General features: G+C 45.1%; 1 protein-coding gene and 1 pseudogene across 10 annotated transcripts; both read right to left on the reverse strand.

The window, feature by feature from the left end:
- Positions 1–1,180: 1,180 nt before the first annotated feature.
- Positions 1,181–74,584, reverse strand: LOC146634876 (muscle M-line assembly protein unc-89-like). 10 transcript variants are annotated; one of them, XM_085379053.1, is made up of 11 exons: positions 74,458–74,584; positions 73,876–74,223; positions 72,573–72,705; positions 72,373–72,524; positions 72,186–72,284; positions 66,156–66,482; positions 51,506–51,838; positions 23,462–23,788; positions 6,354–6,680; positions 1,578–1,910; positions 1,181–1,501 (listed from the first exon to the last, which is right to left on the reverse strand). In XM_085379053.1, the coding sequence occupies exons 1-11, from the start codon at positions 74,492–74,494 to the stop codon at positions 1,410–1,412; spliced, it is 2,508 nt and encodes an 835-aa protein (XP_085235179.1). In that variant the 5' UTR covers positions 74,495–74,584; the 3' UTR covers positions 1,181–1,409. The 10 variants fall into 10 exon arrangements, with proteins under 10 accessions (XP_085235179.1, XP_085235246.1, XP_085235238.1 ...); XM_085379120.1 differs by adding an exon at positions 12,839–12,841 and having other exon boundaries at positions 6,354–6,567; positions 23,670–23,788; positions 51,506–51,622; positions 66,267–66,482; positions 72,373–72,705; XM_085379112.1 differs by lacking the exon at positions 66,156–66,482 and adding an exon at positions 63,399–63,406 and having other exon boundaries at positions 6,354–6,567; positions 23,676–23,788; positions 51,506–51,830; positions 72,373–72,705.
- On the reverse strand, positions 37,614–38,681 carry LOC146634877 (uncharacterized; annotated as a pseudogene).
- Positions 74,585–116,485: the final 41,901 nt, after the last annotated feature.

Raw genomic sequence — 116,485 nt, forward strand, 5'->3', positions numbered from 1 at the left:
TGGGACAACACCTGAATGACTGCAGGTAAGTTATGTTAGCGCTACTTTAGCATCTAGCTAGCCCTGCTGAAGAGCAGCGAGCATAAAGGGAGGAACGTTTTTGAAGTGTCAGCTAATTTCAAATGCAGCGTTTCTATCAGCTCAACAAACATCAGCAAACACACAAACTGTCTGTGTGCAGTTTGTCTCACAGTGTGTTGCAGCCAAAGGTCCAGCTGCTGTATTTCACAGGGAGAGAAAGAAAGAAAAGAAAAGCTGCTGTAGGAGAGGAACCCAAGCTTTGGCATCGCTCTGAAAACTATCGCTGATCCTTTTACTCGCTGGCTTTCAAATAAAACCTGAAATGAAATTTGTGGCGTTTGCAGGATCTAATCAATCACACAGGACCTGTACACCTCCAGGACACTGGGGCGTGCAGCTCGGATCTCAGCTGACCCTTCTCACCCTGGACACAGTCTGTTTGACCTGCTCCCCTCAGGTAGGAGGCTCCGGTCCATTCGCACCAGAACCTCTCGCCATAAGAACAGTTTCTTCCCCTCTGCTGTCGGACACATGAACAATAACCGTACGACTGTTCCCACCACTAACACATGACCCTACACTGTGTTCACTGCATCATTCCATGTTTGGCACTGATCACCACCTGCACTCATGTATATATCATGTATATATCTATCTACTTAGCACTTTTAATTCTTATTCTTATTTTTATTTTCATGTCTATTTAAGCGTAATTTATGACAGTATGTTTGCACTGAAGCACCGCAATAAAACCCTTTCTGATTCTGATTCTGATCAGGGGATAAGACAGCAGAGTAGCTGATTTTACACCTGAAGATAAAACTGTAATGTTAGAAACATGTGAAGATATTACACACACAATACAGACTGCAGCTCAGACAGCTGCTGGAGACAGATGTGTGTGTGTGTGTGTGTGTGTGTGTGTGTGTGTGTGTGTGTGTGTGTGTGTGTGAGTACTGTAACTCCTTTATTCCACACAGACAGCTTCAGCATTTGTTCTGCTTTCTCTGCTTTTATTTGAATGTAACAGAAAAACACGACTAGAATTTACACAAACGTGTTTACAGGCTGACTTTAATGTGTTTCTGCACATGCTTGTGCTCTGGTCATGTGATCATGAGGTTTGCAGGGACGCTCCTCTTCCTCAGAGGATCCACCTGTGCTTCCTCTCCTCTCTCCTCCACCTGTTACAGTGAGGGAACGTCCTCCATGATGGAGGAGCTGCTGGAAAGTGCTGAGAGTTTCCTCCAGAGTGAGACCTCTGTCACAGTTCAGAGGATCTACGGCAGCAGAGACCTTCATGGACACTAAAAGTCTCAAACACACAACAACAACATCACACTGACTCCACTCTGACATCACTGATCAATAATCAAAGAACACACAGATCAAACTGATTGATCAGCCATCAGAGGAGTCGGATCAATGGAGCTGCTTCTGTTCCTGATGTCCCCTGTTTGATCCTGGACCTGAACTCTCCCTGCAGAGGAGACACAAGACAGTCAGAGACAGACACACACACACACACACACACACACACACACAAAGTCACAAACCTTTGACGTTGACGTGCACTATTTTCAGTCTGACCCAGATGTCTTTGTTCAAGACTCCACATCTGTATTCTCCACTGTCTCTCTCTGTGGGGTGTTTCAGGGTCAGACTGAGGTCTCCAGTTTTCAGCAGGTCTTCATTCATCTTCGTTCGGTCTCTGTAAACCTGGTGCTGTTCTTCAGGCTGGTCAGAGCCGTTCTCATACAGGTGGACGATCAATGATGGTTTAGGTTTGATGTGCCCCCACATCACTCTAACATCTCCAGGCAGGTTTTGTGTGGTTTTGAAGGGCAGCTGGACAGACTCCGCCCCCTCCTCCACCTCCACCTGACACACTGAGAGGACAACAAACACAACATGAGCTGTACAAAGTGTGATTGGTGTTCAGAGCAGCATCATGTGACTCTTGTTCTGCACTAAATGAAGCGATGGAGTGGCGCCTCCTTCAGGCAGAGAAACAACTCATGGAGAGAAATAATTATTAGAGCAAAAACAAGAGTGGAGCTGCAAATAAGGCCGAGAGGAACGCTGCAGAAAACTGTTCATGTGTGAATTCATCACTTCATAGATTTCTTTGAGCACTAAAATCAGAGCTGCTTCTATTTCTAATATGACAGCTGTACATTAGAGCTGCAACACTTTAAATGTGAGCCATAAAAACATGATACTCTACAAGTGCATTCAGCTCTGACACTGTCACATCATGAAGGAGACGTGGAAATCACTTTGTTACACAAATCAAAGTCCAATCAGTTCTATTGATGGAATATTGTGTGATCAATAGACTGATCAGTTTCTAATCTGTCATCGATCAGCTGGAAATCCAGCATGTCAAACAGACAGGCAGCAGATTAGGACCAAACACAAACACATGGAGACTTTTTCTTCACAGCAGTTGCAGGTAAACTGCAGCAACAATGCGACTCAGACAGTTTCTCTGTAACTGCAGGGCTTCCTGCGCTGCTGTTAGTCAGACACGGATCAACAGGTTGTGGATAGAAAGCAGATTCCTTCAGCAGAGGATCCATATCACACGTGAAGCATGTCGTCGGGAAACAATCAGTGAAAATGGGACACTTTGAGCCTCAAACTCTGAACATGACCTGCTGCAGACCAGCTGATGTGTTCAGTTACCATGGTGAGGAATTTCACAATAAAGGAGGCGTGCGCTCTGTCTTTTCCCGGCCCGACGCTCTGGGACATTTTAGACAAGTTTCCTGTCAGAATACGATCCCATCCGGAGGCCGACACCATCCTTATCCACATGGGCACCAACCGGACTCCAAACAGCGCTCCCACTTCCTCAAACTGGACTTTGTGTGTCTTTGTGAGGCCGTGAAACAAGCCCACCGTAGTGTTTGTATCTGCGGCCCCACTCCCACCTGTGGCCGTGGGGCGTTTGGGCGGCTGCTCGGCCTCCACACCTGGCTCTCCTCTGTGTGTGACTCCCACAGCCTGGGCTTTAGAGACAACTTCAATGTTTTCTGGGACAGGAGGCATCTTTCTGCAGCAGATGGCTCCACTTCAACCAATCAGGAGCCAGATCCTCTCTGCTAACATATCATATGGAGTCCAGCAGGAAACACTCCATCAAGTACCTGTCCACACCTGCCCACACCTGCTGACCGCTCCGTCACTGACTGACGTCCCCCAGGTCCTAGTCCCTATCACCTCAGTTCCACTCTAAACACTAATACATGTTCAGCTGGACTCGGAGCCTCTGGAGACATTTTGGATGTTCCAGTCATAATAACTAACAGGACAGTTTGTGCAAGGTGGAGGAAATCTGCTGCATCATCCCATTGATGAAGCATTCAGCTCCACCCTACAGTTTCTCTGCTGCCTCCATCCACCTTGGTTCACTTTGCTCTTCTTAATGTTGGAGCTGTGAATAGTCAGGCTTTTATTCTGAAGGATTTTACAACTTCCCATCAGCTTGATTTGATGTTTTGAACAGAAACAGGATGAAACCTGGAGAGGACTGTCTAGTCTGTGAACTCTGACCCCACATATGATTGTTTCAGTCAGCCCAGAGAAAGTGGCTGGGTGGGTGGAGCTTTGGCTTCAAATGCTCCCCTATTAAGGTGGATGAAGGGTGTAGTTTGGAGGTGCTGCTTGTTAAAGTGTGAAACAGCTCCTATCTGTGCAGGTATCTCCGCCCTCCTAAGACTCCATCAGAGTTGGAGCTGAACTCTCAGATGTTTCCTGCTCCATGGTTCTTATGTGTGATCACATGATCTGAGCTGCTGATTTTAAGATCCATGTTGATGATCTTACTGACTCATTTGAGTTCCTCAGTGCAGTAAATTCATTGGTTTCAAACAGCGTGTTGTTGGCCTACATATAACTGTGGGCTTCAGTATGAACTCCAGGCTTTGAGCTGATGTGTTTCTCTCTGATCATTGATGGATTCTGTTTGAGATCATTTTTCCAAGTGATCAGGCAAAAGCAGCCGTGTCAGTACGCTGACGCTCTTTTCATGAGGAAGCAGGAGAAACATGTTCATCAGTGTTTCTACCACCACTGGTGTTCCTCCTCCCTCACACACACAAACACTCTGAATGATCTGAACCTCCTTTGTACATCCACTTTAGATTCAACTGCACCTTTAAGATCAGGACTAAACGTGGTGCTCGCTCGCTGCCCTGGATCCACAAAGACATTCACAGTCTGAAAAGACAATGCCGGAGGGCAGAAAGGAGACGGAAGAAGGTGAATCTTCAGCTCCGTCATCAAGAAATGAAAGCATGAACGACTGCTTTCAATGAACAGGTGAAGGAGGCGAGGGCCGGCTATTTCTCTCCGTTAATTCATTCTAATAAGCACAGCCCAGAGCTCTTTGGAGCTCAGTGGAGCGTCTTTGAAATCCTGCAAGTTTTCATCAGATTACGGCATCGAGTGAGGAACGTCTTCACTTTCTAAACTTTCTGAAGGATCAAATGAATGAGAGGAAATCCAAAACAGCAGCTCCTGATTCTTTTCTTGATGTCCCCGACCCCAGCCACCATATCTGATCTTCTTTTGTGCCAGTCTCTGTGGAGGAGCTTTGAAGGACTGTGGCACAACTGAAACGCTCATCAAGCTGTGTAGATATGATTCCTCCAAAGTTCCTGAGTGAAGTTTGGGATGTCCCTGCCCCTCGGCTGCTTCCAATAATGAACACTCGTCTGTCCTCTGGCTGTGTCCCAGAATACTTAAAGACAGCCTGTGTGCAAGCACTCATCAAAGATCCAGCCTCCATCCTTCTGACTACAACAATCACAGAGCCAGCTCAAAGTTTCCTTTTAGAGCAGAACTTTTGGAGAACACTGTCTGTCTGAAGCTTCTTGGAGCGTCACGTCCATGCTAGAACTCCACTTTGACTCTGACTGTGGATCCTGCTGAAGCTTCTCCAAATAGTGGAGAAATGAAGACAAGATCAGCAGACCCAGCTCAACAATGTCTGCAGGTGCTAACAGGTCAATCTTTGAGACGCTGAATGTTCCCAGTTTGCTGCTGTGAAACTAGAAGTGATGACTATTATTGTAACAGCACTGCAGCTGGAACTGCTGACGGGGCTGGAGATGAACTGGATTCTGATTTCAGGGACAGTTTTGGCTTTCAGTCGTCATCAAAACACTTTGTTTCATTCATGTTGCCCTGAAGCTTTCCTTTCTTCTCATTGACGTGTTCTGAACCAATCACAGCCCTTTCCTTTACAGCGCTCTGCTTTCACCCCTCCCTGAAAGCCCAAATTCACTCTCAGTTTAGTTCAGCTGGAGCCGAGATGACACAGAGAGCCTTTGGTCCATGAGATCTATCTAGGAGACATCAGTAACATCAGGTTTGTGTCAGCCGTCCTGTAGAACGCTTACATACAGCTGCTTCTGTCTCTGATCTCTGAGTATCTCTCAGCTTCAGCTGGGACTCCACCCAGTTGTTGGTTGGTTGTTGGCACAGAGCTGCTGCAGTGACTCACACCTGGTTTAACCCGGTTTAGATAAAGATATGAAAACCTTCCAAATATCAATCTAGAAATAGAAATCTGTCCACTGTGGGACGTGTGAGGCTGACATTAATATGTCTTCAAGTGGGAGATGAAGAAATGCTTCCAGGGCCCAAATCATGGAGACAAACATCAATCCACACTTCACTTTGTTTCCTGTCTCTAAAGTGGGAATATTTCAGTGTGATGAACAAACGGCCTCCAACAAATGAAGCTGATTTCCTTTTCCTGTCTTTTCTCCAGCGGCCTCAGCTTCTTCCTCTTTCCCCTGTCTTCTTCTGCAGACGCTCCTCTGTAGCTTCAAGCTGTTTCTCTTTACAAGGAGAGCTACAAACCTTTGCATCCATCCACAAAGACCCCATGGGCTCCTCTGGATCATCACTCTCATCATTTTCACTTCACAATAAAAGCCTCATATTTTTTGCTGCTCCGCCCTGACATTTGACAACATCCAAATGACTGGATCAAAGTGTTTGAATGATCTCAGCAGCTTTAAAACTATTGATATTTATACATGTACATTGATTTGGACTAAACTAAAAAAACTTTTTTTGATTTGATCCAAACTCAAATCATGCCAGAGGCTTTTATTTTGAAGTTAGGATAATTTTTAATCTTCTTAGTGTGTTCATTTAAACACGCCGTTGCTCCGCCTGACATTTTTGGCTTTTAGATCAAAACATCAAAGAATTAATTTCATTTGAATGAACTGAAAAAAGATTCAAACTAAAAGCTTTTAGAGAATAAACTCCTACATGACCTCTGACCTTTGACCTGTATCTACAGCACTGACCTCTGACTTTCAGCTCCACTTGTTTCTTCAGCAGGATGTTTCCCTCCCTGCTGTAGACGGTGCAGGTGTAGGTCCTGTTGTCTCCATCTGTGGGGTGTTTCAGGGTCAGACTGAGGTCTCCAGTTTTCAGCAGGTCTTCATTCATTTTCGTTCGGTCTCTGTAAACCTGGTGCTGTTCTTCAGGCTTGTCAGAGCCGTTCTCATACACATGGACCTCATCATAGCCACTGTCCTTCCACTCCACTTTAGCATCTTCAGGCAGGTGAAGTGTGGTGTTGAAGGGCAGCTGGACAGACTCCACCCCTGAATCCACCTCCACCTGGGGGACTGTGAGAGCTAGAGAGAGAGGAAGACTTTGTGTAAGAGGAGCAGGATGAGGAGCAAAGACGGCGATAGACAGTTTTCCTATTTGTGGAATGATAAATCACTCCAGGAGTTTATTGTTGTGTTTTAGGTTTTGAGATTGATGTGCCTCATAGTGAGAAAATTTATGATAATGTTCCACTGACTCATATTTAATTGTTATAATGAAGGATTTTTTTCGTTTTCTTGCCACCCAGTGGGAACAGTACATCTATCGATCCCCGTACTCTCTGTCCTGGTCGCTGTGTCCTTGGGCAAGACACTTCACCTACCGCCTACTGGTGTTGGCCAGAGGGGCCGATGGCGCGATATGGCAGCCTCGCTTCTGTCAGTCTGCCCCAGGGCAGCTGTGGCTACAACCGTAGCTTGCCTCCACCAGTGTGTGAATGCGAGAGTGAATGAATAGTGGCATTGTAAAGCGCTTTGGGTGCCTTGAAAAGCGCTATATAAATCCAATCCATTATTATTATTATTATTATCTAGGCCCTGCACCAAAGTCCAGGTGGGCTGCCCACTATGAGCCTTGTAGGTCTAGCCACATGGGAGCATTTTTGCTGGCATACTGGTTTTCTTTTAGAAACAAGACAAAGACTTCAATCTGAAAGCCTTACAGAAACATTTCTAAGGCTTTGGGACTGCAGTGAGTCACAGTGAGGACCATTATTCACACATGAAGAAATCTCAGAAACAGATTAGTTTAATTAGAGTCCCAGAGAGCAGCCATTTGGCTTTTCTACCTTTAAAACCCGCCTTCCAGCCAAATGGCTGGTAGGCTTTTAGCTAGGCTTTAGCTTCAGCCAAGTGGAAGCTAAATTGGCTAGTCATCAATTCAAATGTAAATTAGGTTGTTACCTGAGAATTCTGGAGGGGAGTGGGGGTGTGTGAATGGGGGGGGGGGGGGGGGGGGGAGCTGCTAAAAGCGGTGAACTTCCTTTTGTGTTCATCTTGATGCATTCTCAATCATCCAGGAAAATAAATCTCCTAAAGTCACCAACTTGGAGTGGTTAGTTTCCTGAGCCACAAGGAAACTTGTGTTTCAGTTTGCCATCTTAGGGAGAAATCAACACACATGGGTGTATTTCCTTTGTTGCTGAGATTTATTGATGAAAACAGTACAAAAAAAACCCCAACCATTTGTACACATATTTACAAATAATAATAAAAAGTGAGTGAGTACATTTCAACATTTTCAGGAATCACTCACAATCCTGGCACTGCCATGGTATCTGTAGACTGCATTTACCACATGTGTATCTGTAGCAGTGAACACATTGCACAGTGGCATGATTGTTTTTTTTTTTTTTTTTTTTTTTTTTTTTTTTTTTTTAAATGACATCAGAAACAGCAGTATGCGACATTACGTGATGGCAGAGCTTCAGTTCATCCTTTGTCTTTTTTTTTTTTTTTTTTTTTTTTTTTTAATAAATAGGACAGGGGGAATGAATGAGAGAGAGAGGGGGAGAGAAAGAAAGAAAACCAAAGAGGAGAAGAGACGGTGAGAAGGGGGGGGAAGAGAGAGAAAAAAAAAAAAAGAACTCCTGGGTCACCTGTATGGAGAAAAAAAAAAAAAAAAAAAAAAAAAAACAAACAAAAAAAACAAACAGAGGAGACAGCAAACAACAAAGAGCAACATAATAATAGAGAAAACAAAGCACCATCACAATAAACTAGCTAGTCATAGATATCAATATTTACTAAATAATAAACGATATTGTGCAGCACGCAAGATAGACAGCGCACAGTGTGCTTTGAGGCAGCAGCCAAGAAAGCTTTAGTCCGTGTCTGTGAATACCCATGTGTGCATACCTGTGTGGATCAGCATGCTTGCATTCCAAAGGTTTCTCCATGTAATGATCTGCTAGGGAGTGTAGGGGGGCCACAGCCCCGTCCTCCAGGGTGTGAAGCGGGTATGGAGGAGATCAAAACTCCAGACATCCAGAGGCCCCCAGAACACAAGAGACCATGGAAGACCAACAGAGGGGCAGCCGCGCCACTGTCCCAGAAAGAGCTGAGGAGAGTCCCGGATGAGGGCTCACTCAGCAGCCGTGGAGCAGAAGCCAGGGGGAGTTGCAGTGACGCGCCCGTGAGCTCCGCCGGCAGCCAGCTGTGCCTGAGTGACCGAGCCCCAGGCCGAGAGGCCGGGGGCACCCCACCTCCGAAGTGGCCCGAGCGAGCCCCAGGCTCCAGGCCCCGATAAGCGGCCGCCAAGGAGTGAGCCGGTGTGTACCTGGACGCCCATCCCCAGACACAAAGAACCACCAACACACCGATGTCTGAGGGAGTCTGCCACTGGCAGGGGAAGCGGTGGTGGGGGGAGATAGGCCTCCAAACCTTGGAGGGCCTGAGGTGTCCCCAGAGAGGTGGCGTCTGATACCCAACCTGACATATAGACACAGACATACAGGCACACACAGATACAAACATCCATTCCCACCCTCATGCTCTCATATGCACTTGCTCCACACTCAACCAACGTGGAGACAGACATAAAGAGACGCTGTACACACAATCACACTCCCCAAGCGTACTCTACGAACCGGGTCTAGATACCCTTGCCCCTGGAGGGGGGAACTGCGCCCAGACCAAGGTGGTGTTACCCTTTTCCCTGCGGTGGGGAGAGGCAGACCGCCCCGACTCCGCAGCAGCAGGGAGGCCCCACACTCCAGACCGCAGTCGGACGGCCAACTCCTCCTCCTAGCCCCCCTGCTCCAGCGGGCCGCAGAGAATGGGGGTGAGAGAAGACTCCAAACCTCCCTCCACCCGCTCATTGTAGTGTTGATGCATGTGTGTTCTAAGGTGCATTTAAAACCCAGGAGGGCATGGAGCTACCTGCCAGAGAGCAGCAGGTAAGCGCATAGTCCCTCCTGCTAGCCCTCAATGTCTACGTGTATTTAAAATTGAGAGGTGGGCAACGACGCCAGGGGTGAGGTGTACGCCCTGATGGTAATTTGGATTCCGTGTATCGTGCCCACCCCCAAGATCCTATATGTATGTGTAATGAGAGTGTGAGTAATGTGAATGTCGAAGTTGTGGGATAAAATTGAGGCAGAGGCAGCCAGAAGGGGACAGAGGGGGGTGGGGTAGCCTCCTCTGCACCCTGGTGACATACCCCTACTCCAAGGCCCTGCATGTGTGGGTGGTTGTGGTGGAGCGGGAAGAGGGAGGCAGCTGGAGATGGGGAGGGAAGGAAGGGAGGGGCAAGTGACCCCTCCCTGGGGCCAGCTCCCCCGCTGACCCCAGTAGGCACCCCCATACTCCGCGACCCGCCAGGGAAAGGGGGCCCAGGCCCATCCAGACTGGGGCCCAGTGCAGCAGCGCCTCCCGGCCCCACAGAGCCCGGGACAGTCCACCCAACCCCACCACAGAGAAAACTGCACCCACCCCACCATCCACTCATCTTCCAGACTACATAAGACAATAGACGCCCAGGCTGAGATCTTCCTCCACCTCTCCTGTATCTCCCCCTCCTGCAGAGAGAGTTCCTGAAGAGCGGAAAGCTCCTGCAAGATTTGACAATCTCCCCCACCAGTTGAAGAGCCCCCCAGGTGGCTCGACGCACCGGCGGCACCCTGCGCCAGGGCTGGGCCCCCATGCACCCACCCGCCCACAACCCCGGCAACACACCAACCAGGACCCAAGCCCCCGAGGCCCGGCCAGGGTTCCAGCCCAGAGACGGAGCGCCCCCAGAACCTCACTCCCATCCCGGACCCACCCAGGGGCAGCCAGGCTACCAGGTCAGTAACCCACGTCCGTCAGCACAGACCCTCCCCTAGCCCCGCTGCACGCAGCCACGAGGAAACAGTCACCCGAGAGCCAACAGAGCCCCTAACCGGACATGACCGCTACCCAGGATTGAGCCCCCCAAGGACGATGCCTCCGGGGAACCCCCCGACGCCCTAGGCCTGTCCCTAGCCCCACACCAATCACAACAGTGAAGGCTCGTCCATTCTCAAAGCTGTTGAAAGGCAGGGAGGGGGGGTGGCAGCCCAGCCTGCATAAGTGGAGGGCTGAGCAAGGCGGTCTACCCGTCACCGTCACCACGTGCATGTGCGCAGACAGTGGAGCCTCAAGAGTGAACTCGCAATGAGACACTCGAGGTCAGACACAAAGTCCCAGCTACTGGGCGACCCTGTGCTGGCCATGTAAGTCTGTGACACACAGGCAAAGCACCAACCGGGAGTCAGCATCGCAGGCTGAGGACCTCTCACTCACTGGCCAAAACGTCAGACACAGCAAGGTCTAACAAGCTCAACCCGTGGCATGCGGTCGGAGCGACAAAAGGCCAGAAGCACGGGCAGTCGGCTAGGACGAGCCCACGCATATGCTCCCCAAGGATCCCCAGCTGGAGCCTTCGGAGCCCAGGGCCCGAACCTGGAAACCCAGGAGCAGGAAGAGGAGAGGAAGCGTAGATCATCGAGCCGCTGAGAGGAGACCCTACTGGGTGCCTGCAAGAAGCGGGCAATGCCAGACAGGGAGCCAGCGCCGCAGGCTGGGGAACACTCACCCACTGGCTGAGGCATCAGACACAGCGAGGACCGACTGGCTTTCGGGCAAGTTGGCGAATGCGGCAACCCGCCAGTGAAACACAGCCCGCAGCCGCAGCAGCCCATATGCCAGACAGACTGGCTAAGGAGGCTGGAGAACACACATGCCCTGGCTGACGTATCAGACACAGTGAGGATTGACTGGCGGGCAACACACCAGAGAACACAGCCGGCAGCTGCAGTGCAGCCGCTGGAGAGGAGGGCCAAGCCAGGGACCCGACCTGCAGGTCGCCCCAGGGCCAAGTGGCTGCCGAGCGCTGTCCGTAGACAGGGGAGCCACAAGAGTGAACTCGAGGACGAGACACTCGAGTACAGTCAGCACCGCAGGCTGGAACACAACACACTCGCTGGCTGGCTTATCAGACACAGCGAGGCCAGGCTAACGTGTAACGGGTGAACCGCCTGCAGAGAGCCTGGAGCTGCAGGCTGTGGAACACTCACTCGCTGGCTGAGCATCGGAGACAGCGAGGTCCAGCTGGTGCGTAAACCGGCGAAGCGCGGGCAATGCGCCAGGGAAACACAGCCTGCAGCTGCAGCAGCAGCGGCCGCGGCTTAACCTGCAGTCAGAGCCAAGAAGCCGTCCCAATCAAGGAACGTCAGGAGCCCTGCTGGCCGCGTGAGCCGCGCACTGCGGGCAACACGCCAGACAGGACAGGCTACACTAGGCTGGAGAAGGCACTCGCCGCAGCGAGGTGCGACTGGTGTGAAAGTCGGCGAACGCGGTCAAAACGCCAGGGCAACACAGCCTACCAAGCCACTCGCGCCCAGCAGCTGGCTATCGCTATGACTGAAGCCAGCGATATGTGGATGACGCCCCAGAAGGGAAGGCGGAGCCGCCAGCTGGAGAAGTCAAGTCACAACAGATCCCTGCCTGGCACTAGGCAGTGACACAGAGCCAGGGAGAGAGAGAGCCTGTCGCAGCAGCTCGGCCACTCAGAGGACGGCCGAGGTAGGATGAGGCCCAGGGCCTGTCCCAGGTGTAGAGCAGCTGACCTGGACCATCCACGACAGGGGAGGTGCTGGTGTCTCAGGCCACTGAGGGCCCAAGTGGCAACCCAAGGTTCATCACTGGGGCATAGCAACCACTCCGCGGTGTCTACAGACAGGGGGAGAGCAGAGTGGGCCTGATGAGACACTAACAGACACACGGGAGGTGTCAGCTCACTGAGCACCTGCTCTGGCCAGGTGACCCACGATACAGGGGCAACCCACTAGACAGAGCCAGCGCTGCGCGCTGGAGAACACCCACTCTCCGGCTGACGTATCAGACACAGCAAGGTCCGACTGGCGTGTGAGTCGGCGAACCGCGGGCTATACGCCAGAGGAACACAGCAGCAGTACAGCTACAAAGACGCAGGGCCAAGGCAGGGAAGCAACCTGTAGGGTCCGTCCAACCACGGAGCCGCCCAGCCATCCGCAGACGGGGGGCTGGTGGTCTAGCCCACTGAAAGCCAAGTGAGGACTTAACCCGAAGGTCTGCCCCAGGGCTGAGCGGTTGCTAGCGCTGTCCGCAGACAGGAGAGCAGCAAGAGTGAACTTCGAAAACGAGACACCCATGCACAGCAGGCCGGAGAACACCCACTCGCCGGCTGAATAATCAGACATAGTGAGGCCCGGCTGGCGTGTAAACTGGCGAAGCGCAGGCAACACGCCAAGTGAACACAGCCAGGAGCTGCAGCAGCTGACATGCCAGAGAGAATCCGGCTAAAGTAGGCTCGAGAACGCACACTCGCCGCAGCGAGGTGTGCGTTCTACTGCACTACTGCAGTAGTAGTGCTAGTAGTAGCGTTCTACTGCTACTACTGCACATTCACCCAATGTATATACTATATATATATATAATGTTCTTCCTCTACCCCCCCCATTTTTGCACATGTCGAGGAGCGTGTCAGGCTACATTTCAATGTGTGTTATACTTGTATAACTATGCATGTGACAAATAAAGAACCTTGAACCTTGAGGTCCAACTGACATGTAAGCCGGCGAATGCAGGCAACATGCCAGGGGAAGACTGCCCGGAGCTGCAGTGCAGCCAGGGACGTGACTCACCAGGGGTGTCAGCTCACTGAGCAGGCCCTGCCGGCCACGTAACCCGCAACATTTGGGCAATGTGTCAGACAGAGAGCCAGCGCCGCAGGCCAGAGAACTGTCAACTGCTGGCCGAGCCGTCAGACGCAGCGAGGTCTGACTGCCGTATTAACCGGTGAAGCGCGGGCAATAGGAGCTGGCCACTAGGCCCAACTCAAAGGATGTCAGGAGGGAGGAGAGCGGCTGGGTGTGAAGCAGGTGGCCACAGGCCAGACAGACAGTCCCATCAGGCAACCCTAGTCGTCTGACCGGAGCCAAGCGTCATAAACATCAACCTCCTGACAATCAACCTCCACCAGCCCAGGCCTCAAGGAGGCGGGGCCATGGGAGGGAATGCCGTGGGAGGGCCCCAGAACTAGGGAACCCAGACATGGGTTCACCCGTCCGGACCCTACCCCAGTGGCAGCCAGAGGGAATTGAAGCTTCCTCAATACCTCATGATAATCAACCTCCACCGACCCAGGCCTCGCAGAGGCGGGGCCCTGGGAGGGAATGCTGCAGCCATTATCCTCATTTAGCCTGAGAGGCACAGGATTGGGGTGGGCTCTCCATGCCCAGCCCGCCTGCAGCTGACGTGTCAAGCACCATCCATAGAGGGAGTGACAGAATGGCCACCAGCAGGGCATAAGTAACCCTCACGCCCCTGTCAGGGCATGCTGCCCTGCCCAGGGAAGGCCCGAAGGGGCAACTAGGGACCAGGGGGGCTACAGGGGAGCGCCAAAGGCAACCACTCCCGCCATGCACGGCAGCATCCAACTGCGGGCAGGGGCTCATAAACGCCAGGAGGCAGGGCACACACGGCCTGCAACCAGGCAGCAGCAACACCTTATGCAGTAGGCGCTGAGGCTGCATGATAGCAACAACCTGGAGGTCCACTCAGCTAGAGGGGACCTCAGGAAGGGCTAATTCCCCACACCCGGCATGCTCCAATCAGGAGCTGAAGGGACCCAACCCGCCAGACACCGTGCCCGGGGACCAGCAGGGGGCAGCCCAGGGACAGGTGGGCAACACCGGAGGAGAGGATGGAAGTTTCTTCAACATCCGCCACCCGACAGTCAACCTCCAAGCCCAGGTCTCACAGAGGCGGACTCATGGGAGGGACGCTGTGGGAGGGGCCAGCAGTAAATCAGCAACAGGTGTGGGAGGGGACCCAGCCCATGGCCTACCTAACTGGAGTCACAGCAGTGGCAGCCATGTTCCCCATAGTAGCCTGCTCTCTCATTTTTGGAGGCAGGAGAAGGGGGAGGGGCGGGCCATTTAATGCTTTCAAACCCAGCACGGTCTGCCTAGACCGCGCTGGCAACAAAGCAGTGCATGCAAGCAGCAGCTACTTCAGCCAGCACAGCATGCTCTAGGCTGCTTTCACATTAGTTATATATTTGCCCTTTTTCACCCAGGCACAGCCACACTGCTCGTGCCTACCATAAAAGGCAAAAATACCATACACAGACCTGTTCGGGACGTGTGGGCTGCCATACTTCTGCTACCAAACAAGGGGGCGGGGCCACACGCTAACCAGGAAGTGCTAACAGGTAGCCGGCGCTAGTCGCAACCTGAACTCCCCTTCCACTGTCTATTAGCTCCTGTGTCACAGTGCTGACAGGTAAAAGCATATGCTTGGAACTCTGACACATTTCCACAATGTAGCCGAGCTACGAGCGGAGCCCTGCTGGCCGCGTTAACCCGCGAGCTGCGGGCAACACGCCAGACAGACTAACCGGCTGGAATGCTACTCGCAGGCCGGCTAACGATAGCTGGCATGAACCGTAGCATAATTCCCCACTGTTTATTCCCACAGTGTTAAGCAGGCCAACAGCGAACGTTTGGAACGCTGAAGCCGTATCCCCTCTGTGTTAACACACTTAGCAGCCGAGCTGCACAGTGCCAAGGCGACAGCGTATGCTTGAACGCTGAAGCCGTGTCCCCGCCGTGATTCCACACTGTAGCCGAGCTACTTGCTAGCCGGCAGCTGCACAGCATGGTCTGACCGGCCCATAAGCCTGTGTTTTTTTCGAGGCGATATGCCGGGGAAGGGGGACCAACCAAGGGGAAGCAAGGGCCAGCTAGGGGGAACCAAGCTAAGGGATACCAGGGGAATACCGGGGCTACCAGGGGAATACCGGGGCTACCAGGGGACCTAGAAGGGAGAAATACATTGCCCACGTAGGATGCCGAAGCACGCTCCAATAGACGCGCACACACACAGTACTCTCAAGGTAAGCACTCTTTCGCACACACACACAATAAGTGGAGATCAACGATCATCGGTGTCAGGTCTGCACAGCTGTTTTGTACGTAAGCTGTGGGGCGTAGCTGGGCGTGCCGGAGTGTCTTAAAGAAATATCCACACGCCACGACCAAAGGGGTCGTAACCCGTACATATGGAATATGTAACGGTGTGGAGAGATAGTCTTGATATGCTAGAGAACCACAAAAGACCTGCAACATACCTGAGTGGTGAATTCATTGCGATCTGTCTTTCTAGCGGATTGAGGAATTTCCCTGCGAATCTTGTTGACTGTGCCAAGGATGGTGGTTTTTCGTCTAAGAAGTTTTTGCGCAACTGAAAGCGATGTGAAGAAATTGTCCGTGGTAACATTTCTGCCCTTGTCTAGGAATGGTTCCATCAGCCTCATCACTACATTTTCACAGTCTCTCCCCACTGGAACGATTGGGGTCCTTGCCAAGATATGGGAAGACATTGCAAATGTACTTGGATTTTAGGTCGCAAGCCACCCAAAACTTGATACCAAACTTGTCAGGTTTACTTGCAATATACTGCAGGGCTGGGGTTATACTGTGGGTTTCCCAGGTTTGCTGACCAGCAGTCATGTAGTGATGGAACCCTAGTAAACCCCCACAAGATGACAATTGCATCCACCTCAACACAAAAGGAAGTTCACAGCTTTTAGCAGCTCCCCACCCCCACACACAAACAAAGAGGCAGTTGGCAGTTAGAAATCAGCAATCATTCACACACCCCCACTCCCCCACTTCTCAGGTAATGACCTAATTTACATATGAATTGAGGCTAAAAGACTAGCCAATTTAGCTTCCACTTGGCTGACAGAGGGTTAGAAAAGCCTGGGACTTCCAGTGTAAGAGCACATCGACGACTCATCCAGGAGGTCACAGAAGAATCCAGAACAACATCTAAAGAACTACAGGCCTCACTTGGCTCAGTTAAGGCTGGAGGTCACTATTCAACAATGAGAAGGAGAAGGCAAAAATGGTGTCCATGGCAGAGGTCCAAGAAGACATCCACTGCTGATATAAAAGATCACACAAGCTTGTCTCACATTTGCCTAAAATGTGTCTTGGGGCTCTTGTGGATCCCTGAGACCTTTGGACAACCTTCCCTGGACTGGCGAGACAAAAGCTGAACTCTTTGGAAGCTTTGAGTCCCGTTATACCTGGCATAAAACTAACAGCATCTCATCAAAAGAACATCACTGCAACAGACAGACATGGTGGTGGTAGTGTGATGGTCTGGGCTGCTTTGTATCTTACACTTTCAAGAAAGCAGAAAGACTTAAATTTTGGGGGCTTTTCTTGTTTCTGAGTGTTGAAACAAACTGGATTCTGAAAACCCTGTTGGATTTCTGTTCTAATAGCTGTACAAGAGTCAAAGAGTCAAAACTCTATTTAGTTTAAGGTTTGTGGTTTGTATTTTTTTTTTTTTTTAAATGACATCAGAAACAGCAGTATGCGACATTACGTGATGGCAGAGCTTCAGTTCATCCTTTGTCATTTTTTTTTTTTTTTAAATAAATAGGACAGGGGGAATGAATGAGAGAAAGAGGGGGAGAGAAAGAAAGAAAACCAAAGGGGAGAAGAGACTGTGAGAAGGGGGGGGAAGAGAGAGAAAAAAAAAAAGAACTCCTGGGTCACCTGTATGGAGAAAAAAAAACAAACAAACAAAAAAAACAAACAGAGGAGACAGCAAACAACAAAGAGCAACATAATAATAGAGAAAACAAAGCACCATCACAATAAACTAGCTAGTCATAGATATCAATATTTACTAAATAATAAACGATATTGTGCAGCACGCAAGATAGACAGCGCACAGTGTGCTTTGAGGCAGCAGCCAAGAAAGCTTTAGTCCGCGTCTGTGAATACCCATGTGTGCATACCTGTGTGGATCAGCATGCTTGCATTCCAAAGGTTTCTCCATGTAATGATCTGCTAGGGAGTGTGGGGGGGCCACAGCCCCGTCCTCCAGGGTGTGAAGCGGGTATGGAGGAGATCAAAACTCCAGACATCCAGAGGCCCCCAGAACACAAGAGACCATGGAAGACCAACAGAGGGGCAGCCGCGCCACTGTCCCAGTAAGAGCTGAGGAGAGTCCCAGATGAGGGCTCGCCCAGCAGCCGCGGAGCAGAAGTCAGGGGGAGTTGCAGTGACGCGCCCGTGAGCTCCGCCGGCCCCCAGCTGCGCCTGAGTGACCGGGCCCCAGGCCGAGAGGCCGGGGGCACCCCACCTCCAAAGGGGCCCGAGCGAGCCCCAGGCCCCAGGCCCCGACAAGCGGCCGCCAAGGAGTGAGCCGGTGTGTACCCGGACGCCCACCCCCAGACACAAAGAACCACCAACACACCGACACCTGAGGGAGTCCGCCACCGGCAGGGGAAGTGGTGGTGGGTGGAGATAGGCCTCCAAACCTTGGAGGGCCTGAGGTGTCCCCAGAGAGGTGGCGTCTGATACCCAACCTGACATATAGACACAGACATACAGGCACACACAGACACAAACATCCATTCCCACCCTCATGCTCTCATATGCACTCACTCCATACTCAACCAACGTGGAGACAGACATAAAGAGACGCTGTACACACAATTACACTCCCCAAGCGTACTCTACAAACCGGGTCTAGGTACCCTTGCCCCTGGAGGGGGGAATTGCACCCAGACCCAGGTGGTGTTACCCTTTTCCCTGCGGTGGGGAGAGGCAGACCACCCCAACTCCGCAGCAGCAGGGAGGCCCCACACCCCAGACCGCAGTCGGACGGCCAACTCCTCCTACTAGCCCTCCCGCTCCAGCAGGCCGCAGAGAATGGGGGTGGGAGAAGACTCCAAACCTCCCTCCACCCGCTCATTGTAGTGTTGATGCATATGTGTTCTAAGGTGCAATTAAAACCCAGGAGGGCATAGAGCTACCTGCCAAGGAGCAGCAGGTAAGCGCATAGTCCCTCCTGCTAGCCCTCAATGACTAAGTGTATTTAAAATTGAGAGGTGGGCAACGACGTCAGGGGTGAGGTATACACCCTGATGGTGATTTGGACTCCGTGATTGTGCCCACCCCCAAGATCCTATATGTATGTGTAATGAGAGTGTGAATAATGTGAATGTCTAAGTTGTGGGATAAAATTGAGGCAGAGGCAGCCAGAAGGGGACAGGGGGGGGGGGGGGGGGTAGCCTCCTCTGCACCCTGGTGACATACCCCCACTCCAAGGCCCTACATGTGTGGGTGGTTGTGGAGGAGCGGGAAGAGGGAGGCAGCTGGAGATGGGGAGGGAAGGAAGGGAGGGGCAGGTAACCCCTCCCTGGGGCCAGCTCCCCCGCTGACCCCAGTAGGCACTCCCACCCTCCGCGACCCGCCAGGGAAGGGGGGCCCAGGCCCATCAGACCGGGGCCCAGTGCAGTAGCGCCCCCCGGCTCCACAGAGCCCTGGACAGTCCACCCAACCCCACCACAGAGAAAACTGCACCCACCCCACCATCCACACATCTTCCAGACTACATAAGACGGTAAACGCCCAGGCTGAGATCTTCCTCCACCTCTCCTGTATCTCCCCCTCCTGCAGAGAGTTCCTGAAGAGAAGAAAGCTCCTGCAAGATGTGACCATCCCCCCCACCAGTTGAAGAGCCCCCCAGGCGGCTCGACGCACCGGCGGCACCCTGCTCCAGGGCCGGGCCCCCATGCACCCACCCGCCCACAACCCCGGCAACACACCAACCAGGACCCAAGCCCCCGAGGCCCGGCCCGGGCCCCAGCCCAGAGACGGAGCGCCCCCAGAACCTCACGCCCATCCCGGACCCACCCAGGGGCAGCCAGGTTGCCAGGTCAGTAACCCACGTCCGTCAGCACAGACCCTCCCCTAGCCCCGCTGCACGCAGCCACGAGGAAACAGTCACCTGAGAGCCAACAGAGCCCCCAACCGGACGTGACCGCTACCCCGGGTTGAGCCCCCCAAGGAAGATGCCTCCGGGGAACCCCCCGACGCCCTAAGCCTGTCCCTACCCCCTCACCAATCACAACAGTGAAGGCGGGACCAAACTATGACCCCCCACCCCCACTAGGTGATGGAGCTGATAAAAGGGGCCCAGAGCAATTGATCTAATGTGGTGGCAGAGGCTGTGTCAAGACTAATGTAATCTAATAGATAATTTCTATATTGGTTAGAATTAAGATTATTTTTATTTTTCCAGTTCATGAGGACTGTTTTCTTGGCTATGCATAGGGCAGTGAAGATCATATGGGCTATATTCTTTTCTGAAGTGACATTATCTAAGCTGCCCAGTAGACACACTAAGGGGGAAGTTGGAATGTTACATTTCAGACACTTTGATAAGTCTTCACATATCTCGCGCCAAAACTTTTGCACTGGTGGACAGAACCAAAGAGCGTGGATGTAATTGTCTGGTGTATTGCCTTGACAGTGTGAGCAGTTGTTGGAAGATGTAAAGCCCATCTTGAACATCCGATGACCTGTATAGTGCACTCTATGAAGTATTTTGTATTGTATTAATTGCAGACTGGGATTTTTAATTAATTTAAAAGTTTTTAAGCAAATCTGAGACCAGAAGTTTTGGTCTAGGTTGACTGATAAATCTGCTTCCCACTTTGCAGTAGGAAGGGATATTGATTCATCTAATTTAGAAAGTGTTCTGTATATTTTAGATAATAATTTGGGGGATTTAAGAGTAAGAAAATGTGCCGCACTTAGTGGTGTTTGTAATTCAACTTGACTGAGGTTAAATTTCTTTTTTACTATGGATTTAATTTGTTGATATTCTAAAAACCTTGTCTTGTTGATCCCATATTGTTCAACTAGTCTGTCAAATGGAATAAATTCTGTTCCCTCTAATATATGTTCTAAGTATTTAATTCCTTTACAACTCCATTCTGGGAAATTAATCATATTATTGTTTTGTAATATGTCAGGGTTATTCCAGATAGGTGTACGTTTGCATGGGATTAATGAAGACTCCGTTATTTTTAGAAACTCCCACCATGCTGTTAGAGAAAAGCTGATGTTGATACTTTTAAAGCATTCATGTCTTTTGATGTTTGAGCTAATAAATGGTAGGTCTGAAATCTCTAGATCCTTGCATAGTGCCTGTTCAACATCTAGCCAGGGCTCAACTAAGAAGGTATGTTTTAACCATTCTGAGATGAACTGAAGCCTGTTGGCTAAGAAGTATTGGTGAAAATTAGGCAGATCTAATCCTCCTCTATCCTTGGTTCTTTGTAGCGTTTTTAAGCTAATACGCGGGGGTTTATCTTTCCAAAGGAATTTGGAAATATATGAATCCAGAGATCTGAACCAATCTTGTGATGGTTTGTTAGGGATCATCAAAAATAAGTAATTTATTTTTGGCAAGATCATCATTTTTATAGTGGCGACCCTTCCCATGAGTGATATGGGTAAAGATTTCCATCTAGTCAGATCGCCTTCTACTTTCTTTAGAAGTGGGATGTTGTTTAGTTTAGTTAAGTCTGAAAGCTTAGGAGAGACATTAATACCTAAATATTTAATATTTCCGGATTGCAGTGGGGCAGAGGAAGAATTATGGAAGGAGCAGTTAATGGGGAGAACTGTAGATTTTGGCCAGTTAATTGAATAATCTGAAACTCTTGAAAACCAGTTTATTAAAGTAATTACCTCAGAGAGGTTGGTTTGTGTGTTTTGCAGAAAAAGCAACACATCATCCACATAGAGACTGATTTTATGTTCTATGTTCTTACATTTTATGCCCTTAATTGTTGTAGCCTGTCTAAATGCTGCTGCTAGAGGTTCGATAAAAATTGCAAAAAGTGAAGGGGAGAGTGGGCATCCCTGTCTGGTGCCCCTCAGGAGACAGAAGCTGGAGGATGTCTGGTCATTTGTTCTGATACGAGCCGTTGGGGAATTGTATAATATTCTTATCCAGTTTATGAAAGAGTTTCCAAAACCAAATTTGTGTAAAGTTGCGAATAAAAATTTCCAATTAACTCTGTCAAATGCTTTTTCTGCATCTAGAGATAATATTATGGTTTCGATGTTTTTATCGTATGAGTAGTCTACTAAATTAAGTAATCTACGAGTGTTTGTTGAGGAGTGCCGACCTTTTATGAAACCAGTTTGGTCAGGATGAATTAAGAGGGGGGTCATTTTCTCTAATCTCTTTGAGAGAGCTTTGCAGATTATTTTAAGGTCTACATTTAAAAGGGAAATTGGACGATAGCTTGAGGGATATACAGGGTCTTTGCCTGGTTTTAGCAGGAGACTAATGTTGGCAGAATTCATATTTGGTGGTAGTCTGCCCTTTTCCTCGATTTCCTGCAACATGCTGTGGAATACTGGTGCCAAAATTGTCCAGAATTCTTTGTAGAATTCTGCAGGGAAGCCGTCTGGACCTGGAGCCTTATTATTGGGCATACTTATCAGGGCTTCCTGAAGTTCACTTGGCGTCAGTGGCGAATCCAGTTCCATTGCTTGACTGTCTAGTAATTTTGGAAGAGTTACGTTGTCAAGAAACAGATCAATTTCATTTTTAGATGGGTTTATTTGTGGTGAGTATAAAGTTTCATAGAAATCCCTAAAAATGTTGTTTATTCTTCCAGGATCATATATTGTGTTCCCCGATAAATCTTTAGCAGCACATATAGTTGTTTTTTCTTTATTTATTTTTAGCTGGTTAGCTAGAAATCGACCTGATTTGTTACTGTGTTCAAAATTCTGCAAGCGAAGTCTTTGTATAAGGAATTGTGTTTTTTTATTAATAGTTTCATTTAATTCTAGTTTTGTTTTGCATATTTTGTTCAATGTTTCCTGATCTTGGTGGGACGCGTAGGCTTCTTCTAGTGATTTGATGTTTTTTTCTAATTCCTGAATATTTTTGTTTTCTTCTTTCTTTTTGTGTGATGAGAAAGAAATTATTTTACCTCTCATCACAGCTTTCCCTGCTTCCCATAGAACAGAAGCAGATATTCCGGGAGTGTCATTAAAGTCTAGATATGAAGTCCATTCCTTTTTAAAGTATTTAATAAAGTCTTCATCTTTAAGTAGTGATATATTAAATCTCCAGTTTTTACTTGGCGTAGTATTATTCTTGTGCATTAGTGTTAAAGATACAGGAGCATGATCGCTGACAGCTATAGGATGAATCTCAGTGTCTGAAATGTCACACAGCAGTGAGCTGCTGACCAAAAAATAATCCAGATGAGAGTAAGAGTGATGAACATGCGAGAAAAAAGTATATTCCTTACTGATGGGGTGAAGAGAGCGCCATGCATCGCAAAGACCAAAGTCGTTCATATACTGTTTGATTATATTTGTGGACTGCCAATTACGCTGAGTTCCTGTTGTATTGAGCCTATCCATTTCTTCATTTAGTCCAAGGTTGAGGTCACCGCCAAGAATGAGTGTGCAATCAAGGTGTTCAGAGAGTGCACTAAAAAAACCGTGGAAGAATGAGGGTTCATCAACATTTGGACCATATATACTAACAATACATAGTTTTTTGTTCAATATTGATAGTTTAATAATTAGAAATCTACCCTCTGGATCTATAACTGTATCGAGTACTGTAAAATTAACATTTTTATGTATTAAAATTGCTACTCCCCGTTGTCTAGAATTATAACCGGCTGCAAACACGTTAGGAAACTCAGGTGTTTTAAGTTCATTTAAACCTGTGACAGGTTTGTGAGTTTCTTGTAATAAAACAACATCTGCCTGTAGTTTTTTAAGCTGGTTAAATATTTTTAACCTCTTTCCTCTGGTGCCAGCTCCATTTACATTGGTGTGGTTTGTATTTTTAAAGGTGGGAAGTTCTAAACATTTGTCTCAGACAATGAATCAAGTGTTTAGCTGTCACATGTTTTCTCTCACTTCTGCATCACTGACCTCCAACATAGAGTTTCATTCTTTTCTTTAGCAGGACTTTTCCCTCTCTGGTGTAGACAGTGCAGGTGTAGGTTCTGTTGTCCGAGTCTGTGGGGTATTTCAGGGTCAGACTAAGGTCTCCAGTTTTCAGCAGGTCTTCATTTATCTTCGTTCGGTCTCTGTAAACCTGGTGCTGTTCTTCAGGCTGTTCAGAGCCGTTCTCATTTACATGAACTTTCCTATTTTTGCTGTCCTTCCACTCCACTTTAGCGTCTTCAGGCAGGTGAAGTGTGGTGTTGAAGGGCAGCTGGACAGACTCCACCCCTGAATCCACCTCCACCTGGGGGACTGAGAGGACAACAAAGCACAACATGAGCTTGGATGGAGACATTTGTGTTGACTCTAACAGGCTGAATGCTGCTGCTTCATTGGGAGCTCACTGTTAGATAGAAAGTGGTCAGTGTGAAGAGGAGACGCAGCAGAAAGATGAAGACTGACAGGAAGAAAGCAGTGAACAGACTGTCGGAGCTGCTGTTAGTGGGACAGGATGTTATTCAGTCTCTGAGGACCAGATTTGACTTGATAGAGCAGAGAAACACAGTCTAAATGTGTTTCTGTCACACTCACTTCATCACACAGCTCGGTTTGACAACATTTGGAATGTTGCAGAGGCCTTATTGACAGTATTTGTCTCTACATATATGTGTGAGCAGATGTTCTCTCACATGATTGTCCTCAGGTAGCTGTCTGAATGCTGGACACTCGGACACCTGTGTCTCTGAGTGAGATACCAGAGATCACATTAACATGTGTATCCCTGTATTAACAAACATGCCATATTGGCCCAGTTTATTTTTCTTATCACTGTGTTGAGGAGACCATAAATAGCATTTGCATTTTCTTTTGTATAGTTCATTTGCTGTTTTGTTTCAAAATAGCCAATAACTATTCGCTGATGGCGGCGCGCACAGACGCAGCGGCCCGGAGCTCCTACACTTTTGCACTTTTGGTGGTGCTGTGTATTATTTCACACAGTCTGGGGTTACTTCAATACAACAGAGATGATCTACTACAACTAAGCCGTGGAGATCTTCAACTAACATCCGAGTATCTCATCCCCCCGGAGATCGTTAAGCAACCCCCGGGGCTACCCGCAACAGCAAGCCGCAGGAGGAGACGTTGCGAGCGGAGGCAGAAGAGAGGCAAGCGGGGAGGCCTGTGGGCACGGCTAAAGACTAGTCCGTTTAAACCACCACTCCCGATCATATTCCTCTCCAACGCCCGTTCAATCCGTTACAAACTGGATGAAATACGACTGCAGATCGCCACTCGACGGACTTTTAATAACTGTTCGTGCATGATCTTCACTGAAACCTGGCTGGACAGCGCCATTCCCGATGCGGCTATCGATCTAGCAGGCCGCACCGCCTATCGAGCCGACAGGTCTGCGGACTCGGGTAAGAAGACTGGCGGGGGGCTGTGCATCTATATTAACAACCTTTGGTGCACGAACGTCACGGTAACGGAAAAACTGTGCAGTACAGAGGTAGAACTGTTGGTGTTAAAGTGCCGTCCATTCTATCTCCCTCGGGAATTTTCTGCCGTTTACATCTGCGCTGTTTACATTCCACCAGATGCTAATGCTAAGCTAGCGTTAGCACAATTGAGCAGCAGCATCAATAACAGCCTGGTAGCACACCCGGACAGTGTCTTTATTGCGGCTGGGGATTTTAACCACGCGGACCTGAAATCTGTACTTCACAATTTCCACCGTAATGTGAAGTGTGCTACCAGAGGAGATAGAACGTTGGACCAGGTGTACACCAACATGGCGAATGCGTACAGAGCCCAGGCTTATCCCCACCTGGGTCTGTCAGACCATCTCTCCCTTCTGCTACACCCAATATACACACAAAAGATCAAGAGCACTGGGATTACAACCAAAACCGTGAGAACATGGCCGCAGGACGCTATTCCGATGCTTCAGGACTGTTTCCACTGCACAGACTGGGATGTATTCAAGGTGCAGGACACTGACAATCGTGTCGCATTGGACAGTTACACCTCCACTGTCTTGGACTACATCTGTTTCTGTGTGGACAATGTAACAACTTGGAAACGATTCCGTGTGTTCCCTAATAATCCACCCTGGATGACACACGGAGTTCAACAACTTATTCAAACAAGGAACAACGCTTTCAAATCCGGGGACCAGGAGGCATACAGTGCTGCCAGGGCCAACCTGAGAAGAGGCATCAAGACTGCCAAGCAGCAGCACAGGAGGCGTATCGAGGCCAGGTTTGAGAACAACACAAACCCAAGGCAGGTCTGGGAGGGCATCAGGGCTATCACGGACTACAAAAGAAGAACACCATCACCCTCAGCCGACAGTTCTACTCTGGCTGAGGATCTAAATCTCTTTTATGCCCGTTTTGACAGGGAGAACACCGACCCTGTCCTGTCCCCTCTCCCCTCAACCGACCCTGCTCCGGTCCTGAGCACTCATGAGCTGAGGCGTGTGTTCCGGAGCATTAACACCAGGAAGGCGGCCGGGCCGGATGGAGTGCTGGGCCGGGTGCTAAAAGACTGTGCTGCGGACCTGGCGGACGTCTTCACCTCTATATATAACACCTCGTTGTCCTGTTCACTGGTACCATCCTGTTTCAAAGCAGCAACCATCGTTCCCATCCCAAAATAGTCAAATGTCACATGTCTGAACGATTTCAGACCTGTGGCACTCACCCCCATTCCCGCCAAATGCCTGGAGAGACTGGTCATTAAACACATCAGAGCTGCTTTTCCACCATCCCTGGACTCGCACCAGTTTGCATACAGGGAGAACCGGTCAACCGAGGATGCGATCGCCACAGTGCTGCACACATTACTGAAGCACTTGGAACACAGGAACACCTATGCACGGCTCCTCTTTGTAGACTACAGCTCGGCTTTTAATACCATCCGGCCATACAAACTCCGTCCCAAACTCCACCAACTGGGACTTAACTCCTCTCTGTGCAACTGGATTGTGGACTTCCTCACTAACCGTAGACAGAGTGTCAGAGTGGGTAAGAACACCTCTTCCACCCTTGTGGTCAACACCGGTGCCCCTCAGGGGTGTGTTCTGAGCCCTCTGCTATACACTCTCTTCACCCATGACTGTATTTCCTCCTGCGCATCCAATCTCATTGTTAAGTTTGCAGATGACACTACAGTGCTCGGACTTATATCCAACAATGATGAGACAAACTATAGGACAGAGGTGCAACAACTAGAGTCATGGTGCCACGACAATAACTTGGTCTTAAACACCAAAAAGACCAAGGAGATCATTGTAGATTTCCGGAAGAGGGGCCATAACAACCATCTGCCTCTCTTCATTGGCAGTGAGGCGGTGGAGAGGGTGAGCAGTTTTAAATTCTTGGGGGTAACTGTGACCGAGGACCTGTCCTGGGGCAACCATATCACCTCAGTTGTACGGAAGGCCCAACAGCGCCTCTACTACCTGAGGAGACTGCGGAGCGCACACATTCCCAGATCTCTGATGTTGAACTTCTACAACTGTGCCATCAGCAGCGTTCTGACGTATGGATTTCTAGTGTGGTTCCCCAGCTGCACCAAGGCCGATCAGCAAGCACTCCAGCGGGTGGTGAAAGAAGCTGGCAGAATTATTGGAACAAGTCTGCCAGAGATCAGTAATATCTTCCCCACTCGCTGTCTGAGGAGGGTGCACAGTATCCTGCGGGACCAACATCACCCTGCGCGCCACCTTTTCCATCTGCTGCCCTCAGGGAGAAGGTACAGGTCTATACAGGCCAGAACATCCAGACTGGCCAACAGCCTGTATCCACAGGCTGTGAGGCTCCTGAACTCTCTGCCCCCCTCTCACGGACAATAACCATATCCAACTTCTTAATAGCAATGAACTGGTCTGCATTGGTGCATCATATCTTTATTCTCTTCCCCCTCCTGCCCCCCCCCTTTCTTAAATAGATAACTATCATATCTGATATCATATCTCTCAGTACAATAATATTGAATGGGTTGCATTGTTGTATTTTGTCATGTTTCTCAGGTCTTTGTCTGAATTTCTACGAACATTATTGCTAAGGATTGTCTTATTGCATTGGAGTCACACTGGGTTAAATATGTACACTTGGGTTTTAAGGGGTATTTATTATTTTCTTCTTTTTTTGGGGTTGTATGGAAGCCCCAAACGCAATTTAATTTTTCTTGACAATGACAATAAATAAATAAATACTAAAATACTAAAAATAGCTGCCAACATCTGCGAACAAATATAATTCTATAAAGTTGTTCTATATAGTGTGTAACTGTTAATATAGAGCGTTATTAAATTTATTGCTAATGCAATCATATGGCACACTGACTTTTGAGGAAACTTTAGATGGCACTCATCATCAGAAAGGTTGCCGACCCCTGCTGTTGAATATGTGTCCATGTATCAGAGTGAACCCCCAACAGCAGCTTTAGTTTCAGCCCTTTGCTGTATGTCCACTCCTCAGTCTGTCTCCCTGCTTTCCTGTCTCTGTCTCACTGTACTATCCAATAAAGACCAAACATCTTTAACCTCACAACGGTTGCCTTTTTAAGCTGCTTTAAGATCAAACCTAGGTTTCACACAGTCCTGTAGATACAGAGCAGAATCAACTTTAGACACAGAAGTGAGAAAAGATGTGATGAGATGAAATTTGTGCAGACTTTTAATAAACTCAGCAGTAAAGCCTCTGCTGCAGAGGATTTATTCATGTTTAGCTGCTTTTTAGTCTCAGTCAGAACCAGATCTGTAACAATAACCACCCTCTGCCTCATTGAACTGATTCATATATATGAGACAGAGTCACAGCAAAGAGACAGAGTTTAATGGCAGGAGTATTTATACTTGTCTTGTATCCAAAGGTGCTGAATTGGAAATTAAGCAAATTTAAATGTTCACTCAGTAAAGCTTCTGGTCCGTGTCCGTGGTGATTTTGGGGTAATTAGTGATAAAAGTTTGGGGAATATTTGACTGACAAAATTTATTGCTGTTAATTCTGGGGTGAATTTTAAGTTAATAGGTTGTGTGTTTAAGTTAATATGTTATGTGTTTAAATTGATGTGTTATATTTGTTGACTGTGAGGCCAGCCAGGCAAGCTTTAGGTTAGGGAATTTGGTCAGATTGAGTACCAGGACGAGGTTCGGGAATCAAGTAAGAGACCGGGGGGCTTGCAGTCCACAGTGATGCTTTTAAAACACGTAAACAAATTGGTTTAGTACCGGAGCGAGGCTCCGTAGAACGCAGTTTCGTTCAGCGTTTGGCAGCGACCGGTAACCGTGGACGCGCGGTTATCTCTGGCGGCGACCAGATTAGCCCGGAGTAGCCTTCCGCGGGGATTTGGACTCCTGTTAAAAGGGCCAGGTAGTCAAGGGAGATTAACTTTATACTGCGTTGTTTGACTGAAAGGGTGAGACCGGAAGAAAATTATAGGTTAAAATCATTAGCGGGGCGATCGTGGCTCAAGAGTTGGGAGTTCGCCTTGTAATCGGAAGGTTGCCGGTTCGAGCCCCGGCTCGGACAGTCTCGGTCGTTGTGTCCTTGGGCAAGACACTTCACCCGTTGCCTACTGGTGGTGGTCAGAGGGCCCGGTGGCGCCAGTGTCCGGCAGCCTCGCCTCTGTCAGTGCGCTGTGGCTACAATGTAGCTTGCCATCACCAGTGTGTGAATGTGTGTGTGAATGGGTGGATGACTGGATATGTAAAGCGCTTTGGGGTCCTTAGGGACTAGTAAAGCGCTATATAAATACAGGCCATTTACCATTAGAAACAAAAAATAGAAACACCCAGCCAGACTTTTTGGCTGAATTGTTTTGCAGCTCCCCGTCCTCATCCTGAACAAGCGAGCTCCAAGGAAGCTAATCTCTCCCTGAAGACACCGAGTGCAGTTTCAGAAGTACGAGGATGAACATCAACAGTGGACAGGAGTCCAAGAGACAATACCAGAGTTCTGAGCAGAGAGGTCCAGCAGCGCTGTGGGCAAACGACATCAGAAAGAGAAGAACCACCATCTAGATTGGATGGATGGAGATGCGTTTCCAGCAAGCTGCAACCTCACTGTGGTTGAAGGACTTTTGAGAAGACTGTCTGAGTTTGACACTTGCCATGCTTGGAGCGAGATGGCAATGTAAGAGACAGTGGGACAAAGAGATACACGGGACAAAGCTGAAGAAAACTGACTGCTATTGGACTGAAAAGTGGGAGAGAAAGGAGCAGAAGAGGACTGAGGCGGCTGTTTTAGTGTGGGGAATCAAATTGGGTTAAGGAATCCAGGGAGACAAACGACTGCCTGGAAGTGGAGGATTGACACAGTCCCCGATCCACCACAAAAGGGGGAGGAAGACAAGCACTGAGGTATGTAAGAGTACTGTTAGAACAATGGAAAGTGACACCACACATGCACATATTATGCACTAGAGATGACACAAAATCATATATAAAGTGTGACACATTAAAAGAGGGTGCTTGTAGAAGGGGTTAACAACACTCAGTGTGGTTGCCTATGGTAATCTGGAAGCATTTGGGGTTTAGCTGTGCCTGACTATGACAGAGTTTTTCATTTAGATGTTTCTGAAACAGAAATTTGGAGTGAACGGAGTTTTGTTTCAGAAAAAAGGGGGAAGGTACATAAAAGGACACACAGAAATAGAAAATGTATTAACCTTACTAACACACACACACACACACACACACACACACACACACACACACACACACATAATGAAGTAATGAGGCTCATTAGGATTAGCTCATTAGGATCAAACACAATTTTAAGTAGGTAATACTGTTACCATCATCTTGTCTGGTTTAGTGAGTGGGGTGAGAACTGATACATAGACGACTGAATTAGTATTATTTTGGGGAACATAATAGCAGGGGTGAACAGAATCCTGCAGCCAGAGTTTAAATGAGTGAAACTAGCAGATTTTTTGTTTTGTTTTTGTTTTGTTTGGGTTTCTGAAGTATGGGGAAGGTTTCACCATGGCACCAAGTTTTAGATTTGGTATTTTTTCATTTATAAGAGAAAGAATATTCGGTGACAAGTCCTAAGACCCGGGCTTCTGTTTTTTTTAATTTAATTTTGTTTTAAAGCTTTATTTTTGATTTTTGATTTTATATTTTTTGAACGGTGCACTGGTTTTTGTTTGTGAATTTCTTTTCTTTAAGCAGATCTGCACATCGGAAATTACAAGCATTACACGTCGTCGAGAAAATTGTTGCAAGTGAGTTTCTCCACATTAAAATGGGCTCTGGAGAAAGCCACTTATTTGGGACAATTAAAAAATAAGAGTCCCTGCCTAAGAAGGATTCAGCGAGGTAATCCGATCTAAAGTTCTTGTTTTTCTTTTTGAAATGACGTCATTTTGCTGAGGGCGGAAATCTAAATGCGGCGATCGATCAAAGAAAGAGAGAATGAATGAATGAATGGAAATAAAACAAACTGACTGACTGGTAAAAGCTGACAAAAGCTGACAAGACTTGACCACGACTCAAGGTTAATCTCCACCTAGACAGGACAGAAGGGTGGATGAATTTATGTGTGTTTGTTTTATAGGAGCAGAAGGATGACAGCGACATCTGAGGTTGCATGACGAGTGAACTTTTAAATGCCACTTTCTGTGTTTGTGAATCTACCAGGGGTGTGTTATTCATGGGTTTGTGTTGTGTGTTGCTCACAGAGGTAACTGTGAGAAAGGGTGTACACACCTGCGCAGCGTTAACATTTGCATTTTCTTCTTCTTCTACAGCATTACAGTTCTGCATGTGATTTGATTATGTGATTTATAACTGGACAAGTAGTTAATGTTTTCTAATAATGTTTTTCTACGACAGGATTTCTGGGCTTAGGTGTGAAGAAACGGTGTTTATAGGTTATGAGTTGGTGATGCTATTACACTGTGTTCTTGGGAAAATGTTGAATACTACAGGGGAGTGAATATAGTGGGAGTCACATCCTGTGTTGAGAACAGGGTCATTCTTTTACAGGAGGTCTTTTTATAGCACCTCTGGAATGTGGATGGCTGACCATGGTCAAATGTGTTGCTAATGTTTGTTTTGCTTTTGTTAAGAGTGCATGTGGAGGATTCAGTAGAAAACAGACAAGTGACATGAGAAAACAAATAAGAGATGCAGTGTTTAGGGAACAGTTTAACGTGGAGCTCACTAGCTGGCCACTAGGGGGCTCATAGTGATAAAACAAGTGGAGTGACATTGCTTAACGAAAGTCACTGATTAAATTGTGGATAAAATAAATTGCGGCAATAATAGTGATTTAATGATTTGAGAAAACCTAAACATGATACTTGTCTGTTATGCTGAATACTTTATCACTCTCATGATCTATAGTTGGTTGTAAATAAGATGTTTGATTTAACAGATTTGTTTTCCAGGATACAGGTTCCAGGTGTAGCTGGGAGTTAAATGAGTTTAACATGTAACTGGTGACTAACATTTTTACACAGGGTTACAGGTTGGCGGGAGATTGTTTTAGAGAGAATGTGTAACTTTCTTGTACAGGTCTCAGTAGGGAGTTGACACATGGCGGAAGCCAGGTGCAAGAGGAGGGTCATTTTAATTTGTAGGTGTTGTGAGGTGCCATGACGAGAAGTGAGTGAGGAAGGGCACCTACAGGATGGAAGCGGAGGCCAGGATAGAGGCTTGAGGAGGATCAGTGATCATCTTAAGCAGCGTTGGAACATGAGAACCTGAGGGATGAAGGGAGCGTGCCAAGGTCCAAAAGTGACGGCTCGTACCACAACAGCGGTCCAGTTGAAGGGGACAGGCGAGACCTGGCTCCATTGGTCTCAGTGTGCAGTGGCGGACGAGAGCTTGGTGGAGACAAGCTCATCTCCAAATAACACGGGTGGCAAAACAGAGGCAGAATAAACCCTCTGACCCGTGCAACGACTAACCAGTAGTCTACCTGGGAAGTTGAAGAAAGAAGAATCCGGGGCGTCTCTTCACTCCAAGAGGAGGTGGCCCGAGGAGTGAGACAATAAGAGGAGTGTTGGCCTTTTTCAAAGGCCAAAGAGGAGGAGTGTCGGGATGAAATATTATTTTACTGTTACTATCCATAATCATTATTATTACTGTTGCATCACTTATGATTTATCATTATTATCATTTCATGGACACATTTATTGAAACTGTTGATGTTATATTAAAGTCTGTATTTGAGGTGTTAGTATAATTACATAATAATCTTATATGCACACATATTGCTTTTTGTGCTTATTATAGAGTTGAAGCTCGGCCAAGTTAATTAATGGTTTGAAGCGACGGCCGACGCGAGTTCGACCGATCTATGGAGCAAAGTACAGCTATTGAAAGAATTGCCCTACATGTTTACAGTACAATTTACCACATATTAAAGGCCTGTGTGGGTGCATTCAGCAGCCTGCTGCACTGAAGTTTGCCTGGTAACAGATGACTCAAACAGAGTCAGGAAGTATACTTCTAAAATGTCTTTGTTTGTTGGGTGAGGTCATGCACTAAGGTTAACAACACAGACACATAGTCTGCCTGAGTAAACTGACTGCAAAAGTTGTTTACCTGCATACGTGACAGTTTAGTTCTGATAAGCCCAGAAGAGTATAATAACAGGAAACATCTGGCAGGCGGTGGAGGAACATAGGAAGGAACTGTTCTTTTTTAGAATATCTCCTGAGATAGAATTACTGGAACATGCATGTTGTTTTTCATCTGCGGTGACGCATATTGCTGGTCATCATATGTATAAATGTCACACCCCACCTATTGTTCGAGGGAGATCGAGGCTGATGTTTTGCAGAGCCCATCTTCACCACATATATGTGTTTTAATAAAATCATTTGTGTTGACCCACTATGGACTTTCAGTCATTTGTCTCACCTCAAATCCGAATCGGGACAGGCACTAAAACTGCAAGTCCTGCCAGTGAGTCAAGAGCAAAGGGTGGACCTAAGGGGAAACATGACATGTCCGTAGATGGTTTTTCCGCCCGGTAGATGTCTAGACATGTCTAAACAGGTCCGTAGAGGTGTATAAAAATGGGAGGCAAAAGCAGAGAGGGGCTTTTTCCTCTAGTCCCAAGCCGGTGAGTAGGATGTGAAGAGACTGAAGATCCGCGGTGAGAAAACTTCAAGCGAGGGACGACAGAGGAGAAGTCATAGCCCTTTACTGTGGATCGACTGATTGGATTATGAATTTTGAACTGCCTACTCATCATATGCTGAGTTAGGATCAGAGTCAAGAAGGTGAAGTCGGAGACACTTTATCTTTCCTTTGGATTTCTGCCAAGACAGCGGGGAACTGGATTCTATCAGTGCGCACGAGGACCCTCCTTCCCTCCAAAGAGAAAACCCACCTCAACAACGGTTGTAGTCATTTAGCAACAGAATAGTTAGGATTTATAGGGTGATAAATTGATTATTTTGATTTGATTTGACTGAATTGCTAAACCCTGCTGAAATCTTGCTTTAATAAAAGTGATCTATCTGCATTTAAAGTCAGAATTGTGGACATTCATTCTATTACTTCCTTAAAACAGTAAATGGTAAGACTTTATGTGTGTTAACTCATAACATCAGATTTAGGGTTCTTATAGGTTATTCTAGTAAGTCATTATAACACTTCCTTGGAACCTACTGTCCAGGTCACTAAATTTTACTCAGCACAATAACAAGTGCCATAGATCATTAGAGGAGAGCTGCCGTTAATAAGTGTGGCTGACAAATATGTTTCATTAAGGTTGCCAATGAGAGCATAGAGTCAGAGGTAGTGCAGGGCGGGCGCTTAGACGAAGGCAGTTAGAGGCTGAGCTAGTCTCCTCGCCGCCGGCTTAAACTAGTCTCAATTTGTCCTTTTTTATTTATTTATTTATTTTTGCCTGTCCCATTTGGTTCTTTAGCCGTCAGAATTGTTGTCTGAAGACCAACAAGGATACCCAATGGATTTACTTTGCCAAATGGATCATCACGGCCTTGCCGTATTGGTCCATTTGATCAACCTTTGTTGTTATTATTTATTATATTTTATTTTCAGTTGTTACAGACGGGACAGACATGACTGAGGGATAGGAAAGGGAGAAAGAAAGATGAAGGAAAAGAAAAACAGAAGTGAAGAGGGACAGTGAGAAAGGGCACTTAAAAAGAGAAAGAAGAGAAAAAAAAACTCCTGGATCACCTGTTGAGAGAAAAAGAAGAGAAAAAAAGCAAAAAAAACAGAGCATCATACTAAACACAACATAATCTAGCTAAGTGTAAACAGCAGAAAATACTAAATATTGAATGTTGTTGTGTAGCAAGCAGGACCGACAGCGCACAATGTGCTTGAAAATAGCAGCCAATAAAGGTGTAGTTTATGTCTATGAACAGTGAACACCCTTGTGCACACCTGTGTGGCTCACCGCGCTTGTATTCAAAAGATTTCCCCATGTAATGATCTGCTAGAGGATGTAGAGAGCCATAGCCCTGTCCCCCAGGGCATGAAGCAGGCTTCAGACATCCAGAGGCCCCAGTGTGCGAGAGCCCAAGGAGGACCACCGGAGGGGCATCCGTGCCACCCTCCTGGGAAGAGCTGAGGAGAGCCCCAGATGAGGGGTCACCCAGTAGCCACAGAGCAGAAGCCAGAGGGGGCTGCAGTGGCGTGTCCGCCGGCTCTGCCGGCAGCCACCTGTGCCAGAGTAAACCGAGCCGCAGGCCCAGAGGCCCGAGGGCCCCCTTTGCCCCGGAAGAGGCCTGATCGGGCAACAGGCACCAGGCCCCGCCAAGTAGTCACTGGGAGTGAGCTGGTACATACCTGAGCGCCCAGCCCCGGACCCCAAGAACCACCATAGGGATTAAGGGACTCTGACCCAAGACCTGCTACAAAGAGATTGTGGTGGTAATATCCAGTCAAAAAGAGATGAAAAGCAAAGAAAATATTTTTGGATGGATAAAATGGTGGAGCATAACACTGAAGGCATGGACCCAGGGAAGTGTCAGCACCTTGGTGAGCCCAGCAGAGAAGTATGACCCAGTAGTGAACATGCTGGCTAGAGAGACGGATGTGGATTGTGTGTTAGTAAATACCCACGTTAAAGCAGCATCGCGTTATAAGGAGTATGAAGAACCATTGAAGGAGCTTTACAAGTTCAAGGGAGTGCTGAGATGAGTAAGCTCAGCAGTAGTTGAGACATCCAGCCAGCCAGCTAGATGAAGGGGAGAGCCTGGAGGAGAGTGAGGGAGAAGAACTTAGTCCCTCATCGCTAACAGCAGGACTTGGACAGCAGGAGCTCCCTGAATTCATGGCAGCTGGGGCAACTAACAGGGTAATACCCGTAGGGATTAAGGGACTCTGACCTGAAGAATGGAGAGCTGGTCCAGACCACCTGTACAGGGTTAACTGGGATTAAGCTCAGAAACTTTGGGGGGAAAAAAACAATCAGTTTTATGAGTTATGAGAATCTGGTGTGTTGTTTTACTTATCTTGTTGTTCTTTACAGTGTATTATAAGTGTTGAATGTTTTGAGCTACAGATGTTTTACTGCCAATGCTAGGTGCGATGATAGCTGCTAATAGCTGTTAGCCAACCCACCCCCTGAAGCCATATCCCAATCGGGGAGGTATTCAAATAGAAGCACTATCTCTGTTTATATTAGAATGGTTAGGTCTTAATAGAAATGAGCATATTTCAAGTTTAATAGTATTTGCACTGAATTAAGTTACATTTGCTTGTAAGCCTTAAGGATCAATGTCACCTTCATTGCAAACGATGACTGTTTACATTACTGTTTAAGCTGCTGATGTTCTTTATTGTGATATAATTGTAATAAAGTAGTTAATACTGCTACAAACAAGTTACTTAACTGTTGTAACTTAGTAAAGCTAAAGGGAATGCCATTTGTTATTAATACATTTGGAAAAGAAGTTAATGAGCTCATGTTAAGAACACAAGATGGAAAAGAAATTCATTGTTCTGCACTGTTTGTGTAGATTGGTTTTTTGAACTGCTAGAAAGGATTCTGGGGAACCACTGACAGCGAGCCCAGCCCAATTAAGATCCTGGATGATCATGAAATGGTGTGGCCAGCCATGCAATCGGATTGTGGGATTTGCCTGAGAAACTGATTCAAGCAACCCTGGATTTCAGACAAGCCCTATGCACTACTACCCATATAATAGGGTCTGCATACTGACAATTCCCCTACAGTACACCTGTTTGGGTTTCAATGACTTTAAAGGACAATTCTACGGTGGCCCTGAGAGGCCAAACGAACTGCAACTTCAGAAAACACCAGCAATAAGAAAAACGCTGCAAAAGCACACAAAACACAACGAGACATCGAGCTGTATATCAAAAAAATAAATAGGTTAAATATTACCGAGCCCTATAATGCGCCCGGCATGCTTTTCAAAAATATTTCAGCGTCCCAGATCTATGCTGTCCGGACATATATAACTGCCTTATAAACATCCTATTGTCCTACTCGGGGGACTCTTTAAAAGCTTACAAAAGCCTGGAGGGTTACAAATGGACTCAATATGGCTTTGTAACAAACATTTAGGTGTGGAATCTTCAAGCAAAAAAAAATTCTGCATCATCACTGGAAAGGTAAGTGTCATATTATCCCAGGCGGTGTAACGTTAGCATTGTTAGCATTGTTGTTTGTTTACATTAGCTTTGCTAAAACGCGTCTGGTTGTCAGTAGCTATTTTGTGTTTTTGACTGACTGCTGCTGAGCAAGACCAACTGTATCACAACCTCTCCCAATGCCGCACACAAGAGGGGAAGATCATCAAACCTAAATTAATGCTATTTTTGTTATTAATACATTATTGCACCTTACCACTGAAGCAAGTGGCTAGTTTGTAGATTTTTGTTCACTGACAAAGGCAATAAATCTTTTTTCTGATTTTGATTTTGATCTGTATCTGTCAATCAGGAATATAAAAGGTGGTTAGTGGAAATCATTTGAGATGGATGTGAAGATCAAAAAATAGTGAGCCCAGGTGACGTCTGCCAGTCTCTTATTCTGATATTTGTAGGACAAGTAAGAAAGCTTTCCCTTCAAAAATCAAGTCACAATAAGGAAACAAAAAGTGAGAGTTAATAATGTGTATTTATTGGTTGAGGACATCAGTCACATAATTTTCATTTACATCACTGGAAGGGCACCACAGATTCAGATACATTTGTAAGCTCACAACATACACCCACAATCTTGTCAAGATAGACAGAAAAAATGATGTGACCTATGTCTGTGAAAGTTATGGGACAGTGCTTTGCAAGATCGTGTACTTTTGACAGAGAACTATTACTCTTTTATATGTATCCTAAGAGGGGTTAGACATCTGGTGTTCTTCAAATCAACAGGATCCAACTGTTTCTTTCCACGAGTAAATGCTGGAATCTTTAATTCTGCTTGGCATCTCTGAATGGACTCTTAAACCAGGCAATAAATGACAAAGGCAATAAATCTTTTTTCTGATTTTGATTCTGATCTGTATCTGTCAATCAGGAATATAAAACGTGGTTAGTGGAAATCATTTGAGATGATTTGAGATGACAGCCTCCCTGTCTGCTAAAACTATATCACCTGGGAGCAAATGAGATAAAAAAAATTACTTTGTTCTGTAATAAACCTGTGTGACCTCCTCATCCAGAGGAGATGAAACAAATAGAACCTTGAGGTCAAATTGCAATTAAATATTTTACTGTGTGATGTGGCTTGTACAAGGAGTAACACTGAGCACTGGCTAACAATCTACTCAGTTTCTCTAGAAATATTTCTAAACAATCTATGATGCAAACAGTCTTCTCCAAGCTGCTGTTCCAAAATGCATATAGCAAAGATTGTCTTAGGGATTCTCTGTCAGGCCACAACACTAGACTTGGCACCAGTCTACAATGCATCACACTGATACAGTGTTTGAAAAGCTTTGAAACAGTAGTTGAGTCAATTTTGAAATAAAAAGCCAAAAAGTCAAAGGACAAGTTCATTCTAAGCTTCATCAATGTTAACATGTACTGCTGAAAACATGTTAAACACGATTTAAGTTTGAGAAAAGGAACCACAAGATGAAAAACTGTCATGAAAATTGTATATGTTGGTAAACCAGTAAGAATATCAGCCCTTTTATCATCATTATGCAAGCTCATTTCATTCAGTGTAGTGTCATTCGTTTTTTCTCTCAGCAACACATTGTCAGCCCTCAGAGCTCTATCCATTGTAGCTTTGCTTTCTGTCTTCTGTTGAACACATCCAGTCTCATTTTTCTTCTCCTCTTCTCTGGAGATGGACCGTAGTTGAAAATAGATGGAATAAAGTCTGCCTTCAAAATAAACATTTCAGTATTTCTACTTTAGAGCTTGCTAACTTAGAAAGCACGACAGAAAGCCCACAATGCATGCAACTATGTGGTTTTGCAATCATCAGAAATCACAATGATAGTCTAGTAAATAATGAAAATACTTATGTTAGAAAGCTTGTATTTGGTAACTTACCCGATATGAAATGATCGCTGCACAAGTGGAATCCGACAGCTGGAGGGTCCCATCTTTCAGTCTTGTTTTGCTTACTCCTGGCTCTTTTAATGACGCTAAACAATTTAGCTCACCTTTCCGTATCTTTTGGGAATGCAGTAAAACGACGTGCCTTTCTTTTTTCCTCGTCTATTTGTACAACCTGGGGCGCAACAGTTATACTGCAGCAGTCAGCCGATTGCTGCCAAAATGAGGGGGGACCTGTGTGACGACATCTCCCGGAGCTCTGGGAGACACTTAAAAGAAGTGGAGGATCTATCGGTTTTGTGAGGAAAGATGAGAGGTAAGTGTGTTAGCCTAACTATTAGCCTAAAAATCCATCATCAGGATTATATGAATCATGATAAAACACGCCTACCATGTTTTCAGTGATCCAAAGGACTGCTAAGAGAGTTTGTGTGTTTGCTCAGACATATGAAAAATTAGAAGGAACATTGGTGTGCATGATGAGGTTGGTCACCTCGGGGTTGAGCGTGCCTTACATCTCGCTCGGGCAAAGTTTTACTGACTGTCCACTGAAGAGAAGTGTAAAAAGAAATGCTTACCTTCTCTCATGAAAAAGGCCCTTCCCAAAAAGGCTGCTCCACTACAGAATATTCAAGCAACTTACCCTCTTGAACTAGTGTGCATAGATTACTTGTCTATTGAGCCAGATAGTTGAGACACCAGAAATGTTTTAGTATTGACTGACCATTTTACAAATTTGCAGTCACAGTCCCAACCAAAGATCAAAAAGCTAAGACAATAGCCAAGGCTCTTTGTGATCACCTTATCATCTCCTATGGTATCTGTAGTCATCTGCTTAGAGACCAAGGCAGGGATTTTTAATCTAAGCTTGTTAAAGAGCTCTGCACATTGATTGGGACAGGTAAAATTCACACCATGCCCTATCATCCCCGGGGAAACCCGGTGGAAAGGTGCAATAGGCCGCCTTAGACATGTTAGGCACACTGGAGGACCAAGACAAGTACCCTTAGAGAGACTTTGTTAGGCCAGTAACACAACGCTTAGAAGTACAAGAAATGACACAACAGGGTATTGTTTATATGAACTTATGTTCGGCAGACAGCCGAGGTTGCCAGTTGACCTCATCCTTGGTCCAAAGTCTTACTCCGACTATGTTAAAGGTCTTCGCCAAAATCTAAAAAAGAGCTACACCCTTGTCAGCAAACACTCAAAAAAGGTGAGTGAGAAGGATAAAATGAGGTTTGATAAAAAGATCAAGGCTGCATAACTGTTTCCAGACGACAGAGTGAAGCATAAACTTGCTAACTGTTAGGAACAAAATATTCACATTGTTTTGAAACGAGTCAAAGACAGCCCAGTTTATATTGTCAACCCGGGAGATGGGAACAGTCCCCAGCACACATTACACAGGGATTTGCTTCTCCCTTGTGGGTTCTGACCTGTTGGAGACCAGGCTGGATCGGACTCCAGAAATTGGAATCAAAGAAAAATAAGGACCAGGAGTAAAATAAAAAGAGCAAAAGGGAATGATAATGATAATGAAGGAGAGTACGGTGATGAGGATGAATTGAGTGACGAAGGGGAGTTATGTATTGGCACATGGATTCCACAAATAATCACAAAAGGCCCTTGCGTTCAAACTGAGTCAACTCATCCTGAGGCCCAACAGCAAATGGATGGCCATCCCCTTGTTACCTGAGCAACCTGAAGTCTCTAGTACAAGTCGTGCTGACTACGTTCATTCAGATGCTAGGTCTTCAGACCATGTTGTGATTGACATTCCCGAACCTAACTTGACACATACCGTAACTGACGCAGATCTCACTCCACCAGAGCCTGTAGTCATTAATCACAATACTGCTAGTACCAGTGCAGGTGCTATAGAACCAGTAAGTTAGAGCTGACAGAGAAATACGCCCTCCTCAGAAGTTGACTTATGATGCTGACCTTGGCTATTAGGTCCTTTTTTTCAAACCTTAGGTGTTGCATTCTCCAAAACTGTTATGTCACCTCTACCAGGTCCCAGTTGGTCAATGATGCATGAAGGGACTAATGTCGTTTAGAGAGGGATTTTATTGCCAATGGTATTTTATTTTTATCTTATTTTAAATGTTACTTTTTTGTTGAGTATTGAGTTTTGCCCATTTACGTGTATGTTCTCATACACGTGCTGCTCACCAGTGCGAGGTAACTTTTTTCACTGCATCTGTCTGAATGGAGCAAGTAAAATTTCTCTGTATATTGCCCCTGTGTTTAATGGGTAAAAATGCTCCATGATATGTTGCTTTGAGCAATGATGTTGTTTTGGAGATGGAAAAGCTGTTGTGAACATTTCAGTCCTGTAACATGCTGAGCCATGGAGTTAATGTATTCTGTGAAGAATATCCTGGTGAATCTCGTTACTTTGCAAATTGAATTGTGATTCACAGTCTGGTTTCTGAGTTATAAAACCAGTCAGGATATGATATTTTGTTGGAAAGGTGATTGTACAAGCTGCCAATGATTTCCTAGCTGTGTTAGCCCTGTGAAAAGTTTATCCACATGTGCTCCCTGGGCTAATGCACTTGCATGTGGGGTTTGAGCTAATATACCATGTGAGACACTTTTCATGGTTCATTGATTTGAACTGAAATGTATTCTTGTCATTGGTATATTGTTATTGACCAATAAGAACTGTATAGATATGAGATATGTGAAGAAAACATTTTATTTTTACAGATAACACAGAAATTTGACTTTACTTTTACATGACTTTAATTTTGTTTCCTGTTTCCTTGTAGGGTGGTAGAATACAGCAATTTCCAATTTATAAAAAAAAAAAAAAAAAGGATTCACTTTTTTTTTTTTTGTTGTTTTTAATCGGATCTCAGGACTTTTTATGTTGCTACCTAATGTTTTTGCGTCAGGCCTGATGCCACTTAACAAAAACTGATGCATCAGAGGGAAGAACTAAAGACGATCAAAATAACATTGAAATACTTACCAAATAGTGAATATTAAGTGCACTCAAGTGAGATGGACAGTGTACCTGGTATATTTGTGGACACTTAAAGGGACGGTATTGAACATTTTGGGAAAAACAAAAATAAAAATTATAGTGTAAATTTGCAAAAAAGCAGCATATGCATCAAAATAAACTATTTTCAGCAGTGCAATATGAGTCCTAAGCATCCCAGAAACGACACAGAAAGCCATGAGGTCAAAGATAACTTTTAAAAACACCAGTATAGGCTCATGAGGCCCTGATGGTAAAAAAAACTACATTTCCGCAAAAATGACGTCACTTCCGGTTTTGGGAAGGTAATGGCGGACATCCGAAAGTTTGCGCTGACATCTATTCCAACATAGGAAGTGTTATGAACAGCTGATCGGATCGGCAAAGCCTGTTTCTGGAATATTATGTTTGTGTAGCTACAAGCGCTTTTTGTGCAGTTTTTGCAAAGCTATATGTGGAAGGAAACCGTGACCTAGGACAAGCTGATGGCATAAGATGTAAGTACAACTCCTCCGGTTGCATATGCAAAAAAAAATTTTGCACTAGCTTACGTGGTTGCAGTGCTACCGGGATTTAAAAATAGTTACGCAAAACAGAGTGTGCCCACTCCGATCAGTTTTAAAGGGTTAATTGAAAGCAACAAGAGTGGATTTCAAATATTATCCTATTATAATCCTTTAACCCTTTAAAACCAGTCAGTTTTAATCCACAACTTAGACATCCACACTACTCACACTCTCATAACACATACATATAGGACTTTGGGGGTGGGCACGCTACACGGCATCCAGAAGACCGTCAGGGTATACAACCTCACCTCTGGCCCCGTTACCCACCTCTCAATTTTAAATAAATGCATACACTGAGGGTTCTCGGGAGGGGCAATGCGCTAACCAACTGCTCTCAGGCAGGTAGCTCCATGCCCTCCTGGGTTTTAAATGCACCTTAGATCACACATGCATCAACACTACATATGAGCGGGCGGAGGGAGGTTTGGAGTCTTCACACACTTCCGTTCTCTGTTGCCCGTCGGGGCTGGGAGGAGGAGTTGGCCGTCTGATTGGGGTCTGGAACATGGGGCCTCCCTGCTGCTGCAGAGTCGGGGCAGTCTGCTTGCCACCACCCCAGGGAAAAGGGTAACACTACCTGGGTCTGGGTGCAGTTTCCCCCTCCAGGGGCAAGGGTACCTAGACCTGGGGTATAGAGTATGTTTGGGGAGTGTGATTGTGTGTACAGTGTCTATTTATGTCTGTCTCCACGTTGCGGAAGTGCTGAGTAATTGCATATGAGAGCGTGAGGGTGGGAATGGAGGTTCATATCTGTGTGTGCCTGTTTGCCTGTCTCTATATGTCAGGTCGGGTATCAGACGCCACCTCTCTAGGGACATCTCAGGCTCTCCAAGGTATGGAGGCCTATCTCCCCTCACCACTCCCCCTGCCGGTGACCGACACCCTCAGACATCGGTCCATTGGTGGTTCTTGGTGTCCGGGGATGGGAGTTCAGGTAAGCACCGGCTCACTCCTGGTGGCTGCTTGTTGGGGCCTGGAGCCTGGGGCTCGCTCGGGCCGCTTTGGGGGTTGGGGTGCCCTCGGCCTCCCCCCTGGCTTCTGCTCCGCGGCTGCTGGGTGAACCCTCATCTGGGGCTCTCCTCAGCTCTTTCCGGGAGAGTGGCATGGTTGCCCCTCCGTTGGTCTTCCTTGGACTCTTGCGCTCTGGGGGTTTCTGGATGTTTAGAGCCTGGATCTCCTCCATACCTGCTTCATGCCCTGGAGGACGGGGCTGTGGCTCCCCACACCCTCTAGCAGATCATTATATGAAGTAACCTTTTGAATACAAGCGCGTCCATGCTCACAGGTGTACACACGGGTGCTCACACACACAAACTACACCTTTTTTGGCTCCTACCTCAAAGCACACTGTGCGCTGTCGATATTACGTGCTGCACAATAATATTCAATATTTAGTATTTACTGTTATATACACATAGATTTTTGTGATGATGTTGATTGTTATATGGCTCTCTTTTTTTGCTTGTTTTCTCTTTTTTCTTTCTCAACACGTGATCCAGGCGATTGATTGAGATATATATATAGATATATATCTATATATCTATATATATTATTATATATATTATATAATAATATATATAAGCTCCTGTCAGGCATCATATCGGCTAAGATGAACAGGCACATGGGTCAATACATGAGCGGGACACAGAAAGGAATTGGCAAAAATACCAAAGGCGCAAAACACCAGCTACTGGTAGACAGAACAGTCAGCCGAGACTGCAAGACCAGACTGACCAACCTGTGCACTGCCTGGATTGATTACAAGAAGGCCTATGACTCAATGCCCCACAGCTGGATACTGGAATGCCTAGAATTGTACAAGATCAATGGGACCCTAAGAGCCTTCATCAGGAACTCAATGGGGATGTGGCGTACAACACTAGAGGCCAACTCCAAGCCCATAGCACAAGTCACCATCAAGTGCGGGATCTACCAAGGAGATGCTCTGTCCCCACTGCGGTTCTGCATAGGCCTGAACCCCCTCAGTGAGATCATTAACAAGACTGGCTACAGATACCGACTACGGAACGGAGCAGTTGTCAGCCACCTCCTGTACATGGATGACATCAAGCTGTATGCCAAGAGTGAACGAGACATCGATTCACTGATCCACACTACCAGGCTATACAGCAATGACATTGGAATGTCATTCGGACTGGAGAAGTGTAGTCGGATGGTAACAAAGAGAGGGAAGGTAGTCAGAACTGAGGGGATTGAACTACCAGAAGGCAACATTGCAGACATAGGGGACAGTTACAAGTACCTGGGGATCCCGCAGGCAAATGGGAACCATGAAGAGGCCGCTAGAAAGGCTGCAACCACCAAGTACCTGCAGAGGGTCAGGCAAGTCCTGAGGAGTCAGCTGAATGGTAAGAACAAGATCTGGGCCATCAACACGTACGCCCTGCCCGTGATCAGGTACCCTGCTGGGGTAATAGGCTGGCCAAAGGAGGAGATAGAAGCCACTGACATAAAGACAAGAAAGCTCCTTACCATGCATGGAGGGTTTCACCCCAAGTCCAGCACCCTGAGGCTGTACGCTAAGCGGAAGGAAGGGGGCCGGGGACTGGTGAGTGTCAGCACCACAGTCCAGGATGAGACAACAAACATCCAAGAATACATTGGGAAGATGGCCCCAACTGACTGAGTGCTCAGTGAATACCTCAGGCAGCAGAAACACAAGAAAGAGGAGGGAGACGAGGAACCATCATGGAAGGACAGGCCCCTGCACGGTATGTACCACCGGCAGATAGAGGAGGTGGCTGATATCCAGAAATCCTACCAGTGGCTGGACAAAGCTGGACTGAAAGACAGCACAGAGGCACTAATCATGGCAGCACAAGAACAAGCTCTGAGTACAAGATCCATAGAGGCTGGGGTCTATCACACCAGGCAAGACCCCAGGTGCAGGCTGTGTAAAGATGCCCCAGAGACAATCCAGCACATAACAGCAGGGTGCAAGATGCTAGCAGGCAAGGCATACATGGAACGCCATAACCAGGTGGCCGGCATAGTGTACAGGAACATCTGTGCCGAGTATAACCTGGAAGTCCCGAGGTCAAAATGGGAGATGCCCCCAAGGGTGGTGGAGAATGACCGAGCTACGATCCTGTGGGACTTCCAGATACAGACGGACAAAATGGTGGTGGCTAACCAACCGGACATAGTGGTGGTAGACAAACAGAAGAAGACGGCTGTAGTGATCGATGTAGCGATTCCGAATGACAGCAATATCAGGAAGAAGGAACACGAGAAGCTGGAGAAATACCAAGGGCTCAGAGAAGAGCTTGAGAGGATGTGGAGGGTGAAGGTAACGGTGGTCCCCGTGGTAATCGGAGCACTAGGTGCGGTGACTCCCAAGCTAGGCGAGTGGCTCCAGCAGATCCCGGGAATAACATCGGAGATCTCTGTCCAGAAGAGTGCAGTCCTGGGAACAGCTAAGATACTGCGCAGGACCCTCAAGCTCCCAGGCCTCTGGTAGAGGACCCGAGCTTGAAGGATAAACCGCCCGCAAGGGCGTGCTGGGTGTTTTTGTTTTTTTTGTTTTTTTTGTTTCTTTTGTTTCTTGTTTTGTGCCCCTTATCACCGTTCCTCTTCCCCACTGTTTTTCTTTCCCTGCCTCTCTTTCTTTCTCCCTTGTCTTTCCCCCAGTCATGTCTGCCCCATGTGTAGCAAGTGAAAATGAAATAAACAATAAAAACAAAGGTTAATCAAATAGACCAATACGGCAAGGCCGGGATGGTCCACTTGGTAAAGTAAATCCATTGGGCATCTTTCTTGGCCTTCAGACAATAATTCTGATGGCAAAAGAACCAAACGGGACAGGTGGCAAAAAAAACAAAAAAAACAAACAAAAAAAAACTGTCGGAGCGGGCACACTCCATTTTGCCTAACTATTTTTAAATCTCTGTAGAACTGGAACCACCTAAGCTAGCGCAATAATTTTTTGTTGCATATAAAACCGGTCACACCTTGGCTCAGGCGATTAGAGGATCATCAGGGGGTCCTTTTGTCCCTCTGTGGGGGGTTACTCCCACTAGGTTTATATCTGGGACTCTCCACCATTTGACCTTAGAACTGAAGAAGCTTCTTGGATGAGAGGTGAAACGTCTTCAAGCAACTTAAAGAAGTCCAGACGCTTTTCTTTGCAAGCTCCTTTGACTACGATGACCTGGATGACTGAGAACCTTCACAGACACATTGAGGATAAAAATTAAGATGGCGCCGAGTATGGCAGCCTCGTCACGACCTCCCCCAAGCAACAGCTGTTTTCTGTGTTTAATTTTACTTTTCCTTTATTTTTTCACGAGTAGCACATGTCTCCTTGTGTACGACCGACAAACCTTACTGGACATAAAAGACGGTCTTTCTTATCACTTTCCGGAGTTCAAGTTTTGCAACACGGACCCTCCGTTTGCAGAACCCCCATTCATCTCACCTGAGATGCCTTTCTTCTCTGTCCCTGGAGGCCGCAAACACCGATGCAGAGGGAGAAGATCTGGCTTTCTGGTTCGACTGAGACGGCGCACTAACAGACCACCATTACCCAGTTTATTACTGGCTAATGTGCAGTCTCTGGAGAACAAGTTGTGCGAGCTTCGGGCACGGATCTCATTCCAGCGAGAGATGCGGGACTGCTGCATGATCTGCCTCACAGAAACCTGGCTATCGGACAAGGTACCGGACTCTGCAATACAACTACCGGGGTTCTCTGTGCACCGCGCGGACAGGTCACAGGATCTTACTGGGAAAAGCAGAGGCGGTGGTGTGTGTTTCATGATCAACAACAGCTGGTGTGATTATGCGAACGTGCACCCGGTCAAATCCTTCTGCTCACCGGATCTGGAGTACCTGATGATTAAGTGCCAGCCATTCTGGCTACTGAGGGAATTTACAGCAGTGATTATTACGGCTGTTTACATTCCCCCACAAGCCGACACTGGCCGTGCACTCAGGGAACTGTACAGCGCGATCAACAGTGAGGAAACCGCACACCCAGAGGCAGCGTTTATCACAGCCGGAGACTTTAATAAGGGAAACCTGAAGAAAGTCTCACCAAAACTCCACCAACACATCCATTTCAACACTCGTGGAGACCAGCTACTTGACCACTGCTAAACCTCCTTCCGGGATGCGTACAAAGCCCTCCCCCGCGCCCCATTCGGCCAATCAGATCACCGCTCCATCCTGCTCCTGCCCGCCTATAGGCAGAAGCTGAAACAGGGAGCTCCAACCCGGAGGGCGGTGCACTGTTGGACGGACCAATCGGAGTCTACGCTGCGGGACTGTTTTGATCACGCGGACTGGGAAATGTTTCACGTGGCTGCTAGGGACATTAATGAGTACACAGACTCAGTCTGCGGATTTATCAGGAAATGCGTGGAAGACGTCGTCCCATCCAGAACAGTTAAATCCTTCCCAAATCAAAAACCCTGGATTAACGGAGATGTTCGCACGGCACTGGCGGCACGAAGCACCGCTTTTGCCTCCGCGAACACATCGGACTACAAACACGCACATTACCAACACTCCCGAAGACGATCAAAGCAGCCAAGCGTGAGTACAGGGACAGGGTGGAGCAACAGTTTGACAACCCTCGGAGTATGTGGCAGGGACTAAATACGATCGCAGACTTTAGAGGGAAAACCAGCACACCGCAGACCACGGCCTCTCTGTGTGAGGATCTAAACGTATTCTACGCTAGATTCGACACAGCGAACACCACAAGACCGGACAGTGTGCGCACCGCGGATGACGTCAGTGCGCACACTGTGTCTGAGGAGGATGTGCGGAAGTGCTTCAGGAAGGTGAATGCGCCCAAAGCTACTGGTCCGGACGGGATTCCTGGCCGCGTCCTCAAGTCATGCGCGGATCAGCTGGCTGGAGTGTTTACACACATCTTCAACCTTTCCCTCTCTCTGTCTGTAGTCCCAGCCTGCTTCAAAATGGCCACCATCATCCCTGTACCCAAATCCTCCACCATCTCCTCATTGAACGACTGGTGACCTGTAGCCCTGACCCCCATCGTAAGCAAATGCTTCGAGAAGCTGGTCAGGGACTTCATCTGCTCTGCACTACCCGACTCACTGGACCCTTTACAGTTTGCATACCGCCACAACAGGTCCACTGTTGATGCCATAGCCCTGACACTACATACTGCCCTGTCACACCTGGAGAAGAGAGACACGTATGTGAGAATGCTGTTTGTAGATTACAGCTCAGCATTCAATACCATCGTTCCCTCGAAGCTGGACAGGAAACTGCAGGATCTAGGACTGAGCAGCTCCCTCTGCAGCTGGATCTTTAACTTCCTGTCTGACAGACGCCAGGTGGTCAGACTGGGCAGCATCACCTCATCCCCCATCACACTGAACACTGGTGCTCCACAGGGGTGTGTACTGAGCCCTCTCCTGTACTCACTCTACACCTACGACTGCACAGCCACTAACAACTCCAACATCATTGTGAAGTTTGTGGACGACACTACAGTGGTGGGTCTTATCACCAACGGTGATGAGACGGCTTACAGGGAGGAGGTCAGCACCCTGACCCACTGGTGTCAAGACAACCATCTCACCCTCAACGTCGCAAAGACAAAGGAGCTGATAGTGGACTTCCGGAGGTGCAGAGAAGTACACACCCCCATCACCATCAACGGCGCTGCTGTGGAGAGTGTCATGATCCTGGGTCTTTTGATCCAGCGTTTTAAGTTTGAGTTTATTTTGTTCATTAGGTTATCTAAGTTCATTTGTTTATTAGATTCCCCTTGTGTATCCAACCCCTGTTAAGTCTCCCTTGTCCTTCATGTGCTTCATGTCTGTGTTTCTTATGTTGTCATGTTTGCATTTCATTATGTTTCCCATTTTATTTTGAAAGAGGTCCTGTGTTCCTGCATTTTGTTTTACTCTTCCCCTGTGGCGTTGTTATGTTCATGTTGTGTCTACTGTGCCTTTCTGTTCCATGTTTCAGGTCCCTATGTTCTGTCTCCCCATGTCTTGAGTTCCGTCAGTGTGTTTCCTGTTTTACTTTCACAGTCTGTCCTATGTTAATGTTTCTAGTTTTGCTTCCCTTGTCTCCTCCTGCCTAATTACTCCCAGCTGTGGTCTCCTCCTGTGGCTCATTCCCCCTCGTTATCCCTCAGTGTATTTAAGCCCCATGTTTCTCTTTGTCAGTGTTGCTGTTCCTCATAGCTGTGTGATTTTTCCCTGTGGCTCCTTGTGCTTTAGTTTTCCCAGTTTAGTTTTGTATTGTTTTTCGTGTCCCACTCCACGCCAGCAATAAAGCTGTGTTTTTTTTGAGTTTACTTTTTGTCTCTGCAAGTTTGCGTTCGGGTCCTACTCTTGCCTGCACACAGCCGTATTGTGACAGAGAGAGTGAGCAGCTTCCGCTTCCTTGGGGTACATCTGGCTGAGGATCTTACGTGGTCAGTACACATAAACAAAACAGTGAAGAAGGCGCAACAGCGCCTCTTCTTTCTCAGGAGATTGAAAAGATTCGGCATGAGCCCCCGCATCCTCAGGACCTTCTATCGCTGTGCCATTGAGAGCATCCTCACTGGATGCATCACCACCTGGTATGGCAACAGCACCGCTTACAACCGCAAAGCTCTCCAGAGAGTAGTGCGGTGCTCTGAACGGATAATTGGAGGTGAGCTTCCCTCCCTCCAACACATCTACAGGAAGCGGTGCCTGAGGAAAGCGGGGAGGATCATCAAGGAGTCCAGTCACCCCAGCCATAAACTGTTCAGACTACTTCCCTCAGGAAGGAGGTTCTACAGCATCCGGTCCCGTACCAGCAGACTGAGAGACAGCTTCTTCCACCAGGCCATCAGACTGCTGAACACGTCATAGACACCTCAGCTTCACTACTGGAACTTCAACATTATGCACTCCATACTGTACAGTAATGCCACTGTTTTGCACATGTCTCAACTCTGTATATTTTTATTTATTTATTTTATTGTTTACTCTATTTAATTTGTAAAATATGTATACACACACACACACACACACACACACACACACACAGAGAAAAACATATTTAGTATACACATCCAGAAATGCATATACTGTATGCATGTATATATATTGTACATATATTTATTAGTTCCAGATTTAGCCATTCTCATATTTTGCTTGTTTTACGTTATTGTATTTTGCACAACTCTGTTGCTTGTGAAGCTCGCACACAAAAATTTCACTCACATGTACTGTACCAATGTACCTGCACATGTGATGTGACAATAAAAGTGATTTGATTTGATTTGATTCTCTAACTAGAAATATATGTAAAAAAAAAAACAAAAACGATTTTCAATTCTTTTGTAGTTTATTGCACTTTTTTTGCAATTTATGCAGTTACTATGGAATTAATGCATACATATTATTAAAATTTGGGCTATAACGATTATATTGATGTATAGCAACTTGAAATGCTCCCAAAAATGCCTCTACAGCATGTAAAAATATAAAGATAAGCTCTGGCGAACTTGGTTCTATGGTAGTTCTTAAAGGGTTAACTTTAGATGACAGATTACTGTGGATTTGATTATTTCTGACTACTCAGTTACAAAGGTTGACAATTAGTGGGGACCTGCCTAGGAGATTGGCATAGTGGTTTTCTCTCCAACTCATATGAAACACTGAGTGATACAGTTATTTTTGAAAATGGAACTTGACCTTTGTGAACACTTTCAAGCTGATAGCCAGAAAAACACCTGTAACAAACAGGTATGTGTCGATGACTCTTATGATCCTAATTGAACCCAACAAGAGTGGATTTCAAATATTTTTCTTTTGACATTAAATGACAGATTACTGTGGATTTGATTATTTGTGAATACGAAGTTAAAAGGGTGACATTTACATCAAGTTAAATATATAATAACATCAAACTTCCTAACACTGTAAAATGCATTCTAATAGATGGATGGTTTGACTTGACACTACTGTTCTTTGACCTGTATCTACAGCACTGACCTCTGACTTTCAGCTCCACCTTTCTCTTCAGCAGGATGTTTCCCTCCCTGCTGTAGACGGTGCAGGTGTAGGTCCTGCTGTCTCTCTCTGTGGGGTATTTCAAGGTCAGACTGAGGTCTCCAGTTTTCAGCAGGTCTTCATTTTCATTCATCTTCGTTCGGTCTCTGTAAACCTGGTGCTGTTTAAAGGTCTGGTCAGAGCCATTCTCATACACGTGGACTTCCCTGTTGTTTCTGTCCTTCCACTCCACTTTAGCATCTTTAGGCATGAGCAGTGCGGTTTTGTGGGGTAGTTGGACAGACTGCACCCCTGAATTCACCTCCACCTGCGTGACTGAGAGAGAAAGATTTGAGAGAGAAAGAGAGATTTGATTTTTAAAAACACATTTATCCACTTAATATTGAACCATACAAACATTCAGCTCAAATCAACACATTCCTAAATAAAAGTTCAGAATTTGTTAAAGTAAACAGACTACCTTTATAGGCCCAAAGATTTTGAAAAACATCCAGCTCATCCATTTTGAAAGAAATATTTATATTCTAACATCGCTTTTGCGCTTAACATACTCTTGAAAAGCTGTACACAATCAATATTTCGTCCGTTATCGGTCTTATATTTTCTTCTCAAGTAAATGGCCAACTTTGCTTGACCCAGGAAAAAATTCACCAATTGTCCCTTTTCTTCTTTCTTTTGTCATTGAAAAAACAAAAATAAAAAAAACTGTTTTGAAAAACATTCTCCATATGATTCCCGAATACAATTAAGTACTGAAAATAAATCCATTAATCTGAAACACTGTACAAAACAATGAAAAATAGTTTCTCTCATTAACCAAAAAGGACATTTATCTGAAACCTCAGGCTTAATGATGGACACAAAAGCATACCATCTAAAATCCGCCCCTGTAAATCACCAGTGTTCTTAGCTTGTACAGCAACCCCCATACAGGTGTCACATCAAAACCAACTTTAAAATAATCTCACCAAGGTGTGTCATTTTTAGCTTTTAGCTTTGCTTTGTTAACTTTGTCTTAACACACCTTTTATACAGTACCTTCCCGTTCAGCGAATCCAGTGGTGTCTATTGATATTTCTCCTTCTCCAAAAAAGAACCCAGGCTTTCAAAGTTCTTACGCTGCGGCCTAATGCACAATCTACAGGGAGTGCAGAATTATTAGGCAAATGAGTATTTTGTCCACATCATCCTCTTCATGCATGTTGTCTTACTCCAAGCTGTATAGGCTCGAAAGCCTACTACCAATTAAGCATATTAGGTGATGTGCATCTCTGTAATGAGAAGGGGTGTGGTCTAATGACATCAACAGCCTATATCAGGTGTGCATAATTATTAGGCAACGTCCTTTCCTTTGGCAAAATGGGTCAAAAGAAGGACTTGACAGGCTCAGAAAAGTCAAAAATAGTGAGATATCTTGCAGATGGATGCAGCAGTCTCAAAATTGCAAAGCTTCTGAAGCGTGATCATCGAACAATCAAGCGTTTCATTCAAAATAGTCAACAGGGTCACAAGAAGCGTGTGGAAAAACCAAGGTGCAAAATAACTGCCCATGAACTGAGAAAAGTCAAGCGTGCAGCTGCCAAGATGCCACTTGCCACCAGTTTGGCCATATTTCAGAGCTGCAACATCGCTGGAGTGCCCAAAAGCACAAGGTGTGCAATACTCAGAGACATGGCCAAGGTAAGAAAGGCTGAAAGACGACCACCACTGAACAAGACACACAAGCTGAAACGTCAAGACTGGGCCAAGAAATATCTCAAGACTGGTTTTTCTAAGGTTTTATGGACTGATGAAATGAGAGTGAGTCTTGATGGGCCAGATGGATGGGCCCGTGGCTGGATTGGTAAAGGGCAGAGAGCTCCAGTCCGACTCAGACGCCAGCAAGGTGGAGGTGGAGTACTGGTTTGGGCTGGTATCATCAAAGATGAGCTTGTGGGGCCTTTTCGGGTTGAGGATGGAGTCAAGCTCAACTCCCAGTCCTACTGCCAGTTTCTGGAAGACACCTTCTTCAAGCAGTGGTACAGGAAGAAGTCTGCATCCTTCAAGAAAAACATGATTTTCATGCAGGACAATGCTCCATCACACGTGTCCAAGTACTCCACAGCGTGGCTGGCAAGAAAGGGTATAAAAGAAGAAAAACTAATGACATGGCCACCTTGTTCACCTGATCTGAACCCCATTGAGAACCTGTGGTCCATCATCAAATGTGAGATTTACAAGGAGGGAAAACAGTACACCTCTCTGAACAGTGTCTGGGAGGCTGTGGTTGCTGCTGCACGCAATGTTGATGGTGAACAGATCAAAACACTGACAGAATCCATGGATGGCAGGCTTTTGAGTGTCCTTGCAAAGAAAGGTGGCTATATTGGTCGCTGATTTGTTTTTGTTTTGTTTTTGAATGTCAGAAATGTATATTTGTGAATGTGGAGATGTTATATTGGTTTCACTGGTAAAAATAAGTAATTGAAATGGGTATATATTTGTTTTTTGTTAAGTTGCCTAATAAGTATGCACAGTAATAGTCACCTGCACACACAGATATCCCCCTAAAATAGCTAAAACTAAAAACAAACTAAAAACTACTTCCAAAACATTCAGCTTTGATATTAATGAGTTTTTTGGGTTCATTGAGAACATGGTTGTTGTTCAATAATAACATTATTCCTCAAAAATACAACTTGCCTAATAATTCTGCACTCCCTGTAAAGAAACTGCATGTTTTATCAGGTATTAAAAGTCTATTAGACCATCCATTCAAAAGTACTTCATCATCTTCTGATAGCACTTGCTTGAATTTTCTTAACGTCAAGCCTACAATCTGGAGAGAGCAAACCTCCAGTCTTCTCGCCAAGGAGACAACATCCCCACTGTTTCAACAAGTTTAAGCAAAGACCTTACAGTGGTAACTCCCTTTTTTATCAGTAGTGCCTACATCATTGCCACATCATCCCAGGATGAACCTAAACTAGAGCCTTTGAGAATAGGTTCCAATAATAGCAAATGCAAGGATGTAGATTTTCCAAATCTTTCTGTTTCCATCAGCCTCCACGCTTTGAACACACTAACATGGAAAAGTGACAAACACTTTACACCAAAGCTTGAGTGATCAAAAACAAACAGAGTTTTACTAAACCCCATTTACCAACTTTTTAAAATAAGCATTCTGTAACCTGCCGCCACAAAACATTTGATCCCCACAAAAAAAAAAAACTCTGTAAAAACTATAACCTGAAAGCTACTTTCTTACTTTATAAATGAATCAAACCTTTCCCTCCTTCTTCCTTTGGCAAAAACAAAACAAAACACTTCGAGGAACCCAATGCAGTCTGTCCCAAAAACAGTTTAAATTAATAGTCTGTAATATCATCAATAGGTTGGGTGGAGGTTCCAAAACTGACAGACGGTGCCACAATGATAATGCGACAAGATTGTTTATAATAATTATGCAACCCATGTACCATTCGTGGTAAAAGCTATTCCCAATTTTTCATGACCTCCATGTGATCCCCTAAGTAAACACCCAAATATTTCAAACGAGTTTTTACCTACTAATATTATTGTTACCCCAGTTAACCTTAGATGATGAAATTTTACCAAAACATTCAATAATTTAAAAAAAAAAATCTGACTCTCCTGTTATAGCCACATTTTGTCAGGGTTCCTGGGTTGTTGACCCAGTATTTTCAGTTCATTCATGTTCAGTATATTTTTCACTTGTTCTCACTTCCTGTTTTTCCTGTGTCAGCTTGTCTCACGTGTCGTTAGCCAGATTATGTTCAGCTGTGTACTCACCGGTCTCACCGGTCATTGATGTTGATGTTGTCGTTCCCATGTGTGCCGTATACTCAGTGAGCCATTCAGTCAGTCTTTCAGTTGTCCAGTCAGTCAGCCATCTCATGTTCTGTTCATTCCTCCGCTCTCTGCAATAAATCACCAGTCTTGACCTACCAGCGAGTCCTGCATTTGGGTTCTTTCTTCCTCGCTTCCACACATAACCCCTGACAGAATGACATGACCCGTGTCACGAAGACACGATCGGAACACAGCGGACTCGGACCTCTTTGAGCGACAGGAGGCAGCGCTCTCCCGTTGGGCGGAGGAGCTCGGGGCAAGACAGCGGCTCTTCGCGGCGAGAGAGCACGTCTTCGAGGGGACTCGCCTGGCTTTGTGCGGGCCTCGGAGACGGCGCGTTCCCCCACCTGCTGCCTCACCTACACCAGAGCATTTGAGTGGGCATCTTTCGCCGCGCTTGGGCCGCTTCCTCTCTCGCCGCTCCGCTCCTCGCTCACACACCACCCGCCTCATTCACTGGACCCTTGACCTCGCCGGGGCGCCGCGACTCCGCGACCCATCTCGGCTCGATGGAGGCTCTGTCGCTTGGCACGCCTGCTGCCACAGATAATTGGAGGCGAGGCTCATGCCGCCATCGCGTTTCCTGTTTGGAGCAGCAAGATCCAGTGGTGAGCAAAACTGTTTTTTTTTTTTTCTTTCTCCACACTGCAAGCCAGAGACTTTTCACCGTTCACCTACTCCAAAGACTGTTTACTGTGAGCAGGATGGATTATTATTATTATTAGTGTTGTTGTTGTTATTTGGGGATGTGTGTTTTTCTGCACTATGCTGTGTTCGGTGTTCCACTCATATGTAGAGGCAGGGTGTGTACATGTGTGGCTGGAGGATGGAGAACAGCCACATCAGGCCTGAAGGGTGTGGCCCTGCTGGAGGACTGGCCATACCTGAAGTTCCTGCCACACACCTGTTGGTGATCAGGGCTCGTCGGGGGAGCTACTTAGGAGAGTGTTGGAGCTCCCACCGGCGCAGGATCATTAAGCTAAGACTCCAAGTCAGTGTGTAGTAGTAGGAGGAAGTGCGGATCGTGTGTGTGTGTGTGTGCGTGCGCGCGGGTTCAGTGTTTAACGGCTGCTTCTGTTATTGTCCTGCAGGTGAATGAGGGACCAGAAGGGCAGCACGCACAGGGTGTGCAGAAACACAACTGCCGGGAGCACGAGCACGGACGTCGGAGGGGAACACACACATGGGAGTCTAGGGAGCAAAGGGGATTTATTGTGCATCGGTTACCTTCACTGTAAATAAAGTGCACTGTTTGCATCGCAGAACCATGCATTTTGGGTCCTCATTCCCCCATTTCCCCACGGTCTGCCAGCCAGACCGTGACAGAATGATCCCACCAACCACCATGGACCCAGCAAACTCAGGAGTTGCCACGGAGGAGAGATCGCTCGCGCAGCTATGGGATTACTGCCGGAGCGTAATCCAGGCTGTAGACCCACACAAGAGACATATACATCCACTACCTTCACCATGAACTTTTTGGACATTAACAAACTTAAGCAATTGGTCACTAGTTTAAGGGAGAGTTCAAGTTTTGAATTATTTGGCTTGGGTGGCCCGAGCAAGGAAAGTTCGGCTGCTCTCCTAGAGGCTCTAGCCGCTTGGTTTTTCACGCATCGGCACAGGGCTTTCCTGTCAATGCTTGCGGCACAATTGTTTGACCCTCCATTACAGAAGGGATATCGCCTTCGCCATCATCACCCCATTACACCTCAACCCACTCCTGCGGTTTCAGCCCGGTCAGCTGGCGACGGTCCGACAGCACTCATTACCGCAGTGAGTAAACCAGACTCAATTGTTTCAATAAATCCTGTCATTGAAAATCAAAACACAGATGAACAGCAGATTTCCATGCACACGGCCCCGCCTTCACGGAGGAGAAGGCGTCCTCGCAAGCAGCGTTCACTCACTCCTGTGCTTGTCGAAGACTCAGGACCAGCGGCAGTGAGTAAAATGGACTCTGCCCGTGTTGTAAATTCCCTCCCTGTGAACATGGAAATAGAGACTATAGCCGCTACAGCAATTAACAATGGAAAAACTGTAGAAGGTGTAACTGAACCCCCAGTGGAGATCTTTGGACCACTGACAGACAAATGTGGTCTGAGTGCTAATTCTGGGGCAGAATTTTGCATAGACAGCCCTGAAGTCGTTAGCTCAGAGTCAGTGGGGTCAGAAACTGTTTGCTTTACCTCCGAAAACTCTGAAAATGTGACTGTGAGCCTGGAGCTAGGGAGCTCAGAGCATGCAGACCCAGATGACGTTTTGGCCCAGTCTGGCCACATGGAGACAGAGGTTCTCCCCAGGGCTTCCCCAGAGGCCGAACTGGAGGCCTCAGCTGCCTCTGGACCCCTGGTATTTGTTGAGCCAGCTGTATCATTTTCATCCTCTCCACCCTTCATTATAGCCATATCACCCTCACTTCAATTAGCTGCCCAGCTACTCACTCAGTCGTCATCTGTTCCACCTTCCACGTCCACTGCTCTACCACCACATCCACCGCCTGCTGCTGCCGTGTCACCATCGTCACCGCCAGGTGAGCAGCTCAGCGAGCGGGGGGAGCCCACGCCGCAGCCGGAGGAGCAGCTCAGCAAGCGGGGGGAGCCCGTGCCGCAGCCGGGGGAGCAGCTCAGCGAGCGGGGGGAGCCCGCGCCGCTAGCTGAGGAGCCCGGCGAGCCGGAGGAGCTCGGTGAGCGGAAGGAGCCCATGCCTGTTTTGCCGCTCACCGGGTTGAACTAGGAACTAGAACTACGTTTGCTGCCATTAGGGCGGGGGTTGGACTAAAGACCTGAGTTTTTCGTTTTTGTTTACAACAACATCTCATTTCCCTTTGGTTACCGAAAAACTCATAATCTGTTCAAGACTGTACACATTACTTATCTGACCATAAGGAATAGGAGAGTCGGATGCCTCTCTATCACTCTCAGAATCAGATAAAAGATCCGATTCACTCTCTCTTCCACCCTTTTCTTTTTTAGTTTTACACCTTTAGAGTCTTTAGGTTTTCTTTTAATATTTGATACCTTAAAAATGCTTTCATCATCCCAGAACAAACTTCCTTCAATTTGGGCTATTTCATCCACATCCATTCCCTGCTGCATTCCTTCTTGTGTAGTCGTTTGGCTAAGTTCCTCACACACTTCAGCAGAAGTAGCAGTAGAGGCAACCTCACTGTTTTCTTGGCTGCTAAGTATTTCACACTCTGAAACCTTGGACTTCTTTTCCTCTCCTACATTAAATCCTGGAGCTCCTTCCTCTGTGTTACCTGCAGAAACACCTTTTCCTGCCTTATCTGCTGAAACTCCTGCCAAGTTTTCTGCTGAAGCCCCCTCCCCTGTGTTTTCAGAGCCCTGCACAGTTTCAGCCTCTTTTTGCACCATTCAGGGCAATTAAGGACGGAATTCCCTGAATGCCCTGAATGTTTCTGTTGTTGCCAAAATTGTGTGGTCAAACCCATGAATCTTAAATTTCATCACTATGTTCAGCTCCTCATTCTCATTGTTTGGAATCATATACACCCATCTTCGAAATGAAACAACATGCTTTAACTTCGCCGATTTGCACCCAGAGCGGAGCATTACCGTTGCTGACACGATCTGACCATGACGTGATAACTCTTTTAGCAATATATCATTGCTGATGATAGGCGGCAAATTAGACAGAATTATCTTTTTTGCAGAGTTCATTAGGAGAAAGACCGTGGTAGTGGTATTTATCTCAAAAAGACTACCTTCTCAACTAAGCATTTCACTTATTCAATAGAATGCAAAAACATAACAACTGCATTATTCATCCTAGATGCTGTATTCACACTTCCACATGCAACAACTTCTCCTACAACCAAACCACACTCCTCAACCAAAAAATCAGTGCCAACCGGTATTTTAATACCATACTAACGGGAGAGGCTCTGAAAGCCTTCTGCCCCATGATTTCTGCCGGCCATGGCACCGAGCAGGTCGGGTCTTACACTCCACCTCTCTGGGAACTCTCAGGCCCTCCAAAGGCCTATCTCCCCTCACCACACTCCCTGCCGGTAACTGATGCCCTCAGGGGTCGGTGGTTCTTGGTGTCCGGGGCTGGGCGCTCAGGTATGTACCAGCTCACTCCCGGTGACTACTTGGCGGGGCCTGGTGCCTGTTGCCTGTTGCCCGGTCAGGCCTCTTCTGGTGCAAAGGGGGCCCTGGCCTCTGGGCCTGCGGCTCGGTTCACTCTGGCACAGCTGGCTGCCGGCAGAGCAGAAAATTTCTCCATGTGAGGGGGCACGCCACTGCAGCCCCCTCTGGCTTCTTACGCACACCCCACTATTCAGTTATTTATTTGTAAAGTGTCTGGAATCATGTATGATTTTCGTTCCACCTCTCACGTGTACACCATTTTGTGTTGGTCTTTCACGTGGAATTCCAATAAAATTGATTCATGCTTGTGGCTGTAATGTGACAAAATGTGGAAAAGTTCAAGGGGACCAAATACTTTTGCAAGCCACTGTAAGACTGATTATTGATGTGGTCCAACAGTTCTTCTGCTTTTGTGTAACCCATTGTTATCACTCCAGGAGTTTATTGTTGTGTTTTAGGTTTTGCGATTGATGTGCCTCATAGTGAGAAAAATTTATCAAAAAAAATGTCATTATAATAAAGATAATGTTCCACTGACTCATATTTAATTGTTATAATGAAGGATTTTTTTGTTTTGTTTTCTTGCCACCCAGTGGGAACAGTACATCTAGGCCCTGCACTGAAGTCCAGGTGGGCTGCCCACTGTGAGCCTTGTGGGTCTAGCCACAAAGGATCATGTTTGCTGGCATACTGGTTTTCTTTGAGAAACAAGACAAAGACTTCAATCTGGAAGCCTTACAGAAACATTTCTAAGTGAGTCACAGTGAGGACCATTATTCACACATGGAGAAATCTCAGAAACAAATTGGTTTAAGAGCACATCAGCGACTCATCCAGGAGGTCACAGAAGAACCCAGAACAACATCTAAAGAACTACAGGCCTCACTTGACTCAGTTAACCTTCCTCTCGTGTTAGCTTTCTGTTTTCATCTCTTATGTTAGCGGGTCGGTTTTGACCCGTGAATTAAATCAGCTATAAAATATACTAAAAACAATAAGTTATCATCCAATTTGTTTCTCATCTCTTGGTTACCTTGTTAGGCTTCCTTATCCATGAAAATGTTGGTTTTAATACTTTTGGTGTGGGCCTCTGGGTCTTTTTTTGTCACTATACCCCTCGATTTCAATTTAAAAAAATTTGTAAAATTAACCTCAAGAGAATCATATTAATAAATAAAAGGTTTCTGTGTTACCTGAGTATTACTGAGGGGTATAGGATACATCTCTTAAATAAATCTGTTTTATTGATTTTTTTCATTTTAAGATTAATAACTAAAATGACATCGATGGTGTTACGGGTCAATTTCGACCCATAGACATTTACATCAAGAAAAGACAAAAAAAGTTTGTTTTTTTCAGCAGTAGACCTTTAATATAAACTGAAAAAAAGAAAAAGTCCTCTCCTCCTTTGTTTTGGTTATAGCCGTGGGTAATTGTGAGCTTTTTATCACTTCCCAATGATACAGCTTCACCTCAGTTTCCTTTGTGAAGTTCTTGTCCAAGGTCATATCTGGTAAAAAATAAAATAAAATAAAATATCACAGCTGATCTTGCAGTCCAGTGGTCATATGGAGGACCACACATTTTCATTGTTTCTTCTCAGGGATGCCACTCGCAGCTTTGACTGTGAAAATCTGTACATTCCAGGCATAGTTGGTTTTTGCATCACAGGCTTCCCAGATTTTTCTGCCGTTTTTCCCTGGCTTACTGGGTATATATTGCCGGAAGGTGCATTTTCCTCAAAAAGTGGACAAGACATTCATCCACTGTCACTGGCCCTGGGATGAACATCAGTGGAAGAAGCTGCACCCATCTCTCCCAGACATCCCTGATGGGAGCAAGCTTGTCAGACCTCGGTCTGGTCTCTCTGTTGTCAAATCTGAGGACTCTTGAATCAAAATGATATCAAATGTGTGAAGTGACATTGTTGCCCAGAAAATGTTTCTGCCTGTCGATGCATCCCATAGACGATCAGTGGCCTCATTGCAGCATCTGTACACTCCAGCAAGAACAATGAAAGCATCCAGGTATTCCTCATCATTTCGCCATGGACTTTTTTTTCCTTCAAGGTTTATCATAGTAATGATGATTCTTTCTAGTGACAATGGCATAAATATCTCAAAACATCTCTTGATGTCACTGACTTTGGTCAGAGCAAACCTTGTGATTCCAGGGGTCATTTTGATGACATTTGCAGCAGCTGCCCTGCCATGTACATCATGAGGTACTGAGCTCCAAAAGATCTTACCATTTTTGGACTTGAATCTTTCAGCAGGAGTAGCTTCAGCACCAGCGGCCTCCACCTCTGATCAGATGTGTCTGTGTCTTCTGGATGATAGTCCACATTGCCTTCTTCCGTAGAAACCTGCCCATCTGAATCGCTATGCTGCTCTGTGTCCTCTCCTTCATTTTCACCAAAAATATGATCCTGAACTTAGCTCACTGTGAATCTTCTTCTCATTTTTTGTATGCTGCAAATTGTAAATGTGCACTCTGGAAGTCAAATGGCCACTCAAATAGTGAATTCACCTCACATGCCCGTGTTTATTTTGTTTTGTTTTTGTGCAGGTATACTGCAAAAAACATGCAAAATAAGAATCCCCTAAAGCTCATATGATTAGGAGAGGCGCTTGCTGTAAGTGTTTTAGCTGACAGTGCACTTATGATTTCAGTTTTAGCTTTAATTATTGCTTTATACTCATAATATTATACCTGGGTCGAAACTGACCCTAACAACACAAAGGTCATAATTTCAACTAGGGCATTTTATAATTTAGTGAAAATAATTTTGTTTTATTTTGTAGAAATAGAGGTTCCTGACAAAGTCAAAAAGCCTTGATACAATAAACAAATGTATGTGATTTTTTTATGCATTTGAAATTTAAAATGGGTCGGTGCCGACCCTAACACGAGAGGAGGGTTAAGGCTGAAGGTCACTATTCAGCAATGAGAAGGAGAAGGCAAAAATGGTGTCCATGGCAGAGGTCCAAGAAGACATCCACTGCTGATATAAAAGATCACACAAGCTTGTCTCACATTTGCCTAAAATGTGTCTTGGGGCTCTTGTGGATCCCTGAGACCTTTGGACAACCTTCCCTGGACTGGCGAGACAAAAGCTGAACTCTTTGGAAGCTTTGAGTCCCGTTATACCTGGCATAAAACTAACAGCATCTCATCAAAAGAACATCACTGCAACAGACAGACATGGTGGTGGTAGTGTGATGGTCTGGGCTGCTTTGTATCTTACACTTTCAAGAAAGCAGAAAGACTTAAATTTTGGGGGCTTTTCTTGTTTCTGAGTGTTGAAACAAACTGGATTCTGAAAACCCTGTTGGATTTCTATTCTAATTGTCATGGTCCTGGGCCATGTTGGCCCAGTATTCTCAGTTTTGTGTGTTTTGTATTTTGTTCCCTAGTTATGCCTTGGTTCCTAGGATTATTTAGTTAAGATGTTCCTTATTTGGTTACCTCCTGTGTGCCCCTGTGTAACTGTGAGCTCTCGTCTCTCCTCGTGTTTTATTCCATGTTTTCCCCAGCCCGTTATGTCTGTGTTTTCCCCGTGCTCTCTCTCCTCCTGTCTGAACCTCTGTACTTCCTGTTTTACTTTGCCCGTCTCCCGTCAGTGTGGTGTTCACTCCTGCCGTGTCTTGTTATGATTATCAGTGTCACGTCTGCGTCTCCCTCAGTTCTGTGTCGCGTTCTCCCTCATGCTGTGTGTGATGCTCCCCGTGTCTCCTGGTATACTTTATGATTAGCTTTCCCCGGAGGCATCTTCCTTGGGGGGCTCAATCCGGGGGTAGCGGTCATGTCCGGTTAGGGGCTCTGTTGGCTCTCGGGTGACTGTTTCCTCGTGGCTGCGTGCAGCGGGGCTAGGGGAGGGTCTGTGCTGATGGACGTGGGTTACTGACCTGGTAGCCTGGCTGCCCCTGGGTGGGTCCGGGATGGGCGTGAGGTTCTGGGGGCGCTCCGTCTCTGGGCTGGAGCCCTGGCCAGGCCACGGGGGCTTGGGTCCTGGTTGGTGTGTTGGTGGGTTGTGGGCGGGTGGGTGCATGGGGGCCCAGCCCTGGCGCAGGGTGCCGCCGGTGCGTCGAGCCACCTGGGGGGCTCTTCAACTGGTGGGGGAGATTGTCACATCTTGCAGGAGCTTTCCGCTCTTCAGGAACTCTCTCTGCAGGAGGGGGAGATACAGGAGAGGTGGAGGAAGATCTCAGCCTGGGCGTCTATTGTCTATGTAGTCTGGAAGATGAGTGGATGGTGGGGTGGGTGCAGTTTTCTCTGTGGTGGGGTTGGGTGGACTGTCCCGGGCTCTGTGGGGCCGGGAGGCGCTGCTGCACTGGGCCCCGGTCTGGATGGGCCTGGGCCCCCTTTCCCTGGCGGGTCGCGGAGTATGGGGGTGCCTACTGGGGTCAGTGGGGGAGCTGGCCCCAGGGAGGGGTCACTTGCCCCTCCCTTCCTTCCCTCCCCATCTCCAGCTGCCTCCCTCTTCCCGCTCCACCACAGCCACCCACACATGCAGGGCCTTTGAGTAGGGGTATGTCACCAGGGTGCAGAGGAGGCTACCCCCCCCCCCCCCCCCCCCCCCTCTGTCCCCTTCTGGCTGCCTCTGCCTCAATTTTATCCCACAACTTAGACATTCACATTACTCACACTCTCATTACACATACATATAGGATCTTGGTGGTGGGCACGATACACGGAGTCCAAGTTACCATAAGGGTGTACACCTCACCCCTGGCGTGGTTGCCCACCTCTCAATTTTAAATACACGTAGACATTGAGGGCTAGCAGGAGGGACTATGCGCTTACCTGCTGCTCTCTGGCAGGTAGCTCCAAGCCCTCCTGGGTTTTAAATGCACCTTAGAACACACATGCATCAACACTACAATGAGCGGGTGGAGGGAGGTTTGGAGTCTTCTCTCACCCCCGTTCTCTGCGGCCCGCTGGAGCAGGGGGGCTAGGAGGAGGAGTTGGCCGTCTGACTGCGGTCTGGAGTGTGGGGCCTCCCTGCTGCTGCGGAGTCGGGGCGGTCTGCCTCTCCCCACCGCAGGGAAAAGGGTTACACCACCTGGGTCTGGGTGCAGTTCCCCCCTCCAGGGGCAAGGGTACCTAGACCCGGTTCGTAGAGTACGCTTGGGGAGTGTGATTGTGTGTACAGCGTCTCTTTATGTCTGTCTCCACGTTGGTTGAGTGTGGAGCAAGTGCATATGAGAGCATGAGGGTGGGAATGGATGTTTGTATCTGTGTGTGCCTGTACGTCTGTGTCTAATGTCAGGTTGGGTATCAGACGTCACCTCTCTGGGGACATCTCAGGCCCTCCAAGGTTTGGAGGCCTATCTCCCCCCACCACCGCTTCCCCTGCCAGTGGCGGACTCCCTCAGACATCGGTGCGTTGGTGGTTCTTTGTGTCTGGGGATGGGCGTCCAGGTACACACCGGCTCACTCCTTGGCGGCCGCTTGTCGGGGCCTGGAGCCTGAGGCTCGCTCGGGCCACTTCGGAGTTGGGGTGCCCCCGGCCTCTCGGCCTGGGGCTCAGTCACTCAGGCACAGCTGGCTGCCGGCGGAGCTCACGGGCGCGTCACTGCAACTCCCCCTGGCTTCTGCTCCGCGGCTGCTGAGTGAGCCCTCATCCGGGACTCTCCTCAGCTCTTTCTGGGACAGTGGCGCGGCTGCCCCTCTGTTGGTCTTCCTTGGTCTCTTGTGTTCTGAGGGCCTCTGGATGTCTGGAGTTTTGATCTCCTCCATACCTGCTTCATGCCCTGGGGGACGGGGCTGTGGCCCCCCCACACCCTCTAGCAGATCATTACATGAAGGAACCTTTTAAAAAAACAAGCGCGTCCATGCTCACAGGTGTACACACGGGTGCTCACACACACAAACTATACCCTTTTTGGCTCCTACCTCAAAGCACACTGTGTTCTGTTGATCTTATGTGCTGCACAATAATGTTTAATATTTATTATTTACTGTCATATTCCCATATATCATTGTGATGTTGTTTATTCTATTACTCTTGTTCTCTTCTGCTTGTTTTCTTTTTTCTTTCTCAACAGGTGATCCAGGTGATCGATATATGCATTTTTTTTTTCCTGCCCATTCTGTTGGTTTTTGTTTTTTGCCCTTCTCCCCCGTCCCTCTTCTCAGCTGTTTCTCTTTCCCTCTTTCTTTCTCCCCTTCTTCCCCCAGTCAAGTCTGTCCCGTATTCAGCAAGTGAAAATAAAATAAACAATAAAAGGTGAATCAAATGGACCATTATGGCAAGGCTGAGATGGTCAATTTGGTAAAGTAAATCCGTTGGGCATCTTTCTTTGCCTTTAGACAACAATTCTGATGCAAAAGAGCCAAACGGGACAGGCAAAAAAAAAAAAAAAAAAAAAAAGCTTTCCCAGTTTAGTTTTGTATTGCCTGTGTTCTATTTTTCCAGCAATTAAAGCTGTGCTTTTGAGGTCAAGTTCTGTCCCCGTGAGTTTGCGTTTGGGTCCTCTCCTGCCTGCCACACAGCCGAAACGTGACACTAATAGCTTTACAAGAGTCAAAGAGTCAAAACTCTATTTAGTTTAAGGTTTGTGGTTTGTATTTTTAAAGGTGGGAAGTTCTAAACATTTGTCTCAGACAATGAATCAAGTGTTTAGCTGTCACATGTTTTCTCTCACTTCTGCATCACTGACCTCCAACATAGAGTTTCATTCTTTTGTTTAGTAGGACTTTTCCCTTCCTGCTGTAGACGGTGCAGGTGTAGGTTCTGTTGTCCCAGTCTGTGGGGTATTTCAGGGTCAGACTGAGGTCTCCAGTTTTCAGCAGGTCTTCATTCATCTCCGTTCGGTCTCTGTAAACCTGGTGCTGTTCTTCAGGCTGGTCAGAGCCGTTCTCATTCACATGAACTTTCCTATTTTTGCTGTCCTTCCACTCCACTTTAGCGTCTTCAGGCAGGTTAAATGTGGTGTTGAAGGGCAGCTGGACAGACTCCTCCCCTGAATCCACCTCCACCTGGGGGACTGAGAGGACAACAAAGCAGCACTCAGCACATTCTCTCTGACTGAAATATCGACATTAAAGTAGCGTTGTGTAACCAAGAGTTAAGAAGTCAGTGAAAACAGAAGATTGAGATAAAATATACATGACATTTTTACTCATTTAGTTGGCCATAATACACAATTCAAAATACCCAATTTTCTCCATAGGAAAATTTATTGTGGACTCAAGAACTGTCACAGAAGCTGCCTTCACAGAGTAAATAGGCATTAAAGAAAGAAGAAATAGATTTTCAATCAATTAAAATTTTTTATACAGTGCTAAATCACAACAACAGGTGCCTAAAGAGACTTTTTATTGTAAGGTAGACCCTACAATAACACATACAGAGAAAAACCCAACAATCATATGACCCCCTATGAGCAAGCACTTTATATGAGATATTGTGCAAATGGAAGAAAGCAGTCGTACATATTTGTCTAATATGTGATTTGAAGGACATATCCTGGTCCAGATCTTCCCAAAGTGTGGGGCCCGCCCCCTAGAGAGGGCAGAGCCATGGCAGAGGGGACGCAGTATGAAAAGGAAAAAAACAAAACGCACAGTGCACCCACAGAAACGGAAAGCAGGAGAGGAAGCTATAGCTGAATAGGTTTCCAAACCAACTTCATTCTAAGCCAAAGACTAGAAAATATGGTGAAGCATATCTTCCCTTCGGTTTCACCTGCACAAGTGCTGAGGTAGGTCTCCCCTGCAGAAATTGTTTTCCCTTCATCGGGAGCAGCGCTGGGCTCTTCAAATCACGGACAAACAGTATCCCACATTCTTGATTTTTAGTTCACAAACACTTCTTGTAATGACTAACTACTCCTGACATTTTGGAGATGTTAGCTCTTTATACAGTAAAGTTACAGCGGGATAAAAATAATATCAGGCTGATCCTGCCACGATTTGTTCCCTCGGTTCAAATCACGGACAAACAGTATCCCACAGTTGTTTATGTTTTTGAACCCATTTTGCACAGAGAGGCATTTTTTGAAAAATGTATTGACAGCAATGTTGAATATTATTACACAGGAAAAAAACAACTACCGTGACGCCTCTTCCTTTGTAAATGGAGGGACGGTGTAAAACTATATGTAAGCGTGTAAAACCTGCAGATAGTCAGATTAACAGTATTTCGTCTCTACCTGCTATTCTGCAATTTATCTCATGTAAACAATAACGTGGCGCACAGCGTGACGTGAAAAAAGGCACATACCTTTGACATTGCGTGACGAACTCTGTATTCCTCGTCCACACGTAAACGCAAAAAAAGGGTTTTAAAAAATCTCAGTTTTCGGTGATTCGAAACGCCGTTTATGTGTGGATGAAACAGCTGCGTTTTCAAAAATACCCGTGTAGGTGTTGACGTAGCTTAAAAGAGTTAGTAGTTTATTTTATTACTACCTGTAATTTATTGCAGTTTACTTGTATTTGCTTAATTGTTTACTAAATGTTTGAGGTGTGAAATAAACCGCAATGGAGCAAAATATGTGTGTGTGTGGTTGGAGGATGTGTTAGTGCCTGTGCGTGCGCGTGTGCACGCGTGGGGGTGGGGGGCGCGAACATTTTTTCTTGCAAAATAAAGGGGGGCCCAGCAAAAAAAGTTTGGGAACCACTGTCCTGGTCAGAAATAACTACAAGCTTAGTACAATAACCTCAGTTTTATCTGAATTAAGAAGCAGAAAGTTAGAAGCCATCCAGGTCTGTATGTCTTTTAGACATTCCTGCAGTTTAACTAATTCAAAATACATTTGTTACATACTTATGGGGCGACCATGGCTCAGTTGGTTGGGAAGCGCATCTGTAACCGAAAGACCGGTTCGGCTATGCCGGTTCGATCCCCGGCCTCTTCTGTCCTGGTCGTTGTTTCTTTGGGCAAGACACTTTACCTGCCGCCTACTGGTGTTGGCCAGAGGGGCCGATGGCGCGATATGGCAGGCTCGCTTCTGTCAGTCTGCCCCAGGGCAGCTGTGGCTACAACTGTAGCTTGCCTCCACCAGTGTGTGAATGCGAGAGTGAATGAATAGTGGCATTGTAAAACGCTTTGAGGGCCCCGAAAAGCGCTATATAAATGCAATCCATTATTATTATTTAGCTCAGAAGTGTTTGATGTATGGTGGCTGTGTGGAAATACAAGGCTACTTCTGGGTTGTATTGCAGACTTTGAGAAGCACTAACAATGAAGTTAGCTTATGTCTGTGGTATTTATTTACCTACAGGTTCAGTCGTATCCACTCTCTTTGAAGGTAAACATCTGGACAGGACAAAGTAAAGCAGCGCCAAGGTGTGTGTGATGTTTGGTGAGGCATGTGTGCCTCAATCCCTAACAATACTGGAGATGAGGGTTTCTTTTACAGAAACAGTTACTAAATTGGGAAACATGGCTTGATATATTTGATGATAAAGTGGAGAAATATGTCTCACACTGAAAGACTTCCTTATCTTAACAACAGGTTCTTATGAATGAGAAACTCGATGTTGTGTTATGAGTGTAGTGAGGTCGTCCTTACTGTGGGGGTAAGCAGTGTCATCCGCAGAATACTGTTCTTTGAGGCGCTCCAGTATTTCGGCGTATTTGTTTTGGCGCGTCTCCCAGTCTATATTCTCGCTCGTTTTTTGCAACTTTGTACTCTTCTGTTACTCGCAGAAACTACTCCACCTCATTGTCATCCATTTAAAGAACTCCTCAACAGTTTGTGGTGACGTTTCAAAGAGCCAGAAAGTAAATAAACGGCAGACGGAAACGACGCAGGTCGAATCGTCTTACGTTTCATGCATGCGCAGTACAGGAACTTAAGCATTTCAGTGTGGATGAACAACTCTTCAGAGATGATTGAAAACGATAGTGTGGACGAGGAGCATTTTTAGATGAAAACGCCATTTTCAAATTTATCTGAATTAGTGTAGACATAGCCTGAAGCTCTCCACCACATGACTGAGCACAACTCAAGGAGGAACATTTACTGAAGCTGCTGCAACATTTACTGTCAGCACATGTTTCCATGTCAGCCTGCTGTTTACCACCACAGAAGAAGAACAGCTTGTCCACATGCAGTCTCTGTGTCAGATAAATGCAGTGAAGCACACACACTGTTTAGTAAAGTCATGTTGTGGAGCTGTTTCACTGATCAATGACTGAGTCTGAAGGAGGTTTTCTGACTTCTGGGACAAACCTGGAAGTTTCTCTTCAGCTCTCTGTATCAGCTGTTTGTAACTCTCAACTCTTTCAGCTTCTGGAACAAGTTTGTGCGAGCCACGGGCTGTGTCCCAATCCAGGGTCTGCACGCTTGAAGTACGCATTTTAAGTGCGATTACGTCACCGCCACGCGACAACGGCTGTCCCAATTCGAAGTGTGCTTCAAATGCATACTCCAAATGCGCCGTCGATTTCCCCAAATATCAACCGTGGTCCGGTGCACGCTTCGTGGTCCCATATATCCCACAATTCATAGCGGGAATTGTGGGATATATGGGATATATTCATAGTGGGTGTGGATAATTTTGCCGCAAAATACGGCAGACGGCAGAAGGGAGCGGCTGAAGAGTGAACTGTCAAAAGTAAGTACTGAATATGATGTCACTTATTTATGTGCAAATGTTTAATAATGAGGAACATTAAAACATTACTGTTGGCCACATGTCGGCAAAGTTATGTGACATTAGCGATGTTTGTACTTTCAGCGTTAACTTGGTTTTAAAGCCTCTACTTCAAAATATATATATAGTCGACCTTAATCTTACAGAGAATCTGATGATTTTGTGGATAATTAAAGTCAGTCATATATCCACAAACACAACAAGCTGAAAGTCAGTGATGCTGCTCGGTTTGCAGTCCTGAATATCACGGCACAAGCAGGATTCACTGCACTGTTAATGTTAGCTATGTTATATTGCTGCCTCTGTTCGGTGGTGTCGAGCCAAACGGACTTTAACGTGTGTTTGAACGAGCTGACGGTTCACTCGTTAAGCTGAAAGAAAGACGCTTTAATCACATGAGTCACACATGTGTCCACTGCACCATCTGGAACTCTTCTTGTTTAGCACTCGTAATAACACAAACACTAAATCCTGCTGTTTGTAGCAGTGTGTACACCTGAGACTGTCACCTGTCTGTCTGTCCTGCACTCTCTCTCTGTTTCTTTCTCTCTGATTGTGGAATAAAAGTATGAACATGTGTTTATAAGTTACACTTGTGTTTGAATCCTGCAGCTTATCACACATTTGATTTCCATGCGTGACAACTGCAAGTGTCCAGAGTGAGGACAGACTGAGGGACCCACTGCTGCACATCATCTGTGAGGCTTTGCACCCCTGATGATCCACCAGGACAAACTCAGCAGTGTTTGAGGAAGAGGAGGAGGAAGAGCCAGCAGCAGCTGACAGATGGAGAGAATAGACAGACTGTTCCCTGTTTGTGAAGGACTGCTAGGAAAGTTTAACATAACTGTCTGTCCTGAATCAGTCTTATTAGGTAATGTTCAAATAATGTGATCATCCCAGTGTTTTCAGTGTGGGAGAAAGTACTCAGGGCCTTCAAGTTACACACTATGAAAGGCAGCAACAAGTTTAATGTTCAGAAACCTAAAGTATGTATCAGCAGCAGAATGGAGCTAAAAATAAATGTTGGTTTCAGTTCTATGAAGCTTTGAGTATTTTGGATCAGTAGCTGCTGTGTTTGTTGCATCATATTGCTGTAACTGTTTATATGCTTTATATATTCTGAGCTAAGTTGATCTATAGTGTTACATCATATTCTATAAGGATGTTATGTGTTTGTAGACTTTCTGCCCAGTTTGACCCATTTAGCAGAAGTCAGCCTGTTTAAGGCTCTGATATCTATTCTGTATGACTTAAAGCAGTTATGACATGGTCTGATTTTCTCACCCAATAAAGGAATATTTCATATATCAGTCTACTCTTCATTCTATCAGAAACAGTTATCACAGCTCGTACATTTTCTTTTTATAAATATATGTAAGCAATGAGCCAAATTTAGTAATGCCAACATATTAAACGAACAATATTTGTCTCTTATATATAACACATCTGTATATACACTGTCAAAGATACTTGTCTTTGAGTGAAGATTTAAGGTGAAAGGAAATATAAATAACTGCAACTTGAGTCTTTGACCCATTTGACCCATTGTAATATATATATCATACTAATCTGACAATGCTATAATATTGGCCATAATATATTTACATTACCACAGTGAGATGATTTTAGTCTCGTGAACAACATGAGCCAATTGTTATTTACTAACTAATCTTAAATGACTGTTCAGTACAGAAATGAAGCCCAACAATCATGTTTCACAGTCCCGTGGTTTCAGCCTCAGATACTCAACTAATCAAAGTGATGTCATGACAAAAATGAATGACCAACAAAACATTTTTTCTCCTTCATTTATGTCACGCAAAGCTGTATGTAACGTTTCTCGCGGTTAGTATCATGGTTGCTAGGCAATGTGAACAGCGCAACGAAGGCTAGACCGTCCCATTTCACAAGCCTCTCACTTCCGCACTTCTCGGACTTATAGTACGCACCGTACGTAGCACGCGTAGTGCGCGTACTTCAAGCGTGTAGACCCTGAATTGGGACACAGCCACAGTCAAGGAGCCACCAGAGGACACCTGCTAACCATCGGCATCATGGGTAGTGTAGTAGGAGACACTCACCTGACATGAAATAGTAACGGAAATGAAATAATAGACCTCCAGAGGCCACGAGAAGAACCAGGAAAACCAGGAAATCTTTGGCCCAGGATGGAAACTGTTCTGTGGAGAAATACAAAGCATATTAACACCTTTGACCTCTGACCTAAATCTACAACACTGATCTCTGACCTGTGCCTACATGTCTGACCTTTAACTTGCAGCACTACTTTCTGTCTCAGGATGTCTTTGTCCCTGTAGACGGTGCAGATGTATCTCCCACTGTCTCTCTCTGTGGGGTATTTCAGGGTCAGACTGAGGTCTCCAGTTCTCAGCAGGTCTTCATTCACTGTTGTTCGGTCTCTGTAAAAACCGTCCTGTGTGTTAAGATGGTTGCCTGTCTTTGGATACACATGGACCATCATGAGTTCTCGGTCAGAGTGAGTCCACTCAACTCTGGTGTCCTCGGGCAGGGCAGGTATTGTTTTGCAGGGCAGGATGACAGACTCTGAACCTTCCACCACCTTCACCTTCACCTGCTGGTCTGAGATGACAATAAACCATAGTATCAGCATCTAATTTCTGTCTTTATGTCCTGCCAACCGTGATAATATACAACAATATTCCATCTTTTATATTTATTAATTTATTATTATTATTTATTTTTTTAATTAAACCAGATTTCATGAAATGCTGCTACATTTACTAACAGTGCTCACAGTGAATACCTTTGAGCTGTAATCTTGCCAGAATAAAACACCACAGACTGTTTTGCTTTGCCACAAAGACTCAATTTTTGTGGTTACTGCCAGGGGCTTGTTAGTATTGATTTTTGTAATGATGAGTCTTTCTGACACTGACTTCAGTAAATTCAGCACCTTCAGTATCATGTTACCTCAATATTCAACTCATTACTGCAACAGATCTACAAAACAGTGGCAGTTCTACAGTGGTTTTTACTGCAATTTTTTAGCACCAGAGAAACAAGGTTCCTGATGTGTTTTTGTGTGCATGGTCTCTATGTATCGCCACAGTGCTCTGGCTTCCTTCTACAGTCCAAGGATGAGGTGTTCAATGTGTATGAAATAAAATGTTTTATTAGTTTATGGTTAAATGTGGCTTGTTCTCTAAAGCACATGAAGTAATCAGTAAGACTAGAAGCTGTTATATTAAATTGTCAGTACATTTCTTTTTCTGCGTTTTAGAAGTCTTCCTCTGATGATATTATTAAAAATGCAGTAGTGTTCCTACAAGTCTCAGTACTAAATGTCATCTATTACCTTAAAGTTGAAGAATTTGGGGGTTCAAATATTTTGAAGAGTTAGTGTTTTTGTGGGTGTTTGAATCTCATATTTCTGAGGTATCTTCTTCTCTTTTAGGTGAACAGAGGCTTTAAATAAAACCCAAACTTTTTGAACTCAACTAAAAATGGACCAATGTTTAAAAAAATTTGAAAGTTTGTCCAGATAAAGGTAAAAAAGTAAAATTCAAAACACCAAACAGAGTGTTTTGTACATCACACTTTTATGGAAACATCCTAAACTGTTCCCAGCCACACACTATCAGTCTCTGGCTGGTTTAGAATGTTTTGCCTCCCTGGATTTTTCCTGGATTTTCACCTAGGAAGACATCAGGAGTCCTTGGGTGAAAATCTTCTGTGTTTGATTTCTGCTGTTTCAGCTTCTTACAGGTAGAGTTACACTGTACTGCTGACCTTTGACCTCTAGCTGTACATCTCCCACTCTCGCTTCATTTCTTTCATTGCTGATGGTGCAGCTGTATTTCCCGCTGTCGGTCTTTGTTGGTTTTCTCAGACTGAGGCTGAAGTCTCCAGTGTCCAGAGCATCAGGTCTCATTGACGTGCGCCCTCTGTAATGCTGGTTTTGCCCTCTGAGATCGTCTGTTTCTTCTTGTCTCACATGGACAGATTTGGGATTGAGGTCATTGCGAGTCCACGTCACTGTGGGGTCCACAGGTAGTAAACCTGAGTACTGACAGGGCAGCAGGACAGATCTTTCTTCCTCATTCACCTCCACCACCACAGCCAGAGCATGCTGGGAAACTGAGAACACATAAACAGAAACAGGCTGTTAGTGTGGTTACACATGCTCATAGTTATAAAGGAAATGTTATTGAGTATTGTGATCCAATCATGTTAACATTTTTCCTCAGTCAAAAGAGGACGGGAAGCACAAACAAACCTGCACGGTCTCCTCCTGCTGCACTTCAACACATTAAAGAGAGAGAGATGAAAGAAAAGCTGATGATGAGAGCAGAGAGAGGAAGGTGTACTTACCGTGCAGGAGGATCACAAACACCACAAACATCTTCATGTTCCTGTCAAACTCAGAGACTCTTTAAAAGCCCTTCAGGACATCAGCTCACAGCAGCTTCACTTTCCTCTGCTGATCATCTACTGACACTCTCACACTGCTTCACTGTCACAGCTCAGAGTTCAGCTTCACACTTTGTTAAAGCACATCTGTGGAATGAAGTCCGGCCGGCCACAGATCACTTCTGAGGAAAGAGGAGGACGTCGGCTTTCCTCCTAGTTTCACGCCCAGTTGGAGGCGGCTGCTGCGGCCTCACCCTGACACGCACAAAGCTCCACCTTCAGTCCTGACCATGAAACATCCACTGTAGCTACAATGATGCAGATGTGACCCTCAGCAGCTGGATTTCCTCTCCATAGATGTGTTTCCATGCAGATCATGGACATAAAGCAGCTCCAGGATGAAGAGTGTGAAAGAACTTCTTCCACTACAGTATTCATTACAGCACTGTGGCACTCCACAAACCCTCACACTGTCTCAATCCCTGTTTCCAGTTTGACTGAGAGAAGGCCTGAAGCTCAGCCAATCACAGCACAGGAAGTGATCAGCTGACACAGTGATTTGAAGCTGTCAGGGTGAGGCTGCTTCATGCAGGTGTGAAACTATGAGGAAGCTGAACGCCTCCTCTTTCCTCAGAAGTGATCTGTGGCAGTCTGCCATCATGTTTGGCTGCTCACACTAAATGTGACTCACTGGAAGCTGACAGAGACAAACTCTGATTGTGTTTGTGCTGCTAACACTTTACTGGAACACACTCAGCTGTGAGAAAGTGTCACATGTGTTCAGTGTGACAAACACAAAGCTTTGCCTTCATGTGTGTTTGTGCTGTTTGAACAGGACCTCCTTTCTTAGTTCAACTCTTCACATGTTTTTTCTTTCATGGACAAAATGAGTTTGTGATGAATGAGGATGATATTGAGTCAGAAGCTGTTTGACTGGATTCTGGCTTCATATATTTGACTTTGTGTTATTCTACACTTTGAACTTTGTGTGATTGTTGTTGTGATGCTCCACTGTGATGCTTCACACTCTCCTACTTTACATTGGACTGTTTCCATCAATCACTTTGAAGCTCTCTAATGAACACATCAGGACTTTTTCATTAGGATCTGCTGTCAGTAATGGAGTACACTGGAGAACATCAGTCAGTACCACATGACTGGGTCACATGATCAGTGTCCACCTTCAGTGAGTGTTGGATGTCCAGCAGCAATGAGTCATTTCTCTGTGTCACTTCTTTTTGGATATTTGTGCATTTTTGGCTAAATAAAAGACACTTTTTCCCAAAATGACCACTGTGCTCTCACGTCTGAGCGGCTCGCTCCATCACACTCGCTCACGCCCCAAAACATGAATGTGATATAAGCGTGCCCTGAAAGCTGAATACAAACATATAGCAGGTCACAGCAGTGTGGACAATATGACAATGAGCTCAGACAGTCAAAGATTCTTTTCTATGGATGTTTTTCAGGAGACGTTTGGTCCCTGCAGGAGTTTGAGGCTCAGACCTGAACAGTTCACCTCCTACCTGACGGACAGCGTGGGCTTCAGCTCACACACCTGTACAGGTACACAGCACACAGCCACAGTGAGGAGCCCAAGACCTCTGATTGGTCCACAGCTCTTTCCACTTTATATTCATGATGTTTGTGATGTTGCTGGTTTGTTCACGTGTTATTTCTGCAGATGATCCAAACTGATTTAGTTGTGTGATAAATTTACAGGATGTGTTGTTGCTGTTGAAGGAAGCTGGAAGTCCTTAAAATGTGCTCTGATGTTTATAGTTCCACATGATCACATTTATGATGTGGTTTCTTTTCACATCATGCAAATAAAGTTTAAAGTCTGCGTGTCTCCAGACTGTGTCCACAGTGTTTCAGTGCAGCAGAGTGAATCTGATTTGCTGACAGCTTCTTGTCCTTTCACTGAACAAAAGGCTCCAACAGAGATGAAATGAAGATGTGTTTCTATCGTTGCTTCATGATGGAATAATGCTGACATCAATATAAAAATGGGACTTTTGGTTGTCAGTGATATTTGTGAGGGTTACATGTGTGAATGTTGTTGTTTGGAGGCTCAGCAGCTTTAATGAGATGAATGGAGGCCAGGCATATATCAGCACTGCTGCTGCCTGAGCCTGTTCACTCCCTGCTTGGTGTCCACACTGTGGAACACTTTGGTTCTCAGCACGTTTCTCCAAGTCCAACAAACCTCTGTGGACGGCCTTAAATGTACCCGCAGTTCTCTGGATGTTCAGAGCTGAGAGTGTAGAGCAGATCAAACATCACACCAACATCTGTGGCGCTCACCCAGACCCTCAGACATCTGCTCCCTCCAACCGGACAGCTGCAACTGATCCAGGGACTGTCTGCTCCTCCATCATCCCTCTGATACAGAACTCCCCACAAGCTCTGCTGTATGAAGGAAACTATGGACACTATGGAAACAGTGTGACGTAAATCAGAAAGAATATCTCAGAGAATATTGCTGAACAAACATAATAATACAGAAACAGTAAAATAATCCCTGAAATACCAGATAATGTCCAGTTTAATCAAACATTACTATCAGACAGTAAAGGGGTAAAAACACTGCTCACATCTGGAGCTTCAAGGATGCATACAGCTCCTCCTCCCTCCCCCCACTTGGTAGGTCAGATCATAACCTGATTCACCTCACCCCCCGCTATGTGCCAATTGTGAGGAGGGAACCTGTGACCACGAGGAGCATTAGGAGGTGGTCAGAGGAGGCAATAGCGGAACTACAGGGCTGTTTCGATGTGACCAACTGGGAAACACTCTGTGAGCCTCACGCCGAGGACATCAATGGGCTTACTGAGTGTATCACAGACTACATAACTTTCTGCACCGACTCCATTGTTCCAGCTCAGACTGTTCATGGTGGCCTTTTGTTGTGGGCAGTCTGAGGTACACCTGTGCACTACTCATGATGTCAGATCAGCATCCTGATGTGGCACACCTGTGAGGTGGGATGGATTATCTCAATATAGCAGATGTGCCCACTACCACACATTTGGACTGATTTGTGACCACTGTTTGGGAGGGATGGTTATATTGTGTATCTGGAATGAATTTTAGGTCTCTACGTCCATCCCATGGGGAATGGGAGAAAAAACAAAAGTGTTGCGTTTATATTTTTGTTCACTGTATATATATATATATAAAAACACCCAGCACGCCCCTGCGGGCGGTTTATCCTTCAAGCTCGGGTCCTCTACCAGAGGCCTGGGAGCTTGAGGGTCCTGCGCAGTATCTTAGCTGTTCCCAGGACTGCGCTCTTCTGGACAGAGATCTCCGATGTTATTCCCGGGATCTGCTGGAGCCAATCGCCTAGCTTGGGAGTCACCGCACCTAGTGCTCCGATTACCACGGGGACCACCGTTACCTTCACCCTCCACATCCTCTCGAGCTCTTCTCTGAGCCCTTGGTATTTCTCCAGCTTCTCGTGTTCCTTCTTCCTGATATTGCTGTCATTCGGAACCGCTACATCGATCACTACGGCCGTCTTCTTCTGTTTGTCTACCACCACTATGTCCGGTTGGTTAGCCACCACCATTTTGTCCGTCTGTATCTGGAAGTCCCACAGGATCTTAGCTCGGTCATTCTCCACCACCCTTGGGGGCATCTCCCATTTTGACCTCGGGACTTCCAGGTTATACTCGGCACAGATGTTCCTGTACACTATGCCGGCCACCTGGTTATGGCGTTCCATGTATGCCCTGCCTGCTAGCATCTTGCACCCTGCTGTAATGTGCTGGATTGTCTCTGGGGCATCTTTACACAGCCTGCACCTGGGGTCTTGCCTGGTGTGATAGACCCCAGCCTCTATGGATCTTGTACTCAGAGCTTGTTCTTGTGCTGCCATGATTAGTGCCTCTGTGCTGTCTTTCAGTTCAGCTTTGTCCAGCCACTGGTAGGATTTCTGGATATCAGCCACCTCCTCTATCTGCCGGTGGTACATACCGTGCAGGGGCCTGTCCTTCCATGATGGTTCCTCGTCTCCCTCCTCTTTCTTGGATTTCTGCTGCCTGAGGTATTCACTGAGCACTCGGTCAGTTGGGGCCATCTTCCCAATGTATTCTTGGATGTTCGTTGTCTCATCCTGGACTGTGGTGCTGACACTCACCAGTCCCCGGCCCCCTTCCTTCCGCTTAGCGTACAGCCTCAGGGTGCTGGACTTGGGGTGAAACCCTCCATGCATGGTAAGGAGCTTTCTTGTCTTTATGTCAGTGGCTTCTATCTCCTCCTTTGGCCAGCCTATTACCCCAGCAGGGTACCTGATCACGGGCAGGGCGTACGTGTTGATGGCCCGGATCTTGTTCTTACCATTCAGCTGACTCCTCAAGACTTGCCTGACCGATTGATTTAACGTATAGATTTTTTAAGCCGATAAAAAGGGGCACTATATTACAAGCGCGCAGTAACCCTAGTGCACTCTGGAGCATAGACTGAGTTACTGGGGGGATGAAGAAGTGCTCCTACAGTGTTATTACACCTTGTAATATAGTACCCCTTCTTATCGGCTTAGAAAATCCACACTTTAAATTTAGTTAAACTAAACTTGGAGAGTGTCACTTTTCATGTAATTTTACATAAATAGGGAAAACGTGGGGGAGCTCGGTAGCTTCTAAAAGGAGCAAAAAGTGGAGGTATTTGGAATATATGGGAGAGTCTTTGCTCCATTTGCATGACTGAGGGCACGCACAAAGACAAGACTGGTACACATCAACTCGTCAAAGCTAAGGTAAGAACATATCTTATTATGTAAAATCAGTGAACTATTCCTTTAATTTCATTGTCTCGCTGGGGCCATTCCTTATTCCATAGTTTTTATTTTTCCAAGTTAAAATATTTGTGAAAATAAGTTTTACTGTTACAACTTGTTACCCAGAGTGTCGCACCAAAGTTCTTTACTTGTGATACACAGTTTTATCTGTTTAAAAGGATTGTTTTAAAGAAAATGTTTTATTGGAAGTCCAATTGTGCAAACAAAAAACTTACTGTTCAAAAAAAACTACCTCAGAGACCACAAATAAATTCTTGTCAAAAAGTGGCTCGGAACAACTGAAATATTGTTTTTGTTTCTGAAAGAAATGTCTTCTTAGAAGCGCCATGTGTAAAAATTGGAATACTGTTCAAAGGAAAACAAAAGTCTTGTTTTGTTATAAATAAAGTAAAAAACAAAACAAAAAACACTTTAGTGGTCTTTGGTTTTGAGTGTGTTTGCCTTGACATATCAAGTTTTAGTAATAATAATACATTTAATTAAAAGACGCTTTTTTCTTTTTTTTTTTCTTTTTTTTTTGTGTCCCATTTGGATCTTTAGCCATCAGAATTGTTGTCTTAAGGCCAAGAAAGATGCCAAGCGGATTTATTTTACCAAGTGGATCATCATGGCCTTGCCATATTGGTCCATTTGATTGACCTTTATTATAATTATGAATTTATTTTATTTTCAGTTGCTACAAACGGGACAGACATGACTGTGGGATAGGACAGGGAGAAAGAATGAAAGAAAGAGAGGGAGAAGAGACGGTGAGAAGGGGGGGGGGGGGGGGAAGAAAGAAAAACAAACAAACAAACAAAAAAAACAAAACACCTGGATCACCTGTATGGAGAAAAAAAAAACAGAAGAGAAAGCAAACAACAAAGAGCAACATAATAAAAAAAATAAAGCACCATCACAATAAACTAGCTAGCAGTAGATATCAATAGTTACTAAATAATAAACGATATTGTGCAGCACGCAAGATAGACAGCGCACAATGTGCTTTGAGGCAGCAGCCAAGAAAGCTGTAGTCCGCGTCTGTGAATACCCATGTGTACACCTGTGTGCATACCTGTGTGGATCAGCATGCTTGCATTCCAAAGGTTTCTCCATGTAATGATCTGCTAGGGAGTGTGGGGAGCCACAGCCCCGTCCTCCATGGTATGAAGCAGGTATGGAGGAGATCAAAACTCCAGACATCCAGAGGCCCCCAGAGCACAAGAGACCAAGGAAGACCCACAGAGGGGCAGCCGCGCCACTGTTCTAGTAAGAGCTAAGGAGAGTCCCAGATGAGGGCTCATTCAGCAGCCGCGGAGCAGAAGCCAGGGGGAGCTGCAGTGACGCGCCCGTGAGCTCCGCCGGCAGCCAGCTGTGCCTGAGTGACCGAGCCCCAGGCCGAGAGGCCGGGGGCACCCCACCTCCGAAGTGGCCCGAGCGAGCCCCAATAAGCGGCCGCCAAGGAGTGAGCCGGTGTGTACCCGGACGCCCACCCCCAGACACAAAGAACCACCAACGCACCGACACCTGAGGGAGTCCGCCACCGGCAGGGGAAGTGCTGGTGGGTGGAGATAGGCCTCCAAACCTTGGAGGGCCTGAGGTGTCCCCAGAGAGGTGGCGTCTTTAAAAACTTAAAAGACGCTTTTAATTAAACACTACTCAAAAAAAGTGAGTTTTGTAATATTAGCACCACTTAAACAATTTAGTTTTTTCTATTAGTATTAAGTTAACTGTACTTAAACAAATTATTTTTGAAATATTGAATACTTAAACACTTTAGGTAGCGATGACTCAATATAGTAAATTGTGACAATTTTACTTTTAAGTTTACTTGACTAAATCAGTTAATTTTTTGTTTTGGGTTGATTACTCAAATCATTTGAAAGGAATCGGTTTCCTCAAACGATTTAAGTGTATTGAACTTATCCGGGTTTACAGTGCATAAAGGAAACAAAAAAGCAGCCTTTTTCTTTTTAAGTAAAGTCAAAGATTTAACCAACAGGTTTCAGTCGTTTTTCCAGTAAGCCAGTGTTGGTTTGGTCTTAAAAAAACGACATTTATGTATAAAATGCTTGAACAAGATTAATAACACATTAACACAATAATTAGCTTTCTTCAAAAACACTCCAAACATTATCATATTTAAGGTAAATGGGGTAATTTGGATCCCACTGGAATAAAGCCAGGTATGAAAATCCAACCAAAATATTTGTATAAAATTGCACAAAAAGAATAGATGGTCCAAATCCTCCTCTTCTGTTTCACAAAATACACAATTACCAGTTTCTATTTTGAATCTATCACCAAGGAGTCTATTTGTCAGGTAAATTTTATTCAAAACTTTAAATTGGACTTCTTTCCCTTTAGGAGGGATAGGGAAGGTGATATAATCAGTTCTTATTCTTTCAATTTCTTCCCTTTGGAAATCTTTTAATGTGTAATTACGTCTAAGTAAATTTGGAGAATAAAGACTCCTTAATGAAGATCTTAGAAACTTATTATTTCTTTTAACATCACAAAACTGAAAACCATCTATATATAATTGCCTTAACTTGGGGGAGATGTCAGAATATATTATATCATTTACAACTATGTTTTTAAGTGACAATGGAATGGATTTTAAAACCCGATTAAATTTACTTTTAGAACATTGGATATTAAACTTTTGGCAAAAATCTTGATGTCCTAGAACATGTCCTTCCTCATCTACAAAATGGGCAATTGCCCAAACACCTTTTGATAACCAATCTTGAATAAAAATAGATTTTCTGTTCATCAGTATATATAGCTATTGTTCCAAATTGGGCTATTATGTGGAGTAAAAATTATGTTTAAATAACATTTTCCAATAAAGAAGGACCTGTATATGGAATTCAGAGAGTTTAACAGGTAGCTTAGTAATTTCAAAGTCACACTTTAGGAGAAAATCGATGCCCCCCAGTGTGTTAAAGACCTTACTTGGTATAAAAAACCAAATGGAGTGTGGATTATTTAGGAAGGATTTTAACCATTTAAGTTTCAAAACACCATTCATTATATCAAAGTCAATTGCGTTTCCACCACCTTCAATGTATGTGATAGGTTTATGCTACAAACCTATTCGCTGGAACGTTAAGACAATATAATTACACTGCAAGCAAGACACAAGTAGGCAAACTTCTTCATGGTACTCGTGCACGGGAGAGAACCGGACAGGCACCGTTCCTTCGCTTGACCCCAGTAGCTCTCGTCCGTTCTCCCGTATCACTGTCCTTTTATTGAGGTTACATGAATATGCATAAGTTCATTAACATATGACGTCTACATACACAAAGAGTACCTTGCCTGTGTGTGTGTGTGTGTGTGTGTGTGTGTGTGTGGACTGCTGATCAAAGGGTCAAACATCCTTGGTCAGGAAGAGGGTAGCCTCCCCCTCACCCTAGATGGTTCATCCTAGATAACACGGTGAGGAAGTCCTGCAGTTCATCTAAACAAAGAGCACTTAAACTAGAACAGACGCAACTACGTTAATCCTACCATAAAATAATAAGACACGGTATGACCTCTCATGCTCCCAAAGTGCTGTCTAATACACACAAAGTTTGCAGACTATCAAGGATCAAAACCTCTACCAATCTACAACTAATTATAAAACTCTAAGCATATATAAGTAAATATTTCTAAGCATAAATGACAATCAACAATACAAATCTAACATTTCCCCCCTTTTTGACCTTTATGCCTGAAAAGTTCCCAGGTATGAATACCTCATGTCTGACAGTTTCAATGCAAACATTTTTATACTCAGCATATGTCAAATCACCCTAAATTATTGCAAAGATACACAGTTTAATAAATGTATTAGCAGTTACCCCATTCATTGAGCTCATCTCATGGCAAACTGCATCTTACGAGCAACCAAAGAAATTGTTAATTTAATAGTGAAAATAAAAAAGTAACATTTTCAAAAACATCTCAGCTTGGTAATGCTTCCTCCAGGTGTGCACATCACATGTCTCTCTGCAGAGTGGTTTGAGTTCTGCAGGGCGTCATGAATGTCTCTTCCAGTTGTTTCCATCGTTGTCCATAGGACCAGAGTCCAAATGTATGTAGAATAAACATTCAAACATACCAGTTAGTTTTGTTGTTTGTCAACATGGGTCTCAGCTATTTCCAGAGCTGCAGACCTCTCAGCACTCTAGTTTTATGGCCTCCCATTACCTCACTTCAGGCCTTCATCCTGCGAGGGGGATATTTATGACTCCTTCATTGTCCACGCTCTGCAGAGAAACACCTCTGTGGAAAGGGTGCAGGGTTCTGTTGTCTTACTGCTGTTATGATCCCAGCAGCCTTCAGAGTGTCATCGTATGCACATAGGAAACTGCTGTCATCACCACCATAGCTTCTGGTTCCTGTGCTTTTCACAGAATCATGATGTCATCCTCGAACTCCTCCTACGCTGTCGATGGAGCTTGGCACGCTCCTCATCCCCTGAGTGTTTATGTTCCAACGCTGCTGAAGGTTTAAGGCAGAGCACGTCGTACACCTTAGTCGTCTTCCTCAGCGTCAATATTGAATCTTTCATTGTATTTAAAATCTTGCTGTGGGAAGTCTCCTCTTGATTTCCTGGAAGCTTAGTAGCACAGCTCTCTGTGTGATGTCTGCTGTGCTGAAGATGATCTCTGATCCTCCTGAAGCCTCTCTCCCATCTTGTGGACGATCCTCTCCTCTATTTTGCAGGCAGTTTCATGGTCCTTGCTGTGGCTCCAAGGTCTGATTTCATGATGGGCCCCAACCAGCTTGATCTTTGACCTCAACCACTGCCTGGTCCTGTCAGCTATGCGCTTCTCACTGGGCCTCTGAAGATTTCTCAGGAGATTACTGCTGCACCTGTATTTCCTTGCTAGGAAGACAAACTATTTGGAGAGTATGTCAACAATCATCAAACCACATTCTTTAGTTCAGTGAACTTCACTTATAGGCCATCAAAGCCTCATCTGAACATGGGTACACCACTTGCATAGGTTTAATATTTGTAAATAAAACGGCTAATCACACAAATCACTGCAACAATAATAAAAAACATTGTTTAATGTTAATCCTTGGACCCCTCCTCTTGACGCATGGACACACCCATGCGTCAACTCACCAAACCTGGATTCCAGTCTTAAAGAAAAAGATTAGCTAGATCATATCCCAGGCAACATCAGGGCATCTCCTCCCCTGGAGCAGCACCACCCTGGACCTATAATCCTGCAATGAAAATGTTAGTGTGCTTTGCATATTAAGTTTGCTTAACACCTGGCTCTCCCAGGAGCCTGCATACACACCATCATGGCCTGGAAAGCAAAATCTGGAAGTAAAATCAAACTCCATACCTGTAAACAATTGTATCATAAGGACAAGAAGCATTCAACATCAGCAAGACAAGTGTCATGTGCAGGTTTTCTCAAATCAGTAAACTACAATTATTTTCATAAGTCGCCTCAGACATGGATCATCCCATGTACTCAGGCAACATTAATGTAATCGGTGACTGCTCTTAAGCAAAGTCACTCCACTTATATATTACTATGGGCTCAAAAGTGGCCAGCTAATGAGCCCATATCAAACTATCCCAGAAACACTGTATCTCTTATTTGTTTTACTCATGTCACTTGTCCGTTTCAGCTGAATCTTCCACAGCATTCTCAAAGAAACTAACATTAGCAATACACATTGACTGCAGTCAGACAGAGGTCAGACACAGGTCAACAGGTTCCAGAGGTGCCATAAAAACACCATAAAGTCAACCCTAGCTGTGGAAAGAAGTAACACCAGTTCTCAACACAGGAAATTTCACACATGTTATTCACATTATCAAAGTAACCTTCACATTTTCCCATCAACACAATGCAACAGCATCACCACTCATAACCTGTAAACACAGTTTTCCTCACACATAAACCCAGAAATCCTGTAGTAGGAAAAAACATCAACCAGTTGTCCTGGTATAAATCGCATCATGAATTCACATGAAGAACTGGCATGCTGTAAGAAAAGAAAATGCAAATATTAGCGCTTGCGCAGGCGTATGCATACTTTGTCACAGTTATCTCTGTGAGCAACTCAAGCTAGTGAATGACACACACATAGTAAATTCACAGACACAGAAAATGGCATTTAAAATGTTAAATCATCACGCAACCTCGAGTGTTGCTGTCATCTTTCTGCTCCTGTAAAAGGAAACACATGGGTTCATCTGCACCTTTGTCAGGTGGGGGTTAGCTTCACACAATCATGTTCAGTCAGTCAGTCAGTTATTTTAAAATTCTTACTCATTCACTCAGTGGTTCCTTCTTTTGCTAATTGTGGAAATTATCATCGCATTCGTTTCCACGCTCAGCAAAACGACGTTATTTCAAAAAGAAAAATAATTTAGACTGGATTTCCTCGTCGAATCCTTTTTGGGGGGGACTCTCATTTCCTAATTGTCCCAAATAAGTGGCTTTCTCCTGAACCCATTTTAAATGTGGAGAAACTCACTTGCAACAATTTTCTTGACGACGTGTAACGCTTTTAATTCCCGACTTGCAGATCTGCTCAAAGAAAAGAAATTCACAAGCAAAAATCAGTGCTTGTTCAAAAATGAAAAATAAAAAATAACAGAGATTATCAAACCAAACTCTCAGTGCACTGTGAAAGTATCAAAATAAAAAGGCCTTGTTAAGTCATGACACAAACTCCTCATCATCTTCACAACAGGAGAAGAATCATCAGCTAGATTCACTCCAAACCAACCATCAACTGCACAACACACAACATAACCCTAATGTCATATTAGCTATGAGTTTAATCACCCGGTCTGTGCTCTTCACTCATTTAAGCCATAGATCTATTTTATTCAATTTTTCCTTTTCCCTTCATCATAAAACATGTGACATGCTGTCATGCACTTCACAAAAGAAGTTTGTTCTGACGTATTCAGAGTTGTGTATCTAAATACAGGATTCACTCGCACATCAAAACAGGAAACTCAGTGTTTTAGAGTCTCCACTCAACACACAACAAACTCCAACACATCTCATTCACTCGTGCTAGAATTCAATCACCTTTCATTAATCTAAAACCGATCAACTAATTTGCATATCAGCTATTAACCCACTAAGTTGACAGGACGACAGAAAAGCATGTTCAAAATAGTATCACAAAAGACAATTTCCCTCATACAGTAAATTACATGTGCTGCCTCAATCAAGCAGGAAGCTTCTCCCAATTTACCATTTTAACAACTAAATTTATTGTCTGATCACTGGTTAGTCAAACCAGGATCTTTTTTCCCACAAAAGTTAAACTGTTGTCCTGCAACCTGGAGAGTCAATTTTTTGCATTGGATAAATTCAGTATTTAATAACAAGTGTCTGCTAAATTGACACTATTTTAACACTGATGAAAGATAACAAGCTAATTTTCATTGCATGGGTTTGTGTTATTAGGCAGGTCTAATGCATGTCTGTGGAGCTGCATCTCCAGCAGAGCATGTTCTTAAAGCTGCCTTTCCTACACACTTCTCTGCTATTTGATCATTTCTTAACTAATGTGCTATGAGTCTTCATGAGTCATTTTGTGTTTGGGATTGTTAGTAGGGTTAATGCATGTTCTGCTTGTGTGTGTGTGATTTTGTATATGTTTCTATTTTCGCAATGTTTCAGACTCCGTCTCAATTTTCCAACTTAAGCAGTCAGTTTTCTTTTCCCCAGGTTTGCTAACCCAAATTTTGATTTCCCACATTAAATAATTCCTATGTGTTCTCACCTAGTCTTCTCACTCTGTTGTCCTCTCACTCTTTTGTCCTCTCCCACTTCAACAGTCCCGGCAGTTCTCCTTCAGCTTTGTCCTGTCTAGTAGCTGAAGTGCTGCTGCTGCCTTCTTGGGCGACTTCTTAGCAGCTGCTGCCGGTTTCTTGGCTTTGGCCGCGGCGGGCTTCTTGGCTTTGCTCTCAGTAGCCTTGTTCATCTTGAAGGATCCGGAGGTCCTGGTGCCCTTGGTCTGCACCAGAGTGCCCTTCGCCACCAGGCTCTTGATGGCGGTCTTGACACGGGCCTTGTTCTTGTCCACATCGTAGCCTCCGGCAGCCAGAGCCTTCTTGAGAGCGGCCACAGACAGGCCGTTGCGCTCCTTGGAAGCGGCCACGGCTTTCACAATCAGCTCGCCCACGCTGAGGCCGACCTTCTTGGGCTTGGAAGTCATCGTCTTCTTCTTCTTGGCCTGAACCTCGGCGCAGGGCGTGTTTATGATGGAGCCTTTCCCACCACAGCGCTGGCACGTTGAACGCATCATGAAGGGTCCATTTCTTTCATGTCGCTAGCCGCATGTGGCTTGCCCGAGTCACTCAGTCCTTTTTGAGAATTTCAACATGCTGCCGCCGCAGACCCTGGCCTCAGATCCAGCAAGTTTAGCGCGCTGATCTCCAAAAAAGTCCCGAAGGCCAGAAAGACGTCAAATAAGTGTCTCGTGCTGAGAACTCAAACAAAAACTCCTCTTCACGCTGCCATCTTGCTCGCCCCTCCGTGAAATTCAACCAATCAGACAGGAAGATGGGTTTGCTTTCTTCTTCTGCTGCTGTTTATCCACATTGCTGCTGCTTTGCTGGGACTTTTTGTGCTCAGGACTTGCTGCTGTCTCTTTATCATGTTATTGCTTTGGAGCTGCATTCCTTATCTTCAGGGAGGAGTGAGCTCGCTTGTGAGGTTGAGAAACACATGGCACTGTAAATAAGTCAGCCAGAAACTTGGCCTGCATGTTTCCAATGATGTTAAACTATAACTTTCTTCCGACTGTTGCATGTGGAAAATTGATACAGGTCTGCTTTTCACCTGAAAGTGACAAACTAAAACATGTTCATTATTATCATCACTGCTTAATCAACACACATCTCTCTCTCTCTCTCTCTGTCTGTGTTTGTGTGAACAATCCTTTCTTAAAAGCAGAAAATGACATTGTAGTTGTTTTTCGGCTGATCAACACAAAACCTTTTTCCTATGATTATTTTTCTTCGTCTACAATGTAATTTGTCTCTTTTTCACTCTTTTTTTTTTCTTCACAATAGCTGGTGGTCTGCAAAATCACCGCTCTCACTCACAATCAGAGTCAATCACTTTTGCACAGTGCACAAAAACACTGTGATGTCAGACACATTCACACTCACTTTTTCATCTGCATAAATAAACCATATGGCTGGAGATATGTGCCATGGTGATCCATAAGCATGATCACCAGTTTATTTAATTATTTTTAATCCAACAAAACAAATAAACAAAAACATGATGCTGATGCTACACACACACACGAGTCAAGGTGCAGAAAAACTGCTCATGGAAACGCTGCACACTCTCTGTTTCCCTCTCTTTGAGTAGTTCTCAGACAGCTCTTGATCTGATAATGTGCAGCTTGCTCATCAGCTCAAAAAACAAAAACAAAACTGCAACGCGACATCACACAGTAGTTGCATGCTCTGCCCACAGTGGCAAAGTCTTACACTTACATATTCAACACAGCTTCTCCATCATGTATTTTTAGATGTTTCATACAGGGTTGAGCATATTAGTTGTTTTCACAGGTGTGCTCTATATCTCAACAATGGCTCATAATAAGACGACCGTCTTCCACACAGGTCAAGTGCCTCTATGCACTTCATGAGTTTAAATATTTACCTATATCACTTCACCTCACATGTCATTGTACTGAATTTAAGCAACCACAAGCTTAATGTAGATTACTTTTAACAACTATCCACCTCAATTAAATCTATGGTCTGGCACACAGGCTGCTGTCGATCAGGGCAAGCTAAAGAATAAACATTGTGTCAGCAAGGGGTGGGGGGAAAGCCATTCACCAGAGCATATCTTAAGTGCTGCTGATGTGGGCTGGCCTTCTCCACAGCTCTCCAAGGCTGGTGTGTTTTCTGAAAACTTCTAACATTTTAATCTCTTCCATTTATAAGCCTGCGATTAACCGCACGGCCCAGGTCCGCGTGACCGCGCTCGCGTGAACCCGCGCAGCTGTGGAGCCGTCGCTCTCTCTTTTTTTTTACATAAATACTTTGTGCTGCCAGGAGCAAAGTCCAGCACAAACGTCTGTCTCCCTCCGACTCACTCTTGGTTGCTTAGAAACCCATGATAACAACAACAGTCGGTGTCACAGACCACATGTTCTGCTCCGCACACACAACAACAACAACAACGACGACGACAATGACAACAACACAAAATAGGCCTACTGTCCAGCACAATCTGGACCCCGCGGAACTTCTCAACACCCCACTGAGCGGTGGAGAACTCACTACAGTACCCCACACAGCGGTCTGTATTTCGCCCCACTAAGACGGCGAACCAAAAAAAGTTCGAACTGCGCAACTCTGCGACTTAATGCTTCTGTACAAAAAACCCCACTGAGCGGCTTTGTACATCGCCCCACTTAGACGGCGAATTTTAGCCCCACTGAGCGGCCACGGACAACGCCCCACTGAGCGGCGAAGACGTACAGTTATAGAGTTGGACTCTAAACTTACTCGGTGTTGCTTAGCGTGTAATATCAGCCTCGAATCCCGCCAATCGCCATTCATCGAGGAGAAAAGACATACAGCGAATCCACAGGAACTTCCTGGCTGACGTCAGTCTTTCAGCGTGCCTCTCCTCCCCTCGGTGAATGCGATTCCAGGGCTCCGGCATCGAAGGACCAATTAATGATAGGTTTGTAGCATAAACCTATTCGCTGGAACGTTAAGACAATATAATTACACTGCAAGCAAGACACAAGTAGGCAAACTTCTTCATGGTACTCGTGCACGGGAGAGAACCGGACAGGCACCGTTCCTTCGCTTGACCCCAGTAGCTCTCGTCCGTTCTCCCGTATCACTGTCCTTTTATTGAGGTTACATGAATATGCATAAGTTCATTAACATATGACGTCTACATACACAAAGAGTACCTTGCCTGTGTGTGTGTGTGTGTGTGTGTGTGTGGACTGCTGATCAAAGGGTCAAACATCCTTGGTCAGGAAGAGGGTAGCCTCCCCCTCACCCTAGATGGTTCATCCTAGATAACACGGTGAGGAAGTCCTGCAGTTCATCTAAACAAAGAGCACTTAAACTAGAACAGACGCAACTACGTTAATCCTACCATAAAATAATAAGACACGGTATGACCTCTCATGCTCCCAAAGTGCTGTCTAATACACACAAAGTTTGCAGACTATCAAGGATCAAAACCTCTACCAATCTACAACTAATTATAAAACTCTAAGCATATATAAGTAAATATTTCTAAGCATAAATGACAATCAACAATACAAATCTAACAGTATGGTTTAACCAAATCATCTTTAGATATATAATGGCACTTATTGCTCCAAATAAAATTAAAATTCAAGCTATTAATTGTTTTAATAACTTTATTTGATATTGATAAAGAGTAAATCTGATATAATATAATATATAGAAATGTACAATTTCTATTTGCATTTCAAGTTATGAAAATGATTCGTTAAACATGTTTGTGAGTGTTGAGAATAGATTATTTAATGTACATGAAAGTTAAAGAGAATATAGTTGTGATTGCTTGCAACATTATAATATTGTGGTAATGGGTGTAAGGATACAAAATAGAAAATAGGCCTGGGATGGGAACAAAGAACTGAGGTGCAGGGCAGGAGGACAATCAACCCCCACCCCCAGGACAGTAGCAAGAGTTACTGAGGGTGAGGAGCAGACAAAGGGCAAACGGGCACTACCTTAAAAGGAGATGGGGGTCAGGGTGTCAGCACCCTTGGCCACTGTACTAGTGTATTTCCATTGTGGGGGTGTTTACTGTAGGGGGGAGGAGACCAGAGGTTATAACTGTAACTGATGTGTGGAGTTCTTTAGATCAGCCTTTAGCATAGGACTGCATAGGAATGCAGTGTGCTGATCTCCAGATGCATCTGTAAGAATAATGGGTAATAAAAGGATTGTGTAAAACATGGAAACATCTCAGCGTGATCTCTACCAGGACCAAAAGAATCGCAGAGACCGGCGTTGTCTCAACATGAGTTTTACAGTAAAAAATATAACTTTTTTCTACTTGGATTTCGAATTTTTTGTCTGAATTTAGATCAACTGTGCTAATATAGTATACCAAAATGAAAAAATAACTCAAATTTCAGATATTTGAGGTTGTGCTGAAAATAATGATACCAAACAAGGCAAGAAAAACATATTTTAAAGGTGAAATATAGAGGTAAAATCAAAAGTAGTCAAGAACGGCCAATTATACCCTGGACCCCAGAGGGTTATAGCCTCATCATTAAATCTGTATTTCCAACACGGTGTGAATTTCCATGACGTCAGGGGCGCGAGCTGCACCTGAGTGTAACACTTCCGCTCACAGAGGACTGTCTGCGGAGCTGCTGCAGGTTAGACAGAGACTTTCTTACCGTTCATGAGGAGCAGGAGCACCACCAGCGTCTTCATCCTCCTTTAAAAACAAACCGACACAAAGTCCCGTTAAATCCTCTGCTGACCCAACGAACCCACACCTGGACACACCTGCAGCTCCAAACACGCCCACGCACAAAGGTTACTTTCTGTTTAACAGGAAGTCTCCGTGTGTCGCAGATATCAGATAATAAAATGTGAAGTAGATTTGAAATAAAACGTATAAATGCGGCACATGAACACAAACAGCTGGATCACTGTGGTCTGACAGGCCTGTTAAAGAAAGTCTGAGGCTCAGTGATGTTTGTGGGAATAGTTCATGGAGCTGTGATCACCTTCATGCAGGAAGTGAACTTTGTTACGGTGAAATTATAAAAGCGTTTCTATTTAAAATATGTTTTATAAAAATAAAACATTATTATAATTATTATGTTATTATAATTAAAGGCTTCAGCCTTTAAAGTGGTGAGAGAGTTAAACTGAACACATCCTATTAAAATCTGATTCATGAGGCAGTAATAAGATCTGCAACAGATTAATAACATTATGTGAGTTATGGAAGAGCCTCAATAAATTAAGAGTAATATCATCACCTTTCATTAACTTTCACTTAAATCATACCTTTCATTAATTTGAGATCTGACATAACCTTTTATAAATGTGATTTATGATGTAAATGCTCATGTACTGATGAGAAAAGAAGGAAAATGTGACTTTTTCACATTTCTTTTTAATTGTCTGTGTTGAATCCATCACAATCTACTATGATAAACATTTAAGTAGTAACAATGGCAGAGTTGATATCAGTGGGAATCTGTTTTGTGATTTTTTTTGTTTTACTTTTATTGTTTAATCAGTAAAAAAAACAACAAAAAACATAATAAAAACTATGAAATTGTAGTCATGTGCTTTTATGAGTGTGATGTGATTACTGGTAGATCCTGTGTTTGTGTATTACAGCCTATGAGCAGCCATTGAACCAGCAGCACACATGCTTCATTCCAGCTTAAATGGGAAGTCAGATTTCCAGCTGGGAAAACCAGAGAAGCTCCACAAGCCCGACTTCAAGATGGTGACAGCGTAGTAAAACCTTTTTTTTTTTTTTTTTTTTTTTTTTTTTTTAAATGACATCAGAAACAGCAGTATGCGACATTACGTGATGGCAGAGCTTCAGTTCATCCTTTGTCATTTTTTTTTTTTTTTTTTTTTTTTTTTTTAATAAATAGGACAGGGGGAATGAATGAGAGAGAGAGGGGGAGAGAAAGAAAGAAAACCAAAGAGGAGAAGAGACGGTGAGAAGGGGGGGGAAGAGAGAGAAAAAAAAAAAAAAAAGAACTCCTGGGTCACCTGTATGGAGAAAAAAAAAAAAAAAAAAAAAAAAACAACAAACAAAAAAAAACAAACAGAGGAGACAGCAAACAACAAAGAGCAACATAATAATAGAGAAAACAAAGCACCATCACAATAAACTAGCTAGTCATAGATATCAATATTTACTAAATAATAAACGATATTGTGCAGCACGCAAGATAGACAGCGCACAGTGTGCTTTGAGGCAGCAGCCAAGAAAGCTTTAGTCCGTGTCTGTGAATACCCATGTGTGCATACCTGTGTGGATCAGCATGCTTGCATTCCAAAGGTTTCTCCATGTAATGATCTGCTAGGGAGTGTAGGGGGGCCACAGCCCCGTCCTCCAGGGTGTGAAGCGGGTATGGAGGAGATCAAAACTCCAGACATCCAGAGGCCCCCAGAACACAAGAGACCATGGAAGACCAACAGAGGGGCAGCCGCGCCACTGTCCCAGTAAGAGCTGAGGAGAGTCCCAGATGAGGGCTCGCCCAGCAGCCGCGGAGCAGAAGTCAGTCAGCGTAGTAAAACCTTAAAGAAGGATCTTTGTTGGTTCTTGGAAGATGTTTCTGTCATGTGATACCTGGAGAGTCCCAGGTGTGTGACTCCTAGAGGGGCTGTCACCTTGGAGGTGGTGCTGAGGGTTATTGACCCACTACTGGTCATGTGACTCATCACAAAACCAACATGTGAAACATGGCGTGGGTCATTACTATCACAGGTGTGACTTGCCTCACCCTAACATGTGACCTGCTGAGGTCACCTGATTGTGAGTTAGTATTGAGGCGTCTGGGAAAGATCACAGACTGCATTGTAGGTGGTGGACAGTTGGTGTCATAAGCTCCGCCTCTGTTCAAACATGGCCGTTCACAGTGGACATAGATGCTTCTTTCACTCCTCTTTCAAACCATCTGTCTTCTCTGTCTAAAATTAGAACACTGGCATCCTCGAAAGTGTGACCTTTGACCTTTAGATGCAGATGGACGGCTGAGTCTTGTCCTGTGGAGGTGGCTCTTCTATGTTGTGCGTTTATGAAGTGGCTGTTTGGTCTCTCCAATGTAGAGGTCTGGGCATTCCTCGCTGTACTGTACAGCATACACCACATTGTTAAGTTTGTGTTTGGGATGAACCAGTTTGTGTCTGAGTGTGTTGCTGGGTCTGAAGTACACTGGGATGTCGTGCTTGGAGAAGACTCTCCTGAGTTTCTCTGATAAACCTGCTACATAAGGGATGATGCTGTTGTTCTGTCTGTTGCTCCCTTCTCTGCTTGCTGTCTCAGACTCCTTCTGTTGTGTCTTCACTAGTTTCATAAAGGCCCAGTTTGGATAACCACATGTTTTAATGTTCCTTTTCTTTCTCTTCACCTTAGAGGGAACGTTCCCTGTTGCCTTCAAGCCGTTATGACCTGGATGGTTGAAAAAGTGCACAGACTTAGTAAAACTTGTAATCTGTAGAGTAAATCATTTGGAAGTGCCACCATCAGGCCGGAGCCTTTCTGTGTTTGCGTGTTCTTCCCATGTTTACGTTGGTTTAAAGCTTCAGACTCAAACATGCAGCCATCACCTCAGAGATAAACAGCAGCACTGAGTTCGCTCAGCGTTAAATAATGATCACATTGAAATGTTTATCTAACGCTTTGTGCACTGAATCAGCAGATTGATGATTTTCTGCTTTAATCTCGTCTTATTTGTTACAGCTGCTGCATTTTAATTTCATCTTCTTCACAGATTTTAAATTATTTTATCATCATCATCTACTGACATCTGATTGGAGCAGGCAGCAGTTACAGGGATCATTTCTGCAGAAGAAGAAGAGTCATGTGACATGTGACCATCAGGTCAGAGTCTGCCTTCATCCTCACACCTGCTGTGCTGCTGACACTGACAGCAGACGCTCCTCCCTGTGAGTCTGAGAAGATGAAACTTTGAGGTTGTTCTTCAGAGCTCCTGATGTTCAGTCTGTTTAATCAGCACTTTGTTCCTGTAACAGGAACTCAGGTCCCTCCTCTTCCTCCTGTAGATGCAGCAGCTTCACTTCCTGTCTTCACTGAGCTCTGGGATCACAGATTTATGGTTAAAGTAACAAGAAGTTAACGTGCCGTGGTCACAGAAGATATAAACACTTCACTCTGGGACTAAACGATCATGTGATGTGATGCTGGGGAAAGGTGCCCACAGCAGTGCCCACTGACCCACACCAACATCTGGGCTTCATGTTAAGCAGAAATAACAGCTGCTGATTTCAGGCACCGACTGGTGGGAGCAGGTGTGTTTACACCACCAGGGCAGTGTAACAAACCTCATCTAACAAAGCAAAGCAGAAATGTGTTATTCAATCAGTCATGAAATGTACAACAAAAATGGCTGAAATCAGAAATGCAGAGGCTAAAGGCTCCTCCTTTGGCTTCTATGTGATAAACTGTCTTCTCAGACAAAGCTGGAGAAACTTATTACAAACATGTGCAGCTAAGACGGCTGCACAAGGCCGCATAACTTAAAGTCTGTTAACAACCGTCTCCATAGACCTCATTCTCCCCCATCAGTAAACACAGTGATATTCCAACCTGTTTATCAGAGGGTGGCAGCAAAAGTAGAAATTTATAAATATTTTTTGTATAATTATTCTACTAACTTTTTAACTTCCACTTACTCGTCATCTAAAGACAGTAAGGAGACCTCTTATTTGGTCATCCTTTTTTTCACTTTCTAGCAGTAAAGATGAGGGGAGGAGTTTATGTTTATGGAAAAATACCTTCAGTCTTCTCTTCAAAGTCCTTCAGCAGAGAAACATTCTTGTTCCCTCTGATGTGAGTTTCAGAATGATGCTGGCTTCCCATCTTCATAAAAACGATCCGTCTTTCCTGCTGTGAGCTTGACAAACTCCAAGTCCAGCTTACACAGAGGAGAAAAAAGTATTAACGTTTAAAATAAAGCATAAAATCCATGAAATGAGAAGTGAAGATGATTTGATTTTACATTCTGTCCACTCGGTAGCTGCGTGGCTACAATCACACCTGACAGTATCACCTGGAAAGAAGGCTAAAACATGTCTGTTATCCACTTCCACACCAAAGTTGCCCACACAGTGAAACATTTCCATTTATTTGGAGTATTTACATACAAGTCCATGATTCCCTCATTTTAACTCTGATTGGGGTCCAATCAGACCCTGAGAAACATATTAGGTTTTTAGCTGATGTTCAACTTTCCGAGAGCCTTTTTTCTTATTTTCTCTGTTTGCTGTTTGTTCTGTGTGTTCACATGTCTGTGGTCAGACTGTTTAAACGGGCCTATAAGAGCCTGTTGCCGGGCAGATTATTCATCCTGGCGCTGCAGCTGTGGAACAGCCACAGCAAAAGATGTTTGGTGTGACGGGCACGCCTGCAGACACACAACTATGCAGTGAGTGACCCCCGTGCAGCAACACTTTGATGCAGTATGAGTTGTGTTAGTTTCACACACACTGCACACACAAATATAATGACTCACACTTCTTGTTCATATATCTCACTCATTCATTTGGACTTTGGTGAAATCCATTAGTTCTACTTGGAGCACATTTAGTGAGCTTTTGTACAACACAGTTAAATTCTGTCTTTGTCACATTTCTTTGTTTTCCTGCTGCTGAAGGCTCCATGTGACTGCTGAGGGCTGCTGGTAGTTCTACACAGGAAGTGCTGATTGGACCAAACCCAGCACAGCCCTCTCATTGGGGGCCAATGTTTGTGTTGTTGTTGGATGATTGTTGGTATTTGTGTTGCCCTCATGTCTCACACTGCTCTGATCAGCCAGTATTTAAGTCCTCTTTGTTTCTTGTGGGTCGGCTCACTTTGATTGTGTTGAGCAGTTAGTTTGGAGTGAAGTTGTTTGACTTTAGTTCTGATCAGCTGACCTCTCTGAGGCCCCGTGTCACTTCCTGTTGGATATTTGTGCATTTCTGGCTAAATAAAAGACACTTTTTCCCAAAATGGCCGCTGTGTTCTCACGTCTGAGCGGCTCGCTCCATCACACTCGCTCACGCCCCAAAACATGAATGTGATATAAGCGTGCCCTGAAAGCTGAATACAAACATATAGCAGGTCACAGCAGTGTGGAGAATATGAAGATGAGCTCAGACAGTCAAAGATTCTTTTCTATGTTTGTTTTTCAGGAGACGTTTGGTCCCTGCAGGAGTTTGAGGCTCAGACCTGAACAGTTCACCTCCTACCTGACGGACAGCGTGGGCTTCAGCTCACACACCTGTACAGGTACACAGCCACAGTGAGGAGCCCAAGACCTCTGATTGGTCCACAGCTCTTTCCACTTTATATTCATGATGTTTGTGATGTTGCTGGTTTGTTCACGTGTTATTTCTGCAGATGATCCAAACTGATTTAGTTGTGTGATAAATTTACAGGATGTGTTGTTGCTGTTGAAGGAAGCTGGAAGTCCTTAAAATGTGCTCTGATGTTAACAAACTATCCCTGTTTCACCGAAACATGGTTGAACAACAGCTGCCCGGACAATGCTATCGAGTTAGCAGGACGCCACACACACCGAGCCGACAGGCTAGCAGATGACTCCGGCAAGACCAGAGGTGGAGGTTTGTGCATTTATATTAACAATGCTTGGTGCATGAACTCCACTACTACTGAGAGTCACTGCTCACCTAATGCGGAGTTTTTAATGGTCAAATGCAGACCTTATTATCTCCCCAGAGAACTCACTTCGATCATACTCACTGCCGTGTATATCCCCCCCGATGCTAATGCTAGGTTGGCCATGAAAGAACTTTCTGCAGCCATTAACAAACACCAGAATAAACACCCCGAGGCTGCTTTTATTGTTGCTGGCGACTTCAACCACACCAACTTAAAGACAGTCCTCCCCAGATTCCACCAACATGTCTCCTGCCACACCAGAGGAGACAAGACTTTAGACCATGTGTATTCCAACCTGGCTGGAGCCTACAAAGCCACACCCCTCCCCCACATTGGACAATCGGACCATCTCTCCCTGTTCCTTACACCTAGGTATTCACCACTCATCCAACGTGTGAAACCTGCTGTGAGGACAATTAAAGTGTGGCCAGAGGGGACAGAGGCAGTGCTCCAGGACAGATTTAAAAACACAGACTGGAATATGTTCACCCACACAGGCCTGGACCAGTACGCCTCATCTGTACTGGATTACATCTCCGAAACCACAGACAGTGTCACCACCCAGAAACGGATCACCATGTACCCCAACCAGAAGCCTTGGATGAACCGGGATGTTCGTCTCCTCCTGAAGGCCCGCAACACCGCCTTTAGGTCAGGAGATGCACACGCCTACAGTACAGCCAGGGCTAATCTAAAGAAGGGCATCAAAAAAGCCAAACACCATTACAAAAAGAAGGTAGAAGAACACTTCTCCAACTCCAACCCCCGACGCATGTGGCAAGGACTCCAGACCATTACAGACTACAGGACCACCAAACCCTCCCCCGCATCCTCTGATGTCTCCTTCCTCAACGAGCTCAACAACTTTTATGCTCGTTTTGAGCGAGGGAACCCCACAACCACAACCAAAGCAGACGTGACGCCAGACCACCAACCTCTGACTCTCTCCCCCACCGATGTAGGAGCGGTGCTGAGCAGGATCAATGTCCACAAGGCTGCAGGTCCTGATGGCATCCCCGGGCGTGTTCTCAGAGCGTGTTCTGAGGAGCTTGCAGGAGTGCTGACAGACATATTCAACCTGTCCTTGGCCCACGCTGTGGTACCGGCCTGCTTCAAATCCACCTCCATCGTCCCGATACCCAAAAACTCCAACCCATCTTGCCTCAATGACTACCGCCCAGTAGCACTCACCCCCATCATCACTAAGTGCTTAGAGCAGCTGGTCCTAGCACACTTCAAATCCTGTCTCCCCCCCACCCTGGACCCCCACCAATTCGCATACCGCCAGAACAGGAGCACAGAGGATGCAGTCTCCATCGCACTGCACTCTGTCCTCTCACACCTGGACAACAACAACACCTACGCCAGAATGCTGTTTATAGACTTCAGTTCAGCATTCAATACAATCCACCCCTCACAACTCATCAGGAAACTGACAGACCTGGGCATCAGTTCCCTCATCTGCAAATGGTTACTGGACTTCCTGACCAACCGCCCCCAACATGTCCGGCTGGATAACCGCTGCTCATCTACCATCACAATGAACACCGGTGTACCACAAGGCTGTGTGATGAGCCCTTTCCTCTACTCCCTCTTCACCCACGACTGCAGACCTGCTGATGGTTCCAACACCATCATTAAGTTTGCAGATGACACCACGGTGATTGGCCTCATCAGTGACAACGATGAGGCCGCCTACAGGGAGGAGGTGGATCGTCTGGCTGAGTGGTGCGACAGAAACAACCTGCTGCTTAACACCGAGAAGACCAAGGAGCTCATCGTGGACTACAGGAGGAATGCTGACCCACATCCACCCATCCACATTAAGGGGACGGCTGTGGAGCGTGTGAGCAGCTTCAAGTTCCTGGGAGTCCACATCTCCGAGGATCTCACCTGGACGACCAACTGCTCCAAGCTGGTCAAGAAGGCTCACCAGCGCCTCTTCTTCCTGAGGACTCTGAGGAAGAACCACCTGTCCTCAGACATCCTGGTGAACTTCTATCGCTGCACCATCGAGAGCATCCTGACCAACTGTATAACAGTCTGGTACGGGAACTGCTCTGCCTCGGACCGGAAGGCGTTGCAGAGGGTCGTGAAAACTGCCCAGCGCATCGCCGGAGCACCACTTCCTGCCATAAAAGACATCTACAGGAAGCGGTGTCTGAAAAGGGCTGGGAAAATCATCAGAGACCCCAGTCACCCATCACATGGACTCTTCACCCTCCTGCCCTCTGGGAGGCGCTACAGGAGCCTCCGGACTAAGACCACCAGGTACCGGAACAGCTTCTTCCCCACAGCTGTCAGACTCCTGAACTCTGCCTCCTGACATCTGACCCACGTTAACTCATGGACTGAACATACACACACACACACAATGGACAACTGTACCCTCAAACACAATAATAACATGGACTGAACCACCACTCACAACCACTAGCACTTTATATAGCCTCTGTAGAAATTATCCACACCCTCACTTACCTTAACTGCACTACTGTATAGCCCTGTGTAAACAATCATTCTGTACATACGATAATTTTTAACCCTACAACTGTTTACAACTTGCACAGTTCCCATTTCTGTATAGCTGTATATCTCAGATTCCTGTAAAGTTATTTATTTCATATTCTGTATAGTTTTTCATATTTATATCCTGTTCATAGCCTGTACATAGCTTGTACTCACTACAGCCTGTACATACTTATAGTTATAGAATATTCACAACATACTTCATACCGTGTACATTATAACATAATAGACCCATTTCTGTAATATACTTACATATCTATATTATTGCTAATATATATTGTAATATATCTATATCACTAAGCACTTCTGGATGGATGCAAACTGCATTTCGTTGCCCTGTACCTGTGCATGTGCAATGACAATAAAGTTGAATTCTATTCTATTCTATTCTATTCTATTCTGAAGAAAATCACAGTTATGATTTTTATACATCAAAAAGAAACTGAAGGAAAAATGTGAAACATTCAAACTGAAAGAGTTTATTTGTTTCAGCTGCTGTGATTGATCACAGGTTACCATGGAAACATTAAAGTGGTTATTGAGTGAGTATCAAACAGAGGATGTATTAAGCTATAAGGCCTGCAGATCATTTACTGCTCTACTTCCTCACATGTGTGACTGTGTGGAGCTGTGGGGCCGGACTTTAAAACTACAAAAAGATCAGTACAGGTTATTAAAGAGGCCGGGTTCTCTGATCACAGCGATCCTCTGTTTCTAAAGTCCCACGTGATCACATTTATGATGTGGTTTCTTTTCACATCATGCAAATAAAGTTTAAAGTCTCTGTGTCTCCAGAATGTGTCCACAGTGTTTCAGTGCAGCAGAGTGAATCTGATTTACTGGCAGCTTTTTGTCCTTTCACTGAACAAAAGGCTCCAACAGAGATGAAATGAAGATGTGTTTCTATCGTTGCTTCATGATGGAATAATGCTGACATCAATATAAAAATGGGACTTTTGGTTGTCAGTGATATTTGTGAGGGTTACATGTGTGAATGTTGTTGTTTGGAGGCTCAGCAGCTTTAATGAGAAGAATGGAGGCCAGGCATATATCAGCACTGCTGCTGCCTGAGCCTGTTCACTCCCTGCTTGGTGTCCACACTGTGGAACACTTTGGTTCTCAGCACGTTTCTCCAAGTCCAACAAACCTCTGTGGACGGCCTTAAATGTACCCGCAGTTCTCTGGATGTTCAGAGCTGAGAGTGTAGAGCAGATCAAACATCACACCAACATCTGTGGCGCTCACCCAGACCCTCAGACATCTGCTCCCTCCAACCGGACAGCTGCAACTGATCCAGGGACTGTCTGCTCCTCCATCATCCCTCTGATACAGAACTCCCCACAAGCTCTGCTGTATGAAGGAAACTATGGACACTATGGAAACAGTGTGACGTAAATCAGAAAGAATATCTCAGAGAATATCACTGAACAAACATAATAATACAGAAACAGTAAAATAATCCCTGTAATACCAGATAATGTCCAGTTTAATCAAACATTACTATCACACAGTAAAGAGGTAAAAACACTGCTCACATCTGGAGCTTCAAAGCATCTGTTCAGATAAACAGCATGTTCATATGGACCTCCTCTATTCTATTCTATTCTATTCTATTCTGTTCTGTGCTCAGTAACATCGAGCTGTCAGGACTGTCATCATCAGACGGATCAAACTGGCACTTTATGTCTGTGAAGAATCATTGGCTGTATGTCTGTCTCTCAGTCCTCCAGGTCATGGTAGTCTAAGGAGCTTGGAGTCACAAAATCTCACAGCTTGGCTCTTGTGATTAAGCAGAGGATCAAAAGGGGGCACACGGCCCTCTTAGGGACCCTATTTAGGGCTTAAATGTCTGGGCCTTTCTCCACCAATTGCTCTCAGAACTGAAGAAGGTTCTCGATGAAACGTCTTCAGGAAACTTAAGTAAGTCCAGTGGCTTTTCATTTCAAGCTCCTCAGACTAATATAGGCTGTAGTTTTTCTTCCATGGAGCTGGAATTTATTTGATGCTGTTTCTCGGCCTCCTCTGCTCTGTGTACGTCTTTCTTCTCACTGACCGTGTATCAGTAACTGTGTGTGAATATGAGGCTGCTGTTGATGCTGGTCTCTGTAGCATTTCCTCTGAGGATATCTGAGTGCTGCATGATTGAACAAGTACAGTTTAATGATCGTTCTGAGTGAACATGTGACCTTCAGAGCCCGATCAGTTTTATTTCTGTCTGCTTGTGTCGAGCCCACATCAAGTCAGAACTTTAGTTTTTTACAAAGACATTCAGAGCTCTGTCTTCATATTATTCATATTTTTGAGGCCCTTAAAGTAAACATTTGCAGAGGTGTGGACTCGAGTCACATGACTTGGACTCGAGTCAGACTCGAGTCATTAATTTTATGACTTTAGACTTGACTTGAAAAAATGTTCTAAGACTTGTGACTTGACTTGGACTTTTACACCAATGACTTGGGACTTGAATTGGACTTGAACCGGTTTACTTGAAAAGACTTGATATTTTACCCCAAATATAAAATTTAACATGCATATTATATAGAGATTGAAAATGTGACGTCATTCACGGGTAGAACCGCAAAGGATTCTGGGAACTCGTGGCAAGCGGTACTAGCGCACGCAGGCTTTCAATTGAAATCAGTCACACAGCGATAAAAAGAAACACAAAAATGTCAAGAAGCTGTTGTATTATTAACTGCAATAGCCGGTCGCATGACAGCCACGGGAAGCCGACGGGTAAAGAGATCGGTTGTTATCGGATTACGTCGTTGAAGAGAAATTGTTCGAGCCATGTTTCCAAAGTAACAAAGACGCGACGGATGGTCTGGATTGCAGCCATTCAAAGATCAAATATAACGTCCCAGAACCCTCCAGCTCACAGGTTAGTCTGCTCCAAGCATTTACACAAAGGTCAGTCTGCTGTTGTAGTTAACATAATTGGTGATATAGGTTACAAGCAAGTCTGGCGCTGAACAGAAATTGTCGCGCTATGCTCCTTTGTTTATTGTGCATAAATAGTGAATTGTCCTGACACAATATTGCGTTTCGCTTCTGTTATTATGGTACATTGACAAAAACATATACTTTTATTCACAGGATAAAACAGGTTTTTTGTATCACTAATTGCCCAGTATGATTACAGCATACAATATTATTGTCACTGCTACATTTCTGTGATGGGTACCAGAAATTATTTCCACTACTAATTAATTACCGTTGAGCTCAAAGGTCCTATTAATAAACGGTTAACGAATGTGTATTTATGACGACGATTTGTGAGACTGGTAAACTTATGATACGTACGATGGTCTTTACTTTCTACACGGTGCATTTCAAGGTCCTGCACCCATCCGTCGGTAAACTGTACCTGGGCTTGTTGCAGTGACCGGAAGTTACTAAACTTCATGAGTGTATGCACTCACTCCAAGAACCGTATGATTATAAATATGCATATAAATATGCTACGATGAGATAGCTGACTTCATCTAACTAGCAAATGTTGTCCAGGCTACGTTGGTGATTCAGTTTTTTTTAATATGTATGATATTTTTGTCATGCGATTTTAAAGCCGGTCCTACAACCGCATCCAAGAACAACATGCAGCTTATCTCAGAACTGTCGGTGAAAATTATTCTTGGAGCTAGGTTTAATTGAGCTGCATTTTAAAGAGGTGCAATTTCACAATTTGTGTATATTTTCTAAGTTCACTATTTTGTCATGTGTTGAGAAAAACACAGATTAAAAAATTACATGGTCTAATATTTACATTTAGCATAACTGCAACATTATTTTTTCGTTTTTTTTTTTTTTTAAAGACTCGAAAGGACTTGAAATTCAAAGTTTAAGACTTGTGACTTGACTCGGACTTTTACACCAGTGACTTGAGACTCGACTCTGACTTGCCTGACATTACTTGAGACTTGACTTGAGACTTGAGGATAAAGACTTGAGACTTACTTGAGACTTGCAAAACAATGACTTGGTCCCACCTCTGAACATTTGTGCTTTTAAATCATTCTTCCAGCATTTCTGATCGGATCATGTCTTCATCAGAGACGTGAAACTTTCAGAAAAACTCACTGAAGCTTTTTTAAAAGTTACAAACCAATCACATCTAGTCACGACCACATAAGCACATCGACCCTACAGACCACATGTGGTTATGATGGATCTATCATAGTTTGAATAAACTACAGCAGTTTGGTGTTGGTGATGTAGAGGAGCAGAAACCAGCGTTTTTGTTCATGTTTCATCTGCTCTGATCGTTCACTGCAGGAAGCTTCACCAAGTGCATTCTGGGTAAACTTTGAAGACTCCTGTCAGCAGATGGGACAGATGAAAGGTCTCCTTTTCACCTCCATCAGATACCAGGATCATCTTCAGCTGTGACTAAGTCATTTTTAAAAATACAATAAAATTAATAATATGAATTTACTGAGTAAGAATGATTTTATAGTTTATATGGAGGTGTGCATCGCTTCATTCAGAGGTCACTGTGATTGGCTGGAGGTTGGAAGATGACAGCAGTGGACAAAGATGCTCTCTTTGCTCAATCTGAACATTAGCCCCGCCTTCCCCAGTGCCATCAGCTATCTAAGCCCCGCCCCCTCATCGCACGCAGACGACTGGGCTTGTCAGGCACTCTTCTTGGCTGCAGTGGTTATTATTATATTTACATGCTTCCAGCTCCCGTTTCTGCTCGGTGACAACTCGTACTTTTCGACTCTCCTTTTCCTTCCTCCCTCGCTCACAGACACATAACCTAAACCAAGCTGAAGGACTTTCACTCTCTGCTGTCATCATCAGACGGATCAAACTCTCACCTGGCCTCTGCATCCCTCTGCCCTTTCACTCTCTCCCTTTTCTTTCCGATTGAATACCAAACGTGTCCTGCTATCGCAGGGCTGCCCGACACTGATGCTTTGGGCGTCTGTTCCTCAGGCCAGCAGGCTGGCCTCTAGACCTGGTCGGGATCTTCCAGACCCTTCTTCAGTTTCTCACCCTTCTCCGCGCTCATGCTTGCTATGCCTTACCTGTGTTAGGATGCCTGGGTCGTTGACCCAGAGGTTTGAGTTTATTATAATATTTATCTTTTCTAGTCTTTGGTTTCTTTGTTAGAGTTCTTTCTTATGGTTTATGTCTCTGTGTAATCCTTAGTTGCTGTCTCCCCTGTCGGCTATATCCCCGTGTCCAGTCAGTGTCTGTGTCTGCCCTGGTCCCACGTCTCTGTTCCCTCTGTTGTAGTGCCTGCCTGTGAGTCTGTCTGTAAGTTCAGTCTGTGTTATATTTCCTGTTTTACTTTGAAAGTCCGTGTCTCATGTAAATGCGTCTGGTTTTGCTTCCTTTGTCTCGTTAGGCCTGATTTGCCCCAGCTGTGTTTCCCTCCTGTTACCCATTCCCTGGTTGCTCCCTCTGTGTATTTGAGCCCTGTGTTTCTGTGTCCGGGTCGTGAGCTACCGTTTCCTATGCTGTGTGTTCTGTCTGCTCGCCTGAGTTTATTTGGAGTCTCAGTTTTGTTACCTTTTTGAGTTCAGCATTAAAGCTGTTTTGAGTTTACATTGTGCCTCCGAGTAGTGATGACTCGCTTGAAGCTGACGCTCCGGTGCGTGTGTCAAAAAAAGCAAAACACTGTTTCAGAAGCACTGTGTCGAAGCTTGATTTGTTTGGCCAGAGTCACGTGATCAGTGACGTCCGAAGCTTCATTTAGAGCCTAACTGCTTCGGTGTCTGATTCAATGGTTTATAAGGAAGCGAATCATTCGCGGGATTTGTGGAGTGTTTTGATGGTGACAGATAGCGAACCACTGATATTTCTACTGAAAGATTTGGAGCCAGCGAGTTTCTGTTGTGTGGGAGTATTTTGAGCTGATTTTGGTCAATCGGGTGGGTTTTCCAGCTTTGTGTTCTGGCAGTTTGCTTTTGTTTTGTGGGTGTTTATTTTATCTGAAAACGGGAAAAACTTCAAATGTCAAAAATCTGATTTTCATAATATAAATATCATTAAATAACTTTAGAAAAACTTCCATTTGACTCTTTACATTTAGCTGATAGTTGGTGGGGCCCAGGTAGACTGTATAACTGCATCTCTACCAGTTTCTGTGCGCTCCAGCCTCTTATGTGCCATGTGAAGGGATTTTCCTTAATGCAGGAGAAATTATCTCCACGTAAAGGAACAGGTTTGGCCATCGCACAGTGAAACAAATTCTCTTCTTAAATAAAAAAGGGTTACCTTAAATGCATCATGTTTTTAACTTGCAAGTTCATAAGCATTTTCCCTTTCCATTTAACAATCAATTCTACCCCCAGGTCAAAAATATGTATAGGAAAATGTCCCTAATATAATATTATTTATAAATACACCCGTCCGGCGATTAATTGCATAAGTACAAGGAGGCGGGACCTAACAGCAGAAGCATACTCCATAACGTGTTGTACATTATTATATGTATATTATATGTAGCGTGGTATTTTTCAATTATTGTATTTACCAACATCAAGAAATCACAAGCAAAGAAAGACCACACCATGGTGCATGTTTAAACAAGGAAAGTTTACTGGTCAAAATTATGTATTAAAGAAATAAACAACATTTTTTTCACCCCCAAAAATACACGTTTAAAGCAACACAGCGGTGGCCCAATATCAGACAGAACTCCACTCTGTGGAGTGGGCAATCATAATGAAGCAGTTGGTTTTATTTTGTGGATTCAAGCTGCGACAGACTGGCGACCTGTCCAGGGTGTACCCCGCCTTTCGCCCTATGACAGCTGGGATAGGTTCCAGCGCCCCCCGCGACCCTGAAAAGGATAAGCGGAAGTGGATGGATGGATTCAAGCTGCTCTTCATATTCTTGGCCACCAGATGTCACCAGAGAGGACTGAGTTGAAAAGCTTCGAGTAATGAACCGTTTTTCAATACAAGCTTCAGAAAGCTTCATTTGGCCATCACTACCTCCGAGCGTTTGCACAGCCTTCACATAACAACCTGTGCCATGCATCAGCTTTAACGCTCATGTTCTTTTCCCTGTAGACCAGAACTCTGCTGTGGTGACATCACTTTCTCTCTTTGGGGTCCTGCTCTAATCCTCGTCACAGCTGGGTTCAGTTCTGCTGAGACGGGCCATCGGAGTCCAACCACCAAACATCTGTCCATATTCTGCTCATCAATAACTCTTTGTCTTCATTCTTTCTATTGATCTGTCCTTACTGAAACGACTCCACCCTGATGACTCCACCTGTGGCTCAGCAGGTAGAGCGGGTCGTCTGCTGACTCCTCCCACTGGCGTGTCAGTCTCATACCAGAAGAAGCTTTGAAAACAAAAATTAAAAAATGTTGAGCAACAAGTGTCACAGCTTTTTGAATGTATCAACTTCTTTAAAACATTTGGGCAGCCGTCGAGCTTTAAGTTGCATTTAGTCGACACAAAGTTCCCACTTTGACAAACATGAGGTCGATGACCCCCTAAGAGCAAACACTTAACTTAATCATTCAGACTTTTAAGTTAGTTTAACTGGTTTACTTCTCTTCATAATGTTTAATGAATCTTAATGTTTCTGAGCTCCAGTTGGCACAGCTCTCTCTTCTTCTGTTCACAATATGAGCTCAGATTGTTCCAGTCACTGCTCTTCTCTCACAGTGGGTGAACCTGACAGTGTTACAGTCGTCGCCCACAAACTAAACACACAAGAATCTGTTTCAGACAAACACTTTAGTAACACACACACACACACATCCCTGTACCCTGTAACATTTCATGAAGTGATGGCAGTGAACATTTCTGAATCCCAACCATAAGACAACAAACAATAAAGTAAACTCAGTGATGACATCAGAAGGTCCACACAGACTGACGTGTCTCCTGTACATGTTCCATGTTTGATACTGATCACTGATGTTTAATGACTCACGTGACGCTCTGACAGGAACAAAGAATGTAGAAAAACCTTTAATGAAACCTGAGAAACAGTGAATCCACTGATGACTGACACTGTCACGGCGGGGTGCGCCGATAAGTTTAGTTTACAGGACCCAGAAGCAGACACTTCTGGAGTTGATGACTGAACAGAAGACGATCCTTTATTTGGATGTTGGCACATGAAACAGCATGAAGCTATGAAAACTAAGAAAACTGTGAACACTCAGAAAACTAAAGGACTAAGAAGTGAAAATACTACAACAAAGTATGAACACTGAGTAAACTATGACGTAACACTATGGGGATGCAAACAGGCGACCTGGGCCCTGTTTCAGGAAGCCGGTTTAGTGGAAAAACTGAGTAAGTATACCCTGAGTTAACGAAAACTCTGGGTTTTCGGTTTCACAAAGCGAGTTCAGCTGCAGCCTGAGTGAGTCACTATGACGACACACTCCGTGAAGCTAACCTGCCCCCTAGCAGGTTTACTACAACTAACCCTGACTGTCTCCGCCCCTTTGTCGGAAACCTGACAGTAGGAAGTGTCAGACATGGCGTGTCCCTTCCTTGAAGAGCCAGTAGATCGTGAAGCCCAAATTCTCCGCAGAGCTCTCCGCCGGGAGAGAGTGATCAGAGCGCGTTTGGACATTTTATCATTTCCTGATGATTGTCTGTGCGAACGTTACCGTTTCTCAGCACAATCTATAATTTATTTGGATAACATCCTCAGGCCATATATTACGCATGTGACACATCGCGGACATGCTCTCAGTTCTGTACATATTATTTGTATTGCACTTCGGTTTTTTGCAAACGGGAGCCTTCTGTATAATATTGGTGAAGCTGAGCACGTTTCCAAGGCTACCGTCTGTCGGGCAGTCAGGAATGTTACAGTTGCACTGAAACGTCTCCTGTACACGTTTGTGGTGTTCCCCGGTCATAGACCCACAAGATTCATCAAAGAGGGATGCCACAAAATTGCAGGTATCAGGATGACCAAAACTTAATTTATGATGTGGTGATACTTGAACTACTACTTAAATTTTACATTTATTCTCACGGTTCCCAGGCGTGATTGGCTGTACAGATGGCACTCACATTCCAATCATTGCTCCTTCAGTAAATGAAGGAGACTATGTGAACAGGAAGTCTTTCCACAGCATTAATGTACAGGTACATAGTTCCCTTTAGCATTTCAAACTAACAAATTATTTCATCATAGTAATGGATGCTAATTTGTGTTCTCTGCACTGTGAAGATCATATGTGATGCTGCCAACATTATCACAAATGTGGAAGCCAAGTGGCCAGGCTCTGTCCATGACTCACAAATATTCCGTGAATGTACACTGAGCACAAAATTTGGACATGGTGAGTTGAAAATACTTTAAAATATATAAAGACCAATTGCTTCAGGGACATTTGAACTGAAGTGTATCCTTCTGTCTTAGGAGAGTTCACTGGCTACTTGCTTGGTGATAGGGGGTATCCATGTTTACCCTATTTGCTTACCCCTTACCCTGACCCTGAACCGGGCCCACAGCAGCGATATAATCTGGCTAATTGCAGGACAAGAGCCAGAGTTGAAATGACTATAGGAATGCTTAAGGCCCGGTTCCAGTGCCTGCAAAGACTCAGGGTCACCCCAGAAAGGGCATGTGACATTATTGTGGCATGTGTGATTCTTCACAACATTGCCACAATTAGAGGAGAACACTGTCCTTCTGAACCAAACAGCAGTGATCCAAACCATGAACATCCTGACCCTCCCACGGACATACAAGATGGAAGAGCAGTCAGAGACACCATATGTCACAATCATTTCTTTTGACCCATCACCTCAACATGTTGAAAGAAGAATAAACAGATTTTTTGTTCAACTGGCTTTATTGGTCGCCTGTGTTTCCTGTACACAAAGTATTAAAAGATGTAAACCTCATAAAGTGTCTCTGTTGCTTCCTCCTCTGTAACAGCTGTCAATGTTTCTTCATTATTTTCCTGTAGTAAAGAAATAGACAACATTGCTGTTCTACTGTAAACTCATATAATCTGTGGAGTATTACTCACAACTGCATGTTGGTCTGGCTCAACAGGAGGCTGCACCAGATGCAGTACACCATCACCATCAACTGATAGAATATGAGGTTTATACAGGTCACTTATAACATACAAGGGACCAAATGGCAATTAACAAACATACCAATCACCTTACACTTCATTGTCATTATGCTCTCAAAGACAACCAAGACTGAGGGAAGGCAAAATCAGTAGGAAAATAACTTCACTACAAAATAATTCATTATGGTAAAGAGTTTATCAAATGAATGAGCAGCACTGCGAAGGTGACTGTGAAGAAAGGATGTATGCACATCATGTATTATTTTGAATTTACCCCCTATGTAGGCACTTGTGTCTTGTGGGGTTATTGACTCAGAGGATGTCCCCGCAGAGATGCCTTCGGCCACAGGGCGCCCACTGTTTTGGCTGAGGGCCAACTGCTCAGCCTCTGTGAGTGGTGGTGGTGGAGGACCCCCACCTGTTTTTCGGGCCTCCGCTTTTTTCTGTTGGCTATAACGGGTCACATTTGAGCATACAGAGTAAGCAAATATGTACTTGTAATGTGCTCAGATAATTTCAATAAGTGCTTACAGACAGAAAATTAATGTAGCCTCTAACTGCAATTGATTTACATCGGACAAACAGACCAAGCACTATGGCTCATAATACAATTACACCTTACCTGTTTGGACTATATTTTTATATTTCATTTTTACTTGCTGCCAGGAACGTTTGGGGCCTGTTGGGTTGCACCTGCGCTCACATCACGTCACAAAATAAAATGTATAAAATAACAAATAAAATAACATATGATAAAATAACGTGTTAAATGGGTGGAAATCCCTCGATCAATGTTTAAATTAACACTCACGCATTGACTCTGTCGGCTATGTTTTGCCATGCATGCTCACTTTCTTTTGCAGCTGTCGCTGTGTTACTTTTTTCCGCGGAATTTGCATGTTATCGGCATATGCTGCCATCAGAATTTCGGCCTCAAGCGCTGTAAAATACATTGACCGCGCCTTCTTTCCCTCCGTCTCCATGGTGACTCGCTTAATCTGTGCTCCACTGATCAGGGCTTTATGTATCCTCGTCCGCGCGCTTCACTTGGGGTTAAAGCAACTCCGCGTTGACTGAACTACTTGTTATCAGCCTTTCTGAAACCGAATATTCCGAGTTGGACAGTTTGGGGTTACTCAACCCTGCGTATCGTTTTTCACTCTGAGTTTTCTAAACCGGCTTCCTGAAACAGGGCCCTGACAACGAAACATAGAAAACAGAGGACTTAAACACACACATGAGGTGATCAGGAGAAGTGGAGACACACGAGAACACAGCTGACTAGAATGAGACACAATGACCATACAGGGGAGAGTAACACTAACTGCAATGAACAAAGAACACCAGACTCTTCAAAATAAAACAGGAAACAGAGACATAGACATGGAGATAAAACATGACATGAACTTAACATAACCACATAGACATGAAGCATGACAGGTAGACGCACGAACCAGGGAGACTGAGTACAGGGGAGATGACAGAAACGACAACATGAACTTGACAACATAAGACACACACACATAAAACACATGAAGGGCAAGGGAGGCTTAACACAAGGGTAATATAATAACAAACGAGCTTGAATAACTTAATGAACCTAAACAAACAATAAACATCAAAATAAACTAACACTCACCGACCCAGGACCGTGACAGACACAGAGTGGGTGGGTTCAGTATGAGATGAGTCCGGCAGCACTGAGGGTCCACAGATGGGAGAGGCTGTCCTTTAAGGAGGTTGGACATGTGACACATGTGTCTTTATGGTTTATACTAAAGAACAAACTGCACTAACTCATAGATTTGACCTGAGGAAGAGTCGATTTTAACCCCAAACTTTATTAAACTAACCTAAATCTAGCCGAGTAGTTCTGCTGCCTGAACCTGACCAAAGTGTAACTGAAACACATTAAAATACTAAACTGACTCTGACTGCTGTGAGTGTTTGAAGAAAACGTCTGTGTTCCACAAAGCTGAGAGGTCAGCGGTCCCCCACAGGCTCTCTGTGATGGTCTGATCAGCTTCAGTCTGAAAACAGTGATGTACAAAACGATGGAGAACACAGCAGGTGCAAAGACAGACTTGACGAAAAGGCAAAAACAAAAGTCCGAGGAAATAAACCAAAGGAGTGAAAGGGTTAGACCAGGGGTGGGCAATTCCAGTCCACGAGGGCCGGTGTCCTGCAGGTTTTAGATCTCACCTTGGGTCAACACACCTGAATCACATGATTAGTTCGTTACCAGGCCTCTGGAGAACTGCAGGACATGTTCAGGAGCTAATTTAGCCATTTAAATCAGCTGTGTTGGTTCGAGGACGCATCTAAAACCTGCAGGGACACCGGCCCTCGTGGACTGAGATTGCCCACCCCTGGGTTAGACCCATACGAGTAAGGACGTTAGCGTGCTGCCCAGCTTTCGTCACGCACATATTTATAATTATATGGTCCTAAGTTTTAGTGCAGACACTCACGAAGTGTTTAGTAACTTCAGATCCTGCAACAAGCCCAGCTCCAGTTTCCTTTGGTGACTTGAACTCTTCCATTTCACAGCTGTTGTTAATTTTTCTTTATCTCCTGTACAGGCCAACACATCTATTTGTTGTCTTAGGTTGTTAGTATTACACAACATTGTCAGATCTAATAGAAATAAAATGAGTTTCATAATTCATTCACTTTATTGTCTTTATTTATAACTGGCATCATTGTTTCATTCTCTTATAGAGTCTTACAAGAAAGGCAAAATTGTTTTCCATTGTGCTTTATTAGCTGCTTCAGTAAAAACAAATCAACAATGCAACAAAAAAACACTTTGCAAAACAACAAAGTGGAAAACAGTGATTCATCACTTGGTTGCTTCAATACAACACGTGGGCACATACATGCAGGACTTTTGATGTTTTGATAAATGACACAGCTGCTCTTAAAAACTACATTATGGTCTGTGTGTGTAGTTATTAAGGTGTTAGACCTGCTTTCTGCTGCTCTCTGATTGGTTATCAGTCGTTGCCTCAGAGTTTTTGTGGGGCGCCCCTCATTAGTGTAAGTACAGACTGAGCTGTTGGAGCTTCGTGTAACTGCAGGTAGTTAAAATAATAATGAATAAATAATAAAAGTGAGTTTGCACAGTTTGGGTTTTGAAGACGCCTCAGATTGATGTGATTTAGTGTAACGCTTGTGCTGTTAATGATGCTGTCGAGTTCAACTCTGATGGACCCTCATCTGGATGCATCACACCAGCTGCTGTTTTTCCCCTGTGATGTGAAAGGACAAATGAATAGAAACACCAGGCTGTGTGACCTATAAACTAACTGGATCATGTGCACACCTTTGATGGAGATTGTATGATTATAACTGAACAGCCTGTTGTGCAGCGTAAGCATTGTTCAATGAACTGACACATTCTGTGGATGTTGGCTGTGCATCAGGACATCAGGAAACTAGAAACAGGAACCTTATAAATGCTAATAAAACACAAACAAGACAAAAAATCACTGCCAGGATAAACTGAGGTATGTGGGCTCACATTAAGCTTCCAGAGAAACCTCTAAACCTTCACTTTAAAATGCTCCGCTGCATCTGAAACGTCCCCCATCACACAGGCTCCACCCACCTGGCACAAACCGAGAGATAAACCAAACCACAGCATTTTTTCAGGCATTATTTTAACCCTAAAACCTGTTTGTGATCAACCCGGCATCACAGTTGTTTGGTGTGTGTGTGTGTGTGTGTGTGTGTGTGTGTGTGTGTGTGTGTGTGTGTGTGTGTGTGTGTGTGTGTGTGTCCTCCTCAGGGTTCAGCAGGATAAAGAGAGTCACTCATTGTAGCTGTCAGTCCGTCAGCTTTAGCTCAGGAAACGTTTCTGTCTCAGTGTTACGACCCGGCTTGAAATGACCTTAACAAGAGCGGGGTGTCCCGTGACTTCCCATGCCCAAACAGACACAGCATCGGACTTTTAACAATAGTTTATTGACAACAGTGGCACTCACGGTAGTGGGAGTGTATAATTTCGGGGTGAGCTAAGGCCAACACAACAAACAAAACTCAACCTGGGCTTCGGTTCCCCTCTGACCTGTTTAAGGAAAAGAAAAGAAAGAAATAACACAGTCTGACCTCCCTGGTCTACAAACACAGGAGAAAAGAAGGCTTCCCAAAATAATCGGCAGCTCACCCCTACTTGCTCTGCACTTCACACACATGCCCGACCTTTTAACCAAATAGCTATTGCTACGGCTGCTCCGTCTGGACCTGCGGCAAGTGCATGGGAAGTCTGCCACACCCCCCGCACTTCAGCTCTTCGGTCGCCCTTTTATAGTCCATGTCCACAGCAGGAACCAGTTACATCAGGCCGCTCCTTAGGTCCACCAATCACAGCCGAGCCCCTGCACAGGTGAATTTGCATACACACATTAAGAAACAGATAACCCACCAACACAGGCACGTAACACTCAGTTTCTCAGTGTTGTGAGTTTTGCAGAGGAGACGGTGGTGAAACAAAAGCTGAAGAATGAAGTTTGTTAACAGGAAGGGAAGAAGAGAGAGGAGGGTCCAGTGATACAGGAAGGTGGAGGTTAAAAAACTTCTCAAAAATGTAAAAGAATTCAGACAAACAGAACCTGAGCGCTGATTAAATCCATGGTTTGGGGTTAAATGGTGTTTCTGCTGAGACAGACGCAGACAGAGGGGTGATGGGAGCCGTGTTTCTCAGTCAGCCATGAAAGTCAGTTATCAGATTTACCCCCAGTGATCAGGACGTCTTCTTTAGTATGGCGACAGCCTGAAAAACAAGGCACCAGAAAACAGTGATTAGCACTGACCACGTGTTTGTGCAGCAGTGTGCTTGACAGCAAGGAGCCGTGACCGTCACACAAACTGTGCTATCAGCTGAAGGTTCACAGTGTGAGATGTTCAAATATGCGATAAACAGGATAAAGTGTAACACGATCCAGCTACAGTCTCACAGCCACCCTCTGCCTCGTGTTTCTGGAGCTGTGCTAGCACAGTTTCTGTTTAGAGGCTTAGAGGTGAAAGGTCAGAGAGCGAGCTGCTGCTAATGTTAAAGCTCCCAGTTTCAGCATCGCTGCAAACAAGTTATTATAGAAGGATCACCTTCAACCTGCAGCACAAAGATGCTAATCAGCTTCATCTGCGTGTGCCAGCTGAGACTGTGTGAAGCTTCCAGGGAGATGTGTGTGAAACCCACCAGAGTGTGGGCCCTCAGTCTGCCACAGCAGAGTCACAGCAGGCCTACTGTCAGCAGCAGTGTTTGTGCCGCTGTGACACGTTTGATGCAAACATGTTTTCAGAAAAAGAAAGGAGCTCGGAAAGTGGAAGAGGAGGAGCATCTTAACTGCTCCTCTGGGCTGCACTTCGATGGAACCAGTTCTTTCACTGGGACTGTGAAAAGGCCCGGTGACAGAAACACTGGCTATGTGGTCTGGACACAGCAGCACAGAGACTTCACTGATCTCAAGTTCCTCCTCCAGCAGCCGATGAAAGGACGAGCATCAAAAAGCAGACGTCACCAGGAGCGACGTGTGGTAAGAATCTCAGAATAAACAGACGTCTGAGCAGCAGAGTGATTCATTCACACACAGCAGCTCAAATATGAGCTCAGGTGAAACATACTGAAGATAAACCTGCGTGCAACATCAAACTGATGCTCCCATCAGATCCCCTCCTGATCTCTCTGTGGCTGAGACCCCCACTCCCACATGTTTCCACTGTGTCCTTCTGAAACATCTTAGACCTCGATGGTCATGTGACCACAGAAGTATTCAGGGAGTCGGCATTTCTCAGACTCAACATCAGCGACCAAACAAAGACAAGAAGTTTTGGTTTAATCGCTGAATCTTATCACAGAGTCTCGGCTCCTCTTATCTCTCTGGGCTGGTGAGGGCGCACCAAACATCAGCTTCCAAAGAATTCACTGCCTCCTAAAAACTGTTTCAAAAAAGAGAAAAAAATCAGGGACAAAGCTGAGGTCAAAGGTCAGAGATAAGGAAATAAGCGAGGATGCAGTGAGCTGGAAAACTTGTGACCAGCACCGACGTTATTGGACTTCCTGCTCCACAAATCTGTTTGGTCCTCGTTTCCAAAAGAAAACAGCTTATTAAATAAAACCTCATGAAATCAAATCACTTCTATTCAATGTTTGTTATTTTTTAAGTATTTCTTTATATTTATGAAGGAAACCTTCAGTGATGTCCACCAGTAAAATGCTTTTATGTGTATTT

The sequence above is a fragment of the Diplotaxodon limnothrissa genome, linkage group LG3 (assembly GCF_057381915.1).
Source record: "Diplotaxodon limnothrissa isolate DT_005_m linkage group LG3, D_limnothrissa_male_GT1.1, whole genome shotgun sequence".
NCBI lineage: Eukaryota > Metazoa > Chordata > Actinopteri > Cichliformes > Cichlidae > Diplotaxodon > Diplotaxodon limnothrissa.

Excerpts from the sequence above, each read along its gene's own strand:
- LOC146634876 (XM_085379046.1), bottom strand. The coding sequence starts at position 74,494 with ATGAAGATGTTTGTGGTGTTTGTGATCCTCCTGCACG. Across the intron at positions 72,285-72,372 it reads AGTAGTGCTGCAAGTTAAAG|AACAGTTTCCATCCTGGGCC; the intron begins GTCAGACATGTA and ends ATTTCTCCACAG. Across the intron at positions 1,502-1,577 it reads AGTGCACGTCAACGTCAAAG|GGAGAGTTCAGGTCCAGGAT; the intron begins GTTTGTGACTTT and ends TCTCCTCTGCAG.